We start from the raw sequence: 144179 nt of genomic DNA, 5'->3' as shown, positions 1-144179 counted from the left end.
GCGGGGAAATTGGGATATATGTCCCCCCCAACATTGGAACTGGAGGTTCTCCCAATAATCCGATTTGAAAAGTGCTTTTTGCAAAAAAGTGTGATGATTTGTATCCGACTGCCACAAAGGAAAGTAAGATTAAATTTGTTTCTCTTGGCTTTTTCATTTTTAATGAAAATGAAGGCGTGCGACTGTGCGTGACGTAACCTGATATGAAATCTTATCTCCTTTTCTCCCCTAGGCCCTAGCACACGAAGAATATACAGACTCTCCAATGTTAGTAGAACCCATCTTTTCAGTAAATGGGAATTTAATCTATTTGTAGTATCAGCCTAGGCATCTACTCATGCTTCGTAAGCTAACTAACTCTATAGCCTATGGAACCCGGAGGTTCAATGCCGCGTTCACAAAAACTCTTCACTGACTTCTATCCTTAGCCAACTGAATCCAGTTTCTACTTTGTATTCCTATCTTTGCTAGATCCATATTAATATTGTCTTCCCATCTGCGCCTAGGTCCTCCTAATGGTCGTTTTCCGATTGGTCTTACCGCTAACACTTTGAAAGTGTTCCTACTTTCTTCCATCCTGGCTATATGTCCTGCCCACCTAAGCCTCCTAGACTTGATAACCCTTACAATGTTTGGTAAACCGTATAAATTATGCAGTTTCTCGTTATGTAGTTCTGCCATTCTCCATTCCCGTTCCTCTTGGGTCCGAATACTCGTCTCAGGATCTTGTTCTCAAATACTTTCAGTCTATGTTCTTCCTTTAGAGTAAGCGACCATGTTTCGCAACCATACAGAACAACAGGTATGATTATCGTTTTATATATTTCAGGCTTCAAATTCCTCGACAGAATTTGCGACGACATGAGATTTTGAACCGAATAGTAACACGAATTTCCTGCTTTTAGTCGACATTTAATTTCTTCGTGAATATGATTTTCGTCTGTTAATATTGATCCTAGACATATGAAAGTATCCACTTTATCAAAAGAGTTATTTGATATTTTAACGCATCCATAATTTACCGTATTACGGTCTCGACGCACTTTCATGTATTTAGTTTTCTCTGCATTTGCTTCTAAACTCATGCCCCTGCAAGTGTTTAATAAGATCTGTGCATTTCTTTCTATTGTTCTCCAGTCATCCCCTATTAAATTTACATCATCAGCATATGCCATAACCTGGTGAATACCGTTCAATTCTAGGCCCTGGTTGCTATCTTTGATTTTTCTTATAGCGTATTCCAGCGCAAAATTAAATAATAATAGCGAGAACGCATCTCCTTGTTTCAGGCCATTCTCGACGTGAAAGCTCGTGGCCAAAAATTTTCCTACCCGGACTTTACTTTGGGATTCATTTAAACATGCCTTAATGGATCTAATTAGCTTTTTCGTTATTCCAAATTGTGTAAGAACGTTGTACAATGTTGCTCCCCTAACCGAGTCGTACGCCTTTCTAAAATCAATAAATAGTTGATGTACCGGGCTATTGTATTCCCACTTGTTTTCGAGTATTTGGCGAATGGTAAATATTTGGTCGATAGTTGACCGATTTCGTCTAAATCCACACTTATAATCTCCGATCATTTCATCTGCGTATGGGGTCAATCTTGCTAATAGAATATTTGCAAGGATTTTATAAGATGTTGATAGAAGAGAGATGCCTCGATAATTATTACAGTCAGTTTTGTCTCCTTTCTTGTGGATTAAAACAATGTTTGATTCTTTCCACTCTTGCGGCAATTCTTCCTTGTTGTAGATAAGGGGAATGAGTTTGTGTATCTTGTTCCACAATTTTTCGCATGCAGCTAAAATTAACTCAGCCGCAATTTCGTTTACACCCGGATATTCGTGTTTCTTTAATTTCTTTATAGCGATTTCTACTTCTATTCGGTTGGGTTTTGGAATATACGTTTCTGCGGTGTGTATCTCTCTTTCTCCACGCACATTAGTTTTTGCTGCGTGTTAAGCAAATCGTTAAAGAAATCTTTCCGTCTTTTTAAAATGCTATCTATATCAGTAAGAACTGTTCCATCAGCTTTCTTTAATATAAGCACGAGGTTGATAGCCTTTCTTAAATTCGTTGATCCCTTTATACATGTCCCGAATTTTTTTATTTTTACTATTATCTTCAAGTTCCTAAATTTTAACTTTCAAAAAATCGCGTTTCTTTGTTCCCAAAGTTTGGGAAGTTTCCCCCCTGATGTCTACGAAATTTTGTGCGGTTATTTCATTCGGATTTTGTAGCCAACCTAATTTTGCTTGTTTTCTCTTTTCTGTTCGTTCGAACCATGGTTTGTTGCTACGTATTTCCGCGTGTCCCAATTTTTCTTTTGGGAGAGGATGCTTCGTAAGCAAAGAAAAGAATTCAATTGCTGAAATATTTTTCTCCGTAATCTTAAGGCTACATCTGTTAACTAAAGATATATGACATGCGTTAGATTTCTGTAACGATTCCTTTAATGTTATTGAAATTAAGGGGGCCGATCCTGGGAGGTCGGAGGCCCCCCCAAAAGCTCACGTGGACCCCTGCATCAACTTCATAAATATTTTGAAAATCGCTTTTATATATATATATATATATATATATATATATATATATATATATATATATATATATATATATATATATATATATATATATATATATATATATATATATATATATATAGTGTTCGAAGTGGTAATAAAGCAGATGCAGTATGTTTCATTATGATTTTGACTCAACATACCGGCTAATTAAATATTGTCTTGATCACTGAAAAACCAGAGACGGTATGTCCTCATTACTGAAAAACCAGAGGCGGTATGGCATACCACCGCATACCGTCTCACTTGGACCACTATATTATATATATATATATATATATATATATATATATATATATATATATATATATATATATGGGAACGGTCTTACCCGTCCCCCCAATGTTGAAGACAGATTTGCGCCGATGGTTGTTTGGGATCCTCCCAGCGACGTAGCAATAGGGAAGGGGGGGTAGGCATTCCCTACGGGCGCAGGACGTTTCGGTATATTAGGGAGAGACCCAGGTTTTTAATAAAAAAGAAACAAATTATATAAATGGAGCCCCAAGTTTTCGTGGTCTTCACTTTCAAACATGGCAAGAATAAAAATTCCTTTCCCCCACTCTCGCAGTTTATTACATTTGTGTATCAAATTACTGGGATTACTGTAAACTCGTCGAGGTTATAGCACTGTATGATTAAGAAATTAATCCTCCTGGTAGTTAATTTTACCGTACAAATACTGTACGATACCAGTCCTATATTACACGTACTGAGCTTACTAACTATAAATAAAATTCCCCTGCGCAACAGCCTTTCAACAATAACGACAAATTCTCCAAGCACCAAAGGTTGGGCAAACCGGGCAGTTGCCCGGGATGCTAACGTCAGGGGCGCGCAAACAAGCAGCCGAAAATAAATATTCGAACATATTTTCTAACATCACTGTAATAAAATGTAAAATATAGGCTACGACTAGGTGTGGGGAGAAGACTCATTGGCAGGGTGAAAATTTTGCCTTCGTCCGCTCCTGATGTTGACTGAGATGACGTAGTGTTAAATGGATGAGGATGATACTGACGTACTTAGGCTCTAATCTCAACGATGTGATCACTTTTTTTTTTTTTTTTGGCAGATAGCGAATTTTTAGCCCTGTTTTAGCGGACAGAAAAATCTCATATTGGCAACACTGCCCAAAGCTAGTCAAATGTGGGATGTGGCGCATACGCATAAGTTACAGATGGTCATATATTGGTCTATTAAATGGGTGAGGGGGCGCCACTAGGTATTTTGCTTAGGCGCGCCAAAGGCCATTGTTATGCCACTGGGTCCTGCTATTTGGATGTTTTTAAAAAAATAATTTTTAAAAAGAGCACTTTCTTGATTTGGACTTGGCAGAGGGGGAAGGGGGGGATTCTAGAACTTTACCACTTTTTGTTTCGTGTTATAGAACCATGTATTACACTGATATAAAATAATGAATTCAGCCCTTTTTGTCTCAATTTGGTACTATTTTTCAGCCCACTCCAGAGCGAGGATTGTGGCAACACTGGGCGAATGTGTCATTGTTGTGAGGGAACTTATAAGGGACGTATGCGAACCGTGACTGCTAAATACTTATGAAAATTGATACCCTGATTTATTGTGGATCGCTAATCATCGGGGTGATAGTCCCTCGGTGCCGAAATGTCTTGATTACCCAGTATATAATACATATACCAAGCAGTGTCCGCGTGAGGCTGTGCCGAATTATACCCTAAACAGCCGGAAAAGACAGAAAATGAAAAATGTATACAGATAACCTGATACCTACCGGAGGGAACACGCGACCAAGAACACGACAGTAGTGTCATTACAAGTAGTGTTGCCATCTCAACACAAACTTATAGCTTTTCAAATAGAACGTATACCATTTTATGTCATTAAAACAATTGGCATAAAACTTGAAAAAAAATTACAAATTGGGTTATCAGTGTTGCCAAATAAGGGAGATATGAGGCTCTGAAGTTGAGAAATAATGGGGTCCGTACAATGAAACGATCAAATGTATAACAGCAACAAGACTGCAGAAGGGCCAAATGCACAGTAGGAAGTAAACCATAGCAGAGATTAATATATTCTGTTTATGTGTTTAGATAAGTTTAAAGAGATGACAGGGACTGTATCAGAAAAAAATTGAAATTTACTTGTAAGGAATTTTATACATTTATTAACAGTGAAAAAGGACTTCTTAAAGCAATTTCTTGCGGTTGAAGTATAAGTTTAATGAATAAATTTCATTTTCCAAATCAAAAATTGTCAGGTAAAGATTAATATACTTTTGTTCATCTATTTCGATAATTTTAAGGAAGTGGGAGTTACTGGTAAATATAATAAAATGATCAATGCCGATTTCAGTTTATTTATAGCACGATGTATTTATTAAGCTTATTAGTGAATGTACTAAAGATATGCAGAATACAGGTGCTAATGCACTTTTGGTCAGAATAGTACATTTCCTTCCCATGGATGTGTCCGAACAGAGATACTTCACACTTAGACCTATAGGCTATCATAGGGAATTTTGTGGGGCTGCCTGTTTTTCTTTTTTTTATTTTCCAGAGTTGGCAACCCTAGTCCCAAAATGGAATCTGGGAATCCCCGGATTCATATGCGTCCCATTCTTGCAAATTAAAATTCTGGTCACCTTGAGGTTACGCTTATCTTCCAGGAAGCGAACCTCCCCACCCCCCAAACGATTCTTCTGGATCTGCTACTGTGCGCAAGCTTGCAAATATGTATCAACACTCAGTTGCGTCAAGATGATGGAGGAGGATTTTTTTTTTTTTTTTTTTTTACAAGACTCGTTGCTCTAAAGCTGGTCAAATATGTTCAATAATGTTGAAGAAAGGGTATTGAGCGAGCTACGGTAGGTTCATCCTAATATTCCTAAGATCATACCTGAACAGATATGGTTGAAAGTATTGGTAGTTGGTACGTTGTTACTTAGTTGTTAGGGAATAATACAAGGGTCGTTTCGAAAGTAATGCCTTCTACTTTTTTCATAGGAACTGATGGAGATACATAAATAACAACAGCAGAGCTGAACAGAACAATATTTCAGCTACAGACTGTCATTTTTCCACGTAATTCCCACCATTCGTTATGCACTTTTGCCAACGATGATGCCGCGCTTATAAAAATCGAAACCAGCTGAGACTAACCACTTCCTTACAACTTTGATGTTCCAGCATATTTTCCAAGGTATTACAGCCGACATTCAGCTTTTCACACAATCTCTGGTCGTTATCCGGCGATCAGCACGGATGAGTTGATCAAGACTCTCTTCATTGCGAGGGATGACAGCTGTGCACGGTCGACCGGGCCGTGGCTTGTCGTAAACACCCTTTTCATCACCTTGAAAATGTCGTACCCATCGTTTCACATTGCTCACTCTATTGAATCGTCTCCAGAAACCTTTACCAAGCGTCGATGAATTTCAATCAGGGCAATTCCTTCAGCAGTGAGGAATTCAATCACACATCGTTGTTTTGTACGCACGTCCAATCAGGCTCCATTCTGGAACATTCCTGTGCTGGCGTCAACTACCGCAGAACAACGGGACCAGTTGCAAATGAAAGACGAAGGTTCAAGCATTAGCACTATACTAACATCATCTGGCATGGACATAAAAAGTCAACACAAAAATAGGAGGCATTAATTTCGGAACGACCCTCGTACATATACTATAGAACACTCATGCCAACTATACACTATGAGATAAGTCCTAGGAAATATCTTAGGATTTATCTGAGGGAAAATGTTAAGACATATCTCGTAAAAAAAAAAATCCTAAATTTTTGTGCCATACACGTAACTACACTGTACATCCTACTGCTATTGATAGGCCTACTAGGCGCTATATTGTTAAATTGCACACCTCTTAAAAAAAGCATAAAAAATCAGAAAATAAATTAGCAAAACATGCCTCATCGGTCCCTGCACCACTCTTTATTTTGTCGAGTTTTTTGCTTTCACCCACATACGGCTGGCGGGAGAAAACAAATTTGTTTTCAATTTCTCTCACCTGATGTCGCTTAAATCAAAATGTTACGAATTTTCGTTCCGAAATAGAGCGTGTTCTATACACGAAAAATCTCACAGGATATTTCTGAATATAGGAAATGACATGCGATCCGACTAATGCAACTTTTAAGGGCTCCAAACTCTGGGATAGATTTTATTTATATATACCAGGGAAGCAAGAAAGTTCGTGCGCTTTTATACTATGAAAGAAAACTATAAATTACAGGGTTTTAACGGTTTATTTATTTGGCAAAATAGCCTCCATTTCCTTCTACAATCTTCTCCCAGCGCTCAACAAGCTTGTAAATGCCAGTTTTGTAGAATATTTGTTCCCGACACTCGAAAAACTCAGCAACTGCATTTTTGACGTCTTTTTCAGTCTTGAACTGCCTGCCACGCATAAAGAAGTCCATGGCGAAGAATAAATGGTAATTCGAAGGGGCGACATCTGGGGAGTAGGAAGGATGAGATAGAAGCTCCCAAGCAAGTTCTGAGATTACCTCCAGCGTCTGTTTTGTGGTGTGAGGGCGCACGTTGTCCTGGTGATAGAGCACACCTCTTCTGTTCACTAGTGCTGGCTGTTTCTGGGTCAGTTTGGTGGCTACCGTTCTCAGTTGTGATGAGTACACATCTTTGGAATTGTCTTACCACGTTCCAAGAATTCGTAGTGCACGATACCGTTTGTAGTCCACCAAACACAGAGCAAAACCTTGCGTTGATGGATATTCGGTTTTGCAGTCAAAGGCTTCGGATCATTCGGTGATAGCCAATGGTATGACAGTATTTATTGTCATACATGACCCACTTTTCGTCACAAGTTAATATACGGTTCAAAATTGGACAGATTTTATGTCTCGTCAACAAAGATGAACAGATATTCAGTCTTAGAACTTGGCTCGTACCGGTCAGCTGGTGAGGGACCCACTGGCCCAGTTTCCAGATCTTCCCCAACTGATGCAGACTTACCCGAATGGTTTCCCTGCTTACCTCGAATCGGTGAGCAAGTTCCTCACGTGTTTGACTGCAATCATCTTCAATAGCGGCTTTCAGGGGTTCCATATTCACTGATTTAGGCCTCCCAGAGCGAGGCTTATCTTGCAAGGTCTCGTCACCAGTTGAAAAGGTCTGGAACCATTTTTGTGCTGTACGTTTACTTATTACACCCTCTCCGAACGCAATACATATTTTTCTAGCTGCTTCTGCACCATTTGTCCCCAATTTAAACTCGTAAAGCAAACAAGCTCTAAAAACTTCATTTGACACTGACATGATCACGAGCGATTTTTACACACCACACTAACAAATGCGTTGTTATATTCACCGTGGTTGATGCGTCAATGAATAAGCTTTCCCAAACAGTCAAAACTTTCATGCTACGGTGACAGATGTCGCCGCAGCAGCCAAATGGAAGCGGGAGTGGTTCAAAAGCGCACGAACTTTCTTGCTTCCCTGGTATAAAGTAAGAAAGTTTCCTCTTCTGGGGGGGGGGCGATCGCCCCGATCGCCCCCCCCCCTGGATCCGCCCCTGCCTTCAAGAAAGTGTTGTTTATAACTTGATGGTGGCAATCTGTGTCCGCTACGTAGTCCAAGGAAAAGTATATGAAAGACTTAAATTTAACAGTTGTTGATGATTCAAGTGGACTTGCTTTGTACGAATGTATAAAGTCAGAGCTAGTTGAATGTGGCATTAAAATTTCGAATATTATTGCGTGTTCTTTTGATGGGGCGAGTAACATGAGCGGCTGTTACTACGGTCTTCAAGCGCATTTCAAAAGGAAGAATCCGTATTTAATTTACACTGTATAGGACACGTACTAAATTTGGCTGTAACTGATTCTACGGTAAATTTGCTCCAAGCAGAAAATTTATTTGGTTTAGTAGAGGAATCGGCTGTTTTCTTAAGGGGGCAGACTACTAAATATTTTTCAAAAGCTAACAATTTTTCTTTTGCCTGTTTTTCGTAGGTGGAAAGAGATATGAAATGTAACTTACCACAGTACTAGTCAGCACCCGAAAATATGAAGAATTACAAGTGTTGTCATTCATAGAAATTACAGTGTGGCTAAAATATGATTACCCAAAAATCTAGGTTAAGGCAGCAACTAGAAAAATGAACTCAACGGTAATTAATGACTTATCCTGTTGTCTTGGTTCCTTGTTAACTACTTTTTAAATAATAATATTTGTATTTATTTTGTAATAAACAGAAACTGTAAATTTAATAATTTTCTTTTATTACAAAATAAATACAAATATTATTTAAAAGGTAGTTAACAAGGAACCAAAACAACATGATAAGTCATTAATTACCATTGAGTTCATATTTCTAGCCGCTGCCTTAACCTAGATTTTTGGGTAATTCAAATTCTGGTCACATTAGGCAACAATGAAAATTCTTCCGATTTGTATTTTCGGATGTAGAATAACATTATCTATTATTGTGGTAAGTTACATTTAATTATCTCTTTTCACTTACGAAAAATGTACAAAAGAAAAATTGTTATCTTTTGAAAAATATTTAGTAGTCCGCCCCCTTAAGTTCTTGTTACAAGGGAATGACTGGCGTGCGTAGTCCTGGCCCCCCCACCATCACGCATTTCTTCGAAAACAATTTCAATCGTTTGTACTTCGTTTGCTCCCATTTGCTCCGCAGTAGCTCCGTTTTCTCCCTTATCGTTCCTGAGAAAATGGAACCTTAAAGTGGGGGACCCCCACTTTAAGGTTCCATTTTCTCGGGAACGATAAGGGAGCAAACGGAGCTACTGCGGAGCAAATGGGAGCAAACGAAGTACAAACGAATGCGACCATCTATTCTTCTCTGTCACTGTTTTTAATTCGGAGGTCTGGGACCATCTTTTTCTGGCCCCTCAGTTTAAATTTCTATTTTCTCGGGAACGGTAAGGGAGCAAACGGAGCTACTACGGAGCAAATGGGAGCAAACGAAGTACAAACGAATGTCACCATCCGTTCCTCTCCGCTATTGGGTGGGGGGGCTGGGACCATGTTGTTCTGGCCCCCCACTTTAAATTTCATTTTTTTCGGGAACGGTAAAGGAGCAAACGCAGAAACTGCGGAGCAAATGGGAGCAAACGAAGTACAAACGAATGCCACCATCCGTTTCCCTCAGCGATTATTTTTAGTTGGGTGGGGGGGGCTGGTGTGTAAGGCACATATAGCTAGGTTATTTGCATATCAATATTTAAATTAGTATATCATATTATATGTTTTGCATATCAAGGGATTAGTGGCGTATTAAGTTTTTCGATTTATTTTTCAATTTATATCCTATTTTTTTTTATTAACATAAGGAGATGACTGTTCAAAATTAGGTAGTATTTAATTAGGTATGTGAATATATTGTGTTTGTTTGGATTCAATAATATTCTTGCATCGAAATAATGAAATACAGAGGAAATATCTACAACGCAGAAGAAGCAGAATCTAGTTTAAAAAAAAAAAAAAGTTTCTGCACTCAAGTCGAGTGAGCCCAGATGTTCGTGCAGCAGTATTGCCACCCGAAAGACATTGGCATCTGGTGGAAAAGGAAAGCTCTTTCTTATTTCTTCATGAGAAACAACGAAGAAAATGAATATAAGTATAAATTTTCAAGTTGACAACGATGTCATCTGAGTCTGTACTGACGACACCCAGACTAGAGTTTCTTTGTGGTAAAAGCAATATAATTTTTCATACCTCCGTGCAAAAATATCAGTAACAATAGGTGTGAACCACGAAGTTTCTGGCCAGATTTAATGATATCTGCTGAGAGCGCGTCCAAGACATCTCAAGTAAAAACGAGCCTATAATTTTTCATTCAACTTCCTTGTATTTTCAAAATGCTGGAGCTAAGGACATTCCCTCCACCGACCTTCACCCCTTGTAAATAAACTAAAGAAAACAGTCATCTTCTTCTTAAGTTATTATGCATTCTTGAATGAGTAGAATATTCTAGTATTCCTTAGTCTTGCTTTTCCGTGTCTCAGTTTATTTACAAAACATAAATACAAAGCTTATTTTGGTTGTATTGGTATCCTCACGTGATGTTGTGAAGGGGGAAACATGGTATGTAACAGCAGCAGCCAGGTGATTCCTCTCAAGCAGTAGAAAACAGGAAAAGAGTGTTTGTGTATAAATATTGATATGACATGCAATGACAATCACATATATATGCTTCAAATCAATAAGGAAGATGTATTTTAAGTGATATCAGTTCTAAATCTAATTATTTGTGTTGTTATTTGTAAAATTTTCACAGCTAGCACGGACACAGACTGAGTAGTGTTTTGAGAGTGGTTTGGATGTTCCGCCACCAGAGGTCAATGACTCTCAGACCACTATGCGCCCTGTAAACATGTCTGCTAGAAGGTATATCTGTAAATAGTTAGGATGTTCAAATTAAAATTTAACATAGATCGAAGTAAGGAAACTCAGTATGATAGGCATCAGTTTGAGGGTACAAGTTTACCATATTAGGTTACAATGTTAAAACAGAACATTAATCAAAAGTAACTTATTTATTAGCAAAAGAATAGGACAAGGTGTAGTCACTAGACTTGATGGCACCAAGATGCTTTCACCCTTCCGCACCATCCCCTTCATAAGAAAGAAGTGTACTTAGAAGCGAGTCTCAGGGAAATAAAGAAACGGATAGTTTTATATATACGAAAAGGGCGGAAGAGAGTTAGTTGGTGGTTAGTTCGTTGACCGTGCGGATGAAATTTCGTTTAGAGTTCAGTTCGTGAAAGTTGACTCTCTTTACAAGAGAGTAGATAGCATATCACAATATAGAGTCAAAGTAATTCTCCGGTTTGGAGATGAACTTGTTTGAATTGTACTCGTAATAGTTACTCAAGTGTGTTTCGAACTGTGTTTTGAACTCGAAATAGTTACTCAAGTTTTTTTATTATTATTATTTGTTTCAACTGATAGTTGAAAATGTCGAAACCGGCTACATAGTTTTATACAAATTATACATATCAACATACTTCCTTGGAGCTAGTGAAGGTCCATCATATTGACCTAAGCTTTCAGAACTGTGCTACGTGAAAGACTTCCGTTGAAAATAATGCGTCGTGTCATCTTGTATGTATATGAACAGTGTCAGATTCGTGTGCATGAAGTTATTTTATGCTAAAATCTAATCAGATCGTGATCTACAGACGGTGCGACTGAAATACTTATACATCGTTCAGTTAGTTGTAAATAGTGAAATCGAGACACGATTCAAATTTCTCGAAGTACACCTAGTCATTTTCTACAAGAAGGACTTGTACATAGTAGGGATGACATACTAAGGTGTTTTTGGGATCATCCACATGGACATAAGAAGAGCTCCAGCAAGTATTGCCGGAACGGAAGAGGCGATACCATCGGTGAAGAAGTAACAAGACAGTCCCGTAAACGGAAGAACGGGATCAGCGCTGAATTGGAAGGAACAATAACGCGTGTGCACAAACTGATAACTATAACAAATCTAATCGATACTACTCGAATACGCATTATCAAATTATTCAGTGTTCATGGTGATTATATATTTTTTTTTTAATTAAAATTTTGTCATCTGAAAACGTATGGAAATTCTCTTCTACCTTCACCTTGGGAGACATCACAGGTATGTGTTGGATTATTTGTTCTATGTTCTTTCCTTTACAGCATCGCCAGAGAAGCAGATAATCAGCGAATTATAGCTTCTGTCTGTCAGCCTATGATAGTTAAATGTGACATTATTGGTATTTGCTTCAATGAAGTTAAAACCAAGGAAGACCCTGGGAATAGCACTTCATTTTGTTTAGAAAATGAGATTTATCACTCGTAAATTCAGAGTATCCTTCTTTCAAAATTTAAATGTTCTCATTTTCTTTAATTAAATAATAATTTGTTATTTATGCTCTACTGACATTTCCAGATTCATTTAGATTGTTGCATATTAACTAACTTTCATTAATAAAATTAGCATAATCTTTCCCTCCACCTTACCCATTTTAATGTTTAGGGCAGTTCACTCCATGTCCTACACACTGGGACGACGTTGTTCTGGACCCCCCACTTTAAGGTTCCATTTTCTCAGGAACGTTAAGGGAGCAAACGGAGCTACTGCGGAGCAAATGGGAGCAAACGAAGTACAAACGATTGAAATTGTTTCGAAGAATTGTGTGATGGTGGGGGGGCCAGGACTACGCACGCGAATGACTGCCTAGGAGAAAGAGACTAAAAAGAAACAGTGCCAGCACCAAATTATGAAAACTCAAAAAAGATTGTGAAGTAAGTATACGGCACTTTCATCAATTATTGACATACAATTTTTGATAAGTGATACCAACTCACGAAAGTTGAGCCATTTGTTGAATGTTTAAATAAAATATTGAATGGAAGCTTGGATTGCAAATTAAAGTTCGCGACCATAAATATGATAAAGCAATAGTAAAAATTCGACTATGATCTCATGTCTTTTGTTATGCTCGATATTTTTCTGATCACAACTACCGTTTCAAAATACTTAAGAAAGAGGACTGTCTGAACCCTCCAAATACCAAATGTATCTTGGTTTCAAATGGAGTAAATAAATACATCTTAAAGAAATGGATTACTGTACAGCTTGGAAATTGGTGCAAACTTTGTTACAAAAAATCACTGCTAAAATTAGTTCAGAGCACTTTGAATTTCTCACTTGACAAATCAAATAGTGTGCAATTGCCATGAATATTATTTTAGAGGATGTTTATGATGTAGAAGTTTCACTGGAGTTCGATGAGAAGAGAATTTCGAAGAAAAATGCCTAGTGAAAAAACAAAAGATGAAGTTTTAGAAGTTACTCCAGTTCAGAAATTTAAACAAATCTATTTCCATATTATCGATTGTGCTACTTCAAGTATTGAAAAAAGATTTAATTCAAACAGGTATTTTGAAAGATTGTTCATGGCTCCATTAAAAAAAAAAAAAAAAAAAAAAAAAAAAACTGAAATAGCAGACACTGACGAATTTCCAACAGAAGTTTTACGCACCATTTGTCACCTAACCTTAGTTGATTTTAGACTCAGTGGGATCAAAGTGATGAAATTGATGTGAATAACTTAAATGAAGAGGAATGACGGTTCAGTCAGAAGAAGGCGAAGAGCAGGGCCGGATTTCCCAATAGGCCCGGTAGGCCCGAGCCTATGGGCGCAAGCTCCCAGGGGGCGCAAGGCCGAGAGAAAAAAATAAAAAATATCCAGAAATAAAAATAAATAGCCAAAACTTAACATACTTTTTAAATTGATTTTAAAAAATCAGGCTAATAAAGCATTCTGATTTTGAAGTTCATTGGAACAAATAATTGTTGGTAAAGTTAAAGATAAAATTGCATCGTGGAGTGGTGTTTCAGCAATTAACATATAGGCCTGATATAATTTTTTAATACAGGTTTTTAGGAAAGTAACTTTAACCAGACTAGGGGGCGGAAAAAATTATTGGGCCTAGGGGCGCCAAAATGCTAAATCCGGCCCTGGTGAAGAGAACTATGTCAAAGCGTGTACCTTTAACATTGTTTTCGTGCTGTCACAATCTGGAATTTTTACCAATCTATATACAGCTTACAAGTTTATATTCACTCTGCTTTATACGCAGCTAACCTGAGGAAGGACCTTTTCAAAACTTAAAATTGTTAAGAATAGATTAGAATAGAATTTCTGCGCTAAACCAAGATTTAATGTCTAAGCTACTTTTTATAAATGCAGAACGAGATCTGTTCGTAAATTGATAAAAAAAAATTGATTATAGATGAAGCAGCAATAACGAGTGAGAAACTTGGAAAAAGTTATTAATTTAATGAAGCATTTAGACATTAGCCCTATAGACCTGATCTAGGTAGAAGGAGACTTCTTTTCTCTGTTAGTAAATGTTGTATTCATAATACATGTATGCCAATATTCTTCATCATCAACAGAATACAGTATTAGATATTCAAACATAATTTTACAGGTTGATAGTTTGAAATTTTCTTTTTATGAGTGAATCTAAGTACAATACGTACACAATTTGTATATATTTCTTTGATTTTGTAGGATTTTTATGTAGATTTTTATGCGTCTGCGCAAAATCACTATTTTGAAGTTTGAAGCAACCTACGTATTGTAAGTTTCATGTAATAAAGTATGAAAAGTATAAAGTATTCCTGGTAGTATTTATTGGTTACTTACCTTATATCACTGATCAAGGTATTGAAAATTTGTTTTTAAAGAATATTATGGTAGAATTTATGTAATTAGAACATGTAAGCATACTGGAGAGGTTTGCTATTAAAATAAAGCTCCTATAAAACAATGCGGTAGGTAACTTTACTTAAGTGGACCAATAATAGAATTTAGTAACATACGCAAGTGAACATTTTTTTAAAGAGGCACCTCTAGCTTCCTGCAGCCGAGGACCCTCAGAGATGCCAGACCGCTCCTGATCCAGATATTAGTTCGACGAAAACTCTTTATAAAAGCCGATCTGTGTATCCCTTTGATGTGATTTGTGAATTCATATCACACACATTTCGGGGATACATTGGTCGAATTAGAATTCAACGTGAAGAGTTGAGTCGAAAAAAAAAAAACTTAGAACAGTATGAAAAACATGTAGGTATGCATCTTTTCGTATTTTCGTATGCAATTCCATATCCTCCTCTGCTAAAACTATTAAAAATGCACAGAAACACTGTCAGTTGTTAAACATGTACGGAAGTGAGAAAACTCTTATCAATATCAAAATATGTCTTGTCATCGCCCATGGCACTTTTACGCATCTGGGAAGGATTTTGACATGTACGCATCTGGGAAGTAATCCTTGAAACTTGTTCTAAGATATTAAAAAATCGTTTAAAACTCGACAAAATACAGTTTCTAACATACACTCTGACTCCTTCCCCCCAATTCATGTTTATAGAAGAAGCTTATCATGGTACACTTCATTTTATGTTCAAGATTCGATAACGTTAAACTTCTTGCAAAATAAATATTAATTATACTAAATATTTCAAGACAATTGAAAATATTAGTTTATCTTCACTGCAAAAAGCTGGGGGCCCAGGCCTAGAACCACCAGTGCTTGATCCTGATACATCTCACATGGTGACAGTTTTGACAGATTTGCTAAACTAACCGTACACCTACAACTCGCCCTCTGAAAATCCCAGAAGTCTTTCAATTTACACCATCAATGTATGTAACCGATTTCAAAGACTAAATCGAACTAAATCGCCTTGTGTACTATTTATATCGCCCAACAATGCACTAACGGACATAAACGAAGAGTACGAATGTTCAACTCACACATATTACGTATTGCGGTACATGGGTGTTTCCTTCATTTTGTTAACTATTTGTACTTTTGGTATATTTATTTCAGTCCTTGAAAACCAAATTCAGAGGCAGATCTAGCTATAAACTAGCGAGGGAGGTAGAATCCAGAGTATGGCAGTATCACGATCAGTGTTGCCACAGTCCTAGCTCTGGAGTGGGCTGAAAAATAGTACCAAATTTAAACAAAAAGGGCTGAATTCATTTTTTGTCAAAAAGTAAAATGTTTTATCCACGTATGTTCATCCCTGACCTAACTTTAGGCTTATACATAAAGTTTGTTACAACCCGTCGATATAGATCTCTAAAACGCAGAAATGTTCGGGTATTTTTATATTCGTCAATATGGTGTCACTAGTAAACAACTTAGCCCGGTAAGCCGGGAACTACGTCAATGCATTTTTGTGCTATACCATGCCTTTGGGGGGTGGACCGGGCGCCGAAGTAAGGGTGCGCAAAATTCGGAAGGAAAAAAGAAGATATATACAATTGAAGGAAAGTAAGAAAAAGTGCTCAAAATCAAGGGAAACCAGGGTTTACTTTTAAAAATTTTATACGCTTCGCGCCAACCATAGTGGCGCTTTGCGGCTGATCTATTGACCTCATATGTACGGGGACGCCGTCGTATATTCTGGCCCAGGCGCTGATTTTCTACGGCACTGGTACTATTATTGTTTTGATGTTGCATAATCTTTTCAACGATACATAAATTATAGACTTACTTCAGCACCCACTTGTCTTCTCCAGAATATGCAACACTTGATTCAACGTGTGTGTACTTAAAAAAAAAAAGAAAAAGAAAAAGAAAAGAAAAAGAAAAGATTTGAAGCTAAAATTTCCACCACATTGCTTCTTTCTCATCTCCTTCTTGCGCGGCGCGGATGCGCCCATCTAGCGTCATTTGTTTCCCGGTATAGTTCGAATTACGAATTTTCCACATGAAGTATGTAGCGTTATGCGGTGCAACGTCACAGAATGAATGTTCACCAGCATTTCTTAAGAGTCCAACACAGTATGAGTAACGTGAACTTTTGAAAATGTGACAATATTTGTTAAATGGTGCTGAATTGGGTAGAATTGTACCAACTTTTTCACAAAAGGGTCTGAAAATGCCAGCGTGGTACCAACGGGCCGATGAATGACAAAAAGGGCTGAATTCGGTACAATTGTACCAAGTGTGGCAACACAGATCACGATATTACTAAAGTCATGGCTAATCTAAGCTTGCAGTGACGTAAGTACTAGCCCACTCACAATTATAAGCAAAGTATTGTATTCATGCGCGCGTTTAGGAGAGTTTTCTACAGCTGATAGCCAGTGTGGGAAGCAATGCGTAGGAATCGAAACAGAGCTTCCGACTGACGATCACATAACAGTCAATCACGTTCGAGGGTCAGTTAACAAACAGTACAAAAGAAACATCCGAAATTTCTTTATCCGGGGGTTCCTTGTTCCTTCCATAGCACCAAAATATATATACTTTTTGACCTCAATCAGAAATAAGCACTCTACCACTGAGCCACAGTGCCCCTTATAGAATGGAAGAGACTGAAAGTGCTTACAAATCTCAGATCTTAAAAAAAGAAAATTCCTTCGTTGTCTCTCTGTGCCTTATTCAGTAGTTTTCGTCAACACAACGCAACAATTACATCTTAAGTTGCGATAAGCATAGCAGTTATAATTGCTCATTGCTTTTTACGTTGCGTTGAGATCAGCAAATTGTAGAATGAAAACCTCTGTCTTTAATACGTTATGGAAAACCTCGTGGTAAATAGGAAAATTTTGAAAGATGACAATTATAATAGAAAATTGGATCTCAATAAAGTACATTGTGCTATTCCTTGTGCTTCTGCTGTGTGTTTATTTAAACATACGTAGTTGTTTGGTTGGATTGGGTGGACCTACAGCTTAACATAGGTTCCCAGAGGGAATCGAAGGTGGGTCTCCCGCACTGAAAGCGCGTACGCTAACCATATAATCAAGGAAGCTCAAGAGCTTGCGTAGGTTTTATATTATTTCTGTCGTTCACATTGAAGTTTATAGAAAGGGGTGATACAAATTATATTCTAAAGCTTACTTTTATTATTATTATCATTATTTTTTGTGTAAATCAGAATCACTGTTGATTTCAGCGAAAAATTTTTTCACCGTGGAGGCCTTGTTTCCATTGCACAAAAAATGCACGAGTGTGAACTTAGCAGGATCACTTTTGAAATTTATAAATATTTGCACACCATACGTTTGTACTGCGTTTGTACCGGTTAGTACCGTAATAATTTTCGTTTGTACCGGTCTCAAATTCGAAAAAATCGAAAAATAAAGTGGTCCTGCTAAGTTCACGTGAACTTAGCAGGACCACTAATAAATTTCTACAAATTTCATGATTTTTCTGTACGAATCGTTTGTACTGCGTTTGTACTGGATTGTACGGTAAAAAATTTCGTTTGTACCAGTCTCAAATTCGAAAAAATCGAAAAATAAAGTGGTCCTGCTAAGTTCACGTGAACATAGGAGGACCAGAATACAAATTTCTGCATATCTTAAGATTTTTCTGTTTGAATCGTTTGTTCTACGTTTTTACCGAATTGCACAGTAAAAATTTTCCTTTGTACCGGTCCCAAATTCGAAAACTTCGAAAAATAAAGTGGTCCTGCTAAGTTCACGTGAACTTAGCAGGACCACAATACAAATTTCTGCAAATCTTAAGATTTTTCTGTTTGAATTGTTTGTTCTACGTTTGTACCGGATTGTACCGCAAAAGTATTTTTATTAAAGCATTTTTGACCATTAAAACATAGGGATACGCACCTATATTCACATGATAGAACAAGAAGTTGAAGAAAGATTAATGAAACTAGAAATTCCGTTAATGGCGGCAGCCATTCCATATTAACGTGTTTTATACAAATTGCCCAAGGGTGTTAGGGAGACACCTTCCTAATATTACTTGGTAGGGTTAAGAGGTTATGAAAACGTGAAAATATTTTATGCGGACATGAATGCACGGTACACTCAAAATCAGGGGTTTGACGGCCGGACTAAAGTGCTAAACGTTTGGTACTGTTTTTAATTTATTCATGCCAGAGGTACGTATACATATGGCAGCCCTGCCCACGGCGAGCAGATAGTGGAAACTCTCCTCGTGAACGCTCACGAGCATTCTACGGGCAAATACCATTGTTCGTGCTTCGTGGATCTTCGGGTTTTGTCCTTAGAGGAGCGGAAGTGTTGTCAACCTTGGCGGTAATCACTAGCTTACCAAAAAAAAAAAAAGTATGTATGGTAACTGATTGCCATTTAGTGTAAAGTGTTTTTTTACAATGTGGTAACCGTTAACTATAGACAATACAAACTTGTAACAGCAATCAAATGATAAACTATGTACGTTCCTTTTCTTCTTTTTTCTTTCCTTTTGTTAAAGAGGGATGTGGGTTTGTTATATCCGAGTGTGGGTTTGTTATATTATGTTGTTTCGCTTTTTAGGAAAAGAGATAATCTGTTGATAAGAAAAAAAACTGTAGCACTTGTTTGTAATTATCTAAGTATATCTCCAGAAAATTAGCTTATGCATGTATGTGTGTACGAATAGGCTTAGCAAGGGGTTGGTTGTGGAGATTAGAAGCCACATTACACTATCAATAGGAAGAATAGTATTTCTTACTCCACTTTTAAAGTTACTTTGATCGCAAAGAATCAAACAAAATATTAAGAGAGCCAAAGAGATTTTCCATTTTTAAGTGTGACCGTTAGTGACTGCAATTAGTTTTTTTTTTTTTTTTTTTTTTAACAAGGAGTGTCTTTTTAATAAGGAAAAATGTATTGTCCCTGGCTGGTTGCTTGCCGGTGGCTTGTTAAAAGTGAAAAAGAATGTTAAATCATTTCAACGACTGAAGCTACACGCTTGTCTTTCTTCGATAGTTACTGACTGATTTTGAAAGTCACAATGTTGTAGGCCTACTGTAATAGCGTAGGTCTACTGTAATAGCGTAAATTCGAAAGGAAACGTTCCAACTGAATGATACGAACAATTATTCCCAATGTCTTGAACATGAAACGTGGGTTGCACGGATAACGCTTAAAATAGGCTGGACTGCACTGGAATTTCCTTCCGGCAAATTAGTGTTTGGTCGAAACTCGGTTCTTCTGTGTAATTGTCTCTTAACAACATTTGAACATTTCTTTTAGATAATAATAACTAACTAACTCTATGGTCTATGGAACCCGAAGGTTCAATGCCGCGTTTACAAAATATTTCCACTAACTTATGTCCTTAGCCAACTGGATCCAGTTTCTACTCTGTACTCTTATTTCTGCAAGATCCATCTTAATATTGTCTTCCCATCTACGCCTAGTTAAAATTATGAAAGCGTTTCTAATTTCTTCCATTCTGGCTACATGGCCTGCCCACCTGAGCCTTCTACACTTAATAACCCTAATAATGTTAGGTGAGCGGTATAAACTATGCAATTCCTAGTTATGAATTTCCTCCAATCCCCATTTTCATCCCTCTTTGGTCCGAATAATAATAATAATAATAATAATAATAATAATAATAATAATAATAATAATAATAATAATAATAATAATAATAATAATAATAATGCGTATTATTATTATTATTATTATTATTATTATTATTATTATTATTATTATTATTATTATTATTATTATTATTATTATTATTATTATTATCAACCTCCCGTCGTTCTCCTATCAATCTAGCAACGAAAGGCGTTTACAACTTAGCAAACGTGAAGCGAATGACAAATTACAGACCGAGTGCTAATGTAATACAACGTCACGAATTGTGTAAGCAAGCTAAAAAGGTCTGAAACAATTCGTATCCGATTTTTGCAGTCGTTTTTACGTCTGTAAGATGACATGTTTAATATTAGTTTCTTTCTTTCTTTCTTTCTTTCTTGTTCATTTGTTAGTTACTTCAACGCTAACTGTAACCTCTATCATGCGTCTTCCTCAACCAAAAAACGTACCAATTTTATTTCCTGCAGTGTTTTCGCGTCACTGCTTTCGAAATGGGGAGGGGGAGAGCACACCTGCACATTTCACGCTTGCGTCTGCTCAATGCTTCATCGTGCGAATTTCTGGCCAGGCTTGGCCATAGGTTTTTTGCCATCATGTGTGGTTGGCAACACTTATCGGATGCAGTGGAAGAAGCGAAGCTAGCAGCACCTGTGCTCACCTGTTCTTATCTTCGCTCGTGCCCGCTCACGCTTTGGCTCCGGGAGCCAATTCATGGACAGGCCTGCATATGGTAACACATAATTGAGCTCCACTAAGGAGCAGTGTTGCCAGCGGATTTCAACTATTTGTAGCCCAAACATAAAAATAAATTATTTCGAACTATACAATTTTACTACCCCCAGATGTCAGGGTTGACAACGGTCATGCGGCGACCACAGTTTTGGACAGTTGGTCACTTTTTCCATTCATTTGCTAATTTTCTGTTATCTGGGACCTATGAATTTAGGAACTTTCTATTGTAACTTCACTTACTCTTTATGTTAATATGGATAATGCAGTAGCATAATTAACCTTCCGACGTTCACGTTTACACAGTTCCATATAACTACTAGGTTGGGCATTAACTGAGACAGAAACACAGTCAGTGATACTGCTACAGCACAAAGTCAACAAAAGACTTGTGTTGTCAGATCTTGAGGTTAAAATCTACTAAAACAAGAATTGAGCTAGTATCAAACGTGTTAGTTTCATTAAAACTATTGTTCATTGTGAATAGGATACAAAACAAACAAAAATTTTATTGTATAACATAAATTTGTGATTTCAAATATAAAAATAAGAAAGTAACGTATTCTTAAGAGTTAAACTGGCAGATAATTGCAAGTAGCCGAAAACGTAACGGGTCGCTCAATTTGAAATTTTGGTAGGAACTTTTGGGATCAAAACTTGCCCAATCCGGTTCTTGTAGTCCAATCTGGCTACACTGTTGAGAAGGCGCACAAATCAGTGAATCCACCTTTCCAAAACAGCAACTGATTGGACCAACGAAGATCGAGAAGCAAGAGGCGATTCGCGAATGAGCAACATACAGTCAGAAACAATATAAGGTATAGGTTGAGGTACCAGTATAAGGAATAAAAGCTCCAACCAATACTTAATATTCTTTCCGGCTGGACGAGATTCATATGCTACAAATATTGTCAAACCCAAATAACCGTGTCTCCCTCAAAACCGTACTCCTAAAGAAATCTGACTGCCAAAGACCATGACTCCCGAAGAACCATGTCTCCTTAAAAACTACGACTCCCGAAAATACACGAATCACGAAGAAACACGACTCATAAAGAATCGTCGATCATTCCTAGTCAGAGACGACTCACTCGCTCATCCAAAAAAGTAGTCAAAAGATTCAGATCAATCGCGAGCGACACATTATTAATTAATCTTTAAATTAGTACCATAGTTTGACTCCTAGCGTTTCAGAAACAGATAATGCAATAGAATATAATGAAAATTGTTCCAAAAACAATTCCACAAATGTCTCATTTCGTCTTAGCAGAACACTTTACTTTCCGATTTTTTCGAATTTGAGAGCGGTACAAACAAAACTTTTTACGGTACAATCCGGTACAAACGCAGTACAAACGATTTGTTAAGAAAAAATCTTCAGATTTCTAGAAATTTGTATTCTGGTCCTGATAAGTTCACGTCAACCTAGAAGGACCACTTTGTTTTCACGTGAACTTAGCAGAACCATTTTATATTTCGAATTTTCCGAATTTGAGACAGGTACAAACGAAATGTTTACGGTACAATCCGGTACAAACGCAGAACAAACGATTCAAACAGAAAAATCTTAAGATTTGCAGAAATTTGTATTCTGGTCCTGTTATGTTCACGTGAACTTAGCAGGACCACTTTATTTTTCGATTTTTTCGAATTTGAGAAGGGTACAAACGAAAATTTTTACGGTACAATCCGATACAAACGTAGAACAAACGACTCAAACAGAAAAATCTTAAGATTTGCAGAAATTTGTATTCTGGTCCTGCTATGCTCACGTGAACTTAGCAGGACCCAGGGACGGCGTTAAGGGTGGGCGGGGGTGGGCAACCGCCCACCCGATGGATGGCCTCGCCCACCCATCCGCCCACTCCAACAGAACAGGGGGGACAGGAGGGGGCAATTGCCCCCACAAGAGTTTGAGGAATACATATACTTTATCGATTGTCTACTAATATACTAGTACAAACTGTGAAAGTCTTATGTTGTTGGTGTTCTTGCCCACTCAGCGAAAACTGAAATGACACCCCTGCAACAGAAGTAGAATAATGAAGGTGACCAGTGCCGGATTTAAGTTTGATGGGGCCCTAAGCTATTGAAGTTAATGGGGCCCTTTTATTTCTAGCTTTCTTTTTCAGCGACAAAATTTCGCCTTTTCTGTTTGAATATATGCTATATGGTAATTTATGGATCTAATACATATCTAAATACGTTTTCGTGAATATTTCGTTAACTTAACTTACTGTTTTGAATACATTACAGAAAAACTGTAAAATTTGTAAAATTAGCGTTAGTTTAATTTGGTACCAATAAAGCCCCTTGTCGGTCTTCTCTGTTTTCTTTTTCCCCAACTATGATCAACGCTCCACGCCATGCTTCTACAATATGTGGAGACCGCATCATTTCTCATTTCAAGTTGTTTCTATTCAATTGGGTAAAGTTTGAAACGTTTCCAGGGATCCGTGTAAGTAAATACAGTCTAAATATCATCCAAGGTTGGTAATTACTGCCTGAAGCTCAACTAATCGTGTGAGCTTTTTCCAGGTCAGGTTACTAGAGTAACTCAAAATGGAATGCAACCCTCGAAGATTACACAAGGTGTAATACGACACAAATTCGCTGGAAGCAGAGGCGAACCTAGAAGGTTAAAACTAGAGAAGGGGCAACTAAAACCCAGATTATGATAGATATATCGTGAGTTTACTATAAACTTTCAAAAATATGTAACTAATGGCTTCAATTACTTTTGTCACTCAAAAAACTGGGGTCTTAGTCCTCTCTAGCCCCTGGCTAGATGCGTCTCTGGCTGAAAATCATAAAAATATCGTTAAAAAACCTAACTGTTGCACTAAAATTATTATAAGACCTATAAATGTAGGTAGCATCTTTATACTGCGACGTGAAAAGATGTTGGTACCTTGCCTTGCTATGTAGTAACTAGTGCCGATAACCTAACGCATTCAGCCTGCTGCATACTAACTTACACAAGGTAAATTCGGGCAGTTCTGAACGTAACAGTACACATAAAATACTGTTAATATATACAAACGAACGACTCATATGCCTAGAACGAATGGATGAAATCACTACGATTCGTGCTCCTATTCTTTCCTTTAGTCAGGGGCGGATCCATTCTGAATTTGGGGGGGGGGGCAGTCGTTCGAAGTCAATAAGTTTTATTTTACGTTTATAATACAAAGGTGAAAATTCTTAGGATAGGTTTTATTTTTAAAACAAAAAAATATTCGATTCTGGGGGCGATCGCCCACTGGATCCGTCCCTGCCTTTAGTGATCCATTATTGCACTCTATAGATCACTATATGAGCTCCTCCGTGGCTAAGCGGTTAGCGTACGCACCTTTGGCGTGGGAAGTCCGGGTTCGATTCCCGGTGGGAGCTCATGTGGTTCGGATTCCACGTTAATTCCATGTGGTCCCGTCTCATGTAGCCTCGCTGCTGAAAGGGACGTTAAACTCAAAATCAACTCAACTCTATAGGATCACTATGAAAATCAGTGCCAAGTTCTGAAAGTTATGAAAATACTTCTGCACGCTACTTTTCATACTTACGTACAGCGAAATAAAATAGCTATAATTTCACGATGTAAAGATTATTGCCGCTTAGGGCTGTAATTCCTTTATATTTTACTATTATTTCGCGAGCTTGTCGTTTCATGCCTTCTCCTTATGCATCCACTATTACCAGACTTAATTTCTTGTCGAATTCCAAATAGTACGTGAAAGGGTAGCACTAGAGTTCTATCCGCATACAAGATACTGTATCACTTATGCTGTGAAGTCTTATTAAAGTAGCTAAGTGTAATGGCTGGAAAACAGGGTCCCGATTACAAATGGGGCTCTGAAACAAAATCCCCATTACAAGCGGAGCTGGTAAACGAGGGTTCCATTATAAGCGGGGCTGGGCAACAGAAATCCCATTGCAGGCGGGTTGGAAAACAGGGCCCTATTACTTGCTTCATGAGAGCTTAATACATAACAGTACAGAACACCGTTGTTGTATGTGCGTTTTATCTTATTTGCTTTATCTTATTATTTGGAAATGACATTACAGCCACTTTTTCTTTCAAATTTTTGGGGCCCCCAAGAGAGCGGGGCCCTAAGCTATAGCTTGTTTATCTTATATGCAAATCCAGCACTGAAGGTGACATCCTGTACTTCAAAAGCAATAGGTATTACTTTCGATTGTAATGTAATAGGTTCTAGGACTCTGTTTAACTGTGCAATGCACAATGATTTTAAGACAGATACTTGTAGTAATATAATGATGCCAAAAGTCGTGATTAATGAATTGAAGTTTAACACACACGCACAATCGTGCTATTGCAACGCCAGTGTTTGTATGTGCTGCACTGAAAACAAAAGTAAGTGCTTTTTAAAAAGTCGACTAAATAATGGACAGGACTGGAGAGTATTGTCTATTGTCTCGTTTCTAAAAAGAGAGGGAGGAGAGTAGTGCTTTGTGTAAAGGGGGGCCCGGGCTCCCCCAAAGCTCATGTGCGCCCCTCATTTTATTTATGAATATACAATATTTGGCATAATTTGAATTCAATTTGTCTTAAAATCCTCATACATGCCTTCTGCATCTTAATTCCCCCAACCCCCCAAATTTACAGAGAAATCGGCGCCCTTGCTTTGTGTCGGCGCGATAGCTTCTTATAAGAGGGTTGCAACTTGCAATTGTTTACAGCAATGTACCACATGTCTTACCCGTGTGGCATTAAACAGATTTGTAAAAACCCTTATTATAGCATTGTTGAGTTGATCGATGTTGCGTTCAGAAGTCTTGGCGGTCGGTGCTTGTTCAACTAATATGTCGAAAAAACTTATCAGCGATATCCCTTCAGGCTCAGTGTCATTCTCGTGTTCAAAGAAGTGCGATTTTCAATTCGTTGACGTTAGTGGTAATCCTTCTTCTTCAATGGGGAAAAAGGCACAAAAATACAAATACATGTGACAACCAGGATTCGCAATTTAAAGTGTTTGATTTCGAAGAAAGTGAAAATGAACTAGATGTTGGAGAGAGCGAAGACGACAGCGTTGCTTCTGAAGTTACTCATTTATATTCGTTGTCTCTCGCTTTCTTGCAATAAATACTTCAAAGATAAAAATATTTGCAGCAGCGTATTTTATCCTTGTTTTACTTTACCTACTTATTGTGTATTTTATGTTATTAACGAAAAGTAGTGTATTATCTGTTAGTCTGTGTTTGAACCTTCTTTTATTTCTATGCATTCACGTGAATTCTTGGAGGGAGAGGAGATAAAGCTGTTTTGAACTTCATCGACTACACAGTACACACCGTTATTATTGTTTAAAGCAAACTGAAAGTAGAGGTAGTGTGTGTGCCACGCGGAATTCGGTAGGTCGAGCATATTGCCACGAACTCCCGCGGCCCATCCTAAGTCCTGCATTTCTTTAGTCTCACCAGGTGAATGCTGGAATGGCAGCTTCTATAAGGCCAACACAGCTGTTTTCCACATCCTTGTTTCTCCCATATTTCGGTCTGAGCCTTAGCTAACTAAATAGTCTAAAAATTGAAATTTAATTATTGTCAAAAAATGTCTACATTGCCCAGTTCTCATTTTCATTGTCCGCCCACCCAGCAACTAGGTCCGCCTCTTTCCACCCACCCCATCAAGCGTTCCTGGCGCCGTCCCTGGCAGGACCACTTTATTTGTCGATTTTTTCGAATTTGAGACCGGTACAGATGAAAATTTTTACGGTACAATTCGGTACAAACGCAGTACAAACGATTAGTATAGAAAAATCATCATTTTTTTTAGAAATTTATCAGTGGTCCTGCTAAGCTCACGTGAACTTAGCAGGACAACTGTATTTTTGGATTTTTTTCGAATTTGGAACCGGTACAAACGAAAATTTTTACGGTACAATCCTTTACAAACGTAGAACAAACGATTCAAACAGAAAAATCTTAAGATTGCAGAAATTTGTATTCTGATCCTGCTTTGTTCACGTGAATTTAGCAGGACCACTTTATTTTTCGATTTTTTTCGAATTTGAGACCGGTACAGACGAAAACTTTTACGATACAATCCGGTACAAACGCAGAACGAACGATTCGTACAGAAAAATCATCAAATTTGTAGAAATTTATCAGTGGTCCTGCTAAGTTCACGTGAACTTAGCAGGACCACTTTTCTTTCGATTTTTTCGAATTCGAGATCGTTTCACATGAAAATTTTTACGGTACAATTCGGTACAAACGCAGTACAAACGATTCGCATAGAAAAATTATCAAATTTTTAGAAATTTATCAGTGGTCCGCTAAGTTCAGGACCACTTTATTTTTCGATTTTTTTCGAATTTGAGGCCGGTACAAACGAAAATTATTACGGTACTAACCGGTACAAACGCAGTACAAACGTATGATGTGCAAATATTTATAATTTTCAGAAGTGGTCCTGCTAAGATCACACTCGTGAAAAATGCACTTTGTGATAAATGACCCGCTTTGTCAAATTGTCCATCTTTCCAATCGTGTACTTTTATTGGTCATCCTGTCTCTTATCTTTGCGGGTGTTGACACTTTCCCCTCTTCTAAGCATTACTTTTTCAACGAAAAAAAATCACTTGTCATTAAAGTGGTTAATAGAAAATAGCACGCAGCTAAACGGACTGAATTGCCCTTGCACAGGACGCCATATTGCACCTGTACAGCAGAAAACAAGCTATTTTATATATATGTATGAATTATTGTACTTCACAGATATATTGTAGATCTTTTATCAAATCATAACTGCACAATTTGTTCTACATAAAGGGTAATCTTTAAAATATGGGATTGTTTGTTTGTGCGCATCGACAAACCGCATTGCCAAATACAGAAAATGTTGCAGCCCTGTGTTCGTTTCTATAACTTAAGATCATTGCGTATTTGCGAGCATGCATTAGGTATATATGAATTATTTGTTACTTCAAAGTACTAACAATTTTAACTATGTGCAGCTAAATGTGAAAAATGAGGTTTTGTAATAGGATACTCTCACTAGCGTGCGCAGGACATTGGGAATGTGGGTGCCAGATCTAAAGTACCACCATAGGAAATGTCATCCTCCCCCCTTCCTCTAAGAAAAGATAGCGTCATTGCACTCGACGCTGCGTCGGCGACGCACGGCACACATGCAGACGGGAAATAATTTACACGTAATCTCTTCTCAGTTTGTAATAATTCTACATAAAAAAGTTTGTCTAATGGGGTGCTAAGGCACCCATGGCACCCACGTTGCGCACGCCTATGGAAACTCTTTCATAATGGTGCAGTTCCAACATTACTTGGAATTATTTATGGTTAGTGATTTGGAGCTACTGAAATTACGTCACTGAAAACTTAGGTTGGCCACGACTGTACAAACTTCCAAAAATATGTTAATAATAGCTTAAATTATTTTTTCATTAAAAAAACTGGGCCCTAGGCCCTCCGGCCTAGGGCTAGATCCGCTACTGCCCAAATTTACTTATTCCTAATATATACAGCCATACAGGAATATATATTCCGGTCATTCAAACTTGCACTGTCACCAAGTGCCCACTAATCCCTAAGTCCAAATCAAGCATCATCTTCGTTGGAATTCTACGAATTGCTTTCTGTCAAAATACACTTATCACGAAACCCTGTGTCAATAGGGATGGACACGAGCGAGTTTTCATTGAAACTCGACTCGACTAGAAACAGACATCTTTGAGCTCGACTCGAGAACTCGGCTCGAAAAATTTTCTCCAACTCGACTCGAATTTGACTCGAGTTTCGAGTCGAGTCGAGCCAAATGCTGTGTGTAGTTTCAAGTACTTTCTTCATGTATCCTACATAGACAATATAATTATTATCAATTATATTACTACTACTACTATAACATTATTATTATTATTATTATTATTGTTATTATTATTATTATTATTATTATTATTATTATTATTATTATTATTATTATTATTATTATAACACCATGTATAAAGATGAAAGATAGGTAGTTTGTATCTGAATACTAAAAACTAGTTGACTGCTGACCTCGGTGGTCGTGAAGTCTCGGAGACAAGGACATCGTTCACGAGGTTCTGGGTTTGAGTTCCGGAGGCGGAAGTATCGGGGCTCGAACCAAAAATCGTTAAAAGTTAGAGGGCACCGGCCACACATGTTCAAAACTGCTTGGTCCGGGTTTAGGGTTATCAACGGCTCGAGCGGCTCGGCTCACAGCTCATTCCCTATCGAGCCGAGCCAATAGCTCACCCACCCAAACCGACACGAGACGAAACAAACCGAGCTGATGGCTTACCCCAACCGAGCCCGCTCGAGACGATGGCTCAAATGAGCCGAGTCAAGTCGGTGCCTCATCTCAAACAAGCTGGCTCGAGCTGTTCACTGAGTGGAACCGAGCTAAGCCGGTTAAAATCCGTATTCGGGTTGGGCTTCTGCTTCGGCTCAAAACTTTAACCGTGCAAGTCTCAGCCTTGATGGTGAGAACTACAGTATATATTTATATTAGTGCTCACGACATTTGAGCCTGTCTCGTTATAAAAATACATTGTCGTCTTGTTAATCGAGGCGAGGCGAGATGCGAGCAGTGTCTCACCTCGTGACCAACACTATAAATATTCCACATTACTGCTTACATTTCTCATAGCTTTCGCTTTCCAGTCTAATCAGGCAATTATTTCAAAACGAGTTAAAACCATTTTACCATGAGTTAAAACGAGCTAAACGAGTGAGCCATTTTTCAAACTCGCCTCGACTCGAAACTCGACCTCAAAACAGTGACTCGGCTCGTAACTCGACTCGAGAATATTACCTTTGGCTCGACTCGAAACTCGACTCGAATTCGCTTCGAATTTCGAGTCGAGTCGAGTTTTAGCTCGATTCGTGTCCATCCCTATGTGTCAATTACAATAATTTAAGATTCAGAAAATTTTAGTGTTAGCAATTTCCGAAAAACTTGAAATATTTAAATAGCACTAGAATTCCGTTTGCAAAATTTGTTCTACATTCCTTATACGTTGATTTTTTAATGTTTGCATCAAGAGATGAACTATATTACTGTACTTAATTCATTCCAATTCTGTGAGTTGGCAACGATGTTAACAACTATTTATCTGTGTGCGTCTGGTGTAGAGATTATAAGAACGAAGTGATTTATTTTGATTATGGCATGCATCGTTCTCTCTTAAGGTAGAAGGTTCAATAAGGTAGAAGAGATTAAATATTCTATTAAACAAATTATTTTCCGTTTACAGAAGTACATGTTGTAATAATAAGTATGGTTTAAATATATTAAATTACTTTAACTGAGTACAATTACATTATTTTACTTCCGAATGTAATGAGGCATAGATCTTTGTAGTCCGTGCTAATTATTTGCTAGTATTTAAATTAGTAATGGTTCAGCTAAGCTTTAAACTTCATTAACGTTCATAATAATGGTAAACATTTTAAGTCTTAAATAAAGTGTAATAAAATTCAACTCATGTCTGTTCATGTTGAACATCGCGCCAGTGGACGGATGACTAGGCTAATGACGTCACAATGTACAATGAATTTGAGGTCTAACGTAAGAAACGAAGTGTTTTAACTATATTTTTATGTAAAGTAGAGAAACATGTAGTTATTTATTTCTCTCATAGAAGCAATAGCTACTGATTAGAAGCCTATTTCACTATAGACTTGTCATGTTAAGATGTTTGTTGATTCATTCATGATGAGTATTTTGATTTTCCTTTTTCCTTTATTTACTTGCACTTAAATTATGCCTACCCTCCGAAGCAATCCAATTGATATATTGCTAATGTTCGTCAAATAATATATCTATACTTGGAATTATTAGATTTATAGATATTTGTATTGAAATAAAAAGTTAAATGGGATCGTTTTCAACATCATTATGATAGTTATTTTGTGATAGTGATTATGAATACATCGAATATTTATAAGTTGAACGTAGCAAATCATCTACGATGGAAGTTACAATGATTACTGTACCAGGTAGAAAAATATGATTCTAATTGTTCTCATAATTGTTGAGTTAGAATTGATAATATTGATAATCCTAACGAGCGAAGTATTGATACACGGCGGGTTTAATTGCTGACAATGAATCATCAAAATTTATCTTACTAACCCACTCGTTCCTTGTTTGCGGAAAACAAAGAGTTGACTAAAGTATTTTAAAGTAAGTACTAAGACTATGAAAAGTCTCCAATACTGAAAAGCATAAACGCTAAATGCATGATTACATCTCAACGATTCTTGTCTACAGTAGCTGCACTTAATCAGATAGCCCTGCCAATTTATAATGTAACTACAGGCATAATTAGGACTGCAAACTTAATATAATGATAATCTATACTGTATTTGCTTGCGTAATTCACGCACTTTTTTAACCATCATTTCTAAATTTAAAAGTAGGTGCGTGAGTGACAGTTTGTGAGAAAATGATATTTATATTATTGAAATTTAGTGTCCATTTTCCATCATTGCTGCCTTCCTCAGAACTACAGTTTGCCTCTAATTCATCTACATTTTTCTCAGTCTGTTGCCATAAGGCGTCGTCATCACTGACGCCCAATTCAGCGAAAATTCCAGCCTTCAAAATATTCTTATCAATTACGCGTTGATCCATCGTGTCCCATTCTCTCGCTGTCCAGGTGCATATCTATTCAATCGACGGGCGCCTTATCTGTCCAAGTGGTGTCAAATTGTGTCCTCCTTCAGCAATCCATTTTTACGTACAGCTTTCTCATGTCTTTAAATGGCTTGTTGATGGAAACATTTCAATGTTGAAAATTGATGTAAGACCGCCGAGGAAATCAGACAAATCTGCATTCATCTTAGTCCTCGGACCCATTCTTGACCTTACATTCACCAATTACAAGAATCCTTCAAACAGAATTGTACAACCATGTCACCGAGACGAAAGATTCTTCCTATAGGTCTTGAAAATCTAGTTAAAATTGTATTTTTTTAATATTGTTTAAAAGTTCAGGTGTGTGAATTACGCGAGTAAATACGATACAAAAGAAATTCTGGCTGGCTGACTGATCAACGCCTAAGCCAAGGTATTGAAGCTAGAAACTTGAAATTTGGACAGTACATAGGATTTGTGACATAAAGCATCACTAAGGAATATGGGCGACCGAAGAAAATTTTCTAGGGGGATGATCTCCCTGATTGCTATATTACGTTTGGTATTTTTGCTAAAAGTGCCATCCCGGGTCCCAGTGCTGGAACTATATATTATACATTTTCGTGAGCAGGCGGCCCGGCCCCCTTCCCCTTCAATCGCCCATGCGAAGGAAAGATCTTTTGGAAATACGACGGGGAAGGGATTAGAAAAATGGAGTAACAAATATTACGAAAAAGGTGTCCATATCTCAAAATCCCTTAAAGATAGAGACAAAATTTGGAACCGATATTAAGGCATTTCGTTTGGATTAATAAAACGTGGCATAGAAAAGAAAAAAAAAAGGTTGAAAATTCAAAGTGGAAGGGGTGAAATGGAGTTGTATTTGTAATAATATGTCCATATTGTGGAATCCCGTAAGGTTACATACAAGAAATTTGGTATTTGGAGTTTTCATTTAAAATAATAAAAAATGTGTTTGTTTGCTTTTATATTTTAACTGCCTTGAAGGAAAGAAATAGGTTGGAGAGGTTCACTAAGTTGCCCAACACGAGATGTGTGAATTTCTTGTGAAACTTCGAGTTACCATGAATTCTGTATGAAGATGCAGGAGGAACAAAAGATATTGCTCAGAGTTACACGTGTACTAGATTTGCGTACCTACTTGTCAGTGACGATTTCAAGGGTTGGTCGGCAAAAATTCCCCCCGAAACCATAACTTCGTTCATGCAAATGTTACCAGTATTTTCACAGTATTAGCTTTCATTTACGCATATTAACAATCCCCTCTCTTAGGAGAAATCTGAAGTCACTATTGTCTCCAGTTATGATTCAAAATAGAATGTTATTGAGTTCATAATGGAGAGAGAGCTAGAATAGACAACTATTGATATAATTTACCAATTAGATAATTCAAGAGTGTGTGACGAGAACTAATGGAGATGCTATGAACTTAAGAGTGGAGGTAAGTTTCCATAACATAATTAAAGCTCTTAATTTGAATGTAGAATTGATAGGGTCTAATAATAGTCTATTTTTAAGCCGACTTCTATCATATTTTATGTAGGAATAGTTGAAATGATAGTGGTGGTATTGCGTCCTTGTTTCGCCCACGTGGTCTTGGATTCGATTTTCGATTTGAACATCATTTTCTGTTTTAATCTAATGTCATGGGACAATCGGGAAGTTATTTGAATTAAAAAATAGCCAAATTCTGTTTAGAAAGCTAGAAACAATGATGGAAGTCAGCTGACCATATATCACCATTTAAAATCCCTCATTTCTGCCAAAGATCTTCTTAGATTTACTCTTAACGCCAGGGATACAGTATTATTAATAAATTTTAGGTATCGAAACTTAAAAAATAAAGTTTTCAAATACAGGTAGAATTTTCTGAACTTTTTTTTTCAGTTGTGATTCGTTATGAGAATAATTTTAATTTGTGTTCATATCTTGCCAAGAAATATATCAATCCACATTCGTCTTTTATGCTCTTAAGAGCTGAAAATATGATTATTCTTCAAGCACAAATATTTAATATTGAGGTCTTGAAAGAGACTTGTTAAATTAGCGTGCGGAAAACCTCGAATCCAGTAGAGGCAGGGACGTACTCAGGGGTAGGTTTTAGTGGTCCGCCCCCCACCCCCGAAATCCCGATTTTTCTGCAATTTAGTCTAATTCTAGGGGCAAGTTTACAATTTTAATATAATTTTATCTTCAAATTGAATTTGAACTCCCTCAAATGCCTTTGACCCTTCCCGAAATAAATTTCTGCATACGTGCCTGAGTAGGGGCATGCCAGCTCGTAAGTCCGATTTGTCAATTTGTATCTGGAACAGTCCTGTCCTGGAAGCATGGCCATACTCATATAAAAAATCAACATGATCAAGCAAGCAGGTATTGTCATGACAACGTTGGCAGGAAAGCCCATGACTTCCGTTTCAGATTCTTGCTCTTGCTGGAATGCTAGCGTTGAAGGTGAAAATACACTTTAACAATAAATTACAGGGTTAGAATCTCTTTAGTCCAGAAATTATAGTCCTAGTAACTATATGCAATTCATCTGGCATCACGGTTTGGAACTGGAAGCATTATTCAAGGCCTTATGTTGATAAATCGGGTTGACTAAAAGATATTGAGCTTTTCGAGATTAAAATTGGGAATACATTTATTCTGATTTGAAAATAACACTAGACCCCTACGAAACCATAATAGTAGGCCTACCATTTAGTTGGATAACTCTGCCATTTTACCAACAACATCGTAATCCCGTCACAATAGTACTTCTATGGCAAAAAAAAAAAAAAAAGTTGCACGTAGTTTTCACAGGCCTTTGAATTTAACACCAGGCCCGTATCCACGGGGGCTAGGGTGGGCCGGACCCCCCTAAATTTTCACTGGCCCCCCAAAATTTTCATGGTAGGCTTACAAATGAACTATAATATGGTAGGGATGGCCACATTTTCCGGAAAAACGGAAAACGGAAAATATTTTTTCCGGAAACCGGAAAATTAAAAACGGAAAACGGAAAATTTTCCGGAAAATCGGAAAACGGAAAATTTTCCGGAAAATCGGAAACGGAAAATTTTCCGGAAAATCGGAAGGCGGAAAATTTTCCGGAAAAACGGAAACGGAAAATTTTCCGGAAAAACGGAAACGGAAAATTTTCCGGAAAATCGGAAGGCGGAAAATTTTCCGGAAAAACGGAAACGGAAAATTTTCCGGAAAAACGGAAACGGAAAATTTTCCGGAAAAACGGAAACGGAAAATTTTCCGGAAAATCGGAAACGGAAAATTTTCCGGAAAATCGGAAGGCGGAAAATTTTCCGGAAAAACGGAAACGGAAAATTTTCCGGAAAAACGGAAACGGAAAATTTTCCGGAAAAACGGAAACGGAAATTTTCCGGAAAACGGAAGACGGAAAATTTTCCGGAAAATGAAAATGTTCACTTGGAATAGTGACATTGGTCGTCTTACATTAAGAAATATAACGAAAAATGCTACGCGAAAACAACCTGTAAATGAGGCAATGCTCTTCACCATCTAGTGCTAAAGAAACGCAACTCAAACTTAACAGTGATAGGAGAGAAAAGGTCGAGTAAATCAGCGACGAAACATTCCTTCCTCCTACATCTATTTGTACACTTGCTTAATCATGTACTTTTTTTGTTTGCGTGAGAGCTTGCAGATCATTCGTTTGCACCGGGAAATTCCCATCATGCGTGTGTTTCGGGGAATCCCCGATTATGCGTGTACCTGAGGGCAGAACTCTGGCAGTAGAGCTGGCAGTGTGCTATTAATACAACTGGTATGTTTATATTCCAACCATTTCTTCATTGCTTATCGTGATCACGGTGACCTGTCAAGGTCACAGATCCTGGGGAGCCGGGGGCAGCCCCCTCAAAGTTCATGTGGACCCCGCAATCTATTTATAAATATACAATATTTTGCACAATTTGAATTCAGTTTGTCTTAAAACCCTCATATATACCTTCTGCATCTGAATGGATCCCCAAAGTTACAGAGAAATCGGCGCCCTAGATTGATTCTATAGAATCCACACGCAGTAGTATTGGGCCCTATTGGCGGGAGTACACTACGTATTCCAACTGAGCTCAGGCGTTAGAACATCGGATTAACATTCAGAAGGCCGATGTTCGATTCGAGCACCCTATCGTCCCGATTTTTGTTGTTGTTGTTGTTGTTGTTGTTGTTGTTGTTGTAAGTTTATTACTCAGTTACATCCGACCTGTGCCATAAACTTTTAACCGTAAGATAAATTCAATTCTACTGATGTAATTCAATTTTACACTTTACCCTAGTGTTACCATCTTGCAACTATAAGCGTCACGAATTCCAAATACCGGTACTATTGACTATAAATACCATAGTATGTAGCACTACTTGAAACTAGCGCCAGCTATTCATATAATGATCTATTCCACATAATTCTCTTCGTAACTTTTTCCGCTAATTTCTCTTAAACTGAAGGACGATTCCACCTAGTCATCGATACATCAATTCAGTTCTCAATGCTGACTTATTATCTATGTTTCTGTATGCATTTGAAAGTTTTACTTATTAGTAGAGCAACCCAAAAGCATACAAAGCATAAAAAGCATAATAGCTATTTACACATATGGTTGGTACCTTGAACATGCTTGTGGCTGTCTAAGGGTCCAGAAGAAACTAATTTTAAAAGCATAATTTAAAAGATATAGCACAATTCTTTAAAAAATCTCTTTAACTTCAAGTTTAACATACTGTATTAATATTTTTAAGAAACAATATTTACAATGCAAAATCATTGAGAACATAACAATGCAACAATGAAAAGCTTATTTTTATTTCTGTAAACTTTTTGGTCTAATCTTTTAACGTGGAGAAAAGAATAAAGGACAAAAAGAAGAAAACTTCCACCAACAATGAATAGTACACAAGAACTCCACACTATACTGTTATCTGTACCTCTTGAACAGTGTTGCCAACAAGTTGTTACAAAAAGTCGCTAAATAGGAGATAAAATGACTCCAATTTTGAGTGAAAAGTCGCTAAAATATTTTTCGTGGAATTTTGCCTTTCATATATATATATATATATATATATATAAGATAGGTGATCAATTCAAGCTATACTACTATCTGCAAGAACGTATATGAAAGACTCATATATAACTAACAATAATTTCCCTTTTAAATATTTTTAACTTTATGATCAATTTTGCTTCAACGAGATCAAAAATGACTTTAGAATAACGAAAAAAATTATTAAAGGTCTAGAAAAAATCTTACATCACTTCTATTCACGCTTCTACAGATAATCAATTTCCTATCGGTAATGTATTATTTGTGCCTCTAAACGGAAGCTCTCTAAACTAAAGGTCATTAAAAGCTAGAGTTGGTCCCCGGTAGAAGGTAAGATATAACAGCAATCAAATTGGGAATATAGAGATAAATGCTGTGTATTTTCCCAAATAAATGTTGTGTACTTTCCCAGCTCGTCGACACCTGCTCTGATTCAAATAAGCAAAAGGAAAAAGACATATATATCTGAACTGATTCGAGCTAATAATACTTATTTTAGGACAAATAGCTTGCAGCACAAAAGTCGCTAGATTTGTAAGTAAGTCGCCAAATCGTCATTCCAAAATCACCAAAAAAGTCGCTAATCGGAAAAATTAATTTTTGTCGCTATCCTGGATGGCGAATCCCCTAGATTTAGCGACTTTTCCCCCAAATTGGCAACACTGCTCTTGAAGTTGATCACTTTCTATACTTATTGGTGGCATCTTTTACTTTCCCTTTCTGTATATATGCACCTCTAAGGCGCACACAAGTGATTAAAAAAACTGACTCGAGTAAAGCCTCTCTTTACAGTGCATTAGGTAGAAAGTTCATTAAATATGAAAGAAACTGGTTGCATAAAATATTAATAAATAGATCAAGATATTTAGAATATTTAATGTATAGTAAATATTATACGTTAAACACGATTAATGTAAAACGATGATTGAAATTAATAATAAAGCATAATAAAGCATAATTTGGAAAAAAATAAAGCATAATGTGGGTTGCTCTACTTATTATTCTACATTCACGTTTTGTTACTAAATTATGAACTAATGCAATCAAAGTGTTTTATTATTATTATTGTTATTGTTATTATTATTATTATTATTATTATTATTATTATTATTATTATTATTATTATTATTATTATTATTATTATTATTATTATTATTATTATTATTATTATTATTTCATAAACGTAGATGATAATCTAGGTGCTGTTACCTCTATATCTCAGATTATCGCTTCACCTGGCGCACGCTCAAATGCATCTAAAGTAACAGAAAGATCCCAGAAAAAATGTTTTACAAATAAGGGAACATAGTAGTACGTAAGAAACAGAAAAGAATTCTGTATTATCTCAGAGACCCTAAACCTTGTTCTTCCGCAAGAGCAGAGGTGCTTCATAGTAAAATAAGTAATATGGTACCAAAGGATCTTCTTCCTTTGCCTTTCGTTGAAGCAATTCGGTTTCTTGAATTTATGAATGAAGTAGAACCAAGTTACCACTCACCATCCAGGCAAACTGTAACTCGCCATATTGAGGCCTTGTTGTCTAAGGAGAAGTGTGGCTGCGGAATCGATTGATTTGACAACAGATAGCTGGGCTTCGCAGGCTACGGAAAGTTATATTACAATCACAGCCCACTATATGCTTCCATCTAAGTTCAATAAGTTCAGTCCTTCAAATAATTGAAATAGAAGTGAGGCACACAAGGGTAAACCCAACTCAGCACTTAGCACATGTTGCAGAGTAGTGGAACATTTTAGATAAAATACATGCAATTGTCTATGACAATGCTAGTAATATCACAAGTGCGGTACGAGAACTTCCATATGCAAGCATATGTTGTTTTGCTCAGACCCTACAACTCTCTATAAATAAGGGATTGCAATAGACAAAATCGAGAAAATGTTAAGTGTTGTTAGTCGGATTGTTTTCCACTTTAAATATAGTACGTTGGCAACGTCAGAACTGGAAAAACAGTAAAGGTTATTAGGATTGGAAGTACATTTCCTTATACAGCAAGTTAAAACTCGGTGGAACAGCATACATGAAAAGCTTGAGAGATTGATAGAACAAAGAAGAGCTCTTAACAATGAATTATCAGATAGAAATGTAGCAAAGACGTCAAATTGCAAGAAGTTTAACCCTTTAAGGATGTCCAAAATTTTAGACTTTCACTCAAGCAGCTACTGCTTCCTTACTATTTATCGTAGGATCATGGTTCATACCTCGTTTTTCTCACGATAGGGCATACTTACCAACGGTACCACGTGTCGGTATCATAAACCTTAACCGGAAAATCGAAAAAAAAAACGGAATTTTTCTGAAAAAATCACCCCTTCGTAACACTTGGGCCCCTCGGGCCCGTCCCCGGTTTCACGTAGGGATCTAAAAAAAATGATAAATATCCAAAGGTAGGTCTACACACAATTCTTATGCAAGTTTCAATCTGATATCTTGAGAACTAAAGGCGTGAAAAAATTTTGAAATTTGCCTTAAGAAAAAAAGTCACGTCCCTTCGCACCACTTGGCGCCGCCAAGTTGACCATCCGGTTCCAAAACGCATCTGCGGTGTTCTTTGGTCTATTCTTGACTTGAAAAATAATAATAAAAAAAATCCCGGCTTAAATACCTGTTATAGAACCTAAATAAGCAGTCAAAGACGATAGTACGCCATTGTATATAAATATACCAGAACTCTTTAAAAGGTTAAACTTCCTACAGACTAGGGATGACATTTTCAGGGAAAACGGAATATAATTCTTCCGGAAACTGGATAATTAGAAAGGAAAGACGGAAAATTTTCCGGAAAAACGGAAAACGGAAAATTTTCCGGAAAACGGAAGACAGAAAATTTTCCGGAAAAACGGAAAACGGAAAATTTTCCGGAAAAACGGAAAACGGAAAATTTTCCGGAAAATCGGAAGACGGAAAATTTTCCGGAAAACGGAAAACGGAAAATTTTCCGGAAAAACGGAAACGGAAAATTTTCCGGAAAAACGGAAAACGGAAAATTTTCCGGAAAATCGGAAAACGGAAAACGGAAAATGTGATTTCCGGAAACCGGAAAACTCTTTTTCCGGAAATGGCCATCCCTATAATATGGTTGGGTCGGGCCCCCCCTAAATTCTACCGGCCCCCCCAACATTTTTGGGCTGGCTACGGGCCTGTTTAACACTATTTAGGGAGTTCTGCAGAGACCAAAATAAATGATAGTCTAAAGGTGCCAGTTCCGGGCGTGGATACATTAAAACCTCCTTGCCAAGTTCTTTCAATTTCTGGCGGGTCTTTGGAGGTGGAAACGGTCTCGCGTTGTCAGCGTGGTTTGCGACCTCCTTTCTGTCGACCAGTTCCGACCATTTCATTAGAACAGCTAGGTGCAATCGCGGTGATTGTCGATAGTACAGGTCCTAGCCTACCGTTCTACTCGGCGCAGCGGCGGTAGCAATTCGTGACCCGAGATTCCCTTCCAATCAAACCAAACGCACTATATAACTGCTAGGCGTCCCGCGTCAGTGTGAACTTTGTCATATACTGTAATTCTCTCTTCGACCACGACTTTTTTTTTTTCATATTGTCATAGATTATTAATTTTTTATCACTGATAATCAAGTGCTTTAGAATGGCACAAGATCATTACGATTCCGTAGAAATTCGCACATAGAAATTCGCTCAGTAAATTTTGAGTCAGATTTTATGACACCAAAACGTGGAGCTTGGGGCACGGTAACTCAGTAGTAGAGCGTTCATCTCTAGTGCGTGGGTTCCTGGTTCAATCACAGCTCGCGCCAAGTGGGCTTTGTGGTGAACAAACACCGTGTTCGTGGGTTTTCTCAAAGTTCTCCCGTTCCCTCCCTCTTTCTTCGTTCCACCATTTGCATTGACTTCTCATCATTACCGTCTCCTTTAGCCTAGCCGGCATAATCGTGGGACATAACACTGAAAGATTTCATTTCCAAACGTGGAGCTTCTTTTTATAGCTAGCCTTCATCAAATGGTTTAATACTGATAATAAATGTTAGGTCATTGACGATGTCATTACTACTACATGCCTAGGGATGGGCACGAGCAAGTTCGAGCAAGTTTCCTTTGAAACTCGACTCGAAACAGACATCTTTGAACTCGAGTCGAATCGAGCCAAAATGAGCCAAATTGAGCTAAATCCTGTGTGTAGTTTCAAACACTCTCTTCAAGTATCCTACATAGACAATATAATTATCAATGATACTACTACTACTACTAGCCTACTACTACTACTACTACTACTACTACTACTACTACTACTACTACTACTACTACTACTACTACCACCACTATTATTATTATTATTATTATTATTATTATTATTATTATTATTATTATTATTATTATTATTATTATTATTATTATTATTATTATAACAACATCGTGTATAATCATGAAACATAGGCGGTTTGTATCTGAATACTAAAAACTAGTTGACTGTCGATCTCGGTTATCAAGAAGTCTTCAGGAGGTAAGGACATCGTTCACGAGGTTCTGAGTTTGATTTCCGGAGGAGCAATATTCGGGCCCAAGCCAGAAATTGTTAAAAATTATAGGGCACCGGCCAAACATGTTCAAAAGTGCTCGGCCCGGCCCGGATTTAGGGTTGTTAACGGTACGAGTGGCTTGACTCACGGCTCATTCACTATCGGGCCGAACCGAGAAATGAGCCTAACCACCTGTTCACCAACCGAGCCGGCTTGAGCCGATGGCTTACCCGAGCCGAACCGAACCGAGCTGATAGCTCGCTTCAACCGAGCCTGTTCGAGCCATCAGCTCAATTGAGCCGAGTCGAACAGAGCTAATAGACTCGTTTCAATGGAGCTGGCTCGAGTCGGTGTCTCATCCCAACCGAACCGGCTCGAGAAGTTAACTCAGTTGAACCGAGCCGAGCCGGTTGACATCACTACCCAGGCTGGGCTTCTTTTTGGGCTCAAAAATTCAACCGTGAAGGTCTCAGCCTTGATGGTAAGAACTACAGTAATTATATACTTATATTGGTGGTCACGACATTTAAGGCTGACTTGTTATAAAAATCTATGTGGTCTCGTGATCGAGACGAGACAAGATACGAGTAGTGTCCCCCCTCGTGAGCAACACTAAAAGTATTTCATATTACTGCTTACATTTCTAATGGCTTTCGCTTTCCAGTCATGATTTCAAAACGAGGTGAACGAGCGAGCCAATATCAAACTCGAAACTCTACCTCAGAAACAGTGACTCGAGTCGAGTCGAGTTTTAGCTCGACTCGTGCCCATCCCTATACACGCCTTTCTTGCTCGACTTATAATATAATGTCACCCACTTTTTCTGTGATTGGTCGTCATTACGAGGAATATCTTGGACATAGTAATTTCCAGAATGAAAGTGATTGAACCGTCTTTTGGCTGTTGCTTTGATAACATATCTTGCCCTTAAACAGAAGAATTTTCTTCACGGGCCTGCGAAGCATTTGCTCCTTTATCGTAATAACATTGTAAAATGTAGTGCAATTTTGCAGAAAATTCATTCATCTTCACGGCGCAACACATTACGTCTGATTACAAGAATTCCAACACTTCGTGTACAGCTACTAGGTTCAACTGTCAGCTGTCAAATGACGTTAAACCTGATGCGCTGCGATTCAAATACCTAAGATTTGGACACTAACGTCAATTCGTGAGCAAAAGACACAATAGTTTTCAGATTATCTGATAGTGAGACTACTCAGAGAGCTTAAAGATCCATAATGTCTTTTTTTTTTTTTTTAATAAAAATGAGTAATGCTTCTTTGTCACGAACACTGTCTTCATAGTTGGGAAGAATGGGTCTGAATTATTAGGGAAAAAATATAAAAAGATTTTGAGGACCAACCAAACAGCACATACTGGAACACTTTCCTGGTAGGCCTACTAATCAACAAATTAAAACAATGAGTTTCAATAGTCTAATGAAAAAGAACATGTAAGCTCTTGTCTGCAATTTTAAGGACTAGCACGTTCTCTGTTATAAATTACACCCGAACTATCAGTATACAAGTGATTTGATCAGGGGGGGCAATCGGGGCGATCGCCTCCCCAGAAGAGGAAACTTTCTTATTTTATAGCTATATATAAATAAAACCCATCCCAAAGTTTGGAGCCCTTAAAAGTAAAAGTACCAGTATGACAACCCACCGCCCCCCCCCAGAAGTCGGTCGTGGATCCGCCCCTGGATTTGATTCTATATTTGATAACAATTAAATTGGAGCAAAATACCAATAACTGGAGAGAGGGTCTAAACATAATTTAAAATTTTTTATAGAGCAATATATGACTAATTTTGAGAAATTTCTCTTTTCATTTTAAGTACAGTGTACTACATACCAACCTACATGCTGTTCTTACAAATAACGAAAATGGGGAAGCGGAAAGGTGCCTGAGTGGCAAAATGCTCGCCTATAGTGCGACAGATAACCAGATTGATTTCACGTCATATGACATTGAGATGGACAACGTCATGCCAGGGGTTACCTCGGGTTTCTCCTGTTTCCTCCCACATTTTCATACCATCAGTTCTTTTATAAGCATTCACTTTCATTAATTATCTGTCTCGTTTAGCATACAGGTCATAGCTGTGACTTGAAACTGTACATTTTATTTTCTGGGGGGAGGGGTTAAGTTTAACGTCCCTTTTCAGCACCGAGACTGAGACGAATTTAATGCTTAAAGTGAATTCCAAACCACAGTAATTCGTTCAGTACTTTGCAAACGGGATATAATTTCGGGACCGGGTGCACCAAAGGCGAGCGCTTGCTAACCACTAGACTAACATACTCATTTCATTTTCATTTACGAAAAACGCCAAATCACATGTTGTTATCAAATGTCGAACATTCATATTAAGGGAAAGCAGTTGAAATAGAAGTTTGGATCTGTTGTACAGACATTTCAGATAGCCTACACAAGACTATTAACATAATGCATTGGATCCAAGCATTTGATATATTTATACTGATCTCACCAGTGTAATAAGTAATGCACATCATTCAAACTTTGAATAATCTTTGATTCTTTATTTCCATGCTATCGATTCAATTGATTATTTTCTAGTACATTGCAGTAATTTCCCCTGTATCTTCAAATCTTTTTTTTTTTTTTTTCGTTCTATATTTCTGTATTTCTAAAATACCTTTTACAAGTAAGAATAAAGTTGAGTCCTGACAGGGTGGAGAAAACAGTCTCGTATATCCAGACACTGTAGGATTTCTACTGAAACCGCTATAAATCACTCGTTATCCTTATCCACTCCTGGCTCTTATATCCAGCGGCAGTATATACGGCCTTACACTATGCAGCGGCAACTATTACCAGAATGTTGTTGCTACAGACAGTGGACGTATGTAAAGGGAGTTTGGACGGACAATGAATTCGAACTATCGTATACAAGAAATAAAACATCTGGATAGATTAATAGGGAACGCGAAATTGCAGTTGGACAGGAAAATCGTAGGCAACACTTACTTCATGTAAGTAACCTCCAGGTGCAGACGTAGAATCTCACCCACGTCAAGGTTCCGCGAATGTCTACAAGAGGTGATCGAAAGTCATATGTGATGACCGTGCTGTCAGAAGTAGCTCCGTTGTGCAATTCCACAATATTGCCTGGATGTGACTTCTATCCCGGCGCCGCCAAACACACAGACCATGGTCATTTGTTGTAATGCAGGACCGAGACACGTCACTGAACACAAACCGTTGTCATTCAGGCAGAATTCGATGCTGCCCAAGTGCGACAATACTCTTCACACACATACACACACACACACATGGCCGCGATGGTTCAGTGGTAAAGCATTCACCTCTGGTGCATGGGCTTCTTGCTTCGATCCCAGCTCGCACCAAGTGAGCTTTGTGGTGGATAAATACCGTGTGCGTAGGTTTTGTCGGGGTTCTCCCGTTTCCTCCCACTTTGGCCACCATTTCATTCATTTCTCATCATCACCGTCTCCTTTAGCCTAACCGGCATAACCGTGAGATGTAAAACTCAAAGATTTGATTTCGTTTGAAAGACTACTCTTCAAACTGTAATTTATGCACTTGTGTTTATGACAGCACACGCAAGGGACGGTGCACAGGCAATCCAGCTTATATTAGTCGTGAAAAAATTGTGCGGGGTAGCACACCAGTTAGAGACTCAAGTATTTGTGTCCGAATAACAGACGGCGGCATCACAGGGGTTTCTAATGAGACAATCAAATCCTTTACACATCCTCCATAACACTACACGTCTACCAAATTGCATCCTAATTGGATTGCTCTTTCTTGGTACCTTTTTTCTTGGTGCCAGACAAGGGTCATTTAGGTAGGCTGCGGTTTTCAGTTACTGACACAAATATCAACAGAATACTCGAGGTGATCAGTCAGAACTGACCGAAGATCGAGTGTACGTGCAGAGGCTGAATTAGTGAACTTTTGGACAGAGAAATTGTTTGGTAGATTATCACAGAATTAAGCATGAGTAAAATCTGTTCAAAAAAAATCTTGCCGAAAGAAAGAGTCCTGTCATTAATTTTGTGCGGACATGTTACAACGCATTGAAATTCAACCAGCCTTGTTGGAATCTGTAATCACTTTTGAAACACATAGCATTTTACCTATGACTCAGGAACTAAACTATAAGTAGAAGTGCTCCGTTCCGATTACCCAGACTTGGAAAAAAAAATAACGCATATTACACTTAACATTTAAGGCTGTGGTAATCGTGTTTTTTAACATTCAAGGAGCTGTAATTTTTGACTCTTCACCAGACTAAAGTTGGTTTTAAGAGAATGTGTTTGCTTCTGTTGAACCAGTCAAGTTGAAAACGACAGCCCTCCTACTTGAATGCACAGAAACTAACTTCCATATCAACATTAGCAGCAACGAATGCAGATGTGTATGAATGCCGAATAGGACTACTTTGAAGGTGATGATCACACCAGTTACGGAATTATATTAAGTTTTGACATTATAGCCACGACTTCATGAGGCATTCGGGCACCAAGAATAGTTATTAAAATCTATAATTCGAAAAAATTAAAAACTACGTAGAAATGTACAGTATAAATCCAGTTATCCGGATTGCCAAATGTCCAAATTGATATCAGGAAATTAAAAAGTACATTGAAAAAATGAAATTGGAATAGTATGTTTTCATTCTTAAAAATATTTTCTTTTAAATTTCTAATTAAACTAATGTCAATATTTATGATTAATTGTCAATATTTATGATTAATGATTATTTACGACAGTATTTATGATTTATTATAATTAATTTTGATAATTCCAAGCTGACATATCAGCAACTTAAATATTCTCATTCTCGTACTCCATGAAACTAAGAACAATTATAAGTGGTAAGTGATCAAGCAAGGTGCCTTTTTTATTTTAAAAAGGTAGAGAATTTTTTAATTTCGCAATATCGGTTTTTTGTAGATTGCCCCAATTATCCGAATTTCTGCTGCCAGGATTGCGTCCAGAACTCATTAGTCCGGATAATTGGAGTTATATTGTATGTTGTGAATATTATATAGTTTAGAATCGCAACTATAATTAGACTAAAATTTATTCTATAGAATTTACTTCTGCTATCATTTGAAAATCAAATACTGTAAATGGTTCATATAGTTTTTTGATGTTCAACATATTATCTAAAAAAACCTTTTAAAACAGAACGTAAGTTACTATAGTTTTCAACAAGGAAAAAACTAAAAACTTACTTGTTTCCTTATATGCGAATTTCCAAAACTTCTTGGACTTTTTCGTATAAATGCAAGTCCCTACTAAGCAGATATAAAGTCAGTGATCAGAAAATGATATTTCAATGTGAACTGCTGTTGATAGAAATGATATATCATACTTACTTTATCAAATCCTGAAGTTCCGTCAACTATTTATATTTCGACAATCTATTTATGATGCAAAAATTATCTCAGTCTTTGAGTAACGTTAACTCCTAAAAATTAACAATAGCCGTTCTGATACGTTCGCTCCTTGCCTATCTTATCTGAAAATGAAGGTGATGATGATGAATATCAATGTGCTTTGCTGTTTGTTATTAAGACAAGGACCATATTAAATGTAAATATGTAAATAAGGCTGTAATTACTTAAGGTTGTAATTACTTATATAATATCCACAGTTATTTATTGCGACCCTCTGTAGAGAGCGTCCACACACCAACAAAGCGTATACATATTGTTTAGTAGTAGCAGAAGAAGAAGCAAATCTACCTCACTGTGTGCGAATAACATTTCTTCAATAGTTTCTTCGTTAGTAGAAAAAGCGAAAATATTGAAATTTAGTCCTTGCCATACTTTTAATAATGAAACCAAAATAATCTGAAGTATATCGATATTCTTGCATCAAGCGCTGTAAGAAGGGATTTATACTTGTAGTTATAAACCATAACTGATCATTTTAGTATTATAGAGCAAATTCCTTTTAGATTTGACACTTTTAGATACACAAAATGACACTTTTAGATTTCACAAAGTATAATTTTCGTTATTTCATAGTATAACACATGATTGCGAACAAATGATTGGTATGGTGATATACAGGGTGTCCACATTCTGGAAAGTCAGGGAAGTAAAAATGTATCAGGGAAAGTCAGGGAAATGACAGATTGGTCAGGGAAATTCAGAGGAAAACCAATTTAGATTCATTGTTCAGTTATTGAATTTATAAAGTAGTAAGTGTAATATCGGCCTAATGTATATTTTAATCCATTTACAATTTGAAACATAATACTTTCACTTATTATTATTTTTTCCTATAAAGTCTTGGTAAATTTTGAATATAATTTCAGCAAGGTATAACACAATTACTAACCTGTATTATGCTATGATATTTAACATGATAAAGTAATTTTGAGAACCACTCCTGCTCTATTCATCGGTCACACTGCGAATGATGAATGCAGATGTTGAAGAATACGCTTACTTATTTGTCATTTTCTAACACTACATTGTAGCATTATGAGTTATTCTATATAAAACCAGTTGACCGGTAAAACTGTTTTTGATACTTATAAAATATATATTTATTAAATAGAAACAGAAAAATTTACATTAACATGTCTAAAAAACACTTCACAGAATATAATCAAACTACTAAAAATTGCGTAAAATAAATGTTGCAAGTTTTCAATGTTGCCAATTTTAAAAAAAATAATAAATTCCTATGTAACACTCAACATAACTATAGAAAAGAATTGCTAGATAGGATTAACGTCAATAGAATCCAATTTTTTGAATGGAACTATTAATGAGTAAATCCCAGTTCTTATCAAGATAGCTTTTGTCCAAATTTAATTTAAAACTTTTAGTTCTAATATAAGTTTCTTTAAATTTTATAGTGTTTTGCGATGCTTTCTTAATACTATGTTTTGACACACCTAGATATGTATTTGGATAAGTCCGAAACTGCAATATCTTTATCTTTAGCGTCTCTATTATGTTCTGTTCTTCTAGAATCAAAATTTATCTTAAAATCTGTAAAGCTTTGTTTTAAACATATATATATAAGCTGCCAAGACAAAAAATTAAGTCACCCCCTTTGGTACTTACGTTAATACCGTGTATCGCCGCCCCTGGCGTGTATAACCGCCTGGATGCGTTTGGGAAGGCAGTCCACAAGGGTATGCAAGGCCGTCACGTCACATCCAGTTGTACCCACTCACGGAGGATAATATCACGCAATTCCACCAAACGTCGGGGATGCTGATGACGTTTCACTCGCTGTTCCAACTGGTCTCACAGATGCTTAATTGGGTTGAGGTCCGGCGATTTTGCGGGCCATTCTAGGTGTGGCAGGGTATCTGAGTGTTCCTCAAACCAGTCACATATGGATCCAGCTCTCTGAACCCTGCTGTTGTCGTCTTGAAAAATAGGGGTGTCTAGAACAAAGTCATCGCGAAGAAAGTGACTGAAGGGCAACACCTGCTCGTCCAGGATGTTAAAATAAACGTGCTGGTTCATGCTCGTGGGCACCTCAATGAGTGGGCCCATCCCATAGTACGAAAAACACCTCCAGAACATGACAGACCCACCCCCGGCCTGCACCTGACCTTCCACACACTGCAAGTGAAATGCTTCATGTGGCCGTCGGTGGACACGATGCCGGGCGTCATTCGAATACAGGCAAAATCGTGATTCGTCAGACCATATGACACGGCGCCAGTCTGCTACTGTCCATGTTTGATGATTATTGGCCCACTGCAGACGAGCAACTTTATGATGTGTGAGCAGTGGTCTTTTGCGAGGTACCCGACTCCATATGTTCATTGCATGCAGTTCCTGTCGCAATGTTCCCTCGCTGACAGGTTGGACTGGGCCTGCATCCACGGATAGCAATAATTCCTGGCGGGTTTGGAAGCGATTTCGATTCACAAGCCTTGAAAGCCGTCTTCGGGCCCGATCTGTGAGGATCTTTTTCCGACCACAGTTCTGGCGTCATGTTTCATTGCCACGTGTGTTACACCACTACTTGTAGACACGTTGAACAGTCCGCAGCGAAACACCAACAAATTGGGTAACTTCCATCACTGTGTGGCCATGGGCACGGCCAAACACGATTGCCCCTTTTTGCCACTCCGTCACGTCCGCGCTCTTCCCCATCTTGCCGCACACACACCGCTTCGATCGGTTCTGTGTCACTCTACAGTAATGCCCTCTGATCGCCTCGAGGCAGGGTATGCACGTTTGGCCATGTGATTGTTATTACGGTTGCGGGAAAGAGTACTAATAATCAATAACAAATATTCAAATGTGAATGTTGCTTTATTTAGAAATACGAGTCCACACTGAAAATTTATAAATTTATTATTTGATGTATCTGAAATACTAGAGAGGTGTATTTAGTCAATAAATGACACGCTGAAAATGTCGCTGAAGGATGTAAGGTATTCGCTGTCGAAAAATGTTATCTGTTATACTTCTACAAGAAAACATGATCTCGTTTTTTTCAAGAATATGTGTCATGTTTGATAGTGTAACACGAGGTGAATGTATTTTACTTAGGCAAAAAAAGAGACAACTAAATTATTTTTGGTGCTTAGTTTATAATTTTTCTCTTAGTTTGTCAAATTAATTGAGAATATCCATATAAAACTAGTTTCCATGCATAGAGAGGGAATTTGAAAGTGTTTGATTAATACTAAAAGTTTGTATAATTTTATTTGCGAAATTATATTTATAGTATTTGCAGAATAAATCTTACTATTTAGTAATTAGTTTACGTATGCTCTGTTGACATCTTTTTTTTTTTTTTTTTTTTCTGGAGTTGACGATATTATGATTTAATTTAAAACATACATTATCTTATTCAGAGTAATCTTTTTTCTTAGTAATCTTTTTCAAGAAATTTCATTTTTTATTATTTGTATTGTGCATTAACTTATTGTTTAAATGTAAATAGAATAACTTAGTGATTTATAATATTGTTTTTGTAGTACAAGGAAACAAATCAGTATGGCGACTATGCAGAAATCACGGGAGAAGCAGGCAGAAGCATCTCGAGTAAGTACTTAAAAAATAAATGTATTTAATATTTTATTATAAATAAAGTATAATATCACATGCTTAACATAATATTCAAAAATTGGTTTGAAATAGTTTTCACGCCAAGCAAACAGAAGCCTCAAAGTCAGTACTCACATAAATTTGTCAATTTAGAAGTTTTACTTTGTAATTTAGTTCCTCACATATCTATAATTAGCTATTCGTACAAATTTTAGTCGAACGGACTACGTATTATAGAATTATATAATCACCAGTATCGATTTGTGGTTTGTAGAAGCAGCGGTTGCAATATCAAAAATATGTATACTCATGTCCAAAATTATTGTCGCATGTCTATAAATGTGTTGTTATAGGAATATAGTTTGATAACGAATTCGCCCGGTATTTGTTATAATGTTAGTATGTATATATTCGGCAAAGACATGTATGTGGCAAATTTCATGTCAAAAAAGCAATAAATAAGAACAATGAAACAAAAATAAAATTTTCTTGTCCATTTGGCAACATTTTCTTTTACTCATTCCTAATTTTCGTATTTATAATTCTTTTCCTGTGAAATTTGCTACAAATATACATTTCCCGATTATACACATAATATCAGTATTAAAAGTACTCTGCAAAATAATTATTATCAAATTATATTCGTACAAGAAGATGGTTGTGGATGTGCGACGATCATTTTGAACATGAGTGTACGTACGTGCAAGTGTTCCTTTCCCCCAGTGTTCTTGAGTCTTATTCAAAAAAATATTCAGGAAATATAAAGAGGAAAGTCTTTTAAAGTTCTGTTTGTATACAGTATTTGTTGATTAACGTATATTCTCTAATATTGAATTAATATATAAGCTATTTCCTTTTTTTTTTTTTTCAAAGAATTACTATCAATGTACGTTTATACACTAGTTATATACAAAATTTTTATACCCATGTTATTGAACAATCGAATATATAGCGTGTGACTTAAGCCATGAATTATAACGTATCCAAGAAAAAACAAGAAAAAATGCATATAGTCACGCACGCAATTAAGCAAAGTTATTTAATTAAATGGACTATACGTTATTTAAAATGGAAGGTCTTTCTTCGTTCTTTTCGAGCTTCGTATTTGTCAAGCATAATTCTTAGGCGCGATAGCTGCGTCCAAGGCACGTATCGTCTCGGCCAGGTGCGGTGCCATCAACTTCCATGCTGATTCTGCTTCCTGAAACAGCTCTGTCTGCGCAACTCCCTAATGTAATACTTTACTGATGTTCATACCCACATTTAACTAGTTTTGATCTCACGAATCACTTCTCTCAGTTTGTGCTCATCTTTCTGTTCCGTTCCAATTGTCAGGATTCGATTTTTGATTCCAAGTTGGCATCCCTGTCACTCGTGCACGACGCAGAGTTCGACAACATACAAAAGGACTTTTTGGCTTGTTTGATGTTACTAGATCACCTCCAGGAGTTTATGCACATGTTTCAGGTTCATCCTGTATATTATTCCATAGATAACGAAAGGAATTTGCAATAATTTATATACTTATTTATTTTCTGTAGTAGTTCTTCATTGTGTAATTTCTTGGCTACTTTTGTTTTGTACATGCTTCAAATTTATTAAGAGAGTTGATGTTAATATTGAAAACAAAAAAAATTAAAGAGGAAAAATAACACCCACCTCTTTTAGCATTGCCGTGAAACGTTAAATAAAATTAGAAATGAAATAGCATGCAATAGATGTTACAATGAAGAGTGTTGAATTTCGTAGTTTTGGACATTTTAAGATAGTCTAATTTAAATAGTATCGTGTCATGAGAAAGAAAAAAAAACTATTTTCTTTGTATTTTCGGTTGTGATATAATCTTAATGAAGAATAAAGAAACAAAAGGCGGTATATTTCGTCAATACAACAACGTGAGAAGAAATCCTTCCTAAATACTATAAAGTTTATTTGTGTAACAAAACACATCTGCAAATGAAAATTAAAAAAAAAAAAAAAAATAAGGTGTACTAAGAATTTGTAATTTTGTTTCAAAATATTGTGAAACTTATAAAACAGTCTCTGCGTAATCACTTAGTACTTAGAAATTAGTACTAGTAAAGCAGTTTGTACTGTCGATATCTTTTCCACTGTCAAAAGATACGTCTCCAAACTAATTACGATATAGTAAGCTTAGATGGTGTACTGGGCAAGAATGAAGACCTTCTCAAAAGCATGGACGATATACTTAGTATGGCTTGTATTTAGTAGAAAACTAACTGAATACCCGTTCTTCGTCAGGGGAAGATAGGGTTTTAGGAAATATTTGAAACGAGCCGCTTTAGGTTGCACATTCCAATATAAATTAAATGACGAGAAGCCAGCTCGACCAGTACTAAATATGTTCATTCATTTCCCTCATTGTCTAACTGTTCCGTGTGATTTCCTCCTCTGCTGTTCCAAATCTGTTGTTGGACATAGCATACCTAGTTTCCCTTCCTAAGTTTGTTCGCTCTCTCGTTAGCATTATGTGGTTTACATTGAAAGCCTACGTTAGAAACAATGGTAAAAAATTTATGACATATAACAATGAAGAACGGATAACATTTAAATGTAATAATTAAACCCATTCTTGCAGCTTGAAATGTTCTATTACTTTTGGCATAAATTTTGAATTACCGCTATCACCTTTTAATGAAAGAGATATGATAAAAAACAAATTCGAGGTAGGACTGTGTTTAAAAATTCATATCAGTCGGATCAGTCGTTTGGTTGTAATGCGATCTGAAACAAAATTACATTCATTTTTATTATTATGTATTTGCGAGGAGAACTTTTGTTTTCCTCGATTTTTGCAGTATTTAAAAAAAATAAAATAAAATGTGGGTCAAGAGCTGATGAACACTTTTAATATTTAAATGTTCAGGAAAATTTCCTAGTTCCATTACCATTTGAAAACTACGTGATATACTAGAAAAAGGAGAAAGATGAAATTGCAAAACTATAAACCTTAAAGAGCAATTCCTCAAAAATACAAAAATGAGCTACAAACAAGAGCACATGATACAGTTCATCACAACATTACATATATTTTGTTATGTTTAAGGTAGTAAGAATAATTTCTTAAATTGTTCTTTTGAGTACTTTTGTGATTATGATATTCAATCGCACTTCGTGTTTCATGACAGACTGTGTCATTGATTTTTCTTATTAAATATGTTCGGCTTCCTGTATCGTCTATAGAAGCACAAATCAGAAGTAAGAAAAATGAAATCTGAAGTACCAGTATTGAAAAAGTTTTAGTAACATGTAACATGTGGAAAAATAACTATGCAACGTATCCGAATAGGTGGTCAGTCACAGTGGGTCGATATCATGAACATTTCAGTTCTTAGACTTCACTCTAATGATTTTCATTTGTAGGTACTTACGAAACAGTTTGTAGAAAAAATACAAAATAATATAAGAGATGGGAATTTAGTTAAAAAAAAAAAAAAAAAAAAAAAAAGAGCCCAGATTTGAAACACGAATTGAGACTGGATATCAGAAGCACAGATATACTCATTAGACCAATAATATGCATAAGAAATTGCTATTTTTGCTTTTTGTGAATAATAACAATGAATAATAAAAAGCAATTATGCAAGATTATGATCAACCATATCGTATGCTCATGTTTGTAGTACATGTCTTTGTACTTTTAAGGATATCTTTTTTCTTTTTTACAGTTGTCATATATATATATATATATATATATATATATATATATATATATATGTGTGTGTGTGTGTGTGTGTGTGTGTGTGTTTTATTTATATCTGTAATTGTTGAAAGATAATTGAATAAGAAAATTCGCATGTATAGTCCAATATTAATACATCCTACCATCTCTTTTATGTTCTTATTGCTTAAAAGTTATTACATTAATCAAATTATTTTCTAAAATTTATGATTTTTTGATATGTATTGATAATATTTTCTGCAACTTGGTTTTGCCTTAATGATAGATTACAACCAAAATAAAAGCAAAACCTGAATCATGCTGTTTTCTCAACCTTGAATAGCTCTACTTTCTTCACTGTGGAAATTATCTTATATCGATTTCTCGGAACTTAATACTTTACACATATGTGGTTCAATGTACCTAATATCTACAATTATCATATTTTTCCTTTTCACTTTTCTATTTATCTTTTCTAAATTAGAATCGTTGTTCCGAACATTATTGTGTATCTCTAGCGAAGTTATAATTAGTAACTATTAATTTTTGATACATTTCTGGTAAAATTACTCTTTCTTTTTTGAAGGAATTACTCTCTCTATTGCCTCGAGTTCAAGTCAGTGCAAAAGTATCATCTGCTTTCATAAAGAAGCTGACCGCAATTGCCATATGTAATATTGTATATTTACGCTCAGTTTTTCCGGAATCTGTTTTCGCTGATCGTTCTATGGAAGGAATACGTTTGAAAATAATAAAAGACAATGGCAATTGCGAAAGAGCGGGTCAATTATTGCGGTGGATGAAAGGTTTATTTGAAGCATTTGACAAGAAATATGTAAGTATTTCTAATATTTTTTAGAATCTTACCGTTGTGTCTAATGTGTTTATGGTTATCTTTGCAAATAAATATTACTATATATTGTTCATTACAGTTTTGAAAATATTCAACATTAAGAATAAAACAAAACTGACCGAAACCATAACATAAGTATTATTAATATATTTACTGCTTTAGTCTATTTACTTTTATTCATAAAGTATTAATGGTAATTAAAATGTACTCCAAAGTTTTCAATTAAGTACTAATTAAAGAATAAATCTTATAAAATACCGGTATTTGATTGGTAAAAGCTACTTGATTCATAGCGACTTATTTAAATATAGTTTTAGTAAGACAGATTGTTGAACTCATTTCTAAATTACAAAATTAAATTTTCATTGAAAACTATTTACGCCAACAGTATCCAAAAATATCTAAACGTGAACGTTTCGGCAAAAGTTAATGCCTTTTACAGCATAAATCTTTTCAGGAAATAAATGTTGTTTTTAAAAGTATTTCCCATTGAGCATCATCTTTCTAATAGCGTTACCTTCCTTACTTTCAATAGTTCTCCATAAATTTCCCTTACACCTAAATATTCTTCTTCATGAATACGAACTGAATACTGAATACTTCATGAATACTGAATATTATGTAGCTGATTAATAATAAAGAAGTATTGCTTCCAATCTCACTTATTTTACCTGTTTTATTTCACTCCACTAATGCCGTAAAATTGGTCGAAGAGAAGTGTTAACACTACACTAAATTGACTCTCTTTCATCCCCTTCAGAAATCAAATTTGAGATATACTCCCTCTTTAATCACAGTATTCCTTTATACCAGGAATGTAATGAGTCCTGAAGAAAAGGTACGTAAATTGAAAATTTATTTATTTATTTATTTATTTTTATTTTCCTAATTACTGAATTCATAATATTTCTGCCCACTTTTAAGTTTTACAAATTATGTTGACATCTATGGAACTTCCACTCACATTGGTGCAATGTGTCGTTCTTGGGTGAAGCTTTGCCAAATCTACTACGTTAGTGTTCTGTAAAGATTTGTGCTGAAGAAGGCAATAGCTTTTCGTCGGAACTTTAACATTTAGATAATTTTGGGTGCTTTTGGGGTAAGTATTTTTTAAATGAATTTTTGCTTTTGTAGTTTAGGAGTTCCACAACTTGCCACATGAAAACTTGTTTCAACATTATGGAAACTGCGAAATATAAAATACACGTCAATACACAAAATAAGCATTATGAGAACTGCGAAATACCTTCTCCTCACTTTTCCATTCTCAGATAACTTTTGAATTCGGTATAACCAAATCATCTAGGAAGTATACGACTATAGGTAATATACTATAGTTCCAATTTTTTTCTTTATAAGCAACTTCTAGAAGCTTTGCCATTTAGGAAAACTTCAGATTTTTAATCGGTATATAGTGAGATCATGACGATAGTTACATATATACAGTGTGTAACAAAAAGGTCGGGACAATGGAATATCTCAAGAAATACACTTGCGATTCAACAATCACGAAACACGTGTCCAATATTTTAAAAAGACCTATTCAACTAACATAAAATGATGTTGCTTTCCCCCCCTCTAAAGGAGTTGGAGGGGGCAGCTTTAAAATTTGAAATGGAAACCCCGTATTTTAATGCAGATTCGGATTCTGCGACCGAAAATACGCAACTTTTACTGGAAGTACTTTTCGTTATCCTTTTATATGGCGCTGTAACTGCAAAAAAGTGAATATCATCGTATTTCACCTGAGGTTGATAATAAACTAAATGCCTCAAAAGAAAAGAAAAGAATATAGACTGAAAATCCTTTAGAACTGAAGTTTTAGAAGACGCCAAGAAAAGCAATAAATATGGGGGGCACGGTGGCTCAGTAGTAGAGAGCATACCTCTGATCCGTGGTGTCCTTGGTTAGGTCCCCAGCCAAGTAAGTTTGTGGTTGACAACGTTGCGTCCGTGGAATTTCTCGGGTACTCCCGTTTCCTCCCACATTCTCATTCCAAAGATTTTTCTATCGTTATTCACTTGTTTTAATCATCCGTCTCTCTTAACCTAAAGGGCATAATCGTGGGACGTTAAACTGAAAGATTTCATTTCGTTTCTTCGAAAGAAATAAATGTTAGGTTCAGTCATAAATAACTTCCGTTTTTATCAGACTTTTATTTTACTTTCATTAAATAACAAAATTATAGTAATTTATTAGGTATTCACCACTATTATGTATCACCTGTCCCCATCTTCTGGCAGCTTACTAATTCCTTCCTTGTAAAATGAGGTTGGTTTGAAGTGGAAGAAATTTTCGAAAGTCTGGCTGACTTGCTGTACAGGATTGAAGTCCTTTTTATTCAAAAAAAAAAAAAAAAAAAAAAATCTTGTAAGAAACAGAAAAGATGGTAGTGTTTCCTGGCATGGTCCGGGAGTATACTGGGTGTAGTAAAACAGACCCTTCAAACTCAATATTTTTTCTTCATTACCTTTACCGTATGTGGTCGCGTATTTTCGTGTAAAAGAATAAGTTTTTGCGATTGATGAGTGCAGGACACTTTTCATGGTGCTTCTCTTTCGCTCTTTTGCAGCTACTGAACGTATGTATCCGCAGTAATCGTTAAATTTGACTCCAACAACTCGTAATGAATTGCATCTCTACAATCCCACCATACACACAATAAAATCTTTTATCTATAGACGCTTGCTTTCGGATTTGGTAAAGATGGTTTACCCTTATCAAGCCATTGCCTTTTGCGGACGATATTGTCATAGGTAACCCATTTTTCATTGCGTTATAATCTTGTCTGAAAAAGGCTTGACTTTTATCCGTGAGAACAGGCTTGTGGCAATTGACATGTGATCCTTATTCCTTTCACTGAGATTGTGAAGTATTCATACTCCTAACTTGCTGACTTTCCCTAATTTCTCCAGATATCGGAGGATTGACATGTGTTCAACCTTTCTGCTACATTTCTTGTTGATTGACGTGGATTTTGCTCCAATATTGCCTTTAAAAGGTTGTCATCAAGGTCGGGAAGACGTTCCACTCTCGATTTGTTTTTAAAGTCGTGTCTTTAGAACGGAATTTGACAAACAAATTTCTGACTTCCAGGTCGGTTATTAGTCATTCACCTTATATATTGCATATTCTTTCAACGTCGCCATAGCGCTTTTGCCTTATTTAAATTTCCAAAACATACATGACGAATATGCACTTTTTTACTCTCATAGCCGAAACTGTAACACAAATATATAATCTTAAAATATATATATACTGCTTTCGTCAGTTGAAGTTTTAATGGCAATCCATTTTAGGGGTTAGGAACAACAGTTTAATGTAACGTGCACCACACAAAACAGTTGTCAGAAGACTAACTGAACCCTTATCTATTTAGTGAAAGCAAAAACTCGTTTGTCCCGGTGACTCATTGTGGCTAGATACGAATAATAGATTCTACCTAGCTGCGTCGGAACTTATTTATGACTCAACTTATTAGATTTTCTTCAAAGCAAATCGATGACTCAATCAGTTGGAGTATGATATCAAGTTCAAGTTCAAATCATCAATAGAAACTTGGGTGTAATAAACATTAAAATGAAGACTTCTGTGATTTAGGCGGAGGAATGTATCTTACATTGCAAAAACTTCAATGGTTTTGCGAAATAATAATTTATCTCCATAACAGAAATGACAGCCAAGCATACATTACTTCAAGAAGAAGAACTTTATTACGGACACTGTTAAGCATCTATTCAAATAAAAGGATCGCGAGTATAAGTTTGTCACATACCAGTTGGAAAGTTTTCAGTAAGTTAATGTGGCTGAATTGGTACTAACCACCACCAGCTAACACCAGAATCAGAATCACATTAAGTGGTGGCTTTAAGCAATTGAGTTTAGTTAAGGTTTCCTCAATAACTCATACCACTTTACCAATTCAAAGATTAATTTTCACAAGTAAGCGAAGTCATTACTATCCGATTACTTTTAGTTTGCGCATTGCTTAATTTTGAACGGAATGTCCATAACCTCAATAGGAACTGTCTACACACAAGTTATGATAATTAGCTATAGGCTATAGGAACCCGTGTAACGTGGGTTCCTGTCACCACGGCATGGCGCGTCCTCAGGTTGCGGATCGAGGAGAAGGCCTCTAGGTATAGAGGTTAGCTGCGAATATACTGAATAAGCAGTCGCGGACAGCCGACTAGGAGTGGTCCTCCAGCTTGGGGGTTTGGGTAGGGCTAACAACCTCATCCTTAAAAAAAAAGCACTTGTTCAGAAATATTCACAAAAGCCTCGGACAAGGACTGATAACTTGGCACGACCTCAGCAAAAGAAAATGGACATGAGATTTGGAACATGGAATATTAGGAGTCTTTATAGGGCAGGCGCGTTAAAATCCGTAACGAGTGAGTTAGAGAAATACAGGATGGACGTAGTAGGAGTTCAGGAAGTTAGGTGGGAAGGAAATGGATCTAAGAATTCCGGAAATTTTACGTTCTTTTACGGGGAAGGAAATAAAAATCACCAGTTAGGAACAGGGTTTTTCGTTCATAAACGTATATTACCAGCAATTAAACGGGTTGAATTTGTTACTGACAGACTTTCTTTTATTACTCTTAGAGGACGGTGGTGTGATATTATTGTTTTAAATGTACATGCCCCAACTGAAGATAAGGATGACGATATAAAAGACAGTTTTTACGAAGAAGTGGAACGGATATTTGACCAACTCCCGCGATACCATATAAAAATTCTATTAGGGGATTTCAATGCGAAGGTAGGACGAGAGGATATTTTCAAACCGATTATAGGGAACGAAAGTCTGCATAGAGAAAGTAATGACAACGGTGTTAGACTCGTGAACTTTGCAACATCCAAAGACCTAATCGTGAAGAGTACTAAATTCCCACATCGCGACGTTCATAAATACACTTGGACATCACCAGACGGAAAAATACACAACCAAATTGATCACGTTTTAGTAGATAGAAGAAGGCAATCTAGCATAATTGATGTCCGGTCGTTTAGAGGGGCTGATTGTGACACTGACCACTACCTGGTAGTAGCGATAATACGAGAGAGGTTATCGTTGAATAAAGGTAATATTCATTGTCCGAAAACGGAGAGATTCAATTTAAAGAAATTAGAAGAGAGCCAGGCAAGAGAGAAATACCAGATTGAAGTTTCGAATAGATTCTCGGCTTTAGAAGATTCGGAGTGCACTAGCGTTGAGGATACCTGGATTGAAATTAGAGATAGCATTAGAATTTCAGCAAAAGAAAAATTGGGGCACGCGGAAATACGTAGGAACAAACCATGGTTCAACCAGGAATGCATTAAACTAGCAGAGAAGAGAAAACAGGCAAAATCACGCTGGCTACAAAATCCTAATGAAATAACTGCACAAAATTTCGCAGATATCAGGCAGAAAACTTCCAAAACTTTTAGAACAAAGAAACGCGATTTTCTGAAAGCTAAAATTAAGGAACTTGAAGATAATAGTAAAAATAAAAACATCCGGGACATGTATAAGGGAATCAACGAATTTAAGAAAGGCTATCAACCTCGTGCTTATCGTAAAGAAATCTGACGGTACAGTTCTCACTGACACGGATAGCATCTTAAATAGATGGAAAGATTTCTTTGACGATTTGCTTAACACGCAACCAAAAGCTAGTGTGCGTGGAGAAAAGGTGATACACACCGCAGAACCGTATATTCCAGAACCCAACCGAATAGAAGTAGAAACCGCTATAAAGAAATTAAAGAAACACAAATCTCCGGGTGTAGATGAAATTCCGGCTGAGTTAATTTTAGCTGGAGGCGAGAAATTGTGGAACAAGATACACAAACTCATTCTCCTTATCTGGAACAAGGAAGAATTGCCACAGGAGTGGAAAGAATCAATCATTGTTCCAATTCACAAGAAAGGCGACAAAACTGACTGTAATAACTATCGAGGCATTTCTCTTCTGTCAACATCCTATAAAATCCTTTCAAATATTCTGTTAGCAAGACTGACCCCATACGCAGATGAAATTATTGGAGATTATCAGTGCGGATTTAGACGAAATCGATCAACTATCGATCAAATATTTACCATTCGCCAAATACTCGAAAAAAAGTGGGAATACAATACCCCAGTACATCAACTATTTATTGATTTTAGAAAGGCTTACGACTCGGTTAGGATAGAAACATTATACAACGTTCTTACAAAACTTGGAATACCGAGAAAGCTAATTAGATTAATTAAGATATGTTTAAATGAATCCCAAAGTAAAGTCCGGGTAGGAAAATTTTTGTCCACGAGCTTTCACGTCGAAAATGGCCTGAAACAAGGAGATGCGTTGTCGCCATTATTATTTAACTTCGTTCTGGAATACGCTATAAGGAAAATCAAAGATAGCAACCAGGGCCTAGCGTTGATCGGTATTCACCAGGTTATGGCATATGCTGATGATGTAAATTTAATAGGGGATGATAGGAGAACAATAGAAAGAAATGCAGAGATTTTATTAAACGCTTGCAGGGACATGGGTTTAGAAGTAAATGCAGAGAAAACTAAATACAGGAAGTGCGTCGGGACCGGAATACAGCAAATTATGGATGCGTTAAAATATTAAATAATACTTTTGATAAAGTGCATAGTTTCAAATATCTAGGATCAATATTAACAGAGGAAAATCATATTCACGAAGAAATTAAATGTCGACTAAAAGCAGGGAATTCGTGTTACTATTCGGTTCAAAATATCTTGTCGTCGCGAATTCTGTCGAGGAATTTGAAGCTTAAAATATACAAAACGATAATTATGCCTGTTGTTCTGTATGGCTGCGAAACATGGTCGCTTACTCTGAGGGAAGAACATAGACTGAAAGTATTTGAGAACAAGATCCTGAGACGAATATTCGGACCCAAGAGGAACGGAAATGGGGAATGGCGGAAACTTCATAATGAGGAACTACATAAGTTATATGGTTTACCCAACATTGTTAGGGTCGTCAAGTCTAGAAGGCTTAGGTGGGCGGGTCATGTAGCTAGAATGGAAGAAAGTAGAAACGCTTTCAAAGTCTTGACTGGAAGACCAATCGGAAAACGACCATTAGGAAGACCTAGGCGCAGATGGGAGGACAATATTAAGATGGATCTTGCAGAGATTGGAATACAAAGTAGAAACTGGATCCAATTGGCTAAGGATAGAAGTCAGTGGAGAGCTTTTGTGAACGCGGCATTGAACCTCCGGGTTCCATAGGCCATAGAGTTAGTTAGTTTTAGTTAGCTTTAGGCTTTGTGGCTTTATAATTCTAATTTGATGCTTCGATTCATTCAATCCCCAAGTTATCTAAAACAAATTGGGTATTAACATTAAATATCGATTCTTCGTCCTTTCTGAGAACAAGGAAAGACAATTGATCTGACGTATGTATTGTCGTTTTTAGATAAATAGAATTGATACGACAATATAATATCAGAACAGAGCCCATTTTTAGATAAATTCTTCCAGTCAGAGAGTTGAATTGGGACAAGATAGTACTATTCCACATTTGGATGTTTCAAGATAAATGAAAATTAAGTTTTCAGAAAATTTGATAAATAACAGTTTCATTTTCTTGGAAAATACTATAAGGGACGGCCACACATGTCTTCTACCAATAAAATTCAAGTTTGAATGAATTTAAACGTAAGTTAAAAAATATATGTAAATAGGTAAGGTTAATGTTGAAAATTGTGGCATAGCATTATTTTGCTCCTAAGCTTTATTATATATAAAAGATGGGCTTGTGATAAGATAGTGATATGCCGCATTAGGATGATTTCGAGAAGAATATTAATGAAGATTTCAGAATATTCAATAATTACTAGTTTAATGCTTTCTGATAGATACGTAAATTTGATTGTTTAAAGTGAAATAAATATCAAGAAAATATTATAAATATTAAACTTTTTTTGTAATTTAAATAAAACGACAATTTCTATTCTACGTAATTCATTAACATGTTCAAAAGAAAATAAGGTTTTTCTGAGCACTACAGACTTATTTTTCACGTATTTTTTTAATATAAATTTACTTCCATGTTTGATAAATATTATTATTCTTACTATTAATATCAAACTTAATGAACTTATAAATTTATTGTACACAGTTAAAATGATTTGTTAAACAACCTGTACTAAGTTTTCGAGGAATACTAGGAGTCATGTTCTTCAACTACCTACTGATCAGTTTGGGGGAACACGATTAACTCTGATATGTGTTATTTTAATGGCTTGAACTGAGTATTCCTCATACTAACTAGGTTGGAAGGAATTATCTTAAGAGAACTATCTGTAAGTTTTTAACATATTGTATGTTTTCATACTTAACAAATTGAATTTGCTGTGTTCTTTGAATCGAAAACAAGGCCGTTTGTGTACAGCCAAGATTTTCTCGTTAAATCAAGAGAAAAGTGCGTGTCAAAATGATGTACTACACTGGTGGAAACGTTATCTGATACGATATTGCCAATATCTTGTTATCTTCGCCGCTGATATATAATGGGAATATAAACATCAGTACATGTCATATAGAAATATATTCCTCTTCACTACTATTAAGTAAAACTTCAATATCACTTTCTTTGATTATATAACAATCTTTTTCTCGCACGCTTTCTGACACTTCTTGTACTATCTTCCGTTATGTTGCTCCGATATGTGGCATAGGCTGCTCATACTAAAATGTTTACGATCATATTTATGGAGAAACACAGATTTATAGCACTAGTGCTCATATCTCTTAAAAATTCATTGAAATATTTTACCGACAGTTAAAAGTATTGCAGATGGAGACTCTTAATCAACCCTTAATTCATTTTCGGACAAAGTGTGGCATAAAACTATCTTGCCTTGAGTCCTTCAAGTCTATTAATTCTCAGAATTCTATTTAATATGCAGAACAACTTCTTTAAAAGATAGTAACAAATAGTTCATTCCTATGTTCCTTCAAGATTTAAAATGTATGTTATGAATAAATCTAGTTTACTTTTCAAATTTTGGTAAGTATCCTGTTTATTGATTAGGTATCATAAAAAGGACTAGAGCAAGTAAACTTTTTATGTCTTGTTAACAAGTTCTCGATCTTTGATCTTGCACAAAGAATGTAGAGTATTAAAAAGAAGAAAAACTTAGTGTATTTGATGAAGTATAGCAAAGTCTGATTATAAAGGTAAGACTTCTTTATGCTTCGTAAATAAGGCGATCTTTTTCCTTTAAATGTAAAATTGAGAGAAGAGTTATGTACAAACTCAGTCACAGTAGTAAGTTTTAAGGAATGTGTTTTTTTATATATAATAAGTTTAGCAACACATTTAGCTTCAGTAACATTTTATACTTTTTAACTATGTATCTAAAGAGTAACTATGATTATTTAATACATGAATTCGTTTCTATGTAGTATACTAATTGATTCTATGTGAATGAGTTTCTTTTTTTGCACAGTATGCTAATGGATTTCTTTTACGTTTAATTTTCAGCTGAAACAAATCATAATGGGATTGTATGTTGATCCTGAACACCCGGATGATGTTCTTGAAAGTTACACATTCAATTATTTTTATGACAACAACCAACATCAATTAGCATTGGAGCAAAAGCTAGGAGAGAATATTAGGTAATTGTGTACATAATATTATATCTAAATAATTACCAAGTTTAAAAACTATGTAACTTGCAGTTGTAAGTTGAAGATAATGCATGCATAAATTTTGGTGTTAGTGTTTTGCAAACTGTTGACAAAATAATGGCTGGAGATGAAAAAAAAAAAATACTCCTGAGAAATGAAATTTGACAGTGTTCAGCATTCATTGTCGGAATGCGTTTAATTGGTACTAGTGTGAAGTTACATTCAGCATAAGATAAATCTCACAGACAAAATTCACAGTTTGATTGTTAATAAGGAGAAAATATTGGTGTTATGTCTTGTCCAACACATTAAATATAACTGTTTTTTTTTATAATTTACTAGCTGAAATACCCATTCTTCACATGGGGGCTGTATTTGGAAGTCAATGCCTGTGGAAGTCTCATTATTCATCTCAGCGACCATGAAAATATGGATTTGAAACTAATATCGGTCATTTTAGATTATTTGTACATGTCTCGGTAACCACCCTTCCCGCAGGTGACCCCGACCCGTAGCCGAATGGGGTGAATTTGGAAGTTAATGCGATCGGGGTTTCACCATTGATCTCAGCGACCGCGAAAAGTATGAATTTGATATTAATATTGCTCATTTTGGATTATTTTTTCTTGTCTCGGTATCTGCCTCTCGGTGACTACCGGCCCGCAGCTGAATGGGGTGAATTTGAAAGTTAATGCTGTCAGAGTTTTACCATTGATCTCAGCGGGCGCGAAAACTATGAGTTTGACACTAATATCGGTAATTTTCTACTATTTTTACATGTCCCGCTAAACGCTCCCCTGAGACCCCCTGGTTCGAAATTAAAAAAAAAAAAAAAGTTTCGTCTTGGTCTGAGGCCTGGACCAAAGTACCCGTGACCCAGGCCGCACACACACAGACTCACAAACAAACAAACAATTTTATTTATATTAGATACATACAAGACAGTACCAATGATACTAATTTTTTGAAAATCTTAAAAATGACTTGAACAGTGAAAACACCGTCTCAAAACCCAAATTAGTTCTATTATGTATTTAATTATTTGTACATTGTTCTTTTTTCAAAATGTAGCTTTTAACGATTTACCCAATCAATAGTTTGAAAGAATTTGATTCTATTTAGTGATTTTTAGAATCTAATGATTTCTCGGGTCTATATTAGGAACCTCGAAGTATTGTTTGCGGAAGCTAAAAATCCAAGGTTTAACTGGAGGTCACAATGGTTCAGCGAGCGGTCAACCCTTACATCCAGATTTATGAGTTGGCTTTACATGGAAATTACTTTGTGCAAAACTTTTAGATTAATTGCAACTCTTCAGAAATGTCAAATTAATTACTCTCCCTCAATCTTACGAAATCTAGAGAAAGCTAAGAGTAAGCCTCGACTTTTCCCACTTTGTTATTGTAAAATTGTCATGGTAACAATTATTTTTAAGTTGATTATCAATTTATTTTGTTTTCAATCTCACAATTAATAGCGGAATTTAATTTTAAAAGATTCTTTTAAAGTATTATTTTATGGTTAAAACAGAGAAGATACTGATTTCAAAGAACACTTTGGATAATATCACTTTCCTTGCTCGCCTTACAGCGTTCGGCATGACTCACAGAGTAAGTAGTTGTTTAGTAATAGGAAGGTCATTAAATCAACAGACAATCTCACATATCACGTTCTGAAAAGAGATCCACACTTATCATATTTTTTCTAAAAAGAAAAAGTATAATCATGGAGTAATTTGTTTGTATACGTAATTAGTAACTTATCTCGTAACAAAAATAAAATTAATAGCACCCATAATTGTGAAACATGATTCAATGAACAAATCCATACAAAATCTTACTCACGTCTTAAACACACGCCTTCACATTCAATTATTCGATGGAGTATTACGGCTATAGTTTAATTTGTCAGCAAACTAGAGGCTCTCTTGATTACACTGCTACTTAAAAGGCCAGATTATAGGCCATATTGCTAATGGTGAGAAATTTTCTCATATGGGTCGAAATTTTGGTTGTGAACCTAGAACTGTAGGTAAGTGGTTGGGTCATCATGCGGAAAGGGAGACGTAGAATGAAATAGGTCAAAATCCAGGAGCGGAAGACTGCGGGTAACATCATCGATCCAAGATGGAGCTCTGCTTGAAGAAGTGAGGATCTACCTTTTTCGTCATCGATCTATCTTGAAAGATAAAGCAGTTGAATTACCATGTTCACACGAGACAGTAAGACGATGTCTTATTTAGCTGGACTCTATCATTCACTTCCAGCAATGAGAACTGTTCTTACTCACTGTTGTTGAGGTTATCACAAGAATAGGCGTCTAGAATGGGCTGAGAAGAATGTGGGTTTCCATAAACCAATTAGAATGTCATCATCTGGTCCGATGAGAAGCGGCTCCTTTGCGATCAGCGAAAGGAGAATGATATTACGGAGACCATACAGGACATGATATCTTCCACGATATGGCAACTGCACCGAACATTCTAGACGAGTTTCAGTTCATTTTTGCTGTTATATAACAGCTGTAGTGCTGGCTGAGATTGTTCCTGTTCTTGGACAAATGTTCTGTTCTTGGACAACTTATATCCAAGTTCTGGAGAATACGCTGCTTACATCTCTCCATAAAAAGTTTCCAGAAGACCACAATAATGTTCTTACTTCAAGTCAGACTCAAGCATGGTTAGATTACCCGGATGTATAGAATGGTCTTTTCGCTCTCCAGATCTTAACCCTATAGAACATCTTCGGGCGTTAAAGTTTAGGAATAGGAGGAACGCTGATACGATCACAAAGAAGAAATTATCCAGGCAATCGTAACGGAACTCTGGAATAATTTCAACAACATTCAACTATATGCTGGAATCTTGTAGCTAGCATACATAATCATCTAGGTGATGTTATTGAAGCCTAAAGTGCTTACCTAAAATACTAGAGTTATTTTATTTTGAAATAATTGTCTTTTAGTAATATGTTCTTCTTGTTATTTAACATATGTTCTTTTCAATAATAGAGGACTGAAAACTTTTGTGTTTGTTCCAAATTAATGTCTAAAAGACATTTGGTTTGGATTGGATTTGAGTTTAGCGTCCCTTTCATCAGCAAGGCTATATGAGACATAGACTTACAGCTTAACGTGGAATCCGAACAACATAGTTCCTGCTAGAAATCGAACCCAGACCTACTGTGCCAAAGGTGCGTGCGCTATCCTCAGTATTATTTCTTGACCCGCTTCTTGGTTCATTTTTCTTTCTTCTCTTGTATTCGGTAAAAAGAATAACTAGGACATAAAGTGGAATATAGTACATAGTATGACCGATTTTACTTTTCTGAGGAATTGGAAAACTGCACACAGAGACTGGAAGAACTGTACACATCTTCCTTTTCTGAAACAGTGCTTCTTTATCTATTAACATTGAACTAGGTGGATGTTTAGTGAAGTATATTGAATTTATTGCTGTGGGGATTTCGGTGCAGTGACAGTAGGTATAAGATTTCATTGTTTGCTGTAATTTATGGTGTTCCATTCTTGACTAAACTACATTTATTCACATTTAATTTTAGGTCAATAATGCACAAAGAGTGTAAAAGTGCATGACTGGATCGGGACTCGAATCCGGGATCTTTGGCTACCGTACCGATGCGTTAACCACTACGCTACACAGTACGCTCCCAGAACACCTTACACTTCCTTACTCTTCCGTGCTCTTTCACTCAGAGCATGTGGTTTGTACCACAACCTAGCTATTGTGCTTGGACATTCCATTCATTGTCCATGTTCAGAACACAATGGTTGTATTGCCATTATTGTATTATTATCATTAACCGTTAGCGGTGTACATTTTTTCCAATTTCTCAGGAAAATAGAAGTCATACTATGTACTAAATTTCGACCTTAACTGCTAAAATTATTCTTTTTACCGATCCCAAGAAGAAGAATGAAGTAAGAAGTGATTCAGAAAGTAACCCTGAGGGCTAAATGCGTAAGTGAAGAGTGAAGTTTGCGTAATATATAGTAGAAAATAATAAACTTTGATGCACCACCCAAGTAACGATTTTCGCTTTTTTTATATAAACAACTAAAGTTTCTTTCCGTTGATTTTAGTTTATTTAATTTATCAATAGCGTATAATTCTTGTAAAATAATACATAGTCCAATAAGCATTAATATCGAGTTTAAATGCACTGTTTTGTTTTATCTTCTATATAGAAATCTAATGGAAGGACAAGAACTGGAACCCACGGAAATAAAAAATATGACATTATCTCTCTTGCGATCATGTATCATGTCTTGTCAGTCTCTTCCTCCATTACCAAAGGATACACAGATCAACCTGAAGCTTACGTACTATGATGAAGGTTAGCTGAGCTTTTTCTTTGCTGATTAAGGCTTAAATATATTTATTAATTGTTTCCTTAAAATTTAACTATAATTATTAGATTTTATAAAGTAATTTAGCAGAAATACTGTTAGTGAATGTACATCAACTGCAAATTTTAAGATACTTCTGACAAAGGCTATCTCTATATTTTTATTTATACTATAAAAAATAATAAAGGTAAGCAAAATGTCTCTAGATTACTAGGTAATAAATAGGAATTATTATAGAGAAACATAGGGATCCATCACCAATGAAAAGCGGTAAATCAAACCAGTTAGATTGAATCTCATAAATTCTGCAGAGGAAACAAGTAATACATATTTAATAATTTTTTATTTCATTATCAAATATTTCAAGAATTTTTGGGCATGGTAGCTCAGTAATAGAGCGCTCATGAAGATGTGAGGGGTCGATGAGTCGATCCCAGATAATATGAGTTTGTGGTGTACAACATAGTAACTGGGTCTTCGTGGGTTCTTCTGTTTCCTCCAACATTCTCGTTGTGCCTGTTCTTTCACAATCGCTTCTTTTCGTTAACCTCCTAAAGAATAATCATTGCGGGTAAAATTAAAGATTAAAAAAATAGAAATGTTTTTGAAGGATCATCACTAAAATGTGGCTCTTTCGTTTGACATATTGGGCTTTTACTTCTTATTCCTAGTTCCTTCGTAATGCATGATCCCTCAATTAAGAAATGTAAATGTATTTGATCACTTCAATGTTAACAATTCAGTGACTGTAGCAGTAGATCTGGGAACTTTCTTGACTATGAAGTTTTATATTCTACCAAATAGACGGCAGGGACGATATGTTTTAATGATGTGGAAATGAAGCCTATAAAATCTATTTGTTTATTTTTCACAGCAATTTGAAGTAGTAGTTTTGTGTGAGAAATGGACATTTCTTGTAAACACTCTCGGGAATGATGTTTTTATGATTTTAAATGTACTTTAACCCGAAAATAAAGTATGGAATGATTTTATTTGGCTTTTGAGGATGGAACACCATCCAATAGGACTGCGTACAGTTGGTTTTTCGGATTCAGCTTGGTCGCACATTTCTCAGTTATGAATTTCGTAGAGATCGTCCATCCAAGTCTATTACTCAAAAAAATTCAACCGAGGTAAGTTCAATTTGATATGATACATTTTACAAAGAACGAAACTTGGATCTTCATACGAACCCAAAACTAAACAGCAATCCACTGTCTGAGTGTTTCAAAGTTGTTCGTTCCAGGAGTGCTGCCAAGCAAATGATTGCTTGTTTCTTCGGTTATACTGGATACGTGGTAACCATAGCTTTAGAATATCGAAGTAAATGCTGAGTGGTATACAGCAGTTTATTTGGCAGAGGTAATCAATGAATTGCGGGAAACGAACCCAAATTATAGCATCATTTTTGATTACGTCAATGCCAGTTCCCGGCTAGCACACCAAACTGTAGATTTTTGTCCAGTAAAAGTGTCGAATTAATTTATTCATTGTCCGTACTCACCTGATTTATTACTAATGACTTCTATATCTTCCCACACATGAAAAAAAGATATGTGGTGAGCAATTTGTGTTACCTAGAGTAACTGTTGACGCTCCGAACAGTGGTTTTGAGGTAGCAGCCTCAGAGTAGAAAAAATGTTTTCAAAATTGGTTTCAACATATGCAAAAGTGTATCAATCTTGAATGTGAATACTTTGAAAAATAATATCCATTTCCAGAATTTCACATGTCTTTTTTTCATATTGATTGCAGAAACTTACCCAGCAACCCTCACACAATTATATGTATCGCCTATTTGACTTTGCAGAGTAGCTTGATTAGTTGAACCATTGAATGTAGTCTTTACGTTATAAAAATAAAGTCAAAATTAACTTAGAAGTCTACCAGAAAGTCTGGTTTCAAGTCCTATTCCGATCAGTCATCCTGCTAGCTTTCTGATTTTTGTACTAAGTTCAATTTTCAACAGAATAACAAAATGTTTTGTGAATGACAATAAACCTTTACAACTGTAAGTCTAACTATAGATTTCTGGAAAGATTTGTTTATTTTAGAAATATTCTAGAATTCATTTCCTTTGTAATATGAAGCCCTGTCAACTCGATTCCGTGCACCTTACGCGTAATGTTTATGCAAGAACGTGTCCTACCCATTTTAGAGTCTCGAGCTCATTCGTATGATATGCAGGTTGCAGTTATAATTAACTTCCGCATTTTATTTTATAACTTCCTAAATTTACCCGTCTGTTTTTATCGTATTTGTATTTTATTTTCCGTATCATTGTTTATATTTTATCGTGCATATTTTTTTCTCAGAGCTTTGTTTTCAAACTTTCTCACTCTATTCTTAATTACGCATTAGCAATAAATTTCTATATCCATACAGTATGAAAAATTGTTCAACCCAGGCACATCTCCTATATTTTTCTTTATAGAAATTGGTATATTTGTGCAAGACTAAAGGAAAAATATGTTACTGATAGCCGGATATTTCTCCTTTACACAATAAAAGTTACAAAGAGATTACATAAATAAGAATACTGGAAATCCTACACGTGTTTTATAGGCATCCTCGTCAGATCTGGTCATGTGTGGCAGAACAGGAACACCAGCGCCACCGCTGCCAAGAAGAGAGTATAAAACAGCATGTAACGTCTCAATCGATATCAGTTTCGGCTGGTCAGATCCCCTCTCTTAGCTTGCTTGGAGTTCTGAGAGATCTAACCTAACCCAAGCCTAGAGTTTTGTGGGAATTCCTCCTTTGGCTACCTGGGACTAGGGACACGTATTTTATCCAAACAACTTAGTGAGCTTTGTTTTAATCTTAGGACCATACTCCAGTGACTTTATGTTATATTGTATATAACAGGAATTTCATAATATAAATTTGTGGGGGAAAATCAAATCCCGTGTGTTAAATTGCACTACCAACTATATTCAGCAATTGTCGAGAAGTCATTTTGCCCTTTGATATACGCCCATATGTACCAAGGGAGTATCTAGGGACAATATTAAATATAATTATAAGATATTGTTTTCAAAAAGTAATTTATTACAAAACAAACCTTAAAAGTATTATCTAGAAATCACAGTCTGTTTCTTCTTTACAATTTGAATTTTTGTTCCATAAAGTAGTTTTAATAGCAAGAGACATTATATGCATTTAAAAAAAGATATAGTGCAGTTTTATAAGTTCATTTTTTGAATAAACACGCAGTTAATATGGAACGAGAATTATTGGTTTCAAAACTAGAGATGCAAGGGCTCGGAAAAAAACCGGCTTTTTTTGAAAAAAACTCAGGTTTTTTCTGCTTCGTTTTTTTGTTTGGGAAATTTTGGGCTTTTTTGAAAATTCTGCTTTAAATTGATAAACCAGATTTTGTTTCGCTTCTCTATAACACAAAAAGTCATTTAATTAGTGGTTGATGCTGATAATAATATAAAACCTTGAAAATAAACCATGAATTTCGAAAAGATATTTCAAACAGTTTTACTTCTCAACATATTTACATTATGAATTCCAAAGGATTAACCAATGTATATAATAAGATTTTTTTTAACTTCTTACATACAAAGTAAGCATGGTTGGCAAGAACCATGGTTGTTTTTGAAAATGCCAAAAACCCGGTTTTTCGGGGGAGTTTAAATTAGGTTTTTTGGGTTTAGATATTTTGCTTTATGTATGTATATTAGATATTGACAGAAATAAGTTTGTTTCGCCTTGGTGTTATTATGCAACAACGGGGTTATGCTGGAAGAGGTCACATAAGCTTAAAGAAGTCCGGTCAGTAAATTTATTAAATTGAGAAACTCCCGCCCTAGCCATCGGGAAAATCCCGTCATTACTCTAAACGTAAAACAATAACGGAAAAATCCTGTTGTTGCTTTGCATGTAAAATTTAAAGGTCAACGTATCATAATCAGTACGCTAAAACTGAGGTATTAAATTACAAATTTAGTACGTACATATCATTGAAACTGCAATCCAAGCTAATGTTGGAAGCTACGTAGGCAATCGATAAATTTTGCCAATTTATATCAATATATTTAAGCAATCTTGGCTTCTTTATAAAACAACAGGCATGCAGAAATATACAATTTAGTTTCGTTTCGTATGTTTAGGCTTAACATCCTTACGTAATACCGAGGTTATCAAGGAGAAGACTTTCGCTTAAAGTTACATCCGAACCGCTACTTTGTTTACGCATGAAAGAAGGGTTGTTGTTCGACCGAGAATTGAACATGGGACACCTTGATTAATAGGTGAAAAGGAAATAAAACTAATGCAGATGGTTTGATGTGTGGAAACGTCACCATAAAGTTCACAACGATTCGCATTTTTCGTTCTTTTTATTTTTATTTTTTTGGTTTAAACCAGTTGTTTATTTAAAAAAAAGGAAAAAACAGCTGGTGTAAACCAGCCAACCCTAAAAGTAAATACTTCTTTAAAAAATACTCAAATAAGTAGCAAAATTTTATGTAGTATTTTTACTTCAAAATATTCCATACCCTCTTTTTGGAACAAAATAAAATTAAAATAAAACATAAGAAGAATACTTAGATTTATATGATACACTTAAAGGCTGCACATCTAGAGCTTTTGGTTTTGTATATTCTTGAAATTCTACAGTTTATATAAGCACCATCACAGTTTACTCAGTCCTCAAGTTTTCTATATTTTTAACAAGAGGGATTCAACATATGAAGGGTGTGAGGTAAGAACATGGTAACCCACAATTTTACTATTTTAAGAAATTAGAAATTTGCTGCTGCACAATCCATTTTGAAAGTCGGAAAGCTGATTTTTCACAAAAGACTATACATGAAGGATTAAACGAAGCGGTATGCGTTGCTGTCTATCTAGTGCTGCATAACTCAGCAATTGAAAATTTGTTAGTTACCATGTTCTTGGCTCACACCCTTCATATCATTATGGAACTCTCCCCACCCTACCACCACCAAAATAAAAAAAAATAAAAAAATTACGGAATATATTTAAGTTAAGATAAATACAACTGCACAACAAACATGACTGAGTGAAGCTTTTGCGCTTCTATCGGGAATTCCGGGATTCAACCCAGCATTCGACCATTCTGACAAAACTTTTCTTCATTTCATCTATGAAGTAGAAATAGTGCGTGTACTGTGAGTTGGCCGACTTCATTTCTTATTGATTTTAAATCGTTATTATTACTAATTACCAGCATTGACGGTTTTGCGAAGGTTAGGGGGACGGTCTTTCGGACTGAAGCCTGTTCCCCAAAATTACGGAATGTCTAAAACAAACGAAATATCTATTAGTCATGCCTTTACTCATAAACTCCCGTCAAATAAAAATTACGAATGTTTAGAAAAACTAAACATTAGTAAGGGAAAAAAACCCTCCCAAAATACTTTTCTAAATCCGCCACTGATTCTCAGTATAAAATGATCTTCAAGGTTGTATCCGGAAGATTATCTCTAAATATATAAACGAAACGAAATACAGTATTAGTTATGCCTGTACTCATAAACTTCAAGCTCCTCCCAAATAAAATTAGGACATTTTAGAAAACGAAACAATCAGAGAAACCCGTCCCAAAGTACGTTTCTAAATCCGCTACTGATTATTTGTATAAATTAGTATTCAAGGTTGTATCCGGAAAATTATTGCTAAATCGTTGCACAGGTACAGTATAACAGAAATGTGGAAGTACGGTTAGACGGATATATTGAATAACGTACGCTTTGACCGATATATAGAAAAACGTAAGTTTAACTTTTGCGCTAGAAACTAGAGTACTAAGCTCTTAGAAATGAAACACAGATGACAAACTGAAATGATCCCTAGAAGAAAAAAATGTCGATAACTCAAAAGTTAAAATAAATTTAAACAGCCTCTAAAATTGCCCTCTAATACTACATTCTTCATGTTAGCTTTAATTCGTAAAACATGTGCTCCATCCATCTTGATGTTGAATTTTAGAGCGAAATATAGCATTTAGGTTATGGAATTCTTATCTAACTATAGAATATACTATAAGAAAGCTATTTAGAAAAATCATGAAAATGAAAAAAGCCAAAATTTCCAAAATTCTCGTTTTTTCCCCAAAAAAAAAAGCCTATCGCGTAAAAATCAATTAAATGAACGTAATAATTACTTTTAATAAAACTCTTAATCGTTCGTAGCTGTAAGTTTGCGTTATCTATTTTATTCCGTACTTGAAATGCAGTATTTTATTTAGTACTCAAATAAACTGTAGAGGAACCAACAGAAACCAAAATTATAATGAGATAAGCCACTAAGGCACTTACTCCATAGTGAACCTTCTCTCCTCTCCTACTTTTTCCCGAATTGACATACAAGCATATTCATTCATTATTCATCTACTTCGTACATTATCATTCAGAGACCAGTACATAGGACTTGTCAATAGTATGTGTAAATGTATTAAATGCAATGCAAATGTTATCAAAATAATAGGCATTCTACTATACACGACTTTGCACCTTCGTCGACCATATAATAGCCATGTTTTTCATATTTGGCTCATATCGGACTACCTAGGTAGCTAAATCACTGTTTCTTTGATATTTATTACGTTCATTTATTTGTTCTCGCACTACTTATATACGTAGACTGTATCTCGCCACTCCCAAGTATGTTTCCTGCTTTGTGGTTATCGATTTCTATTTTGAGATTGAGCACGTAATGGGTTATTGGTTATCTGAATTATGCCCAAGTGTGTGGATAGTGACTGAAGTCGGATAGTAACTGGACCATGGAAGCTTCTTCCTAAAAGCTTGTTTCCACTATTCAAAACTTGCAAGCAAAATGCATATCAAAGTTTGAGTTCCTGTCTGATAATGGCGTGATGTATAATGGCAACCAAGAAAGTTCTGTCGCTTTTTATGGAGGTCTGTGTTCAATCAACCCACACACCGTGAGTTAAATGCGAATGGAGATAAGGCGAAGGTCAGTTGTTGGTGTGGGTATATTCAACAAACTACCTGGTTGTGTCAATTCAGTTACACCGTAAACTTGCGTAAGGACAGACTGAACAAGGGACCTCCACAGAGCGTCATAAAAGAGTATATGTTGTACGAGTTCAAACAGGAGTCAAAACCGCTGCAGCGGGGCGGAAGATATGCCAGGACCTTGGTGAAGGTGTCGTGACTACGCGGACACTGCAGCGGTGGTTTAACAAGTTTCTGGACGGTAACGAAACACTCAAAGACGCACCATGTGCCAGAAGACAAGCACATGTACAAAATGAAAACCTTCAGGCAGCAATTGAGGCGAACAGTTACCAGACATATGAGGAACTGGGACTAAAATTCAGTATAAGTGAAGAAACCATTTGGCAGCACTCCATCAATTTGCAAAGCACTACAAGTTGGGTCACTGGGTCCCACACAGGGTTGGCAAAAACCATGGTTTTTATTGAAAAAACAAAAAACTGTTTTTTTTTTGTTTAAATCTTTTTTTTTTTTTTTTTTGGTTTAAACCAAGTTTTTTGTTTAAATAATTTCCTCTCTGTATTTATACCACATTTGGACAGAAATAAGTTTGTTTCGCCTTGGTGTTATTATACAACAACCGGGTTATGCAAGAAGGAGTACATAAGCTTAAAGCTGAATCCAAACCGCTTCTCGGCTTACATCCGAGAGAAATTGTCCTCCATTTGAACTCGAAACCGGGACTATATGGCCACAAATGCGGTACGCCTGCCAACTCATTTACGAAGGACCTGATGAAAATACTTCTACTGATCTTTACATACTTGTTAATATAATTGTCAAGAGTCATTTCAGGACAAAAAGATAAACAGTTGTCCAAGTGAAATCATTATACAGAATTACATATGGACAACTTCAAAATACTGCAGAGTACAGAAGAACTAATTTAGTCCAAGTTAGTACACTAAGACGTTTATTTGTCCAAGTTAACTAAATACAACGACTTAATTTGCATATCAGTAAGAAAAGTGAATAAAGATACGAATTATTTGAGTCCACTTTGGCTCTGGCCCATTTATACATAAATAGATACCAAAGATTCAATAAATGCCTCTCGTGGGGTTTATATGACCTCCCAAAGAAAAGTACGGCATGTCGATGTATTTTATCAATAGTATACATTATTAAAACGAAACAATATTTAAAATTTTTCTTTGATTGCAATTGCAAAACAATAATAATAAACTATTTTTAAAAATCACAAAAGAAACATTCATGAAATGGAAAAAAGTTGTTTTTGTAGTATAATCTCTTTGAGTAATGAGAATAATATACGGGAGTGAAACGTGATGATCCACAAATGTGTGTTCATCAAGATTTTAAGAACATTTACACTTTTACGAACATCTTTTGTTTTTTGGTTGAAACCAGTTGTTTTTGTTTTTAAAAAAACAGCTGGTTTAAACCAAGGTTTAAACCATGGTTAAACTACCTTCATTTAAACCAGCCAACCCTGGCCCCACATGATTTGACTCCGGGCCAGGAGGCAACGTGAGCAGACACCTGTGTTTCTTTACTGTCTCGTCTGAGGAAGGAGTCATTTCTGGACAGGTTGTTGACGAGTGTGATAAGAAGTGGGTTCTGTACGAAGCTCCTTCATCATTGGTTATTATTCCATCAACCGGTTCTAAAACAGACGAAACCAGCACTGCATCAGAAGAAGGTTCTCCTATGTGTTTGGTGGACTGCTCGCGGTATTCTGCATCGGGAACTGGTACCAGCTGGTCAGAGCATCAATGCAACTGTATACTGTCATCAGTTGAGCCGTGTTCAAGGAAAACTCAAAACTCGAAAGCCAGCACTTGTGAATCGCAAAGGGGTCCTCCTGTTACAGGACAACACTAAGCCCCAATTGGCTAGGATGACCCGGAACATTATTCTGTGCCTTGGATGGAAAACACTATTGCATTCGCCATACTCCATGGACAATTACCTTAGAGGAAACCAGTTCAAATCCCTAGTAGAGGTGCAAAATGCACTTGATACCTTGTTCGCTTCACGGCCCCCCAAGTTCTACCGGGATGAAAACCATGGCCTTCCAGAATGTTGACAGAAGGTCGTCGATGCTGGTGGGGACAATTTTTGATCTTCCAGGTACGTCTTAGGTGATATATCGGTGTTCGAAGGTGGTGGGTGAAAAAGCGACAGAGCTATCTTGGTTACTTTTATATATTACTCACAAGGGACGTATGCGAACCGTGACAGCAAGTTATTTATGAAAATTGGTACTCTGACTAATTATGGATCACTAATCATCGTGGTGATAGTCACTCGATGCGGAAATGCCTTGTTTAATGTATATACCAAGCGGTGACCGGGTGAGGCTGTGCCGAGTTATACCCCAAAAACACCAGAAAAAGATAGGAAATGAAGAATGTATGCAAGTAAGCTGATACCTACGGGAGCAGGACGCGTGACCAAGAACACGGCAGTAGTGTCACAAACAGTGTTGTGATCTCAATACTAATTTATAGTTTTTCAGATAGAACGTATGCCATGTTATGGCATTAAAACTATTGACATAAAACGTTAAAGAAAATAAGCAAATGGTAGGTTATCATTGTTTGCCAAATAAAGGAGATAGGAAGCTCTAAAATTGAGAAATTATGGGGTTTGTACGGAGAAATGAACAATGTACAACAAGAAGAAGCCTGCAGAAGGACCAAATGTACAGTAGAGAGTAAACTACAGTATGCACGGCATCCAGTGATCAACGGACGTGTTACAGGATTCACCCTAAAGGGCACATGGTAGAGTTGCCGTAGAAAAAAGAAGTTCCATGAGACATTATACGGAAATGTGAAACAACAAATCCTCCTGTAGCGTAGCAACTCCAATGGCGTCTTGAATCTTTCCCGAGAGCTATAAAACAAACTGTCTTGGGATTCCAACACTGTATAAAATCCTGCATGAGTTCGAAACAACAGAAAAGAAGGCGAAGCGCCTGAAAAGAGAGCAGAAAAGCTGTGACACGAAAGGTAACAAATCTGTGATAAGAAACTACGTCTCGATTCGCAAAGATCAATGAACTGTGATAGGTGTGTCGAGAGTATAGGAAACGTATTGTTAGCATGTGAGACAACGATGAAGATAAAACAGTTCCCAGGTTACCAGGACAACTGCATTCAGCTTACCAGTAAGATACAGGTACAAAATATTTTAATATAATACATCAATACATACAGCAGAAAAGCCACAGATAGTATGGCAAAATACGTACATTTCTCGCTCTAGCTATACACTCAACATGACGTATCAAGCCCGTTAGTCTCTGGATGCTGTGCATGCTGTATTTCTATTTGAAAAGCTATAAGTTTGTGTTGAGATGGCAACACTGCTTGCGTGATACTACTGCCGTATTCTTGGTCGCGTGTCCCCCTCTGGTAGGTATCAGGTTACCTGTATACATTTTTCATTTTCTGTGTTTTTCCGGCGTTTTTGGGGTATAACTCGGCACAGCCTCATCTGGTCACTGCTTGTATATGTATTATACGTAGCGGGTAAACAAGGCATTTCCGCACCGAGTGACTATCACCACAATGATTAGTGATCCACAATTAGTCGGGGTACCAATTTTCATATACATTTAGCTGTCACGTCTCGCATAAGTTCTTTTCAGATACATGTGGATAATATATAGGGTTGCCAGCGACCTGGAAAACCCGGAAGTGTCAGGGAATTTTGTGTACTGATGATAGGTTTTGGGAAAGCAGATGGATTTGATAGGTTTTGGGATGAAAATTTGAAACAAGTATCAACCAGATACATTAATTCAGTATTTCTTGGACACTCAACAGCAAGAGATTTACTCACGAAATTTAAAGAGGTTTTGTGTGGGTTGCCATTATGAAAAATCATTCAGATATCAATGAACGGTCCCAATGTGAATTTTTTAAATTTTTAGCGGATCTAGTTTGTGAGCTGAAAGAAGACGAACAGTGTGAGACAATGATGCGAATCGAGACGAACCATTGAACTTAGAATCTTGTGGACGTCATATCATTCATGGAACATTGCATACTGGTCATCAACAGATTAAGTGAAATTTAAATGGGCTTCTGAAAGATTTGTACAAACTCTTCAAAGACAGTCTTACACGTCGAGCAGATTTTTCGTCATGTCCTGGAAACCATATTTTTCCTAAGAAGTTCTATCAGATTACATGGACTGAAAATGCCATTGTTGCAAAGTGTGCAATAGATTTGTTTCCTGAAATTAGGAAATACATGCAACAGTACAAAAGGAATCTCCTTAAAAAGACAATCGATGAACCCCTTAACCCTAGCTAAGTTAGCATTCTTTGTTTACTTTGCAGAAGATCTAGAATTCTTTTGAGAAAATTCCTATCAGATCAACCTTTAACACCAGTTTTAGGATCCGAGTGTGATGAATTAATCCGAAGAATCATGAATAGGCTTGTTAAGAAAAAGATTTTACAGAAAGCAGAAAGTTTTGAAATTGCTTCGAGTGGATGTGAATGATGTGGATCAATTTGTTGTTTGTTCCGAGGTCGACGTTGGTTTTAGTGGAAAGAAATTTTTAGAATAGAGTAAAGTTAAATGAGCGTTATAAACTGGAGTTTTTGCTTGAGTGTAGAAACTTTCTGACAGGCACAACTTCAAAAATTATTGAAACATACCCATTAAAACACAAAATAGTGCGAAATCTGTTGTTATATTCCAAATAAAAAATATACTAACAAAGTGTAAGCAAAGGGAAGATGTATAATGTTCTTGAGGAACTATGTAACAAGAATATAGTTGTAGCTGCTAAAGCTGAAAAAGCAAAACATCAATTTTCTAAATTATGCGTTTCAGTAATAAAAGAGAAGAAGGAATTCGAATCATTTAATGTATACACAGATAGGTTAGATGTCTTTTATTGTAGTCTACTTGATAATTGTGAATTCGTTGATTTGCGGGACAATTAAAATGTTACTTGTCCTTTCCCATGGAAATGCTTCCGTTGAAAAGGGTGTCTCAGTTAACAAAGACACACTAGTGGAAAATATGCATGAAGCATCTTTGGTGAGTTTACGAGTTGTTCATGATACTATACAATGTGCTGGAGGACCCCCTTGGTACTGATGTAGACTCAAAAGTGCTTCAGTACGTACGTGGATCTTATCTCTGTTTTATATCGTTTGGCTTGTCTATTTGTATATTGAATTAATCTTTGGTGGTGTTGTCTGTTTCCTCTCTTGCCCTTCTGTCTGAGTTTTACTGTTGGACTGCTGCTAAAAATGAGAAGAAAAATAAACATGACCTGAGAACAGTGTTGCTAGTAGTAGTTCATTCTTGTTAAAGATTTTGACTTTTAAAATTTCTCCCAGTGTACAGTTCATCCAAGTTGAAGTACAGAAGGCCTTCTGAGAGTCATGGCATAATCGAGCCAGAGCACAGCAGGATGTTCTCTATTTGTGAGAAGTTTGGGGATTCGGGTAGGGTCAAAGTTGTAGAGAGTTGAGGCTTGGTACATTTAAGTATCGTGATAGATTCTGGTCCCAAAACATCACTTTATGAAGTTAATTTTTGATATCTCGCTCAGTTCTCAAGATATGGGCAGTATTTGGTTCCGTGCAAATTTGAGAGGATTAGAGTTGTTGTGTGATAAATTTTGGCCCCTGTGGAATCATTTTTGAGGTTTTGTTTGTGATAGCGTGCATCATTTCCGAGCTAGTGCCTCTTTAGGCCCGTGGTAAAATTTTGGGCTACAAGGGGATTGTAATAAAATAGCTACCACACAGTCTGATCTTACACGTATCACTTCGCTAGTTTGGTAACTAGCACGTGTGTCTTACTGCTACAGGGTGTAGGTCTATTTCCGGTTTCAGACAACATTCCAGGAAGTGAGTGAGGTTTTCCAGGAAATTATGAGCTCAGAACTTCCCATCAAATCCAAGAAAGCGGACATTTTACTCTAAACAGTGCCCGCTGTTAAAAAAATCCACACCAGGCATTTGTACCTACAAAAATGGCTCATATTCTGCCTTAAAACGCCGAAGAAACAGCGATTTAGCTACCTGATGGCATGATATGGGCCAAAAAAGGAGTGACAAACAAGGCTGTTACATGATCGAAGAAAATGTGTAGATGCTCATTCCTACACTACTAAAAATAGCTGAAGAAAATGTAACTTGGCTGATTAATACGGCATAGGATCATTGTTCAGCTGATTCGCCGTGGAATGGAGGCATATAAGTCAGGAATGGTTTCCAGTAAAATGTTGTACCATCTTCCATCCACTGTAGCAATCAATTTTGTCAACCAGGATGGAGAAAGATATCTGCTGCGTAGTATGAGCTTCAGAACTGACCACAAGTGTTCTGTAATGTTGAGATCTGGGGATTGGAAGGACCAGGAAAAATATAATTCATCCTGATTTTCATGAAACCATGCCTCGTAAGTCCAGCAATATAAATTTGTTCATTGTCATCTTTAAAAATGAGTCGTTAGTCAAAAACATAGGATACATATAGTCACCAAAATTTTTACATAATCACTGGCAATAATGGGTTCTGTGAGCGCAATCTCAAGACCCACAAAATATCAGGGAATTACAGCTCACATCACTTGTTCATCATAGGATCGCCCCATGTTTCGTGGTAGGGAGAAGAAATTTCAGCGCTAAGCTTCATTTGGCGTGTACCAATCATAAACTCGACCTGTTGTTGGAAATAATATGAAATACGAGTCTTTACACATATTACGTGTTTCCAATCATCTGCAGTCAACTTTACGTGTTCTCGGCACCATTTTTCTACATGCTGTAGCATTGTTGGCGGTAAGCAACGGTTTAGAAATTGCAAGCCGTGCGCGGATGTTCAAGTTATGAACTTGCGTTGGACTGTGATTGTTCCAAAAGCCTGCGATCTTTACATCCTTAGTGTTAGCCTCTCACACAATTGACGTGTTGCAAGCTCCCTGCTGGTCTAGTTGCTAAAGCGTGTATCTTTAGTACACGGATTCCCGGATTCGATTCCCGGTGGAAGAATCTTGAAAAATTTGAATGTATTACGACGATTCGCATTCTACATTAAACTACAGGAGCAGATTTTATATAGCCTCTGTGCTAAGAAAAAAGGACAATAAACTTAAAGAAACAAATAATTTGGGCATATGTGTTGCAAACTACAAGTATTTCCATTAATCTGGTAACTGTATAAGTTTATTATTAAGTATCATTTTTTTATGATGTGTATATAATATAAACTATTTAAATTACATTTTTTTTATTTATTAAGATCTGTCTTTATTTGTAGTTAACATAAACTATTTAAATTACATTTATTTATTTATTAAGATGTGTCTTTATTTGTAGTTACACCATACGACTATCAACCACCTGGATTTATGCATACGGATGCTGCAACATTCAACTTTAAATCACATTATTTTCCACTGGATATTGGCAATGTAAGGACAGCATTTCATGGTATCAGGCTTACAAGTAAGGCTGGTCACACTGCCTTTGAAGTTAAGGAACATTCCCAAGAGAAAGACAATGAGGAGAACTCAGAGAAGCCTGACGAAACGGTAAACAAGAAGCATAGAATTTGTAATTTATTACCTTCTTTGTCAATTCTATCTTCAATATTGCAGTAAGGAAGTAATATATAATTACCATTCTTGATTTGAAACTGAAAACATGTTGTTGTGGTAATATCTTATTTTCATTTTTATATCTTTAATTAGAGTCCCTTAAATTTTAAAGTTCAATATAATATTAAAAATTATAAAGTTATGACAGTGAGTTTGAAGATAATGACAAATTGAATGCAATACTATTTTAAAATAACTTAAAGGCATCAACCATCAAAGTAAAATTCATATTCACCATTTAGTAGACAGAATTCACTACTAATTGGGAACACTTGGTTCAATCAGCACAAGAGAAGAAGATATACATGGTAATACTCAATAGACGACCGAAGATATAAAAAGATACTATGTTATGATTCAGGGCAGGTATCGGAATAACTTGAAGAGCGCGAAGGCCCTTTCCTGTGCCGAAATTTTCTGTGATCATAAGTTGTGGTGGCCGAAATGGAAATTCAACTGACGAATGTAAGCAGAAGAAAAGTAGGCAACAAGATGTTCAATATTAAAAAGTTGAAAAACGAGAAAGTAAGAAGTCTTTTCGTTGAAAAATTTGAAAAAAGAAAAAGAAAAAAAGAAATACTAAATGAGGAAACGATAGGTGCAAATAGTAACAGACGGTAGGAGAACATTAAAATTTGCATACAGCAGGCTGCAGAAGAAGCAGTAAGTTACCGCGATTTAGTATTCTTCTGGATGAGTTTGAAAAAGCTATTTCCGAGATTAGAAATAGAACGGCAACCGGAATAGATAATATACCAATCTAATTTATTAAAAATATGGAAGACAAGGGAGAAAAATGATTATTCCGACTCTGCAATGAAATATATGGAACAGGAGAGTGATAGAAGACTCTCTGAAGATGATCATGATACCAATGGCTAAAAACTCGAACCAAGAGAGATGTGAGCATTACAGAACTCTTAGTTTCATATCCCATGCAGCAAAAATTTTGTTTTGATATACAGAAGGTTGTATGAAAGAACAAATAGTTGAGAAGGAACAGTTCGGGTTTAGGAGAAGTAACGACAGAAGAGATACAATTTGATTATTAAGGATGGTCGGTGAAAAGATTATAGAAAAATAGAAAGAGGTGTGTATGTGTGTGTGTGTGTGTTACTTATTGATCTAGAAAAGGCTTTTGCCTGCGTAAATTGGGAATTGCTGTTGGGAGTTATAAAGAAGGCTGGGTTGGAATAGAAAGATCAAATACTCATAAGAAACTTATATACGAACCAACAAGTAAGTGTTGGAATAGGGGCGGAAATGACAGAGAAGAGTGCAATTGGAAGAGGAATTCGACTGGGATGCTCTCTCTCAGACATTATTTAATGTCTATCTAGAAGAGATAGTGAAAAAGAGCCTACTTAATGAAGACTGCATTTTGGTAGGAGAAAGAATGGTTAGGTGTATATCGTTTGCAGATGTTATGGCGTTTGCAGAATTTGAAAAGAAAATCAATAAGATGTTAGAAAACTTGAGAAAGGGCCCTGAAGAATATGGGATAAAAATAAATGTTAGAAAGACAAAAGCCATAGTGATTGGAAAGAAGCGGTCGGTGTCAAATATAGAAGTAAGAGGGAAGAAAATAGAACAAGTGAATATTTTTTGATACCTGGTTAGTATTTTTAGTGATATGAAGTGCGAACGTGAAATAAAAGTAAAGATAAAAATTACGAGAGAAGCCTTTAGGAGGAAGCGAATTATGTTTTGTGGAACTTTGAATAAAGAGTTGAGAAAAAAACTCATAAAATGCTTTGTGTGGAGTATTGTACTGTATGGGTCAGAAACATGGACATTAGGCAAAAATAATGAAAAATGTCTGGAAGCTTTCGAAATGTGAGCGTGAAGAAGAATGGAGAGAATCAGCTGGGATGAGCGGAAAACGAATGAGAAGATGTTAGAAATTGTGGGGGAGAAAAAAAACACTTTTAGATATTATTGAGAAGAGAAAGAGAAAGTGGACATTGGCTAAGAAGAAACTGTATCATGAGGAACGTGCTAGAGGATATGGTGGCAGGAAAGAGAGAGCGAAGGCGGGTACAATTGATGGAATATATCAAAACAGAGAAATCGTACATGAAGATAAAGAGGTAAGCTGAAGCATGGAAGCTTCTCAGTTGCGTCACGTGACCTACCAATTATGGCAGAATACCTATTATGATGATCGTGAGTTAAAATTGAAGCTCTGATCACATATATTTCAACACTAGGACGTGGTCAGATTTTTCCAAGTATATCAAGTGAGGGATAAAACTGGTGGTTACAGTAATAAAAAGAGTCAAGATAGAAGTTCCGCAGAACATCCATGAAGTTGTCAAAAACTTCTATTCAAGTGTCTATGCCTCTTCAGCAATTTCATGCGTAGTTATCATGAGATGTGAGCCGTCTCTAACTGATGGTGATATCACTGTCCTTTTTTTATGCTATTCTACAGTTCATGTAACTGCCCGACACTCAAATTTAACAGAGATTTAACCTTCCTTACTTCCCGAACTTCTAAAATTCGTCTTTTAAAATTGTCCTTTGTTTTGATTAAAACTTCACTGATTTCATCGTTATTCTTATAATAAGGATCATACATCACTTTAATTCTTTGTATTTCCTGGATGCTCTGGTAATCTAACTTTATATATATCCCTAATATATATCAGGAATGCAAATAAGCAACAAAAGTTTACTAGCCCACATCCCATATCTCAATCGTGATTTCTATAGTCTTTACTGTTTAAAAACTCACCCGCACCGATGAACCACTCGTGTTGGGCGAGTGGTTATTTGCACTCCTGATATATATGTATATAAACACGTAAGGAGGCATTCCCATTCACTTATGTACGGTCTTCTAGTAATTTTTGTACTGTGTTCAATGCTTTCTTAGGTTTCTATCCGACTTGTCCGATAAATTAACATTGGTGTTAACTTTACCCTTAATTTCCTATAATGAGCATTTTTAAATTAGTATAGGTTTTTTAAAAAAATCAGAAATAACAGTTTTAGGTTGTTTTAACCAGCTGATACGGTTTGTTACAGCTATTCTTTTTGACCTTCATAAAATCCATCAAATTTTCCTTAAGCACCATCTGATTTGAATGGAGATTGAACGCACTCCTAAAAGTGATCTCCCAAACTTAAACTTTCTGTCAAAATGGATGGCCGGAAAAGGCAACTATATATTGTAAATCCACTATGTGCTGCTTTTGTACATAATATTTTCATGTAAATAAGTAAGTTTAAAAAATGAAATGAAGTTTAAAAAATGTTTTTTTTCTTCTTTTTTCCTATTACAGCGGTTTTCGAATTCTTCGGTTCGCGAACAAGTTTTGTGAAGAATTCCACGGCTTAAGAACAAGATTTCGGAACACGCACACATACACAAGAAAACACGGTGGCTCAGTGGTAGAGCGCTTACTTCTGCTTACCTTCCAGTCAACCATTTCCGATACACGGTACCTAATACAATTTCCGCGTTGAGGTATTTCCATCGATTGCATACATGCTACATATATATATATATATATATATATATATATATATATATATATATATATATATATCAACTTGTCTTGGCGACAGAAAGCGATCAGTACCGGAAACTATGTTAGATACTGTGTACAATAAATGGTTAATCGGAAGTTACCAGTTCCGATACCCCTCGCCTTCTTTTCCCAACATTAGTTGATTGATATATTTGTTGCATGCGTCCAATCTCTGGAATATCTCACCCCCGGAAACTGTATTAGGGATCGTGTACCGGAAGGTTTTGACCGGAAGTGACAATTTCGGTACCGATCACTTTCTTTCGTCAAGCCGAGTTGATATATGCAATCGCTGGAAATATCCTATCCCCGGAAACTGTACTATTACCCATTATTGAGATAAAAATATGTAATAATCATGCAGATGCTTACTACACGAATATTTATAAAATATTTCCTGCTAATCTTTTTAGTCTTCTATGTTTACCACACTTTTAACTTGGCCATACTTTTAGAGTTAAATGGTAATGTGATTACCATGATGTGAACTTGAAAGTGCAGGTGCGCACCACTGCTAATAAAAAAAGGCGTAAACTTAAAGATAAAAATATGGATAATTGTGACAGCTTCTAATCTAATACCTCCGTTTTCGTGTTCCTTATTCATGAGGAATATGAATCAATGAAGAATATAGTAAAATCATTTTATCTCTGCTTTCATTTCTATTTACAAACAATATGTGCAATTAATTATATAAAATAAAATAATATTGTATTAATACAACAGCCACTACACATTGTAAGAAAAATACAAATAAAAAATCAAAACAAAATTCTTTAGTGAAGCATTTAAGTAAGTGATAATTTGTTTACGAATCACATACTAAATTAAATCACTCCATTTAAACTTGGAACAATAAGATTTTCTATAAAAAAATGTGTTACACTAAAAGTGTAATTTTAAAATTAAGATCCTTAAATGCGCAGTATAAATTACAAAGAAGAAAGTTAAAATAATAATTACCTCCTCAAGTTTTTTTTAACTTTGTGAACGTACTGAATCTATAGTTTAATGCGGTCGTTCCCAACTGATGTATCACGACACACTAGTATGCCTTGCAGTGTCATAGGTATGTCGCGAAATTTTAGAATTTAAAAATCATTGAATATTTAATAATTAGTTAAAATTAATTTTGAAACAGACTGAATCAGTCAACGCCTCTAGAGGCAGCAATAATCCTCAATACAACATAGAGTTTACTACTTTATACAAACTTATCGTGATAAAAAAAAAAATCAATCAAGCGTGTCGTAATGTCGTGGTCATTCAGCAAAATATGTTGCCAGTCGAGAAAGTTAGGAACCATTGGTTTAGGGAATGAAAGGACTCATGAAAAAAAGATCCGTCAATAAATTCGTGAACCGGTAATCCTGTCAGAATACCTACAATCAATCTTCTTTCGATCTGTATATATATGCTCGATCTAAAATAAACTCCATCGTGTCGTAGTAGCTATATAGTTAGCGTACTTGCTTTCGGAACAGGGGACACGGATTCAGTTTTTTGTAGGAACTCATGCAGTTCGGATCCCACGTTAAGCTGTAGATCAATATCTCATATTAAATAACCATGTGCTCAAATATTTCTTTCTGTTGATTAATTTTTATTTTCAATAATCTGCATAAAGTGAAAAGGCGGGATGTGTCCCTTCTCTTATCCTTAAGACAACTATTACTACATTTCAGCAGGATATTAACGATCTGCAATATTACACTTAAAAATCCTAACCTCAAATGTTTCTCTTCCAGTATATGATAATACAACTGTTAAACTGAGCAACTTAAAGTATTAATCGATTGATTGGAAATTAACGTTTCAACTCTATATGAGACGGGATTATTGTTTTAGGTGGGATTAGAACCATTACTCATATCATAAGAAGCAAGCACTCCTAGCTAAGACTGAACACAGGAACAAGCGCGTTAGCTACTTCTGACTTCATTTCTGAAATAAAGGAACGAAGAAGTTGTAAGGATCTACTGCCGATTACTATCCAATGTTTCTAATATCTTGATTTCATCTGTTTAGGTTTGCTAAGATTTTTTTTCTTGTCATAGAACACAATAACCTACTACCGTAAGAGTGATATCCCTATTGTTGAATGCCAGTTTTCAATAAAGCATCCATATTTCCGCGACGTTTCTTTGACATTTTTAAACGAATGGTTAGAGGAATTTTTCCTTGGAATTTAACGTCTTACGATTGTGCACCGAGGCTAAGGAAGAAGAAGATAATGAGATGGATGATAATGGAATGGTGAAAGTGGAAGGAAACGAGAGAACCGCAAAAATACCCACATATACGGTGTTCGTCTACTACAAAGCCCTCTTGGACGGAGTTTGGATCGAATCAGGATCTCACTCGCCAGATGAGCGCAGGTTAAAGTACATATCGTGTAATGTGTTCAATAAATTGTAAGAATATTTGCACCAGTTCAATAGATATAGCTTACTAGAGAGTGAACATTTCCCACGGGCGCAACCCTCAATTTACCATTCTTCCCACCAAATATACCCAAATGTGCCTCTTCAAACTTGTTCCCAAATGTGCCTTTTTTCCCAAAAAATTTACTATTCTCTAGTTTGATTGTACCATTTTTAACGAAAAATTATGGCTTCCCTAATATTCTCATGGGCGTAACCTGTGCCTTGAAATCCACCTATGGATACTCCTGTAGTTTACATAATGATATAAAATAACGAGAAAAATTATAAATCGCACTTAGGATCCTTCTATTGCTATATTCAATGACTTATATTAAACTGATTATACTTACATTATAAACATTTTTCTAACAACGACCCTATCTTATGAAAACTGACAAAGAAAAGTCTGTATATGCTGATGTCAATTTCTGATCCTCATTTTCTATGATAAAAATCTCTGTATTTAAAATGTTATTTTCTTCTTTGGCTAGTGGTAAAAACAGAGCACTCATAACCAAACAAAAGTATTTATTAATGGGCTGTGTTGCCGTAGAGTGTTCGATACAGATTATCTCGGTTGTCTTATACATTTTTCAGTGTTTGCCAAACATTACTAATTATGTAATTAGGAAGTCACTAACAAATAGCTAAACCCGATAGAAAAAACAAAATATAGACAGTGATAAGATATGTTGACCACACATCTCTAAGTTAAATCGTTGCCTAGTCAGTTTCAATCTTTTCGCGACTTTGGGCTAGAGATTTTTCGTTTTCAATGGCATAACCATGATAATCAAAAGTCTAGTTCAAAAACTTCAACATTCGACAGTTAATATATTATTTCTGAGAGGAATGAGTACTAAAACCCTATTACAAATATCAGGTTTAGCATCAGTTCTAATACAACTAATACCTGTCAATACTGCTCAGATGAATATCAACAAAGCATTATTATTATTATTCACAGACCTTGTTAACTACTTTGAATGACATCACTGATAAAAACTTATAAAATACCTATAATATAAACCTATAATAAACTTTTAAACTTTTATCGTCCCATAGTACATACATCATATTCACTCCAAGAAAATGTTTCATTGATTTTTTTTAAAAAAAAGAAAGAAAAAAATATTTTATTTGGTAGAATTCTGTTCTGACAACGAATTCACTACACCGGAGACAGGAAAAACCATCAGCAGTTAAAGTGAAAAAGTATTTCTCTTTCTTTGAACTTACTGGTCATGTTCAATTTCATTATTGTATACACGTTAATGTACTAGAATAATGTATACAATACAACTTACTTGAACATACGGTTTAGGTAAAGTTATGCAGTGGGAGCGAAAACACAACACTCCATATTATAATCACTTTTATCGTTGGCCATCGGTCACTAAAACTTTAAGCGATAACCAGCATACTTTACTCCAGTTGGTTGGCAACGCTGCACAGAACTGGATTTGGTCCATCTGCCCGAAGCCGTGCACCCAGTTGCCCAACCGAGCAAAATATTGGAGCCCACAAGCCGACCCCTGGTATAAGCGCTAATAAAATACGAGTTTTGAGGGCATTGGGATTTGATTTTTGAAAATAGGAATAAAGGAAAATTATATTTGTAGTTATAATATGGTAACTATGGTAATCCCAATATTTGCTTATTTGTAAATCTGAATTAATGTAGCCGCCCCGGCTGATTTAGCGGCTAGTGCGTATGCCTTTGGTGCACTTGGTCTCAGGTTGATTCCTGGTGAGAGAGCACAAAATTTTAATTTTACAATCATTCACTTTCATTAATCAGTCATCTCCTTTAATCTAAAGAGAATAACCGTGGAAGTTAAATTTTAAAACAATCATTTTCTGAATGAATGTAGTAAATAGTCCTAATAGTTTTGTTCTAATATAATAATCCCAGTGATACGTCTAAAATATTTCTAAAATATTTCCACAATTTTTCTTACTTCCTTAATTTCCATTCACAAATCCAATAAATTAATTCATTGCAAGAAAACCTGCCATACATTGCAGAACTTTCTAAACACTTTTAAAACGGGAACTGATCGATGATGTCAATCAAACTAAAGGTTGCTTTTTTGGGTGTGGTGCAACCAGCGTGTTTCTCCCATGTTTCACACCATCTCCGTAACTACGAAATATTATTTCGATACATTTTGATACTTTCAGTCATGTTGTATTGGACACTAGTCCCCGATGGAATTATCAAATTAAAACTTTTGGTTAGACCGGAATTAATTGTTAAAGCTTACTTAAGATTTTTTTTTTTTTTTTGTAATTAAAGAGACAGTAATATAAATATCTGTGACAATTCCTTAATCTATATAATTGGTTATATGTCGACAATTTCGACAGTTGGTTATATGTCGAAAAACTTCCAACTTGACATATGTGCATATCAATATAAAAAGCTTGAACTAATTAGTAATGCTCCACCTTTTTAATGGTGTACAATATAACAATTTAACTTGCTATTTGGAGTTGGTAAATACAAAATAATAAAACATGTTTTGATAAACTTAACGTTTATAATATTGATTAATTAACAGGATAATTGGAGTTATTTGCCCTTTCCCTAAGCAAGATGGAACACAGGATCCGAATCACTACTCGGGTTCTTAACCGAAGTATGTATCCTGACAAGAGATGAAATCAGGGAGAGACACACAGAAAGCACGTACGTTAGACACTTAGTCAAGAAGATAGCCACTAATGTGTAATAGGAAATTCTGTGATCTATTTTTTCTTAATTTGTGTCTCAATCTGCTAAAATGTGCAATATTCATTAAGGTAACTAACACAATACCTTTGTAAGTATATTTAATAAGTATATATTTTCTGTTTATCTTTATATGCAGGAAGCTAATATGAGTCCAGAAACAAATTCTATTGCCATACCAATGAGTGAAGTGACTAGCTCTCATGATATATCATTTCTTCATAATTTTGATGCTTCTTCAACATCTCAAGAAGATTCTCCTGACAATATGTGCCAAGAATCGCAAGAAACATCTCCAGAGATACTTGAAACTACAAGTCAAAATTCAGCTGATATTGAAATTGATAGCCCGTCATTCCATCCCCTTCCAGGTATGAAGTTTTATTTCATTAAGTTTGTACTTTTGATTGCTATCATGTACTTATATTAGAACTAAAAAAATGGTTAAAGTTTGTAAAAAATGTTAATTTAAGGATGCTGAAAGGACACTTATACTGTGTTGAAGGCAAGCTTGCTCCCTTTTTCCTGACAAAATAATAATAATAATAAATCACTAAATTAAATTAAGAATTTTTTAAACTATCCTTCAAGATATTTATTTATTTATTTATTTATTTTGAACAACTCCATGATTCCATCTATCTAGCAGCGTACTTTCCTGGACAAAGTGATTTCAGTAGTAGACGCACGATTTTTGTTTCTTTGTTTATTAAGAGTTTCCACAGAATAAATTAATAATAATGGGAAATCACAAGGGCTGAATAACATTATGGCAGAGGTTTGTTTTGCTCCAGCTATTGCCAAAACCGATCTTGCGTTGTCATGATAGTATTTCTTCCACGGCAATAGTAAAATGGAACTTATTTCTTTAAAGTTTGGCTTTCTTTGAAGCGTATTGAACATTCTTTTGATTGGAACAAGAATACAATCTTCAAATTGTTATAAGTAAGGTTATTAAAATTGAAAATAGTTGTAAAAACCTACAAAAATATCAATATTGGAAATTTTAACAAAACTTACGAAAGTTAACTGTAGTATTGACTAAGAAATTAGTTTAAACAGCTCTTAAATCTTACCGTATTAATATTCAACTCTTGCGTAGTGTAAAAATTAGTTGTTTAAATTATTTGATTTGATTTATTTTTCTTATTAACAGAAGCTTTCCTTTTATTTCGTATTTAATACTACTTGGTTAATATTTTTCTCTATTATAGCTTCTGAAGTATCCACAGCAAATGCCACGGTAGGAGGAACCAACAGTGATAATTATGAGGACGGAACTATCAGATGTCCTTGCAATGCCAATAACAATGAGGGATTAACGGTTGAGTGCGAAGGATGTCGAACGTGGCAACATGCTGTATGTATTTTATCAGCAACTAAATATTTTAGGTTCATAAAGTAATAAGAACAAATTTGGTACATTAGTATTAAGTCATAGTAACACCTTATTGTTATTTTTAAAGCGCGTTAAAAATAGAGAGCTAGAGTTAGTTTCTCATTTTAGATTCTGTTAATTTAACTTATAAGAATATTATTGTTGATCATATAAAAATCATACATATGTTCGAATTTACTTTAAATCAAATGAACACTACGTGCTTCAGTAAAGAGAGATCCCTCTTACAACTTACATCCATTGGAACAAAACATGAAAAGTAAGTTATCATGTCATGAAAGTAGTGACAATTTAAAGCGAACAGTTGATTAACAAAAATAATTTGAAATAAGGATTATTGAGGAGATTATGTAAGAAGTAAAGAAACTTCTTAACAAATTAGGAACACATAAGTTGAAATATACTGTAAAAGCCACTTTGGTTTGGTGAAAAACCACTTATCTCTCAGGTATTTCATATGCTAGAACTATGGTCATCGGATCAAAGACCTTTGTGATGAATGAACACCGTGCACTTGCGGCTTTTAGATAGTTATTCTAACTTTCTTTCGCATCCTTATTCCACAGCATTTCTTTCTTTCTATTGTCCGTCTTTTTAGCGTAAAGGGTGTAAGAGCGGAATAATATTCATTAGATTTGGTTTCATCTTTATCTGAACAAAAAACTGAATGAGAGTTAACTGTTTGGCAGGTAAATAAAGAAAACGAATAATAATAATAATAATAATAATAATAATAATAATAATAATAATAATAATAATAATAATAATAATAATAATCAGCAGCAGCAGCAGCAGCATCTTTCAGTGCTGCAAACAGCTTTGAGCAAAAATACATCACTTTGTATAGTACCAAGATATAAACATATACAGTATCAATGTAAAAGAAAAAAGAAAAGAATTAACATTACACGTAATGAAAAATGAAAGTCAACTAAACAGAAAAGGTCCTTGTCGCGTTGTTAAAATATTCAAACTTTTTATTTCAATATGATTAAAAACAAAAACAAGGATTAAACTTTTTAAAAAAAAATAGATTTAAAATTCATTTAGCAGAATGTTGCTAGTCATCACACTAAAACAGTCAGTCAAATCACGTAAAAGAATCAGTTAACCTTGTTAAACTTTTGCATTTCCAGAGTAGAAAAAACTAAAATTTTACAGTTTCTTGCACTATGACTTGACACTTGAAGTCAATGTTATGTAAACATATTTACTACAATATATATTATCTATTGTAGTTACCTTTATTATAAACATTTCATTAAAACTTTTCTTCTGTTTATAAGATTCTTTAAATCCTAATATTTATTCCAGTGCACCTAATTATTAGAATAATAGTTGATTTTCATTTTAAAACATAATAATCTGATAAAATACTTTTCTACGGAATTGGCCGGTTTGTCAAAATTTTGAAATACTATTCGATATTATAGATTCAAATTCTAGTTTAATTCTTACAAATAATATTTATAAATACGTTTATGTTGTACCGCTTTGAGAAACAGACCATGGTTTAAAAGTAAAACATAATGTCCTTCTTGCTCCTTGTGTAATGGGATTTATGTGGTGAGAAAATTTTAACTGTCTGTCAAATATGATTCCTAGATCCTTAATAATGACTGTTTCCTCTATTTCTACACCCTTCACTTCATATTTGCTAACATAATATTGTACTTTGTTTGTATACGTCATAAATTTTGTTCTCTTATTATTTTTTAATCTTATACAAATTTTGCTGTAGCAAGTAGTTATCATATTTATTACTAAAGTCTATTCCAGGCAACCGGATAGGAAACTCCCCTACCTCCCACCACGTTCCACTGCAGAAGGGGAAAGCTAGTCGTTGACCTTCACAGGGAGGGAAACTTTTCTAATAAATATAATCGTGTAAATTCTAAATTCGTACGTCAATTCGCTCGCACCTAATGTTGAGAAAGCACTCCTGTTTCTTTTAGCTATCAACCTCGAGTAACAAACAATTACTGTTCTTTAATTTTTGTTTGTAGAAAAGTATTGCATATTATTTACGTGCTAAAGTTTATCCCACTGTAAAACATTTTATTGTCTTAACAAATATCGAAAACATTAAAATCATTAAGAGCTCAATCTGTCCAATTTTGTATGAATGTGGAAGCTAATCCCTAACACGAATACAAGAACTCGAACTGCCGGGTTTCGAAAATAAAATGTTGATAAAAGTGTTTGGAGCAAAAGAGGTATACATTCAGGTAAATTAAAACGCTATACAAGCATTTATTTCACAGCAACTACAGGTCACCGTGTATTAAAGAGATAGCAAAATTAATACGTATAAGATCGACATGACACGTTGCTTGTATGGGAAATGCGCACCAAGTTACCAAGTCCTATTCAAAAAGCCGAGGCGAAGGAAACTATTAGCTGGGAGAAAGAGAAGGCTTCCGGACAATGTAAAGTAGGATCTTTAAAGGATGGTTGATAACAAAGATTGACATTTTGCAGATTAAAATCTAATGGAAAAGTTTGTTTCTGCTACGATGAGCCTTTGAGATCTTTAAGCCAAAGCGTTCGTTATTTTTGTATGATTGAACGAACCAGTATTTATCATTACTATTTCTATCTTACACAATAATCAACCCTTGTCACAACATTACACTATCCTGCACACCCGGGGCCGCGGTGACTCAGTGGTAGAGCTTTCACCTATGGTACATGGCGTCCCTGGTTCGATCCCAGCTCGCGCCAAGTAAACTTTGTGGTTGACAAAACCGTGTGCGTGGGTTTTCTCGGGGATGCCCCGTTCCCGCCCACTTTCTTCATTCCACCATTTCATTCATTCTCATAATCACTATCTCCTTTAGCCTAGCCGGCATAACTGTGGGACGAAAACTCAAAGATTTCATTTTATATTTTGCACGCCATAAGTGTCTCTCTCTTGCAAATTAATTACTGCAAATGATTATTCCTATTAATGGAGACCGATAATATTTCTAAGACAATAAAAAATCATTTCCCCGTCTTCTCTAATAGAGGCTCAGCAAACACAGTTATTATTAGAACATTATTATCAGTGTATATATATATATATATATATATATATATATATATATATATATATATATATATATATATATATATATATAATTCTTTTTCTTATTATTCTTTTTAATGTAAGAACATCGGCTAATAAGAGAGAAAACGAGTTTTTTTTTGTGGTTTTTTTAGCATTTCAGGTTCTATTGTTATCATCTTATCTACCCATACATATTGTACTTGGTTTTCGATTTTATACCTTGTATGTGGGTTTTCTTCGGGTTCTCCCGTTTCCTTTCACTTTCTTCATTCGACCATTTCATTCATTTCTCATCATCATCGTCTCCTTTAGCCTAGCCGGCCTAACCGTGGGATAGCGTAGTCGCTAACACTTTCGCCTTCGGTGCGAGCGGTCCCGGGTTCGATTCCCGGAGGGGCCACTCGGTCGAAAAAGTGTATAACGCTTTTACAGGCCAGCCACCCGGGAGTCGGCCGGTACCTAACTTATAGGTCCCAGGCCGCTTCCTTCCTTCCATTTCTCCGGGTAGTGTGCTCGATGAGCACATATGACGGGCTAAATGGCCATAGACGCAGAAAGCCCAGAAATCTAAATCCCAATAACCGTGGGACGTAGAACTCATTTTATATTCTGCACGCCATAAACGTCTCTCTCTTGCAAGTTAAGTACTGCAAATGATTATTCCTATTAATGGAGATAGATAATATTTCTAAGACAATAAAAAGTCATTTCCCGGTCTTCTGCAAGAGGGGCTCAACAAACAAAATTATTATTGGAACAATATTATCCGTGTATATATATATATATATATATATATATATAGTTCTTTTTAATGTAAGAACATCTGTTAATAAGAGAGGGAACGACAAGTGTTTTTTTTTTTTTTTTTTTTTTGAAGCATTTCAGGTTCTATTGTTATCATCTTCACGCTAATTTACCCATATATATTGTACTTGGTTTTTAATTTTATATTATTATGAAATTATTGTATCAATAAATAAATATCCATTGAATTACCAACCCTGCCATCCCTTGCCATTCCAACATTATGCCACAAGCCCGACTGCGAAAAAGAAGGAAAATAAACAATACAACTGTTCAATAAAATTTCCATTATAATAACACGTATTACTTATCTCATTATAATACAGACAAATGTAATTGTTTTAAAATACTAGTGTTATTATGAAAGTTGTAATTTATATTTAGACATATTTAGGTACACTCTATACTTCCGTGTGCGGGGGCTGATAGAAGATGGAACAGCAACATTCACCTGTACTTGAGCGTAGTGGGGGAAAAAACTTCTTCTTTTTCCTATCAGGTTGCGTGGAATAGCGTATAATTACTCTAAACAATATTATGTCATCAGCATACAAAAGTTTGTTTGAATATATGATTTTATCTGAAAGATCATATATGAATTTAAGAAAATAAAAGAGGTTTTAATTGTGATCCTTGTGATATTCCATTTCTTACATAGCCTGCATTAGAATGTATAGGTCTGGTTTCAAGTTTATATATTCTATTCTAAAAGTAGCTTTCGAACCAGCTACTGTACAATGGAGAGAAAACAATATTTGATAACTTGCTAATAAGACTTTTGTGATTTATTGAATCGAAAGCTTTCAAAATGTTTATCTGTATTACATCTACCAGGAAGCTTATTCTTAAGTGCATAGTACGTGAAATTGATAAAGTAAAATAAATTCGTTACAACTAACTTACCCTTATAAAAACCATGTTGTGACAGTTAAAATACTTCTTACACTAAAATATAAATATTCGTGTACAATTAATTTGAATGTCTATGAAAATCCATGCACCAAAGTTACTTGCCTGTACTTTCTGATATTTTGTTCATTACGTGTCTTAAGTATCCGTACAATATACACCAGCTTCTATATTGAAGAGAATACTCCAGTATGAAGCACAATACAAGATGTGTAAATTAAGTAATGAAACTTGCAGCACTGCTTACGAGCCGGCAATGCTGGTGACGTAGGACTTCAGGATAATTTGGATGCACATGTGATGCATCATCAGTATAAGTAGGAACTCGCTAGCGTCACATCGGTTGTCTGTAGGGATTGTTTTAGTAAAGCAGGTTTTGCTTATACGTTCTGACAATGAGTGACACGAATATCGAGCAATATGCAATCAAGTTTTGCTTTAGACTTGGATACAATACAATGGAAACGTTTGCTAAACTTAGACAAGATTATGGAGACGTTGGTTTGTCAAGAGCTCAGGTGTTTTGTTGGTTTAAGGCATTTGCAGAAGGAAGAGAGTCAATTGAAGATGAACCTCGTAGCGGAAGCCCTTCGATTTCAAGAACTGATGTAAATGTCGAAAGAGTCTGGGAGCTTGCGCGTTCCGATCATCGATTGACAGAGTCACACAATCGTTCAGTTGGTGGTGTGGATATGAAAAATGGATAGAGATGCGAAAAATCTGTTCCAAACTGGTTCTAACAATGTTCACGCAGGAACAAAAGGACATGCAGAGGAACAAGTGAGTTGATTTTTCGGACTCGATTGCAGATAATCCGCATTTTCTGGAACGTATCAGTACGGGTGACAAGACTTGGGTGTTCCAATACGATCCGGAAACCAAGCGCCAAAGCATGGAATGGCACACTCCAAGCTCTCCAAGGCCAAAAAAAGCAAGAATGACTAAGTCAAAGACCAAAAGCATGCTGATTTGCTTCTTTGATAGCTATGGAATTGTTCACAAAGAGTTCGTGTATCCAGGCCAAGGGGGTTAATAAACAGTTCTATCGAGAGATCCTCGAAAGACTGCAGAAAAGGGCTATGCTTATGAAAAATGAAGTGAAAACCAACCAAACATGAAAATGAAGTGTGTGTAGCATCATGACAGTGCGTCTTGCCACACAACAATTTCAGTAAACAATTTTGGGGCCAGTAATAACATTTCTGTGGCTCCTCAGCTTGCTTATTCGCCCAATTTGAGTCCTTATGATTTTTCCTGTTCCCCAGATTGAAACAACATCTGAAAGGACATAGGTTTGGGGACAAGGACAAAATTCAAAAGGCTGTAACCGACCAGCTAACAGATATTCCATTATCCGCGTTCCAGCACTACCATGATGGCTAGAAGAACCGTTATTAGCGCTGTGTGGTTTCCCAAGGCACATTAACATGCTCGTGGAATTGAATAAGTTAAAAAAAAATCAGTTTCATTACTTTATTTACACACCTTATGTATTTGCCAAACTATTTTCACAGGGTGTCTACAGGTCAAGAAAGTCAAGGAAAAATCAAGAAATCAAACTCTAGGTCAAGAATGTCAAGAAAAGTCAAGGAAATGGCACGGTAGGTCAAGAATTTGCAATGGACGGTCCCAATATGAACATCAAATGTTTGCGTGATTTAAAGAACGCCTCAAAATTGAAGCAGTTGATCCAGGCCAACCAGATATTTTTGGCGTTTAAACATGTTCTTTGCATATTGACATGGAGCCTACAAAACTGCTCATACAAGATTGGTCACTTCATGAGTTTCTTCGTTCTATTTCAATGATTATCCTTCCAGATAAGCAGATTACACACACCTTTCTGATTCCTTAAGATTTTCTTTAAAGTTTTGTGCAGTCAAGTGGCTGGAAAACTCGAAAGTCATTAAATGAACCTTAGAAATGATCACACCTCTTAGGAAGTATATGAGTGGTGTGTCCAAAAGAGCCTCCTCAAACTAAGAACTTCAAAAAAGTACAATAATTTGTGCGGGGTCAGCTTCTAGTTGCGGAGCTTGAGTTTCTTCAGTCAGTTGCACTTGAGTTGGAGCCTTTTCTTGCCATATTTCAGTCTAATTATTCACTTCTGCCATTCATGTACAGGGAATTGTACAGTATTGCAACCAGAGTCATTCGCAAAAATGTCTTGAATGGAATAAACAACGCCAGAAAGCTCACTACCATTGATTGAGAAATCCGTCCAATATCAAAATGATTCAGGATGTAGATGTTGGTTTTGGTGCTTCTGTTGCTTGCAAAGGTTTAAAAGATCTTGAGATATTGTTATTTCGGAACCAATGCAGAGAATTTTTGATCACTCTGTTCAAGAAACTGGTTAAAAGGTACCCATTGGCCTGCAGAATTGTTAAAGGGGCCTCTTGTCTTTCACCAGATGTAATGGCGAATAGCTCATTACGAATGTCTCGTAAGTGAAACTGTTAATTATGACACAACAATAAATAAAGCCATACCCCATCCAGGATGAAAGTTAGTGTATTCTAAGAGGTAACACTGAGATGATAAGATTAGGTAAATTAGATGTGCAGTCTTTATTAATTACAAGTTGCTAAAACAAAAGTGTAAAATACTTCTAGCGTTCATTTTAATCGGTCATTGGTAGAGGGTATATATATATATATATATATATTGTAGTACTTGGCCAAGAAAATTCAAGAAATTTGGATTCTCAAAACTTGTAGACACCCTGTTTCAGTTCATATGTACTAGCTTTTATTATAGAATATGGAATGTTGCCTGGACCTGAAGTGGCGTGGGGTTTAATTGTTTTAATGGTTTCGATTACATCTAATTTAGTAATAATAGGAATTCCAATTAGAGAATTATTACTAACAGTGTTAGGAGAACATAACTTAAGAACCAAAAACTTGCACGCACACCATGACATCTCATATGGTATTAATCTCGATAAGATCTACCAACTTTTCAAATTTGGTCAACTGGAAAAGTTATTGGCCATCAAATTTCAGGGTTGAACTTAAGAAACTTGTTAAGGGATTTTTAATAAAGATTTTTTAAACATCAATGAAGGGCATTTTTTTCCGTTATAGGAAAACGTACTAGTGCATAATTTTAATAATAATAATAATAATAATAATAATAATAATAATAATAATAATAATAATAATAATAATAATAATAATAATAATAATAATAATAATAGCAGAAGAAGAAGATGTCTCAATCTATACCATACTTTACCACCATAACCATATTATTACTTCCAACTCTAATATTTTTTTTTTTTTCATTTTTGCATTACATGCTGTTCGAGTTATTAAAATTCCACTTACTATGTTGAAGAACGATTAAATAAAGCAAAATATTATACTATCACAGGCAAGTGTTTATTTAGAACAAATATGTATTTACTTGCTTATTTATACTCTCTACTGAGGTATGAGCCTGTTGTGAACATGTATTATGAATTTCAAAAACTGTAATACAGTTAAATTACAGAACATAACCATAATGTTATACAATATTAAATAGGCAATGTTAACAGAATACCAAGTATAAGAGAACGTCCGTTCTGCCTTAATACAAAAGTGATAAGTTTTTCATGTCATATACCTAATGCTCTTACAATTTGTCACTAGCTTACGCTTTTATGGAAGAAAATTCAATACATATATTGTAAAGATTAAAGCTTATTTTAAAGTGCTTTATATATTAAGTTGTAGAACTCATTTATTCGTAGTAGAAATTCAGATAAATATGGGAATAATTTATATATACTTTTAACCCCTTAATTAGCAAGCATTGATAGCATTACCATTAAAATATTTAGTTTGCTTTTTTGGTTGAACCATGTCTTTCTGATCATAATTTCGTAATTTTGAAAGTATTTTTGTATTTTGGTTACAAAATACAGGATGGTTATTTCAAAGCATCATTGCCATAAAATAGGTCTTATGTGTAGCTACTGAGCAACAGTGCCCTGTTATGCTCAAATATAACAAGAATACTCTCAGTAATTAGCAACAGTTTCGTTAAAATGTTTTATTACATAGCAAGAAACCACAAATAAAAAGTAAGAAAAGAACTTTCGCGGAACGTAGAAGATAAAGCTTCTACAATACTAAATTTGATTGTCCCCTGTTGACGAAGATTAGAAGTATCTAAAGAAGTGACCCGCAAATCATGTATAAAAATATTATATGAAAGCAATAATACCAATCAAATAATCACTGAAATTATAATTCGTGCGGAAAACGCAATAGAATGCAACATTGCCAAATAAAGGGTTAAGAAGAAGAAATCTGGTAATTTGTTACACATTTACGAGCAATACTAAAGAATACTGAATTTTAGGGTTCAACGTGAATGTTATTTGTAAATATTTAGTAATGAATATTTTGTTTAAGCGTTTGTTTAGGCGTTTGTCAGTGATTAAGGCATTCTTATAGATATAGAAATAGTAAAGAGATGGATCGTTGCAAAATTTAAAGATTTGTAGGATGTTCTGTTTGGCATTTAAAACGAACTGACCGTGTCTTTAAAAAATAGATGAAATATACTAATAACCATAGGCGCCGACTTGAAGAAAATATTGGGGGGTCCAAGCAATGAATAAATATATCATCCGTATTCAACCGTTTTCAATTAACTGCTTGATGAAGGCCCCGTCCCCCCAAATCTCGATCCGCTACTCCGCTGCAAAATTCACACTGCATTGATTTTCACTTGTCAGGTCAGTGTTGCCAGAGTGTTGGTTGAAGCTTCAATGCTCTATTCAACACCAGTCTGAAAACCGCCTTTTCTAAAGAATAAGAAGGCTGTAAGGATGAACACGAGCGACTTCGAGCGAGTTTTCTTTGAAACCCGACTCGACTCGAAACAGACATATTTAAGCTCGACTCGAGAACTCGGCTTGAAAAATTTCCTCCAACTCGACTCGAATTCAGGTCGAGTTTCGAGTCTAGTCGAGCCAGAACGAGCCAAATGGAGCTAAATTTTATGTAGTTTCAAGTACTCTCTTCAACTATCCTACATAGACAGTGTAATTATTATCAATGATACTACTGTTACTACGTACTAGGCCATCGTTCACGAGACTCTGGATTTGAGTTCCGGAGACGCAAGGATTTGGCTAAGGCCAAATATTGTTAAAAGTTATAGGGCGCTGGGCAAACATGTTCGAAACAGCTCGGCTCGGGCTTAGGGTTGTCGGCCTGGGTGAGCCGATCTAACCGATGGCTCACCCAAACCGAGACGAACAGAGCTGGTAGCTCAGTTGGGGCGAATCGATGGCTCATCCCAACCATGCCGGCTCGCGCATCCGCTCCGTTGAACTGAGTCGAGCAGGTTTACATCACTACCCGGGTTGAGCTTTTGTTTGGGCTCAAAAATTCGACCGTGCAGGTCTCAGCCTTGATGGTAAGAACTAAAGTATATACTTAAATTGGTGGTAACGACATTTGAGGACTCGTTATAAAATCCTTTGTCGTCTCGTTATCGAGACGAAACGAGATACAGGCAGTGTCCCCTCTCGTGAACAATACTAAAAGTATTCAACTTTATCGCTTACATTTCTCATGGCTTTCGATTTCCAGTCTAATCATGCCATGATTTTAAAACGAGTTAAAACGAGCTGAGCGAGCGAGCCATTTATTAAACTCGACTCAACTTGAAACTTGACCTAAAAAACAGCGACTCGGTTCGGAACTTGACTCGAGAAAATTATGTTTGACTCGACTCGGAACTCGATTCGAATTCGAGTCTAGTCGAGTTTTAGCTCGACTCGTACCCATTAATAGAAGGTTATTCCTAACGTTGAATTAAAGGAATGACGAAGTTTACAACATAAATTCTTGCTCCTCTTTGTTAATTCTTCCTCGGCCGGATTATATTGGAGGGGCGAGGACCCCACCTCTAAATATTGGGGGGGTCAAAAGTGTCCTGCCCCCCCAAAGTCGGCGCCTATGCTAATAACATAACGAGTTGATTCTCAAAAATTTAGATAGTAATTTAATAGAAATTGGAATTTGACATGATAAGCCTTATTGCACCTCTTAATTTACTTAGCGCAAAACAAACACTACTTCGGTTCGAATTTAATTATATGTTTTTCTAATAATATCACAGTTACAGTTGCTTTAAGAAAGTTACCTTTCGTTTGTTCTATATTGTTTATGAAAATACAGTAACTTAATGGTAATCGATGTACTCAGTAAAATTTTATTATTGATACTTTGCCCGCGTTTAGAATCAATCTATTGGTAGATCCAAATAATTGTCTTACTATGACCAATGTTTAGGCTGACTTTCGGTACTCTGTAATCATTTAGCCAATCGGTTGTTCACTGCATTAAAAGAAAACCATAGTTATTAGTACTGTTGCAGAAAAGTAAGTATAGTGTTATTAACCTAACTTCATGTCTGGGTGAAGCGTCCTAAATAGTAATATTATGCTTCCTCTGATGCCCACCAAACTTCTAGACTCAAGAAAAGAATTTTAATAAATGTAAATGTTGGGTGGGGTTTTGTTGTAAGGGCCTGGAAAAGAACGGAAATTTTGGGTAAAAATGCCTTTAAAATGAAAACTATTTTATATTTACTAGTTTACAGTTAAGATCATTGAGTACTTATGTTTCTTGTATTAGAACAGGGAAATTTTGTGGCAACAAATATATGTGCACCGCTTGTAAAAACACTTTGAAGTTAGCACCGTGATAGAATGGAGTTATGGCTACAAAAGCAACTAAAATGTAATCCTAGTTAGATTAATTAATATAGACGTATTTAAATTATCTTAAGCAATCTTATGAAGTTTCCACTTGATGGCAGGGAAGTGTTAAAATAATGGGGCCAGAATCATTTTAGTTAATGTGTTAAAATGAAATATAAACTTTACAGAGAAGTTTTCCTTGTGCTGTGCAAAGTTTCCGGAAAATTTGAACCCATGAGAAAAAATCTTTTGTTCAGAAATATTAGCGAAAGCGGGAAAAAATAATTTTAAAACTATTTCTTTGCCTGATACTAATCTTACTTGCTGTAACATGTCTGCACTATATATACAATAAATTTCGATAATAGGAAAAATAAAAGCAACAGGTTTTAATTTTAATTTTTAGTTTTCTGATTTCTGGTAAAATCCCTCTTTATTATTTGCATATTTTTCGAACAACTCAAGAAGAGACATGATCTTATTTACACATACACATATACACAGCACAAATGAGTAAATTTGAGCAGCGAGAAATATATTAAAGGATTGAATATGTGAAACTTCCGTTTAATTTATTTCTATAAAACAAGCAAAATTGCCAAACCGTCGCACTAAAGAAATTTGTTTTCATATAGAATTTTGTACGTAAATTTTATATAACAGTCTATATTAGAATGTTAAATAATAGTAATTATATATTTTAGTGCGTGAGTACTAATGAAATTTGCCTACTTCTCTTTCTTTTAAGAAGTAATTTGGTTAAAATTAACAAAAACTTCACCAGATCAAAGAGTATATTAAGAACTCAGTTTCACTCAAGAGCCCTATTTGTTGTAACAGAAACTCTTCAATAAAGTTGTATGTAACTGTAAAACTTCTGTAATTAATCCACATCCATGAATAAACGTTAAAAAGCACGTAAAGGACATGAGTGCAGATCATTAATTTTCAAGAATAATTGCAACAGTTTTATTTTCGAGTGTTTTTTTAAAATATTCGCAATATTGAAATTTCTCTACTTACATTTTTCACGCGTTCGAAAAAAGAAACCGTTCTATTACTAGTAAAATTAACCTAATACAAAGAGTTTTGTCCTTTTCCTAATTTTTGCAATTTTCCGGAAAAAAAAAAACGAAAAAAAAACTTTTTTACCAACAGGTTTAAAATTTTCAAAAATTTTACATTAGATGGGGAAAATATCATATTAAAGAAATCTAAATAATGGAATAAAAGTAAGAAATAGTGCCTGCAAATACTAAAAGAAGAGTTTAGGATATACTCTCAACAAAAATAGGAGACAAGATTGTATTATATGAGGATGTGTGGAAAGTGCGCTTTAAGAAACTCCTGTAAAACCCGGGTAAACCGTAAAGCTGAACTTTCGTCACTTTCATGGGTTGTGGATTAAGGTGTTGGTCTTATTGTGTCAGAATCTAATATTAGTGCACTTAGTGACAGAGGTGGTATTTGTTTAGATGTATTGTGATCATTGTAACGTTCAACCAGCAGTCTTAATATTACAGTCAACGAGCGTACAAAGAAATACTTCCTTAAACTGTAAAAGCTGTCAACTAATCAGAAACAGCGGAAACAATGAATGGAATCATTTTGTACATTATCTTGTTCATGTGAACATGAAAAACCTGGATGAAAAAAGACATTGATATTGGAGTAACGTAAGTAGACTTTAATCCCGTAGTATTCACAAATTAACACATAATAGTAGACATTATAATGAAAATACATGAAAACAAAAAACCACGTGCACTGTTATAAACAAAATTTTCTTTAGGCGTGAACAGTGGAAATAACACTAACTGTAGATAAACAGTAGTGTGTTATCAGTAGTGACAAGTAGTATAAGTAGTGTGACCCCACTCTTGGAAGCCTCCACCTAAAAAATTGGGAATCAGCCCTAGAAGATCAATATGAGCCAGTGAGACGAAAGAAGACCCAGAAACAATTTTGGTAATTACGAAGGGATGCTAGCAGTCAGTTTAAACCAGCAAGCAAGAGAGAAGACGATGGTACAAGAGAAATTTTCCGAACATCGTTTGAAGAAGGTAAACAAAAAATTCCAATAATAATAATAATAATAATAATAATAATAATAATAATAATAATAATAATAATAATAATAATAATAATAATAATAATAATAATAAAGAAAGAAAGAAAGAAAGAAAGAACAAAAAACCGAGGTACTCAGAGTGTAGAAGATGATTGCTCAAGGGATATGAATATGGTAAACACTAAGAGGCACTCAAGTTCATTGATAATAAAATACAAGATACAAAAAATTGGTAGAGGCAAAATAAATACACTCAAAGAGAAACTTACAAAATGGCTCATCTATCAATGTAGAATAGAGGGCATCATCTTATATAAAGGAGAAAAATCAAATACTAAAGATAAAAATAAAAAACTGGAACTAGACTAATCATTATTAAAGGTAAAATAGGAAATGAGAAGATTCTTCCTTACATTACTGTAGAGCACGAAAGAAATACATTCGCTAAAATAATCAAAAAAAGCCTTGCATTACTGCAGAGCACAAAAGAAAGACATTCTCTGAAATAATCAAACAAGGGAGAGACGGTTAGAGCAAAACTAATCAAAGAAGGAATGGCACAACAAAGGCAAGTCATATTCCTAAACGGAAAGGAGAACGAGACAATTAAAGATTTACAGACCAAGCTTGTTAAATATTTAAACCAATTAAGGAAAGAGTCAAAGTTGTCTCTATCAAGATGATGGGTGGATCACTAATCATTGAGACAGAAATAAAAGAAAATATAGAAAAAATATCAAGAAACATAAAGATGATGGAAAAATTCAAAATCGAAGAAAAAGGAAGAAAGTACCATTGGATATTATATCCAATGTACAGGCAGCAATGAAAGACACGGATAATTTGACCCCAATAATCAAACAAAGCTTGGAAGATAAGGATGTGGAATTGGCAAAGAAAGAAGTAAAGCCAAAATTCAAAACAGGACCGAAGAATGATGTCAGATGCCATTGGTAATTGAAGCTCCAAGTGAAATCTACAAGAAGCTTCTACATACAAATAAAGTATATCATTTATACGAAGCTCTAACAATGAAGGATTTCGTTTCAATTCCTAGATGCCTTCGCTGCTTTAATTTCGGACACATCCAACGGTTTTGCAAAGAAGACAAACCGAAATGAAGATGAAAAAATCTCGCCAAAACCCAAAATGCGTATACCATGCCAAAAAAGAAAGAAGAAATGTACAGCTTCTAACAAAAAAGAGTACGTAGTACACAAACTGTTATGTGAAAGAGAAATATGTCGAATTGGTTATGGATGAGTGTTACATTGAACTCATATTTGGGATAGTAGCAAAGATAAACAGAGTGCATCCGGAAATGAGCAGAGCGAAAACTTGGATAGGAATTCCTTATTTTCCACAATTATCGACAAAAATTCAACATATTCTTGCAAAGCATAACATATCTGCTTCAAGTATCCCCCCAAAAGTCTACAAAAACATCTCACCGGATTTAAAAGTTATTTTGTTGATCCACTAAACAAGTCAGGCATTTTACTGCGTCCAATGCAATGTGACTTCACATATATAGGCCAAACGAAACGCAGTATTAACACGCGTATTAAGGAACATCTTAGACAACCAAAAAAGTCACAAGAAGAAGGCATGTCTGGCATGGCCCTTCATTTAAAACAACATTCACATAATATAAATTAAGGTAATAGGTTCAGAAAAAAAAACCGGGAAATTAAAGAATCGTTCTTTATTCATAAATACAAACCTGCATTGAACCTTGATACTGACAACATTGATCGAACTTGGGAACCTACCTTTGATGCCTACTTTGAATCTGGCAGTAGTGACGTAACATAGACACCGCACCTTCTTGAATTCAGTTCACTCCTTTCGTAGTTCGCTCTGCTTATTTCCAGATCTACTCTGTACGTTACTTTTATTTAGTAGTATGTATTCCTTGTTTTACACCTTTTATTTCCTTTCCGTTTTAATCCCTTTCACCTTGCCACTGAGGAAGGAACCAGCTGTAAGTTCCGAAACGTCTAAAGTGTGTTTAGGCTTTCCAAGAGAGGATTCATTAGTAAGTAGCCAATTTTTTGTTAATTTGGATCATCCTCTCATGCGCCCACATAATTATAATTACAGGGATTTCTGGTTTTTATTTTCACCTTTGTCAACTTTTGTTATGATTGGTTGAGTCCGTTGACCAGCCAATCAGCCTTCAGAACCAGTTTCTGGGATCCTGTTATATTTAGATGCAATTCCCTCTTATTTTTACAGTGTCTGATGAAGCCAATATGTTCAGTTAGTTAGCAAAACTGTTATACAGTTATCATTTTTTTTTTTAAATAAATGATTTGTATTTCTATTTAAGCTATTTAGGAGAGCAAAGCTAATATAAACCAGTTAGAATTCAGAGGGTTTTGTCCTTCTTGGTTCAAAAACTACAATATATCTTAGCAAATGGAAAAGAAAACAATAATGTTACAATACAATATGGTTTTAGTAAGTTTTCTCGGGCTATCAGCCAAGTTAAAATATTGATTTCCGACGTTTCGAATGCAATGACTCATTTGAAACGTCGGAAGTCAACATTAATACCCACAACCAGAAAAGATCCACAAAGGTCCATATTACGACCATTACTTTTTTAAATTTATATGAATGATGTATAAGTATTTAAATTAAGAGGTAGAATAACTTTACTTGCTGATGACAGTGCTATAATTTATACGGAAGATGTTATAGAGGAATTGATATCATACATTAAGGAAGACACATCCACACTATATCGTTGGTTATACAGGGTGTTTCAACGTTTGGCAGGTGATTCCTGACATCAAGATAAGACAAAAAGTATAGACCAACCTGGGTGCACAAATACTTCCTTTCGGAGTTATAGGCTGCCAAAAACATGATAAAAATAAACTTTGAAGGTCCATAGTTTCAAAACTATGGGGTCTACCGTAGTCGGGTTAAGACTTCACTTAGGAACCTATCCAAAAATCCATGTTTCAAAATCCTATGGTACTCACGCAACAATTTTTATAAAGGGAGTATGGCTACGGGCATATAATTTGAAGTACTCACCAACTACCTCTAATTAAACATACTACATTTGGTGTACTTATAAAAAAAAATTATTCTTGTATGTACGTGCATAATGTACTTACACATAATATACACAGTAATTTATTTGTAATAAAGAGGAAAGATCGCCATAGTTATAATACAAGGAAAAAGAATGAAATTGAAACAGACAGTGTTCATTCAACAGCTTATGGTATAGTGCTAAATCTAATATCACTAAGACTTATAATAGACTACCCAGAAACTTGAAGGATGTAAAATCAATCCCATTATCTAGAAGTTATAAAAACGAAAAACTAAGACGTCGTAGAGATATTGACATAAAAAATACGAAAAAATTACAAGATAGATATATATACTTAGTTCTTCAACATGAATTAGTGCCCGTTGGGACAAAACATGTGGGAAACCTGGACGTTACCGATTCCTCTTCAAATAATTTTATCAAATATAAAATGTGGGAAATGTGGAGGCTAACGATTCCCCCTGAAGTATTTATCGTCAAATGTAAAATGTAAGAAATTTGGATATCCAATTTCTTTTGGATATTGTCGTTTCTGTATTTTTTGAAAATCTTTTTTCGCTCTTTCTATTTGATTGATATTTTAATGTAATCTTATTGTGTTACACTATTTGTGAATATCTACTTGTTGTTGAATGAATTTTATGCAATTGGAAGTCCAGTATAATAATGTAGATTATTGCCTATTCCTTAATTCATAAACTTTTTTTAAATCGTTAAGAAAACATATTTTCTTTTTTCTCACTTTAGTTAAAGGTGCTGCAGTAAACTCAATGCTAGATGAAGGAAGAAAGTGCGAGTGTTCTTTTATACGTCACATAGTAACAAGCTTTAAAACTATTGATGTCATTCACTAACCACAAAAAATAATTTCCTTGATATTTGTAAATATGAGATGTTAGACAAAAATTGTTTCTAAATATTTCATAAAAATGATGTACTTTTATTTTTAATGATGCACTAAAGTTGATTACTAAGCTTTTCTTTTGTCTATCTTTTATTTTGTCATTTTTTTCAGTACTGCTTCAAACTTTTAACAAAGGCAGAAGCAAAAGATGCGACGCACTACTGCGATAGATGTGGAACAACTGGGGACGCCCGCAAACAGTGCACAGATCCTGAACTTATTAACATGAATCGGATCAAGAAGCAGGTATGTATATTGCTATTATTATTAGGACAAATAGTCTAGAAATATGTTTCTCTACTTTTTTTCTAAGCACTTGATAGTGATAGTTCTTAATGTTATCATGTAATGGAAACATTTTCCATTACGTTTTATTTATTTATTTTTTATTTAAATTAATTAATTAATTAATTTAGTTTTGTTACAAGTTGTGATGGCGTAGTGTTTGAGAAATGAAATGAAATGAAATCTTTTCAGTTTTACGACTCACAGTTATGCTGGCTAGGCTAAAGAAGACGGTGATGATGAGAAATGAGTAAATGGTGGAATAAATAAAGTGGAAGGAAACGGGAGAACCCCCAGAAAACCCACGCACAGGATGTTTTTCCACCACAAAGCTTATTGACGCGAGCTAATATCGAACCAAAGATTCCATGCTCCGGAGGTGAACACTTTACCACTAATTTCATATTGGCGCAAAGCGATCAAAATCTGACGGCACGAGAGGATGAGGCACCACCTCCCATTCGAGTTCCTGAATGGTGATTTCGGTCATATTGGCGATGTAGTAGTCGTGTTGTCACGTTGCATAAGAACGCAATTCCGCGTATTCAGTGGTTTTTGCTGAATTGTTTCATTGAGCCTGTTATTATTAAACGTTTAACACCGTATTGAGTGTTCGGTTGCTCTCAAACAGCTCGAAATGAATTACGCCTTCTCAGTCCCACTATACATACAGCATGGTCTTCGACGACGCTCTTGTTTTGCTCGATTGTTTGTAAGCCATTCTTTTTGCTGCTTTAAATTGTCGTAAAGGCACAATTTTTCATCGCTTGTGACAATGAGGTAAAGAAACAGTTTTTTGTGACTGTATTAAGCGAAGTCGAGCCAACAACTCGGCGGCAATTGTGGAGTGTTAATTTTTGTTATTTTCGCTCAAAGTGTGTGGCTGAGCTTCTAAACGTTACCCATTAAGTGAAGGTAATTCACCACTGTTTTTTTTTTTTTTTTTTTTTTTTATCCTTTCTTCCTTCTTTTAAATCATAACCAATTTGCTCTGTCAATTCCCTGGTTGTTTGACGTGAATTTTTGTGGAAAGTATTCCATCGCTCTTCATCGAATTTAATTAATCGATCTGTGTGTGATCCATCCTTGAGATCAAAATTTTCACTTTTGAAGAGCGAAAACCAACGCCAGGCATTGTTTCTTCTCCACACACAACACATGTTCCATGAAGCGTGGTTTCATTTATCCGGTTATGCGAATGCGTAGAATATGCGGTACTGGTCTGCTGGGAATCTAAATATCCTGCTCGAAACACCTCTTCATGACCCAAAAATTGGTCTTGGGTGGGCAGTTTCTGGGATGCGTGTAGTGAGTTCAGTGCTTTTTTGAAGCTCAAAGACTTCTTTGAGGTAGTCTTTGAGCTGTTCGGGCGTGTTTTAGCGTCGCACCATAGTGCATTCAAGTGTAACGGTATGGGTGTTGACATTGTAACTTGGAGAGGTCGGATAGGAACTTTTGTAGCCAAAGTGAAAATCAAGTGTAGCAAACTGTACGGAAATTCTGATTTTAGTGTCTCGGTCCTGAGAATGTTTTCTCTAGGGCTAATTATTGGAATACTGTTAGTTATAGGTGGGATTAAGATGAATCCTGGACCCAAATCAGTAGATGATCTGTACAAAAAACTTGAGGAAACGGATCAAAAAATAGTTGGTATTTTCAAAACGACTAGTGACCTAAATTCGCAACTTGAAGTGGTAATGACAGAATTAAGTGCAGTGAAAAAGGAAAACGAGAAACTGAAATCACAATTGGCTTTTAATTGTGAACTTTTGGACAAACTTGAGAAACAATCGCGTCGAAACAACCTTATATTTCGGAATATTAGTACATGTAATCGAACTGAGTCATGGAAAGAATCGGAAGATCGTGTAAAGGAATTTGTGACCATCGTCTTGGACGTGGACTCAACAGTCCTATCATTGTGAAATTCTTGTCGTACAAGAAGAAAGATGAGGTACTTAAAAATGCCTATCGAGCAAAAGGAACTCCTGTAATTATTACAGAAGATTTCTCAGCATCGGTCAGGCAAACGAGAAGACATCTCCTCCGTTATTTGAAGGATGCTCGCTCACAAGGTCACCGTACAAGACTTCAGTTCAATAAACTGTGTATAAATGGGAAGTTATACACACTAGAAGAGCTTCAAGCACGCGATGAAGGAATAAAAGAACGTCATGAGTTGAACCGAAATACGAAAACAGAGGTTACAACATTGAGTGTGGACAATCAAAGTGCTTCCCTCAAAAACTTGTCTAGGTGGAAGGAGCCGCCACCCGCTTAGAAGAGGTAACAGAAGAAACCAACCCGCGCGACCTTGAACCAACCAGCCAGATATAGGGATTGACAGAAGAAGGAAAGTGAAGAAAATGAAGGGGGTGTGGGTAAGTCTTCTTTCTCTCAAAACAGCGAAGTGTACAATCAAGTGGTATGTGAAAACAGTGGTGACACTAGAACAAGGACTGCTTTACGCGTCTATTATCAAAATGCAAATAGTTTGCGTGGTAAAGCCAACATTTTTTCTGCAATGTTCTGTCGCATGATTATGACATTATTACAATAACAGAGACATGGATAAATGAAAAGCACTATGATGCGGAACTATTTGACAATAGATATACTGTGGCGCATCAGGATCGCAATGTTGATAAACTAGGCAAATCTAGGGGAGTTGGGTTCTTGTGGCAGCTTTGCAGAAATACAATCTCAATATAATAGACAGCTGTGGTGATGAATTTGATTGTGTTATTGTCAAAATCACGACTGGGGGTAAAACAGTTTTTATATGTGTAGTTTATTTCCAACCAAATTCAAGTATAGCTGTGTACTTTTTTTTTTTTTTTTTTTTTTTGAACGTATTGAAAGTAAGTGTCCCCAAGGCTGTTCTGTTCTCCTGGTTGGTGATTTTAACATTAGAGAAATAGAAAATAATGAATTTAATCTGGAAAATAGTACCGTAAAATGTCAAAATTTACATAATTTCATGTTTTTTTTTTATGATATGAAATCTTTTAATCAAATACAAAACAATAATAATCGTACTCTAGATCTAGTTTTATCAACACTAGAATCTGTTGAAATTATCAGGGAATTGCTCCCATTAGTGCCAGATCAACATCATCCCGCTATAGTAATAAATGTGCATCATGAAAGTCGTTCAAAAGTAGGTCATAATTCTAACATTTTTGGCTAGAATTTTAGAAAGGCGAATTTTATGAAATTAGATATTAGTTTAATGTGTGTCGATTGGGAACGCCTAAGGGAATACAATAATGTTAATGACCTAGTGAGTAGGCTATATGATATTATCTATAAAGTATTCGATACTTGCGCCCCTCGCAGGAAAAACTCTGCCTCGAAATTTCCGTGCTGGTTCACTAAGGATATAATTAATAAATTGAAAGCTAAGGCAAGTTATCGTAGGAAATTTCAACTAAAAACTAGCAATAGTACCTCCTATTACATGGAATTTGCTCGTTTGAGAAGAGAAGTTAAAAATGACATCAAATTAGCCTGAAACATTCTTACATAATACTGAAAATATTATTACTAAGAATTCAACTGAATTGTGGAATTTTATTAAAAATAGGAAAAGACATCTACCGTCGAAATCATTAAAGTTTCACGGTCATAATCTCTGTAGTAACGAGGAAATAGCCAATACTATTGCGAAGTTTTTAGATCAGTGTATGTTCCCTCTTCAGAAACGATACTTGATCCCAATATAGATCTGGGAGATAACAGATATGGTGGCATAGGATCACTAAATATTTGCCAGATAGATTTGAAGGAAATAGAAATGGCTATTAAGAACCTTAAGTCCAAAACGGCAGTTGGTTCTGACGGACTTTCCTCCTACATTGGGGGTATATTTAAATATCCCCTATTAATTGCATTCAATTTATCACTAAGAACAAGCACTTCCCCAGACAAATGGAAAACAGCTTTAATTTGTCCAATTCCGAAGTCCAACAATAGTCAAGATATTACCAATTTCCGACCCATAGCAATATTACTTGCTTTTGCCAAAGTATTTAGGCATATCTTGTATCGACGAATCCTTAATCATGTCAAACCGGTCATTTCAATTAAACAACATGGCTTTATTTCACAAAGATCCACAATAACGAATCTTGCAATTATTGCAGATTTTATAGCGAATTCATTAGATGTAGGCAGCCAAGTAGATGCAATTTATATTGACGTTGAAAAAGCTTTTGATAAAGTTAATCATAACATAATACTAGAAAAATTAAAGCTTCTCCACTTTTCTCCGTCCCTGATTAAATTCTTCTCATCATACCTATCTAACCGTAAACAATCCGTTCTTTATAATGCATACAAATCTAAAGAATATATTGCATCCTTAGGAGTCCCTCAGGGTTCAAATTTAGGACCATTGTTATTTCTCTTGTTTATTAATGACTTACCTGACTGTATTCCTGACCATGAAAAATTACTATATGCCGAGTATCTAAAAGTATATGCTAAAATCAATTCTATGGACAACAACATTAAGCTGCAGCAATGTCTATATCATATTGGTAACTGGTGCTCTTCGAAATCAGCTTGGGGTCAATGCAAGCAAGTGCAAAGTATTATCATTCACTAGGAGCAAATCACCTCGTCACTTTGATTATGAAATTAATAAATATATAGTAAATAGACATGATTCAGTTAAAGATCTTGGTGTTACGTTTGATGCTAAGTTAACGTTTGACAGTCACATTGTAAATATAACAAGTGAAGCATTCAAGCTTTTAGGATTCATAATTAGAACGGGAAAAGAATTTAAGAACTGTTCAACATTACAGAAGTTGTACAATGCATATGTTCGCTCAAAGTTAGAGTATGCTTCTACTATTTGGAATCCGACTCACATAAAACATCGTAAGCAACTAGAAAGAATACAGACATTTTTTTTTAAATTTCTAACATATAAAGAAATTCACATTTATCCTACTTATGACAGCTGTAAAACCATACTTGCTAACTTTCATCTTCCCACACTAGAACAAGTAACGCAAAATATTTTGGATTGTCCTGATTTAGTTTCTTTATTGAATTTTCATGTCCCCACATTAAAAGTACGTAGAAACACTGGTCTTTATTACTGCAAAAAATCAAGAACTAATATAATGATGAAATCATCAATCTAGAGGACAACAGCTTTGTATAATAGAATGTGTTCAAATAATAATGAATTTGATATATGTGATATGTCGCCTAAGAAATTTCGATATGCCATTATCATGAGTTATCAAGAGTTATGAACTCAAGTTATGTTATCAAGAGTTATGAACATGTAATTGCGTAATTTACAACACTGTAATTGGGCTATACCCTGTTGTGTTGACAATAAATAAATAAATAATAAATAACTGAATAGTAAAGTTTATTGTAGCTTCTTGCTTTTTTTTTTCTGCGAACTCACACAAGAAATATTATACTCCTACTTCCTAGAAGATGGAGCCACATTTTGAACTTTATCTATACTTCCACATGCCACACTTCGAACGAATCCCCTGCTTGAAGTCTTTATGGAAGAGTACACAATAAGCAAGGAGTTTTGGCCCCGTCGTTCCCTGGATTTGACCTCCTGTAAATTTTATCCCTTTGGGGATGCATAAAGCAAATAACTCCCATACTCAGGCTGAACTGCTGTAAAATATTACCAACACTATCAGGAGGATCACCCGGAAAGCTACAGGTAGTAGTCAATATGCTGCGACAATGCCGAAGTGTCTCGATGTTAACGGGAACCACTTCCAATACTTTTTTGTAACATGCAGATAAGCCAACGTTTAGATTTCCCTACTCTTTCGGCCGTGTTCCTTATTACTACTCCATGCTACTTTTGTGTGCACTCTATAATATTTAGATACTTAAGATATAAACGAGTATATCTTGGGTACTGACGTCAAAGTGAATATATTGGAAACATTCCAAGATGTCTCGGTGTAAAAATATATATCAATGAATTTACAATAAGTTATAATGCGTTGTTACTGTCGTACAATTATAATAATTTTAATTACTACAGGACCTATGCTTGCTGAGAAGAGCAATTATGTTGTGTACAAGATTCACTCGCATGCATAATGGTGTCTTGATGCGTGAATTGGACATTGAAAAGAATCTCGCTCGCAGACTTATGGACAGATTGGAGAGAGAAGACATGTTTGTAGAAGCAAAAGGAAAGAGGTAAGTTAGTCTAAACTTAATATTCTTTTTTATAATTTTAGACAAATATTAATATTCGTTATTAATATATATTTTAGATGTAAAAAGGTACAAATGAAAATATGCAATTTGTTTGCATCCTTTTGCACCCTTGATTAACTAAACGATTTGTACAGGGTGTCTATCGGTCACGAAAGTCACGAATGTCACGAAAAAGTCACGAAATCAGAAAACGTTCACGAAAGTCACGAAAAAGTCACGAAATTTAGCTTTTGGGTCACGATTTTTTTAAAACTGTACCGATGTAAGCACATATTGGAAAATTTTGTTTTATAAAACGTCAAAATTCACCACCAAAAATGTCTATGGTCGGCTTTAGACGCTACCAAATCGCTAGTAAAGTACGTTTCTATCGCATGGATCAAAATTCGGCCTAATTTGTACCCAAATTCGCTCTTGAGAATGTTAGGAAATTGTGTGATTTGGTAAAGAAAAGGTCACGAAAAAGTCACGAAAATTCATTTTGGAATTTTAGTAGACACCCTGTTGTATACACGCCTTCGGGATTAACTGTCCCTGTTTTAAACATAGCTAGAATTTGTAATGCCGATATTAAGTATGTTAAGGCAATCGCGGGGGGAAAATTATTTGTAAAATATAATGACTCTGCATTTAGAAAACAGAAGAAAATGGGTAGATACGGTGACTATTCCCAAGGATTTCTTTTTCAAAAAAATTGTAGCCTCTCAAACTGAACTATCTTTTGCACAAACCATAAATAACATATATGTAAGAAAATGTAGTTCCCTTTGGCAGATAACCATAAGACATAGGTAGGTAATAAATAAAAATGTATTTGAGAAAGTTCTTACATCATTGTTTAAAACACATACAGACAAAAAGGACAACATTCAAAGAGATTTCAGAGCATTCAATGAGTGCCTCGTCACTCAATTGGAAAGAGAGAGAAATAATACTAAGAATCGAAAGGCTCTTCATCGTGTGTTATTACAACTACTTATGACAAATACATTTGTATGCAAGGTTATTTTTATATGCATCCTACTTAATTTCCTTGTGTTCTTTTAGAAATAACATTCGTAGAAAAGATGTAATTTAGCCCCCATAGCAGAACATGCAGCGATCTGCTATGTGATCGTAGAAAATTTGCCGCACCTATGCAGAAAAAAATGCCAGAGGAAATAAAATAGCCAACAGAAAAGTATAAAAGCATGCCTGCTTTGTGCAGATGTCTTAAATGCACGGACGACTCGCATAAATATTGTTTGCTTTTCATTAAATCTATGCAGAACTTGGTAACCAGCTCAAGAAATGAAGGAAAGTTTTTTTTTTTAATTGAAGACTCTCTTTAAAATTGCAGTAACAGATTTCCGAGATAAATACTCTGTTGCAGTAAAACTAATGATGTTTTGTTTGAGTATACCATAGTCTGAGACCATATGTGAAAGGTGGGGTTCAGTGGTTACTAATGTGACGAGGAAATGCCAGCAGCAAAGGATGGACTTTCTGTTAGTGATGATATTGGAACAACAGACCAGCTTACATACATTATCCTAAATGGACCCCCATCAGGCTATATATATATAAAAAATAAAATTCCTTAAAGCTTTTCTCATTACAAAATAGGTGTATCGTATCATAAATAATTTAAATCTGCTTCTTTTAGCAGAGCTTTCCAAAAAATGTGACTTCACAGGTTGTAACTAGAACTACGATTACCACTGAAAACTGTTTACCATGCTTCATATAACGCTGTAATAAAAACATGAATAGTATCATCTTGATTTTTTATTTTGTAATTCCTGCAGAAAATTTTTGACTTACAAAAGCTCATCGCAGAAAGACAAAGAAAGTTCTGCCACAGAAAGACAAAGGAAGTTCTGCCATCGGGAATTTAGCAGTAGTGCATCTGTTTCTAGCATCCCATGTTCATTGAACTCAAAATGCTTCAACACTTTCCTTTATTGAAATAAATAATATGTTATTAGTAAGCTACTCTGTAATTACATATTTCTTCATCAGTTTGATTGATTTAATTAAATTGGTACATTTTCGTATTTTTATGACTAAAGGCGACACATAGTCAATATTGTTTTGGATATGCTGCCTTGATAATAACCTATTTTTATTTAATCTATCAGTATAATATATCAAAGCTTTATCCCTATCAGTATATATCAAAGCTCTATCCCTATCAAAGCGTTATTACAACTTGAGGTTGACACAGACCTTAGGCTTAAATATTTGGCTCTATACCAAGTGTTCCAGACCACCCATACACCCTTCTAGAAATCTAAATAAGTAAATTAAACACAAAACTTTAGAAATAGAAGACTGTTTCGTGCAAGATATATGGATTCCTAGCAGACTAGTGCCACGTACTCTGCTCAGACACGTAACCCAATAAATGGAATCACGCTTCGTCGGACATAAATACAGCAGAGGGTCCAAATACCAGTTCGCAATCATTATCAGTAACCAATTACATTGTCAGCAACTCGCTTACCTGTGTCCAGTTCCACAATTGGTGGACACATATTACTTGGTATAGTTTCAGATTCAAAGACTTCAGAACACACTGATACGTGTTCATGACACATCGTCCTTCTAGGATAGTTTCCGGAAAGACTTTTGCGAGCTTAATGTTGTCCGCTTCTGAATATCACGGACGACTTCGCCACAGACTCGGCTTAAGGCATTTTTGAAAGATTAAAATATAGAGAGAATAGTTGTACAAAATTTTAATTTCCTAGAGAGAGAAAACTTCAGCATCACTTCCCACTTCGCTAAAAAAATAAAATTATACCCAAAATCTACTTTCAAGAGAACTTCTATACCAAATTTCAAATACCCACCCTTAGAGTTTCGGAAATCACATAAACGGCGAAAAATCGTTCAAGCGTCTCATTTTTCTTTAGGGGTTACTTATCATATAACTTCATCCCATCCTCAACCTAACGTTCATTACACCATTTGTACAAAATTTCAAGTTTCCGTACCCCACAATTGGTGAAAGGCGAAAAATATTCTAAGCCGTTATTCCCCCTGTAGGGGTTGTATTTCGTAAATCCCGTCCTATCCCCAGCCTAGATTTCACTCATAACATCTGCAGAAAATTTCAAGTCTGTGCATCTGATAGTTTCGAAGATCTGATAAACGATTAAAATATTTATAATTTCTTTTCTTTTGTAAAACTTTGTGTTATCTTCTGCCTATAGTACAACGAAAGCTTTTCTACAAAATTTCAAATTCCTACTTCCAAAATTCTGTAGATCTCATGAACGTGAAAAGGTGCATTAAACTCTCACCCTCATTTCCTTAAGGTTACAGTATGTAAAACTCCGTGTTGAATGGGAACATTTACTTATACAATTTGAATTAGCAACCCCCAACTGTTTCAGAGATCTGATAGAGGATGAAAAATATTTTCAAACCTCTCTTTTCCTCGTTAAAAGTCGCATCTTGTAAACTTCCGTCTTTTCATCGGCCAAAAGTATTTATATTTCTATGTTTAATAGTTTCAGGGATTTGGTAAACGAAAAAAAAAAATCCAAATCCCCTTTTCAACGTTAGAGATCGCATTTCGATAAACTCTGTTTTATTCTCATCCTGGAGTACCTGGAGAATATTTAAAATCTAACAAACAAATAAATAAGAAAAGATAGTACGACATATTTTAATGAAAGAAGAATTCAAAGAGGGATAAAACAGAGATCTTCCTTGGAGCCTCTGCCCTTCTCAATTGTTATAAACGATTGACCACAATTAATTAATGGCGTCGGTATTCCGATATAAGCCGATGATATTAAATTGTACAAAATTATTAGAGATTATAATAATATAAAGAGTCTCTAATGTTGACAAAATGTTATTGGAAACTGAGCTAATGAAAATAAAATATGTCTGCTGATATTAAAATCAAATGGAGAAAAATCAATGTCATACATTATATAAGGAAAACAAATTATATGGTGACCAGATATAAACAAGGGAACCTTAGAAGAAGCTACAAATATAAAGAAGGACATCTATTGAAAAGTTGTTGTATGATGAACATACTGCATGAGAGATATTACGAAACTTGTACGTTTTTTTAATTAACTTTGTACATGAATTTTAATTATATTGATGCATATATTTCACTATACTTGGTTTTGTTAGACCAGAACTAAGGATATGCATTTCCAGTATGCAAATCTGTAGCTGAAGTTCATTCCCAAAAAATGAAGTGACTACAATAGAGGCTTATCAAATACTTACGTTTTAAAACCAGATAGATTTTACCGCTTAGAACTATATCAACAAACAATGTTTTCAAAACCGACTTCTTAAAAAAAAATAGACGCGTGTTACATGATCATGATCAGATACTAGTAGAAAACTTTCAAAATAATAAATTATCCAGAATTTACTTACTTCAAAACATTTTATTGAATCGAACGCTAATGAAGCTTCTACCATTTGATTCGATTGGCATTTGTGTGTGTGTTCATCTATCCGTGCGCCCGTTCCACTATAATTCTCGTAAAATTTACCTGATTTTAATGAAGCTTGGTATGTGGCTTCTTTCCGCTTGCAGAAATGACCCTATTATTTGGGATTGCAATCCGTCAAAAATAAGGAGGTAAAATCCCTCCATGTTGTAAGTTTGGGCATTTATACACAGTGTTGCATTGATAGCTTGGCAAAGGTTTGTACCATAAAAAATTGAGATATTAAAGATGTTACGGTTGATCTATGAGTACCTGATTATGTGAGTTCATTTACGAATGTTTCCAGTGAAGCAAACGATATTTACCAATATAATAAAGGCCTTTTTCCTCATTAACACTAAATTAGTTCGGTGTGCTTGATTATGTATTATTGGCAATTAAGGATATTGTGTAGATTAAAATAGGGATCTCACTAAAAATGTGTTACATATTCCCTGCTTTCTTTCTACATAATCCACTCGTACATTCAAACATTGTATTCTATAGAAGAGTTGCATTCCTTGGTGTAGGTTCAGATTAGGAGGGCACAGCTGTTACAGCTATAAATACAGTATTCTATGAAAAAATTAAAAGGAAGTTTAAAATATGAGTCCAACTACGAGGGTGATTCAGAAAGTACCAAGCCCACTACTTGACCAATAATACTGCAAACATTTTGAACTGTTTATCGTTAATGCACTGATGTTTAAGCTATAGAACATTGCTTGTTTCACCTTCCTATCTCTTCTCGTTCCAGAGTAATGGAGCAATCTATGATATCCATCAGTGACGTCCAATTGAAACAGCGGGCTCTCATTGAATTTCTGACTGCGGAAGGTTATGCGCCCAGGAACATTCATCGTCGGCAATGAGTCGTGGTTACACCATTACAACTCGAAACAGAGCATCAGTTGATGGAGTACCGCCACACTCCTCTTCTCTGCACAAGTAAAAAAAAAAAATCAAAGTTGTCCCATCTGCTGGTAAAATGTTGTTGACAGTCCGCTTGATCCTGCTTATAGGCCAGGTCTTGCGCCTTGACGTTTGGCTCTTCCAAAATTTAAGGGTCACATTAAGGATCCAGCTTCAGTTGTGGCGTGGAGGTAGAAGCAGCAGTTCGGCAATGGAGTCGCCAGCAGCCACCACAATTATTCACCGACGGCATGAAAAACCTTGTTTCGCGTTGGCACAAGTGTGTTGCCCCTAATGGAGACTATGCTGGAAAATGATGCCACCATTTGCAGCTGACATTGCAAACTTTCCACTGATACCTGCATCGGTACTATCTGTCAAACGCAGATAAAGTTATCACCTTTGAGGCATTATTTTCTGAATCACCCTCTTAAAAATCCATTACATATATAATGCCTTTTTGACATAATCAACTCTTAGTACCTTCAAAAATCGTATTTTATAGGTCACGTTTTATTTCTCGATTTAGATAGGGTTGCCAGACATCCCGGTTTTCAATGAAAGAATTAACTGTCCCGAAAAAGTGCAAAGTATGCAGTTCGTAGATAATTATTTGGCACTGTAGTTCTTAAGGATCACAACAAACATATTGTTCTTAATTTACTACACACGTGTTTTATATGTAGGTCCCAGGTCAACTTACTACCTAACATTATATCAAGAAATTGTATGTTGTCAATACTAATTTTAGGGTAATCTTTAAGTGTAAATATTATTTGTTTAGTCTTATTTTAGTTTAATAGAAAACCATCATTTCCAAACCATTCTGTGGCTTGCATCAGTTTAATCCTCATTGCTTCTCTAGGTCAGTCAAATTATTAGCTGTATTCAGAAAAGTTGTATTATCAGCGTGCAGGATAGATTTAGCTTCAATACTTAATGGTAGATCATTTATCATTAAAAGTGAAAATTAAAGGTCCTAAAACAGAGTCCTGAGGCACACCATATTTTAGTTCAGCTACTTGTAAGAAATCCCCGTTCACAAAACACTTTATGTTCGACCTTCTAAATATGTTTTGAAGATATTCAAACTGTTATGCTGAAATCCATAACCTTTCACTTGTTAATTAAAACATGATGGTCTACACAGTCAAACGCTTTACTTAGATCACAAAAAGTAGCAAGACTCTGATCTTGATTTTCGAATGTTTCATAAATATTTCTTATCAACGTATCTATTGCATCTACAATAGATTTACCAGCCCTAAACTCAAACTGACATTGACTAATTATATTGCATTTATTTAAGTAATTAATGGCTTGCTCTTTTACTACTGCCTCAATAGCCTTAGAGAAGCTTGGTATTAAAGATATTGGACAATAATTCGAAGCACATGTGGGATCACCTTTTTTGAAAACAGATATAACCTTAAAGATTTTCAGTGAATTTGGAAATACACCTTCCATAAAATATTTATTAACGCAGACTGAGTGGACAGGCAACATAATTTATAATCTTCCTAATAAGGTCACTTGATAGATCATATACATCCTTCTTGTTCATGATTTAAATTTATTAACTACTAGAATGATGTCTTCCGGAGTCACATATTGGAATACGAATGTGTATGGATAAGTGATATGTGAATCATTCTGACTATTATCAGTGAGTGGCATTTGTACTATTCATTTTGATTTCTTCAACTGCGTGTACAAAAAAGGTATTTAATATGTCCGGCGAAACAGGCACATTTTACCCCTTACTACTATTAACCTTGGTAATTATTTTCCAAGCCTCTTTACATTTATTTGTGGCTTTTTTCATTATAATTTTGATTATAATACAATTTAGCTTGCGTTAGTTCTGCTTTATACATTTTCTTCTCGCATTGGTATAACATTTTATTGTTTGCGATCGTTTCTTTTGTATGAATCATAATACAGCATTACTACCTTTCTCATATTGGAAAATTCTGAAGTGTATACGTACTTTTATTGTATTTACTTGTTGTATTATCAAAATTAAATTTGATAATACAACTAAATACAATAAAAGTTCTTGTACACTTCAGAATACATATTCAAACATGTTCAACAACATATTCAAAAGTGTTGCTAAGAAATAATTGAATGCATCATTTTCATCAAAGCTTGATAATTATCCATCCATCTATCTGCCAGAGGTATGAGGGCAAGAACGGTAAGAGATAGAAAGAAATGTTTTCAATATGGATTCAGAGTTCTAAGAAAGGATCCATTCCCCTTAATCCTATATTAAAACAGTGTAGACTGCTATTGAAACCGGAAGTTTTAGATCATCCGATTTTAACATTGGTAAGAGAAAATATTAACATAAAATTGAAGGCTGGTAACAACTGACTGATTGATATTGTTGAAATAGATTATAAGAATATGTTATAGATTATTATTCTTGTGTTCTTTATACTTCAATAATACTTACTCGTTTTCTTTGCACTTCAAGATTCGACAAGTGTTTTTATTATTCTAGCGTATCTGATGGTACTCGAATTGTGAATACAGAACACCTTCGGAAAACAATTTTTCCATTTCATTTTGATAGAGAGTATAATGAAGTGTTTGGACAGTTGCCTCAATGCAAAGCTGAACAGGTATGTAACATTTAAAAATAGATACTAGAGTTAGTTAAAAGTTGAAGGAGAAATATGAAGAAACTGCTTGTAGGAGTAAAGGCTATTATAGTTCCTCAAATTACCGTACTTACCTATAGTGTTCCTCAGTCATTCTTTCATCCAATATTTTGAGTGACACTCGGACACTCATCCTCAGGGGCAAATAGTAGCGTAAGCTCTTTTCCACAACACAATCTTCACATTTTTATGTGTGTGTCTTAACAGTGGTAATTAATGAGTATTGCGTAAATTTTATCGATATCTATGATCGCCCGTCTTTCATAATACGTTACAGTTTGCTCTTAATTATTTTACTATATAACTACATATATATGTACAGGGTTTGTCCGGAAAGTAATAGGACTGAGTCGATTTAAAAAAAATATTGAGCAATCGTTACAATTCTTTAAAAACTTTCGAAATAGGCTCCTTCTGCGTCGATGCAGCGCTGCCAGCGCGATTTCCAAGCATTGAAGGCGTCACGGAAGTCATTCTCCGGAATAGCCTTGAGAGCCGCGGTGCAAGCTGCTTGGATCCCCTCTGTCGTCTCAAAATGCTTGCCTTTCATCGGGCGTTTCAGGCGAGGAAACAAAAAGAAGTCCGGGGGGCCACATCTGGGCTGTAGGGCGCCTGCGGAAGCGTTGAGATGCCGGCCTTGGTCAGGTAGCTGTTCACAAGAAAGGCGGTGTGAGCCGGGGCGTTGTCGTGGTGCAGCGACCCTTCGTTTGAGTCTCTTGAGCACTTCCACGTAAAACTTGTCCTTGAAGATTTGTCCAGGAGGAACAAATTCATGGTGGACGATGCCTTTGATGTCAAAAAAGACAATGAGCATCGTTTTCACTTTGGATTTGCTCATTCTTCCCTTTTTTGGGCGAGGAGACACCGGCGTGTGCCACTCGGAAGATTGCCTCTTTGTCTCGGGATCATACTCAAAGATCCATGATTCGTCACCTGTGATTACGTTATTCAAAAATTGGGGGTCACTTTCACACATGTTCAAATTTTCTTGGCACAAGTCCACTCGCCGCAATTTCTGGTCGTCAGTGAGCACTTTTGGGACAATCTTCGCGCACACCTTGCGCATGTTCAAATGCTCCGTCACAATTTCATGAACCACAGTTTTTGGTAAATTTAACATCTGGGCAATTAAACGAATACTTAGTCGACGGTCTGAGTTCAAAACCTCGCGCACAAGAGTCACATTGTCGGTGTTTGTCGAAGTCGAAGGTCTTCCAGCACGGTCTTCATCGGTGACCTCTTCCCGGCCCTCCGAAAAGGCCTTGTGCCACCGAAACACACCACTCCTTGCTAAAGCATCATCTGGGTAAGCCTGCTTGATCATATCAAACGTCTCTGTCGCAGATTTACCGAGTTTAATACAGAATTTAATCGCGTACCTCTGCTCTAACGAACGCTGCATTTTCGGCTTGCACCACGCACAGAAACACGTCGCGCGAAAAAGCCTGTCCTGACTCTCTGTGTGCTCGGAGACAACTGACCAGCCGCTCGTTCGTTAGCTAGGAACGCCCTCTACCGGATCCAGTCGGTGCGCGCACGCTCCGAAGTACAGTCATGGCGGAATAAAATCAGTCCTATTACTTCCCGGACAAACCCTGTATGTAGCTCTAATGTTATTTCATTAATTTAACTAACTAATAACTCTTTTTATTGATGTTCCAGATTTTCTTTCCGATGGAACATTCTAAATCAAAGCATTGTCATAATCACTCAGACAATTAGTGTAAATCACTGTGTGTACAATGTAACCCGGTCAAACTATTTTACTATTTTTTGTAGCCATATGTAAAGCTCCAAATTTTAATTCAATAATTCAGAGCATATTATGTACCTAATCAATAAATATGATTAATTAATTTTTATTTATTTTGTTGATATAATTAATAATATACGTCCCAACCCCTATTTTCTTTATCGTTGTTCCACATTGAATTTTTTGCCCTTATGAAATATGCTTCAAGTACATTTCTTTCGATATTTAAGGTAACGCGGTGTAAAACTCTCAAATCCTATACCAGGTGTTTGGTAGTTTGTAGATGCGTTGATAACCCTGATATACCTATCTTGTCCTCTCGGAACTCTTTTATGTGTTCTTTAGCCTTGTACTAAGCTAAAAAAAACACATAAGGGAATTCTGAGAGGTCAAATAAGCTATAAATGAAGGGTAAGGGGAAAAAACAAGGAATGTCCATCAGTATGCTTTGTCGGGTGCTTTGTCCTATCTGTTGGTAACTCTTGGTACTATTTGACTGTATAGTCCATGCATGACTAGATGTAGAAATGTCCAAGTAAAAGAGGCAAAAGATTTGACTAGCCCTATTCATTTGTACGCTGTTTTCAATGTTAAAACGCCGTTTTCTCGAAAATGCAGTTTTGTGACATTCCTTCTTTTTTCCCGTTACCCTTCAAATAGTGCTACCACAAATGTCAAAAGAAATGTATTTGAAGCATATTTCCTAAGAACAAAAAATCCAATACGAAACAATGATAAAGAAAATAGGGACTGGGACATATATTACTAATTATGTCAACAAAATAAAACAAAACAAATAAAAAATGCATAAAACTTTTATTGGTTTGATACACACAATACGCTCCGAATTACATGAATTAAAATTTGAGGTTCACACATGGCTACAAATAATAGAATTATAGTTTAATCTGGCTTCATTTGTACACAGTGATTTAACTAACTGTTGAATGAGTATGACGATATTCTGATTTAGAAAGTTCCATGGAAAAGAAAGCCTAAAACATCAACAAAAAATGTTGTAGATAGCAATAACATACAGCTACATACATATATTGTTATATAGCAAAATAATGAGATCAATCTACAACATATTGGGAAAGGTAAGTGACCGTAGATATCGATAAAATTTACACAAATTTATTAATTACCACTGTTGAGACAAAAAAAGCGATGTGAAGACGTGTTGTGGAAAAGAGCGTAAGCATTGTGTTCTCCTGAGGATGAGTGTCCGAGTGTCACACTCGAAATATAGAAGGAAAGATTGCGTGAGGAACATTGCTAGATGAGGAATTTGAAATATGATAATGTGTTCCATATACTTAATAAGCTATTATAGTTATTGAAATTTTGCGTAGGCGCGCCTTCAGTTATTATAAATAGGGATGTGTATTTCGAATATATTTAAGTATGATGTTCCTTAATTTTATCTTTCAATGTAATGTTTCGTATGTTTCTTTCTTTCTGTTAACTCTAATAGATGATAGAGACATAAAAATGTTATCTTCAACATTTTCTGTTTCGTATCATCACACTTCTGTTCTATGTATGTAAAGTCTAAATAGAAGAAGAAATGCAGAAGATTACCATTTCATCTTTCCTGATGAATCTTGAATGACAATACGTTTTGATTCCACATATTTAAAAGAACTTGGTTCTCCCTTTAAAGAGAGGGATAAAGGAGTATTGTTCCATTTTAAATTTCATTACTAATTGGAATTATGGATAGTACTATTCACTCCAGTAGTTCTATGCGCCAGCATTAGACAATCTCATTACATTTGAGCATACTTTCTTAAAAAATATTTTGCTAAATTGTGTGTTTCACGTATTCATTTTATGCATGAGGGAATATGTAAAAGAAGAAATTTTTATCATGGTGAGACGCCAAATAATTGAAGATGTTTAATTTAATGTAATCTTCAATGTTTCTGTGCTAATGTATTGTGCAAAATTGTGTAAGTTGTATTAGCACAACACAATTGTAAGGATATCCGAAAAGTAACACAACACTGATTTTAGTACCTAATAGACTTTGAATCAGTTCAAATACTGACACCCTGCTGACTCATTTGTATTACTTCGAGTATCTATTAATACTATTTTAATTTATGAACATAAACTGGACAAAATTTTAAAAATTAAAACACCAACTTATTTTTATCTTTGAAAATTTCACCTTTCTCATTTACATAAAATTCGATAAAATCCTTTGGAATCTTCGAATACTCCGTTAATAAGTCTTGGATTTTGCCGCAAGACATATTTTTTTCTGAGACTTACCAAATCTTATTGTTATTAGTTACATCACTTAAAGGCAATAGGCAAATTTTGTCCAAGTTGTAGATCATATTTCACGGTAACTTTCGTTAATAATAATAAAAAATATTGCAGGGCTTGAGCTCCCTTGTGGCTAAGCGGTTAACATATGCGCCTTTGGCGTGGGAGACCCAGATTCGATTCTTGGCCCGAGCTCATCTGGTTTAGATCCCACGTTAAGCTGTAGGTTCACGTTTCATATAGCCTCGCTGCTCAAAGAGACGTTAAACTCAAAATCAGGTCAAGTCAAGGAATGCTTGTGTTTTCTTGCAAGCTTAAGAATTACTCCTACTGGTTGGGATTGAATTTGTCGAAACGTCTTTCGGAACTTAAAAAAAAAAAAAGCTTTTTTTTTTTTTTTTTTTTTTTTTTTTTTTTTTTTACTAAAATTCGATTCTGGTTCACTTTCCTATGATACAAATCAGAGGTACCCGGGTGCGCTTTGGTCTCACCCACTCTTTTCATAAATTTATCTCATAAGTTTCTCTAAAACAGTGGGTATTGCTTCTGGAGTCGATAGCTTGGTCCTATAATCCAACTGTCTTGAAGGCAAGGTAATGTGGTGGGGAATGGCCTATAATACGAGGATTGATCTTGCAGATAATCTTTATACTCCCAATTGCATCGGATTCAAGCTCCGGTCGTGGTTCAGAGCAGGGGCGGCTTTTAATTTTGGGTAGGTTCGCTCCCTCGCTTATGCATACGTATACACATTTGATTGATTAATGACAGTGGAAAATTACTTTCACAGTAGGATTGATGTTATTTGTTAAATAATTATCTACCATTAATATAAATAGTGGAAAATATATTTACTCTTTATTATATCTTTTGTTGTTTTTATATTTTTCAAAATTTTTGAGTAGGCTCGTGCCTACCCGGCCTACCCGCTAAAGCCGTCACTGATTCATAGTCCACATTAAATAGTAGGTCCCGTTCTTCGTAATTTTAAACTAATTCAATTGCTCGTACTTCAATGTATCCCCTAACCCTGGATGTCGCCTTGATTAAAAGTGTTGTCCTTGTATTAATTATACTTATTTTAAATATATTTTTAAGTTTTTCATAAATTTCAGTTACGTTGGTTTTGAAAGATCTACTAAAATTTTAATAACACATTGCGGATTATAATCTATTCATCCCTGCGAGCACTCCTGTTACAAACTAGAATCTTCAATAATCGACAAAAACATGATGGAATTCGCTACCTATTCATACTGCTTCTGCAATATTCTTGGTATGGACGCAGTGGCAGCACCACAAAAGATTTTTGTAGAACTTCCATTACTTAGACCTTGTGAAGTTAAATGATTTTTAGAATTTCTGCCTTTTAGGACTTGTGCCACTAATTGATTTTTAGGACTTTTGCCCTTTAGGACTAGTCCAGTGAGACTCGATACAGTTTAACACTAGTACTGCATCCCCAGCATACCCTAGTTCAAGATATGCTTGTGAGATATCATCTGATACAGCATCAGGCTAGGGAGCCAGATTTCTGTTGGATGGCGGGACATGGCTTACAGGGAAACTAACATCTTGACACAGCTGCCAAGCACGCCGCCTTAACTGAAGTTCTGTTGGAGCACTCTCTTCCTCGCATCGACCTCTGTATCCATTTTCAGACAGATGTGCTGTCATTGGCAAGCAGATCGGAACCATGCAAATGACAATAAATTTCACACTGTGGAGCCAGTATTGAGACATTGGTAAACATCATCACGTAATAGTCACCAAGATGAAGTGCCCCAAGTACGTTTGTGTATTGAACACTCGTGTCACATATTCTTATTTATTACGTGTTGTTTGCCGTCCGTATTGTGAGGAATGTATTCGGCATATTCTTATAGAATGTCCACACTTCTCAGACCTCAGAGAAAGCGTCGGACTGCTCAGTACTTCGTGCATTAAGGGACGGTCATGCTCGATTTTTTCCTTCTTGCTGCTGATTTGACAAGGATTTTCTGTGCGTTTTTTTAATTATTCCTTCCTTATTTTTTCGCTGCTCAGTTTAACGAGATACGGCTTTTCCAACAGAGATATTTACACTTTGGGAAACGACACATCACTCTCACGACACCTTTTTGGATATGAGACTGTCTCAACTTTTGTCTCGTAGGCAACCCTAATTCTCAGTTCATAATGGTATAATCAGCTTTCCTCGTCGGTCACAATACTCAATATAAAATCATCTTTCTTTCGGATTTATGAATTAATTTGTCGTTTGCATTTTGTGTTCAGTCGTTAGTAATCATATAAACCAACAGCAACAAATATTTCGTTAGTGTGATCTTGCAATCATTTCCTGCATTACGTTATGTCCTATAGCAAGTATTGTTGAAATTGTATCCAAAGATCTATTTCTTTAATAATGCAAACCTTTTCCATCTTCAAACTGTAGAGGCAGTTCGCGGGCTGCCGCTTGAAGGCTGATCTTCGGTGCTCGTATCTCCATCTTTGAAATGTTTTACACATATTCTAACAATACTATTTCATTCACATATGTCCATACGCACACATAATTTTATTGTGAATTTTATCAGCAGGAATTTCCTGTTTAACAAGGAATTCATTCACATCATGTCAAAAGCATCACTCTCAGTCATTTTAAGACAACTGCCAACGGTCATGAGATCGAAGCTAATGACATCACACTTCTCGATGCGTTGGGAGCAAGCCACACGCGCCACAAGACGTACACGCCATATCAGAAATCGATCATAGTAGCCACTAGACACACGAGTCACTTTTCGTAGAAGGCAGTGATCATAGACGCAATGGTCACTGCGGCCACATATCATCCATAAAACCACATTCATATTCGGTCATAGTAACCACATCACGCAAAAAGTTCAAATTGGTCAGACTCAAACAAACCACTGGAAGTAGATTCCAATGAACACTGGAAACACATTTGAGTAGTAGTACCAGGCGCATGCATACCATAGTAGCTTTTCAGTCTTCTCAATCGTTGAAAAGTATTCTGAGATTGAAGTTTTATTATTAGACTAGTAAAACTGGAAGGATTAGTTTATATTATCGACAGTTGATGTCCCTTCACTGCAGTAAGTAAACAATCTGAGCTAGGTGCTCACTATTAGCTAGCTTTGCACATATTTTGGTTCAGAGCCGGTCGAAGCTGAAGTGCTAACTCGGAGGTGCGTCTGTAGAAACAGGCGCATCAGCAAGTGAAACGTTAGTGTCTGCATAAGGATGCCAACTGAAGATGCTAATATAAATTTAGTTCAGACTGGGAAGTTGTTAACAATTATTTGTATTGGAAAACTATTTCTGTAGAACAGTGAGTAGTCATTATATAGTGGCATCCATATTCTATATTTGTAGTAGCATAGTGGAAGAAAAAATGCAGAGTCGCTAATAGAAAAGACTTTTTAGTTTTAGGACAGTATTTCTACAAAGAAACATTAATTTGAACTCTGGCAATACTGTATATATGTGGCTTGTCTGACCAACTTTGAACTTTGTGCCTGTCATGACTGAACATGAATGTGAATTTTATCACCAAATTATGTGATAGATGTTACTGCACGATCATTGGGATATCTATGGCCAATCACGTATGTGTGTCCAGTGTCTCCTACGATCGATTTTGTGATTTGGTGTCTTTAACCTAGACTTGGTGCGTTTAAGGAAGTCTGTAGAGTGTGACTATTAACTTTGTTTGCGTGCATTGATGAATTCAAACTTTTTAAAATTGTAGGTCACTCTTTCAGTATGCTTTTCGTATTTTAAAAGTAACTGTATATGTATTTGATAGATGTGAAGAGAAACACACGAAAGGCACTACATATTTGTTTTCCAAATTGAACATCTCTAATCAAAGTATAGAAGGTGTAAAAGAAAGGAAATGGATAAATATTACTACAAAAGAACGTGTAGACAAGTCAAAGTCTGAGTACGGTGATAACTGACTATATGGACAGTACAGACAAGAGTGCTTTAAACAAAATATTTTTGATAATATTTGCTGCGTTTTAATGGCATTTAAATCCCTGTTTCCTGCTTTGCCGGGCGTATAGTTTTACATTAAACTCTGAGCAACAGGTTAGCTTTACATTTATGTTACTTATTCCTCCGATCTCATTCAACCAAATCGTCAATCCTCAGTCTTCTAGCAATTATTTAAAGGTTACTCTTTTAAATATGAGAATTTTGAGTTAATTTTATTTTTTTATTTTTATTTTATTTTATTTATTTTTTTATTTTTTTATTTTTTTTTTTTTTTAGCTAAATGAGCATCAGTCTGCCAAGAGAGGATCACGATTTGATTTCTTGATATTACTGAAACATGTTTCTCGGTTTTTCTTTTAATTTCGTTTTATACTCATAAGGATAGCAACGATAAATAAATTTGTTCTTTGAGAAGCCAATTTTTTATTAAAATGTTACATGAAGAATATAATTTGTTTATTTTACCGAGAGAAAACACAATTGAAATCATGTAATTAGTTTGTGATTCACGCAAAAAAATAAAATTTACTTGTTTGAAACTACATTTTGTTTTGTCGGATTTACTGAGTTGCTTAAAATAACTTAAAATAGCACTTTATATATTGTTTATATAAAGTTATAACTGTTATTAATTAATTATAACTGTTATAATTAATTATTATATTTATTTTTTTAATAATATAGTATAGACTTATTACAGGCAATTGTTTTAATTACAGGATATGAACAACATACAAAAAAGAACTCAGAACTTAAATATTTCTCTTCAGAATAATAAAGCTATAATGCTCGATGACAATACACAATTTGCCAAAGTACAAACACGTACACATCGAGGAAAGAAGCGAGCTCACCCACGCAATAAGAAGGTATTGTTAACTTTTTCTATAATGTTCAAGAAAAGAATTTGAGTTTGCACAAAATACTATAATTAACAGTTATTGTTCATATAACGTTATAATATCATGTTTAATCCCGTTAAGAGTCACTTCATATATAATTTGTGTTAATTTTACATTTTAGTAATAAATTTGTGTTATTATATTATGGCCAAATGTGATGAGTTACATCGATCAGACAGTTCCAGTGGTTTGACTATATATTTTTGTTACAATAACGTATACAATATACTAATATGCAAGAAATACTTAGAAAATCATTTTTGCTCTTACAGTAACTTGAGGGATCTCTCCTGAAAGTGCAGACAGTTTTTAAAGATCATTCCTACTTCATTTTAATTTTCAAGAATATAATCCTTCCGCAATGGCAAAATGATGTTATCGCTAATGCTTTCCATTTTATATAAAATATTTTTCCAGCTATATTGTCGAACTTAGCAACAGATCGATATCCTCTGTGAAATTCATAAAAATTCATTTTGTATGAAATACTTTTTAATGTCAATCTCAACAGAATCCTACTAGGATTATACTTTTCGAATATTTCTGAGGGTTTCAAGAAGGTAACCTGCTAGATCTAACAATTCCAGGTGTTCAATGGATGGAAAAGAACATCTTACTAACACAATCTGCCCTTGCAGAGAAAACTATTCAGTTGTGAGGGAAATGGGTACAAACTAATTTCAATTGATTTGAATTAAAATAACCAAATCTATTTCCCTTTTTATGACAACAAATTCCAAAAATTAAACGCTGATGTACAATATCCAAATGTAACTTCTTTCACAAATGACTAACTTGAAATAGGATACTAATTTGACTCCATCAAAGATTAACATTAGTTTAAAATACATTAATATTCAAGAAAGTTCCAATCAGGGATAGTTTCTGAAAGGAGTCACATCGATAAATATTTTATGTTCCCAGAGTAAACGTTTTATGCTCTCCTCAAAATGTGAAAGACAATCTAGCCAAAGTCAATTTTTTTGGAAGGTCTAACTTCACGCACACAATAAGAAGGTATTTTTAAGTTTTTGTAGGTATAATGGTCAGCAAAAGAATTTGAGCTTGAACAGAACACTACAATTAAAAGTTATCGTTCATATAATGTTATAATAGTGTTTAATCACGTTGAAAAGTCCTAAAAAAAATTCAAAATCCCTTACATGTAGAATAAACTAAAATACTATCATGAAATAGTTTTTTTTTTTTTTTTTTTTTTTTTTTTTTTTGTACAAAGAACGAATTCCACGTAAACCAACAGAAGAAAAGAACAAAATTCGCGCTCGTCATTAGTTTGAAGTAATTCCACACTATTTTTCTAGTAGTCGTTGTTCTTCCTCGGTTCTTCGAATGCTTTAATGTACTAGTATGTTTTATCCGTTTCTTAGTTAAATATTCACTATTTACAATACCAAAAATACGACACGTATTAGCCACTTGCGTATATACATTTACGACAGTAAGAGCACAAAAAAGATGAAAAAATAAATGTGCAAAATACTGTAAGACTGAATATTCTGAATGTGAGATAACGAATTATAGATAATTAGTATTAAAATTATAGTATTTGAGAAACTGCTTTAAAAAAATAAGGAATGTGAAGTTTGTATCTCGGAAAGGTTCTTATATACGTATCCGTCTTACTATGCATACATAGTAAGACGGATACGTATATAAGAACATTTCCGAGATACAAACTATACATTCCTTATTTTTTTAAAGCAGTTTCTCAAATACTATAATTTTAATACTAATTATCTATAATTCGTTATCTCACATTCAGAATATTCAGTCTTACAGTATTTTGCACATTTATTTTTTCATCTTTTTTGTGTGAAATGCGTAGACATAAATAAGTATCATAATGGGGTTTAGTTTGAAACATTGAGAGACCAATATGGTCTCATAATTCTTGGTTCCATATGTAATGCTATTAAAAAAAGCTTTATATTGGGTTGGAACACTGAAATGATATATATGGAGAGCAGGTTTAAGGACATAAATGGCAATGAGTACATTCTTACATAGTAATGAATCAAAAATACTTTATTATATAGTTGATATATTTTAAATTTATTCAACTTAAATGATAAAATTTTATTTTAAGATATTCTTTTTGAGTTAAAAACACGCTATTGTATAGTTGATATATTTTAAATCTATTTGAGTAAAATGACAAGATCATTTTTTTCGATATTCTTTGTTTCGATAAACAGATTAAAAATTCATAGGTTGACGAACCATAGAAATTATTAGATAAATTATTATAATTTTTCCTTTTGTTTTCTAGGGAGCTGGATTTGATATATCCATAGATGAAGAAATATCGTCATCAAACAAACGTTGCAAAGTTTCTACTGTTGAAGATCTTTCAATTTAGAAGCAGAGGTTTTGTCAATTTCTTGAAATAGAAATAACTTCAAATCCATAAAATATCTAATTTAAAACCTTATAAATGATAATCTATATCATGTTTCTTGAAGCTTAGTAAAATAGAAGTATCTCATTTCTTCAAATGACAGTATATTTAACTTATAAACTTGTTTCTTTTTTTAAAAAAAATAATACTATAGTCACTACAGAAGTAGGAATTTTAAAAAATGGACTATTGTAAACCTTAAAGATTGTGTAAGATAAGTTTCCTATCGAACCCTTATTTAGAAAAGATTTATTTCGTTAAAAGCTTTATTTTGATGAAACTTAGATTACCATCTTTATTTATGATAATGTAGCATTTCATGAATCATGTATTTAATAACTAATTGTGTAATTTTATCAGTTGCATTTGCTTTACAAAGAAATATTTAAAGACATTAAGGTTTCAAAACTGTGTTTACATTAAAGATAATTTATCTTAAGTTACAGAATCTCATATTGTTGAAAACAAGATTTGTGTTGCAAACATATTTCCTACAGTTATAAAAGTTTAAAAAAAAATTACTTTCAAATTAGTTTCAAGAAAACAATAATTGTTTCTTCTATAATAATGTTTTCTAATTTTCAATGTAAACACTTAGTTCCATTGAAATATTTTCTTATTGATTTTATTCCTTTAGTAAAATTGATAAGAAGCGAAGAGTAGGTACATTTAACTCTAAAATTAATGCTAAATGAATGTTAAACAAAGCGTAGCATTATATTTAAATGGTTGCTAGGTTTCAGTAGATATATTTAATTTGTCATTTATATTTTCTCATTGAGTTAATGGTAGATCCTAATATTTTTGTAAGTATAAAATCCATGATTCTATCCTTTAATTTATGGTATATACTTATACTTACGTTCAATCAGTTAATGAAGTTGGGAGAAATGGAGTGCATAGAATTTATCATACAGTAATTAAATATCTTCATTTTTCTTAAACTCTGCAAAGTATTCTAAGATTTTTTATTTAGCTTAAATAAACTTCTTTAATATGACAACTTGTTTAATAATTCATTGTTAGAAATCATTTATAATTTTCACAAACTACTGTTGTTATCATATGAAAATATTTCTTCTGTGTAAAAGTGTTCAAACAGCTTATATAATAAGCTCAATGAGTTACTGTTTATTGTGAAATTTGTACTCTTACTTTCATATTTTCCCAATTACAATATGATAGTTGAATTGTTCACCATGATAATTATTAGTATTGAGTGTAAACCACATAAAATGTGTTGAAGATAATTCTTTCTGTTTTATAAATCAGGCTTGATAACTAAATAGTGATCTGTGATTATTTAATGTTTATTTTTACAGTTTTGCTAAAGTGCTTAGAATAACAAAACAGTATCGATCTCAACTTAAAATATAATTTATCGTTAAGTGTCAATATTTAATAGAAAATTACAAGGTCATTTATTAAAAATGATACTTAACAGGCTATGAAAAGCATCCGCGTATAGAATATTAATGCACATTAAAAATAAAATTCTGATATCACCAGGAAAGAAATTTTGTGTCACATTTAAACATTTTAATACTCTATTTTTAAATTTGGTATATTCATATTTCGTTATATTCGTCCCGACGTGAGAAAGATATTTTTAAAAATTATGAACGTTCAAAATTACTTGTTAATTAAATGACTTGATGTTTTATGAGTAGAATACCAAGATTTTAGTCTACTCATTATGTGCACTAAAATATGCGGATTTTTTTCACAGTGCTAACTAGAATATTGTAGGTGGTGAATATATATTTCAGATTAACTGATTTCTTAAGATTCAAAATAAGAGCTAGTTTTATGTTACATTTTGTTTTCAGTTCTAATTATCAAGAAAGAAGTGAATGAGTCGAACACAATTCACTGAATATTATTAATAGTTAATGAATTACCTAGTGTATTATGTTAGCGTAAGACTTACATGTTTATTTTTCTGTTGGTTTGAAATGCATAAATTATAAAATTTATTTGGAATAAATTGAAAACATCTCCATTCCATCCAAGAATCTGTCATAAGATAAATACATTCAATGTGATTTTATTTAAAGTTTATTCTTGTTTTCTACTAATGAACAATAAATTTAAACTTATACAATTGTGAACATATTGCAGACTAAAACTATTATTTAACATAATTTTACCACTTATTGAGTTATAGTGATTTAATCTTAATGAGATAACGGATAATCTTGAAATAAACCAATCTAAAAATAGTTATTTCTCTGTACTTTCTTCTGATGTTCACTGTGTTTTCAATTTGTTTCATTATCTCTTGTTGATGTTAACTTTTTCAAATGGAATAGGTTACGTTAATGAATTTTGAAGTTGAAGTAAGAATTTAATACAGTGATCTTTTTAAGGATAAGATTTGTTGTAACATGTACGACTACACTTTCAAGAAATACTTAAATGAGTACTATTTTCCTTCAATCATGTGTTGAAATATTGAATTAGTTGTCAATATAACTTTGAAGATTCTGATATCTATTCTTTCCCCTTTACAAGAGAATCTGTTCTTATTTATTCCGGAGCATTAAACACATTTCTCATGAAGACAAAAATATATTAGTATTTACATAGCTTCAAATATTGTTTGTTCTATTTTTTTATTAGCTTTACATTGTTTTCTTGTAAGAGTTTTGAAATAAAGATTTGTTACAATCCATATGTTTTAGAATTATTTTTGACAAATGAAAGATTATTTATTTATAAATAACGAAGGAGCGCAATACATTTAATTTTTATATAAAAAGTAATGTATTACATCATTAATAGGCACCAAGAAAACGTTTACATGCTCTATACGTCATAAAATACATACTATACCTAAGAAAAAGTTTCCATATTTGTGCTGTCCAAAGTCACAGACACTTCTGGAAACAAGATATCCGAAATGGTAAACCCAGTGGGTCAAGAAAAAAAAGTTTTCCGGGTTGGATTCATTTAAATCCAGTAAGGCTTTTCGTTATCTTCCTCATTGAAATATTTTTGAAATGAAGACACTTCATAAAACAATGTAGTAATGAAAACTGACAATTTAGAATGCTGTTCATGACTTCTTATTACAGAGCATAAACACATCTTATATTTTGCAGAAATTCAGATAATAAAGATTTTTTTTTATTTGCTTTGAGTTTCGTCGTTTTCCGGCAGTAAGACCATATTATACAGGATCTGTGGCGTAAAATGACATCCGTACTCTCACTCGAGTTTGGGCTACCATCAGAAATCGTACCCGAAATGCAGACACACTGAAAACATCACATTACATCTAAGGGAAAGCACTATGATTCTTGGTGTGTAAACTATTTCGAAGACAAGCCTCAGTGCTTTTATTCTCTCCTTATTATTAAGTTTTCAGCTGTATTCTGAGAACTTCTCTTTTTGTACCAACTATGAAAGAAGTGGAAATGTATTCACCTCTACATCGGAAGAGTCTAGATATAACCTTCTGGTGAGCTGTACTTCTTAATTGAATTAAATAGAATTAAGAGTTCCGAAATCCAGTGTTCAAGAGCCCGCGATGCGAGAGAACCTAGCGAAAAGCAAGTTTTTATATTATTATAGAAATAAATTATAAACTATCGTGACAATGTTCCAATTGGGGTTATTTTACTAAACTTACCAATATTATAATAAACTACAGCACGTACAAGTTGTTTGAGAAAATTAGGAGCAGATACATTTTTAGGCGTACATTATACACTGTTTTTATGGTTGATTTTTCTTCTTCTTTAGAAAAATAAAATGGACTGAAGTGTAACTGAATGCATGATTTAGCTCACAAAGTAACAGTATATAAGTATATTTAAATTTCTCGATAGAGGCAGAATTCAGTTTCAATTTCAGTTTAATTGAGAGGTACAATTTGTAGAGTCAAATTTAATTTTAAGTAAACAGCATTAAATTAATTCTTAATGTTATATTCGGAATAAATTGGATTCTATTTCCTTCTATGGGTTTAAGGTATTTTACAACAAGGTAAAAGGAGCGTTTACTTATATGCATTTGACCGGTGAAGTAAAATTTTATTAAAGTGGAGTAAAAATGTTATAGTAGCTAAAAATCGTGAAAATACATAATTACCCAGTTGAAACCGCCTATAGATTTAATCAAAAAGAATAGCAACACATCTTATCCTAGTCATGAAAAGTTGTGCAAACTTATATTCAAACGCTGAACGCCAAATATTCAAGACAACAGCATTGCAAACCACAGAATATGAGCCAGTCGAATTAGAATTCCAGTGTTCCCACAGACCTGGAAAATCAGAGAATGTCAAGGAATTTGATTTTTGCCAGAGAAAATCAGGGAAATTATTAAAGTTTTTTAATTTCAGGAAAACACAGAAGTCGTATTCAATAATGATGGCAACTTTGAAGTAATAAGGTTATTTGGGATTTAGAGATCATACAATACAACAATGTAGAATAATAGGTCACAGATGTGTGAACAAAGAATTGGTTACTTACCAGTAAATCCTCCCGTGGAAAAACTAGAAACTATTTATACGTTTCGGAACAGCAAGTTAGTTCCGTCTTCAGTAGTAAGGTAACAAGAATAATAATGGTTGAGAGAAAAGAGGTGTAGAGATAGGAATACCTATCACAGAATGAATAAATATAACATAAAGCACACTAAAATACCATGAACAGAGCACAGTGCGAAAGAATGAGCTGAGCGATGATTGAAGAAAGCGCAATGTCTATGTTACGTCAATATTGCCAGATCCAAAATATACATCGAAGGTAGGTAACCAAATTCTATCTATGTTGACAAAATCCAAATTTAAAGCTGGTTTATATTTATGAATAAAGAAAGATTCTTTAATCTCCCGTTGTTTCTTTGTTTTTTGCTGAACCTATTACATTTACTTGCTTTATATTGTGTTTATGTTGTTTTAAATGAAGAACCTATCTCGACATAGCTTCTTCTTGCGACTTTATTGATTGTCTAATATGTTCTTTAATTGGGGTATTAATATTGCGTTTCGTTTGACCTATATATGAGAAGACACATTCACCTTGAGCACGATAAATACCTGATCTATTTAGTGGATCTACAGATCTATGGATTTTACAGATGCATTAAGTTATATTAAGGCGTATTGTGTCATGATTTGTGGGTAAATTTTTATCTCTGAAATCAGTTGAGCTACAGCATCTTGAATCTTTTACTGTAGACAGAGTGTGGCGTTTCTGATCTTCTGAACTGAGATACATACGTTTCTTTAACCAACTTTTTTTAAAAAAAGTTATCAATTCGACTCGTTTATATCGAATGTTCTAAAAATAGCGCCCACGGACCACATAGCACGATTCTACGGGCCAAAATAAAGTGAAAATGTTATATAATGGTATACCCTCCGGGACTTTCTTCATTCGCTACGGGAAATCAGAATTTCACAATGTGGCAACGTCACAGATTAACTTGGAGCCATTAGCGCTACTCTACGAATACAACAAGCAGTTGAGTTGAGTTGATTTTGAGTTTAACGTCCCGTTCAGCAGCGAGGCTATATGAGACGTGGACCTACTGATTAACGTGGAATCCGAACCACATGAGCTCCCGCCGGAACAAGCAGTTGAATCCATTGCTATACTAATAAATGATGTCAATCAATATCGACTTTAGCTGCTATCTGGAAAGAATCGATATAACTATTTGATAGATTGGTAGATCTAATCTATGGTTCTTTATTTGCGACGTTGTTGCATAGTGCAATTTGTATCTCCAGACAAGCACTCGAAAGGTATACAAATATATATATATATATTTTTGCTTTAATTTGACTTGTAGAATAATGCTCTGTGGTCCGTGGGCGCCATTTTTAGAACACCCGATATATACGTATGTGTTGAGTGTATGTTCCAACATAAGTCTTCAACACAGGTGAACCCATTTTAATAATTTATTTATTTATTTATTGTTTGAAAGAATTGTTTGGATTGTTCTATATAAATTTCATAAAGCTCTAAGCATGTTTTCCAAGCTAGACCATGAAACTTCTCAATGGCAGTGTTCAACCCATAATTTTGTGTATGATCACGCATTGCTTCAACACATATGTACTGATTTTGATCATTCTCTTTTTAGTTTCAAAGAATATACTTTTTCGCAGGATATAGATGTTATCAGGATCTAACTACAATTTTTGGAGCTGGACGTAAACTCCTCAAAAACTGCTAATTTTGTCTAATTTCTCAGAAAACAGCTAATTTTGAAAAAAAAAAATGAGTTGAAAAAGTTTGAAAGAACAGAAAATTTTCTATCAAATGCAATGTTCAGGTCTTCCTTAACTCGCCATTTTTTAGAAAAATGATGGTCATTTTCTAGAAAATTAAATATTACGTGGATTTTTTTTCTTTTATCAAAATGTTAAAATGATTTTAGGATTAATAATTATTATTCACCTCCATATAATTTTATCATAAAAAGTGAATTATAGAATATTTCTTGTTCTTTAACCGAGAGGAAAAATTATTTCTTCCCCTTTTTCCTCGAAGTACTTCTGCTACTAAACCTATATTTTATGTTTCGAGTTTCCTTTCAATTTTTTAAATGAAAACACAAATGTTATTTATGATGTACTTGAAAATGTTTGTCAGTCCTGTTATTAATCTCAGTATCATGCCCACAAGGTATCTAAGAGGTCATGAATCTCCTCTTCAAGACTGTTTTTTTTAAATGTGGTTACATAGCCTGGAAATGCCACAAAATTCCTGTACCACTCGTGCTAGCACCCAAATTAATAGCCTACCACAACAATGCATTAGTATTCTGTATTTAAGTTAGTACGTCAAGTTTAGGTACGCTTCCCTAATAAATATCCTGATGATGCTTCGGATCCTCCTCCTGTAACAATTCCATAATAAAATAATTCCAGGGTGGCCCTACTTCATAAAAATCAATTCCCCTTCCTTCCTTTCATTGACTGGGGGATAATTTGTGATTGGGGCCGCGATGACTCAGTGGCAGAACGTTCACCTCTGGTGCTTGGGGTTCCGGGTTCAATCCCAGCCTCCGCCAAGTGAACTTTGTGGTGGACAAACACCG

At 35.1% G+C, this 144179-nt stretch overlaps 1 protein-coding gene across 3 annotated transcripts; it reads left to right on the top strand.

Annotated features, from left to right (window-relative positions):
- The first annotated feature begins 30281 nt into the window (after positions 1 to 30281).
- LOC145680858 (uncharacterized) lies at positions 30282 to 139788 on the top strand. 3 transcript variants are annotated; one of them, XM_081751992.1, is made up of 13 exons: positions 30282 to 30390; positions 50373 to 50439; positions 54711 to 54959; positions 64484 to 64620; positions 68839 to 68987; positions 83319 to 83533; positions 92435 to 92666; positions 93510 to 93655; positions 111328 to 111462; positions 117542 to 117702; positions 125569 to 125716; positions 134513 to 134662; positions 136986 to 139788. In XM_081751992.1, the coding sequence occupies exons 2-13, from the start codon at positions 50392 to 50394 to the stop codon at positions 137073 to 137075; spliced, it is 1860 nt and encodes a 619-aa protein (XP_081608118.1). In that variant the 5' UTR covers positions 30282 to 30390; positions 50373 to 50391; the 3' UTR covers positions 137076 to 139788. The 3 variants fall into 3 exon arrangements, with proteins under 3 accessions (XP_081608118.1, XP_081608117.1, XP_081608116.1); XM_081751991.1 differs by having other exon boundaries at positions 30314 to 30373; positions 125596 to 125716; XM_081751990.1 differs by having other exon boundaries at positions 30314 to 30373.
- Positions 139789 to 144179: the final 4391 nt, after the last annotated feature.

This window comes from Thermobia domestica, chromosome 3 (genome assembly GCF_964235325.1).
Source record: "Thermobia domestica chromosome 3, izTheDome1.hap1.1, whole genome shotgun sequence".
NCBI lineage: Eukaryota > Metazoa > Arthropoda > Insecta > Zygentoma > Lepismatidae > Thermobia > Thermobia domestica.
The sequence above is the reverse complement of the archived record's forward strand: the minus strand, read 5'-3'. Positions and strand labels throughout refer to the sequence as shown.

Excerpts from the sequence above, each read along its gene's own strand:
- LOC145680858 (XM_081751990.1), top strand. The coding sequence starts at position 30,354 with ATGCATCGTTCTCTCTTAAG. Across the intron at positions 54,960-64,483 it reads AAGCATTTGACAAGAAATAT|CTGAAACAAATCATAATGGG; the intron begins GTAAGTATTTCT and ends TTTAATTTTCAG. Across the intron at positions 125,717-134,512 it reads CTCAATGCAAAGCTGAACAG|GATATGAACAACATACAAAA; the intron begins GTATGTAACATT and ends TTTTAATTACAG.